Source organism: Blennius ocellaris (genome assembly GCF_963422515.1).
Source record: "Blennius ocellaris genome assembly, chromosome: 11".
Classification (NCBI taxonomy): domain Eukaryota; kingdom Metazoa; phylum Chordata; class Actinopteri; order Blenniiformes; family Blenniidae; genus Blennius; species Blennius ocellaris.
This window is the reverse complement of record NC_137660.1, coordinates 22,087,743-22,205,816: the sequence shown is the minus strand read 5'-3', so window position 1 is coordinate 22,205,816 and position 118,074 is coordinate 22,087,743. Positions and strand designations below refer to the sequence as shown.

Here is a 118,074-nt window from a genome sequence, read left to right as displayed (position 1 = left end):
CAAGATTCACACTCATAGATTGCTTTTCTAATAAATCCATCAAACGTAATGACAAGATTAGGCCCCAAGAACAACAATAGGCTCTGAATGAGGCATTATTATTATTATTAATAATAATATTATAACATAGCAGAAAATCAAACATGTCAAGGAAAATTAGTGAAGCTTAATTAAGTTAATCTGCAATAAAAGAAAATAAATTATATAGGCAGAGGAAAAGGCATGTATTCAAGCCGTGAAAAAAAAAAACAATGTTTAAAAACATTCATTCATTTCAGTTTATAAGAAAGTAATGATTAAATCAGCTTGTTTAGTTGGTTTTGATACCCCCTGACCTTGAACCAATGTCGTCTATTATAAATAAAGTCATTAATCGAGGCATAAACATTAATAGACCACAAACATATCACAGGAAATTTAACCCAGGTATATCCAGGTTGCCCTAACATGTTTTTTAATTAGTTCAAACATTTTCTCGTCGGTATAATTTGCATGCGATAGATCACCACAGATCACCTCAGAAACCTCCTCCACAAAGACTGGCTGACTTTGACCAAACATTTACAAGAAGTATTGCAGAGAACCTTTCCTCCTTCATCTGTTGGTAGATTTACTGACTTGTTTTCACCAATCAAGGAGCAATAAAACTCCAGGAGAATGTCCTCACATACAATACTGTGTCAAGGTTTAGAGCAGTGAAACAAAACAAACAAAAAAAGGTTAAATAGAAGAAGAGTTTTTCAATTTCTTGGAATTGAGTCCCCAGAGGTTGTTTTTGTGCAGCAGAAATGCTGTTGGAACGCTCCCTCACACTTCTATAAGACTCTTGTCTCAGTATCTGGGTTCAGACGCCCCCCGTGGAACACATGGGTGACGTACAACCGTGTGTCCAAAATACAAACTTAAGCAAGAAGTATGAAACACTTAAACTTACAAAGAAATGCCGGAATGGTGAGAAAGACTGGAATGCAGACCAACTGGCAACAACCAACACACACAACAGAGGCCCCCTATGTACCAGAGTCACCAGGTGAAGACAATCACACACTAAAGGCACAGGTGAAACACATCAGGACAGGTGAGCAGCAATCAGATACAAGGGAGGTCCAGTCAAGGGGGTCCTGAAATGAGAGACAGCATGGGTGGGTGATAGAGAACAGATAAAGCTTTCTTTCTTTCTTTCTTTCTTTCTTTCTTTCTTTCTTTCTTTCTTCCCAATGCACGACGAGTCTGCGATTTCTAAAGATGAAGATGAGACGCTTCATTAACGAGCCCATTTGTGGGACATCTCTCAATCTGAGATCTGGTGAAAGACTTCAAATCTGAAGACTTTTGCGATCACATATCCTTGAAGGATGGTCTTCGGAGATCCTCTTTTAAAAATCGGGAGTCCTGTATTCTGATGAGTATGTCACGGGACAGTGGAAAACTGCAGCTCATGGACAAAAGAGCATGTACACATGTAACTAAAGCTCACATCTTGTTTAATTACTTAGATCATAGTTCCTCATTACAATGATCTCTTTTGTGTCACTAATCTGAGGCCTCATTTACATTTTAACAGCAGCTTCTGTCTATAAAAATGTGAAATACCTTTAGGGCAAACACTGTGTTGGCATTTAAAGCATAGATGCAGATCAGATCGTATTGTACGTCTAATTCATACAGAGAAGAACAGTTTTCAGAGGGTTCACATTCTTGTGATGTTCGGCCAACCGTCTCATGATCAGTCCTCACACAAGCCTCTCTCACAGGGTTTGAGGATCGCTCGCTCTCACACTTGGGGGGGTCAGCTGAGGCCTCTGTGCGAAATCTTGCAGCAACCTGTAGCCAACACCACGATGCTGCAATTTCCTAAAACATTCGTTCAGAGTACCACGGTTTGTGGACGCTTATGAGACACACCGGTTTCAAACCGTCAACCTTTATGATCGAATGAGCCATTTTTGTCACTTTTCACTAAGTGAGATTGTTTATGCAGTTGTACTAACATACCAGTTCCGGAACATTCTATAACCTCGTGATATAGTGTAAGACCCAGTAAGCATCTGTCCTCTTCCCCCTTCATTGTTAAACAATGCCCACATGTAATTTGACGCCAGACTCAGGTTTTTGCTACGAGTATGAATTCTTTAAAGCACCGTACTGGACTATGATTCTTAACTTTCAAAAAATACGCAATGAACAAGAAAGAAGTGGAAATATGTCCAACGGGTAAAGAAGTCCCGATGCAACGGCTGCATTGTTGTTCTTCCTCGGCCTTTTGTTGAACTGCAGGTTCTTTCTACCGATCTTGCTCACCTTTCTGTGAATTTTTTTTTTTTTTTTAACTCTGCCAGTTAGCTTTTTCTTTTTGGATTAGTTTTTCTTGTCAAGTCCAGTCGTAATGGAGGATTTTCTTATGGTACTATAGTAGCATGTTGTCATACAGGCGTCCCAGATGGTATTTATCAGTACATTTTGATATCTTAGTCACTTCTTAATTTAGGTTGCATGACAAAAAAAAAAAAGCGCAACTTGTACTCACAAGAAATATGATAATTGTCAATGTTTTCAAAGTATCGTACTTTTTCTCATGTTTTCATGTCATTATTTTACACAGAGACTCTTTACAGTAAACTCATGTATTAAGAATAAATGTTTCCCACCATTTCCAGACACTGAAGCAGATCCAGACTTATTGACGTTCATAAACAACTTGTTTTGCCACAACTTTGTGTTATTCCTGTTAGATTACCTTCACGAATCAGCCCATGGACTGACCTCGGATCAGCCGTCCACTGACTGGAGCATTAAATGCCCTGAATACTTGGGAGGCTTAAACTTGTTTGTTACTCTGAACATTCATCAGCTGCATGTCATGTTATCGTCAAAAAGCAAACCTTAAAGAGACCCAATTTAATCTGCCATAGCAGTTTACCGTCAATACATATTCACGTGATTATTCAACAGTTATTTGGCACCTGAACAAAACATTTTTGCCTGCTTAGCTCAGCCCATATATGGTTGTTGTTGCTTTTGAAAGCTTACATTTAATAAAAAAAAAGGGGGGGGGGGGGGGGGGGGGGTGAAATCTGTTGACTTTTCTCTTTATATACAATACATAAATTAAAAAGCTTTCTACAAATCTATTTTTAACCACACCAGAACTGAAGATGAAATGTACTTGGACCCAGTAAAAGTGGGTACAGAAGCTGCTTTGTGCTCATACAGTAGTTCTCCTCTGCAGAAGCAGCAAATCAACAATGCTTCAGAAAAAACAACGTCCCACAGTGACTACAGAATGCCACGAGGTCTAGAGCAGGTTACAGTCGAGTCCCACATCCATTCAGTCACGGTCAACAGCCGGGAACACAAGTGGGATTGTGGAATTTCCGACTACTTGAGCATTGTGTGATGGGAGTACCTGAGCGTCAGCACTTTTCTACCGGAAAGGACGAGGAGGAGCAACACAGTTGGAACAAGTCTGACATGCTTCCTCTCAATCTGTTGTCTTGAGAAGTTTATTCAGAAGCCACTTGCTCTGCATAGACAGACGAGCTGAATCAAAGGCCTGAAACCAAGCAGCAGTTAGGAGTTTAACGAAATGGTACAACATGAACTTCAGTTGCTATTGATATTTCTTTGGAGCACATACAAATGTCTGTATATTCGTAGTCAAGGTTCTTTTATTTGATGTTTTTTTTTAAATGATGAGTGCAATGATTTATGCTGTTTGCGGCAGAGCTGTGTGTGTTGCTTTATAAAAAAAAACTGAAAATCCTAACGCTTAACCCTCCCCCCAATAAACAACAACAAAACAGCAACTTGTCAGGTTGCATCGCAAGAAATGACTTTAAAACCAAGAACAAACAATTCACTTTACTTTTGGCACTTGAGTGGATCAATATATTTTCTCAAAATACAATCTGTACTTGTGGCTAAGATATGCTAATCGCTCAAGACTGAAAACTCTCAAATCAAATCGTAGTTTTGCAGTTGCATTTCAACTAAAAATCTTTATTTTCAACAAAGGATGAATCTTATAACACTTTATGACTCCAGCTGGATAAAACATTTGCTCATGCCATGAAGTATCATCATTTATTTGATATTTGCCTTGTAAATATCAAATAAGTGGCAATATCTCAAAGGACGTTAACAACATGGTTTGTCATTTCTGCCATATGTATGGATGACGACTCCAGGAAGTGTGTATAGATGACAGCCATAGCCACACAAACGCTAACTTCCTTCTGCTATGGGCATTGAGGAAGAGGACCGACACCGGTTTTAAAGGCCGTTTTCACACTGACCTGGCAACTTGTGTAGCAGTCGGCGTGGAGAGGAGTTTGCTCATGTGTAATTTGTCGTTTCCAGGGTTGAAGATTTCACAAACGGCCCTTTTTATATTTAAGCATTTCCCACAAAACCCACCTTGGCTTTAATGTGTGCATGAGCAACGTGTACATTTGCTGAAAATGACATCATTGTCCCACCTCTTGACCTATAGCCCCCCCCGATTTCTCAAACACGAGGATGAGTAGGAGTATTCTGTCCTCTTCTACATTTTTATGTTCCCTTGTGTCCTCTTATGCAGTTTTTAATTTGTATTTCTGGGGCAGAGGTACAGCGCCACCGAAAGGCCTGGCAGCTAACCAGGCAATAGTGTGAAGGTTAAGACTGTCTCACGGCAGAAAGGCAGCTTGAAAGAAAACAACGTGGGTTTTGTTGATTAGAAAACACACAACGATCCATTGATTTATATGAGCTTGTTTGGAATGTTGATCCAGAGAGGAAACACAAACCCAGTTATTAAAGTAATACGATAAGAAAAGGTTGACCAACATAATTCAGAATAGTATAAACTCAAATAGTGTAAATTGGTAGAACCAATATAATTTTTTTGGGGGGTGGGGTCGGGGGGATTTACATTTACATTGGTTTGTACTGCCTGTGCAAATCTCTTGACATGATCAGTCATGAAAAGCTCTCACAGCACCGAGAGTTGCTTAGAGCTCATCGTTTTTGTCTTTGGACACTTCCACACATAAAACAAGACAAAATGAGGGATCAAACTGACAACGTTGATTGTCGATTTTCGGGATTCGTTTGTCGAAAGACAGACTTTCTGACTCTTTTTTTTTTCAGTGAGGGGTGTTGGACCACATGTTGGGAACCACTGGGCTAAATCATGGCTCCATTGCCCCGGAAAATCTCAACTTGAACGAGGAAAGAAGAGACATCGGAACACCAGCGTGGAAAAAAAAAATAGTCTCAAGATTTATTGGTAAAGCACTTTATGCAAAATGCCCTGTAAACAAATTCGAGGGACAAACTACAACAAACAAAAGATTTTCTAAAAATAAATAAATAAACAATCTACATACTCATAGGGGTTAGTTTCCCATCGGCCCAGTGCGACGGCGGGAGTGTTAGAAACGCTCTACCTCTACATACATATTAACCCCTCCTGCGTCCAGAGGTGGCGCTGTTTGGTCCGTTGCCCGGAGGAGGGTCGACGTTAATAATACAGCACTAACTTCCTGTTGTTACGGTCAATGTATGTGGGGAAACAAAACAAATACAAAACGAGGACATGTGATTCTATGAAATGGGCTCCTCCTGTAACTTAGTTACATCTGTAACTCAACCATCTCAATAAAACAAAACAAAACAAAAAACAAAACCAAAGGCTCCTCCTTTCCTTTCCTTCCACAGACTGAAGCATTTTGGTCCTCTTTGACTCTTCTACCCCCAAACACACATGCAGGTTCGCCCCGAATGAAAGTACAGTTCACTACAACGGAGAGGAAAACAGAAGTGTGCAGCAGTAAAACGCAAAAATTCATTATCTTCTTCTGCAATTGCACTTCACAGGCTCCCACAAGTTTCAGCAGCCATGCAAATGTTGCCATAACACCGGGACACCAACGCCGCCACCCGGTGATCGGCAACATACGTGGTGACACGAGAAAAACTGCACGGACTTATCGTTACAATTCACATCAGTTTGAAACAACCAACAGGTTCCACTGCTTTTGCCCCATAAGGCACATCAACGAGTTTGTGGACAGGAAAGAATATTTGACATATTTCACAAATAGAACTAAATGGCAAACTGATTGAAATGCATTGTTAAAAAAAGAAAAACAACCAAAAAATCCAAAAAAAACACAATGCACGAGTGACTAAAAACATAAACAAACCCCAAAAAGTAAGAAACAAGAAATGAAAAAGAAAACAGTTGAAGATGCAGCAGCTTCGGACACCTCCATCAGGTTCTTATCAGCAGCCTGCAGACAGTGTGTGTGTGTGTGTGTGTGTGTGTGTGTGTGTGTGTGTGTGTGTGTGTGTGTGTGTGTGTGTGTGTGTGTGTGTGTGTGTGTGTGTGTGTGTGTGTGTGTGTGTGTGTGTGTGTGTGTGTGTGTGTGTGTGTGTATAACAGTGATACAGGGATGAAGGGTCATCGTAGGTCAAGCTTCTTCAGTTGTGTTGTCCGAGCCTCGAGGTTGCTTGTTAGTGCAATCTGATTGGCTGAAGGGGGAAAAAAAGGCCTTGTTGACCTTTTTTTTCTCCTTCTTTTTTTTTTTTAGGACTCCTGAGGCACAACTTCCATCATCTTTTGACACAGAGCCGTTGACGTGACTGCAAAAGAGGAAGAAAATCCACAGGAAATGAGCTCAATGATGAAGTTTTTACTGAAAGGTCAATGACATCTTTTGACTAAATGAAAATGATTCTACATCTTTCAGTAAACTTTGAGTGTCATTCAAATACCTTAAATATCTTGACAAAACATTTATCATAAACAAGATTGCACCACCTTCTCTGATCCAATCGTAGCTTCACTAACACAAGGATGTGCAACTTGCGGCTCCACAGCCACATGTGAGTGTTTCACCCCTCCGAAAAATGACCAAACAATGTGTGAATAAAAGTTTTAGCGACTATAGCCACTATGGTAGCTAAAACGGCTTAAAAAGGCAGAAATGTCTCAAAGTAGCTACTGTTAACTTTCCATTTGTAATATTTTTTGGAGGTAAAATCAATAGTTATGCTCAACTATCTTCTTATGTTAAAAAGAAACCCCCGCAAAGTCAGAAAATATGACTGAAGTCTTCAGATGCTTTTCTTTGTCTGCACACCAAACAATTTAAGAAGGTATCGCTAGAGAGCTCGTATTTTTGGAGGAAGATGTTCAGAGGCTATACTCACAGATTCCATTCAGCAACCACTTTGGTTTGTTTTGCCACCGCACGCCAATGAAGTAGACGGGGATCCCCGTGGCGATGATGCCGAAGCCGATGGCACACTCCACCGGAGTCTTCCAGATGGAGACGACGATGAGGAAGAAGCAGGCCAGCACGAAGCTCACCGGCAGCAGAATATTCACCTGCACGCAGAAGATAAGACAAACGCCCAGCGAATGAAAACCAGGATCTTTCAATGTGCCCCCCCCCCCCCCCCCCCCCAATCAGAAATAGTTCAACATTTTGCGAAATGAGAAAGATGAGAAAGGTCATATCAATCCTAGCTTTCAAGCCATTTTGAAATGAAGACCTGACATGGTTTTGTCTCAATGCCAAACTCAAACGCAAAATTGAATACGGAAAACTTTGAATGTACTTATTGTGAATGACCTCTGGTGCCTCACTGCCAGGGGAGTCACTGCTTTAGATTATAGTAATTGTTGATCCCAGGTGGCCCCCAAAGAGGGTGTACCCAGAAACCCAGATCCTACAAACAGATAAACGTGGAAGTTCGATTGAAAACCATGATAACTCCCCCCCCCCCCATACACAGAGCAGAGCCCCGTCCTTGTCCTGAATGTTTCCATGCCTCCCTGCTTCAGAACCAGAACCCGGAGGACCCTGACGTGGACTCAACCCGTTAGTCCGAGTCATAAATCTGTTGAACAGCAGGAATGTGACAGACAAAGAAAGGAGGAAGAAATGAAGTGCTGGAGTGGGACGTGGAGAAATGGGGGTCAGCGGACAGACAGAGTCGCCACTGTCCTATCACACCAACACATCCATCCTCCCCCCCCTCCTTCCCCCACCCCACTTCACCACCTCGACACAGAGCCAGCTCGAGATTCACCAGGCTGTAATGACCAACAAACACACACACACACACGCACACACAAATAGTTGAAAACATTTTCAGGCAAACAGAGAGACAAAAGTCCTCTTTGTCGAGTCCAGCAATGACGGGTGTCGTCAAGAAGGATCCTCTTATTCACAAACCTTCACACTGTTTCAGGGAACATTAGTCCTCTGGAAGGCTGAACACAAACTTTAAACCACAGGCCCTTTCAGGTTGACAAACCTCCTGGTACCTTTTGAGAACAAGTCCCCTTCCCTCATCTCCAGTAGCTGCGGCGGTGACATACACCAGCCAGCCATAACATTATGACCACCTGATCCACTGAGGTGTGGACGAGCATTGAACCCTGAAGGTCAGGCCACACGATATTAGTCAAACATGCAATGATATAGCTTCTAAATAGTAAATTATGTTTCCATGCTCTGAGAATTCAAAGTGACCAAATTTTAAATATGAGGGAAAAAAAAAATCACACTGCAATACTTCTCGTAAACCATGTGGTTAATGATGGTCTTCATTATTTCATACAAGTCAAAATCATTATTTAATATATCAGAAAATGAATGCGAGGATGGGAAAACGAGTGCTATATGCTCTTTCCAGTATAAGTTTGTATTCTAGAAGATTCATTTTGAAAAAAAACAAACTGCGATTGATCAACCGTTGCTTTTGGTAGACCTGTGAATAAATAATTACAATGGACCAGTAAGATTAAAACATAAGACCAGTTTCTCTGTATGACGCTGGCAAGAATAGTTTCTGTGTTGATAAACGTATTTCTAGCCTGTTGTCAACTTTTAAAAATTGTAGTTACAGTTAAAAGTCTGTCATTTTATTGTTGATCCGACTGCCTGATTCAGGACTCGTCTTCTCTTTCTCACTTGCAAAAGCAAACAATTCAGGCATTAAAGCATGCGGATACCTCAAAGCTCTAAGTTGGAAAATGAAGCAACTCAGAAACATCAGCAAACAAAGCCGGCTGGTCTTAAAAAAATCACTTAACTAAATCCAGGCTTTGTTAAGACATCTGGAGAGATTTGGATGAAAATAATCTGTGCAGACGTCTTAGTATGATCTCCTAATGCTGTATGATAACAGACTACTCACTGGCAAAGCAAGGCAGGCTATAAAACCCTTTAAAGTAAATTACATAAACTTAGTAATGTCCCTAAAACCATCCAGTCCACAAAAGTTGTTTAACACGGAAATATGACGCTTTTTCCGAAAAAGTGATCCAAGTCGCCAAGACATGAGTAAAACCAGTACAAGTGCGCACACAGGCGTTGAGCTGGTTCCAACATCAGCTGACAAGCTTCTCCTGTCTTTTAATCTGCCGTCAGTCAAGACCGGAGGACAACCGGCAGCCGCTGCAGTGGAAGCTAATACGGCCCCCGCCACACCAACAGATGCACCTCTGTTCGTTTGTGCCGCTCTGAATGGATCTTTGTCAGTCCCAACAAAACAAAGAGAAAACATTTTTCTGCAGCCAAAGCTAACTTGAGTGGGGGGGGGTGGTCAATGGTGGCCGAGTCCAGAGGAAGCTTTAAAAGCCTCTGCGACTTCCTCTGGGGGGAGTTTTTTGTCTCTCGCAGGGGCACGACGTCACACCTCCTCCTTCAGTTTAAAAATCACCGCACCTGTCTCCCAACGCTTGGCTGAGCAGAGAGATGCCGCTCAGCTTCTCAAAGCTGGAAAGCGAAAGCGACAAAGTGGCTCATTTTCTATACCAAACCGGATCCCGGTCTGAGAGCGCGCTGGGAGTGCGGCGAGGCCGGCTCACCTTGATCGGTCGCTCCAGCTCAGGCTTCTTATAACGGAGCCACATCATCCCAATGATCGCCATGGCGATGCAGAGCCAGTTAAAGAAGCTGAAGAAGTTGATGACGGAGAAGATGTCGTTGGAGAAGGCATAGAGCAGCGTCATAAAACACTGGAGGGCGGGAGAGAGGAAAAGGAGAGCCACAAAGATGAGAGAGAGGGACAGAAAACAGAGAGGCAGAAAGGAAGAGACAGAAAAAAATATACTTTCATGAATTTAATTTCATAGATGAACAGGAACATCTTGATTTAAACTGCAACAGCTTATTTGTCGATGATGAAAACTGAATGACAATGACTCCATATCTGTAAAATTATGTCCATTTGTTGGCTTAACATCATTTATATTCTCTTTTTGGGTTAGGGTTAGGGTCTTTTTGAATATGTGTTCAATCGACATAACGCACACCCCACAAGAGTAAAACAGCTAACCAGATTTAATATCTGTGTGTTGTAAATAAATGATCGGGGGACATACGGTGAATATGAGTGAGGGGAGTGGCGTCAGCAGAGTTGGGTGGATCATGGACAGCAGGCTGGGCAGGTGACCCTCACGAGAACCCACGAAGAACAGCCTGAGAGACAAATGGATATGCACATTTAAAATTCGCAGTTTTCAGTTGATTTTCCCATTTGCATTAAACTCCCAATGTTTTCCTCACTCAGTTGAGAGGAGTCTGCTTTACCTGGACGACGTGAACAACGAGCCGTTGACTGAGCCGAAGCAGGACAGACCTACAAACACGGGGATGATCCACGCCATGGGACCCAGGTGGTAGTTTCCGAAATCCTGCAGGACACACACGGACACAGCAGACATCCATAATCATGAGAAACAGTGAAAACTGACTGAAACACACTAAAATGTCGAAATATCTACTGTCTAAATGTTTGTTTGTTTTTATATAAAAATGATGCTACATATAAACTTTACACAAGTTAAACAGGAAAATGTGGCAGACATACATATTATAAACAGTCTTATCTTGATTAGCATAATAAGCCCACGTTCATTATATTTCATGATATACATTTATCAGACATATGAGTAAAAAAGCATGTCGCAATTTCAGCGGTTTGACTTTTATTTTCACAAAGATCCAGAAAGTTTAAGGAAATTTGTTCAATTGTGTGACCTTAAGAAAGAAACATTTCTAAAGTAGCAGCGATTTAACCATTTCCTTCAGTTCTCTCGTTAATCATTTAAACTGTGTTAAACTAAACTGATAACGTCACCCTGCAGTTCGGGGCAGTACTGATGCACCGACAAAGAAAACGTGATGATCTGGTTAAAAACGGACTGTCGGTTACGTGCCCCGGTGGATGTGTGCACTAATGTCGGCTAGATTTCCACCCAGACGGCAGCAGACCGATCCTGACGGCGGGAGACAGCTGCAGTTATTCTCCTACTATCAGCTTACCACGGCCACGGCCTCAGAGTTGATCATGTCATCAGGCGACAGCGTGGTGAAATAAGCCAGGTTGGTGAGAACGTACACGGCCGTCACGATGGGCAGAGAGATGATGATGGCCCGGGGGAGGTTTCTGACATGAGGCACACACACACAGTGACACAGTTAGAGGCCTGAGTCACAGCAAACGCCACCACTTCTCGCTTTCGACGCTTCTTTTGCAGACACGAAAAACCTGAGCTTACTTGTAAGGCTCGATCATCTCTTCTGTGACAAAGTTCAAGTAGTTCCTGTGGAGCGAGGAGAGGAAGGATAAATATTCTAACATCTGTTAGACAGTAGAACATTTTCACGATATCAAGGCTTGGAACGAACACGTCAATACGTTTGACCCATTAGATGGAGCCCTACTGTATTGGATTGTGCTGACAATGCATTGACAATGCATTGTACTTCACTTCATTATTTCATATATTAATCACATGTTTCAGTTATATCCAGCAGCTCTGCACCTTCCAGAATAACTGACTGAAATATACACTAACTCACCAGCCTCCGTAGGCAAACAGGCCGCTGTAGAGCGCCAGACCAATGTTCCCAAAGTCGGACTTGGTGTTCTTGAAGGAATTTTCCGGCAGAAGTTCGTCTGTGTCACCTGGGGAAGACAAAATGGATTAAAATGAAAAAGAACAAAAGAAAAAACAAATAAAGACAATAACCAACACCCCCCCCCCCATGTCGATATTATTGCCATCAGATCCCTCCCTGCCTTGTCTGCTTCAAAAGGCAGACTGAACGACACCGAGACATTTAACAATGATCCCTATTTGCCTCAAAACACAAATACTCGACCTAAATCCTTCTCAGTATGCGGATCAGTGAGGGGCTGTGGAGTTAAGACCAGCTGAGGAGCTCATAAGAGACCCAGACTCTGAGGAAAAAAAAAAAAAAGACTAGACTGAGACAAGATGGTATACGGACTTCATTTATGTTGTGTATTTTCACCCCTGCGGCACTCCACAAATATAGTTAGCGTGAGATGATTGATGAAACTACAACTGTTGACATTGGAAGATGACCTGTTTTACGAGCTGAACTCCAGTTTCCCAAAATTCTGCGCTTCACTGGCTTCCAGCGAATCAAATAAAGAAGCTTCACCAGTTCTGCAGGTGATCTACACTTCACACCCTTATTTGCAGGAAGAGGAGTCAGGGCATTCATCAAGCAGGGGCTTAAAAAAGAATCCACACATTTCTATTGGTTGCAGAATCGGGAAGTGCAAGGCGAGTCTGAATTAGGACCTGAATTAAAGCGGTAAAACAGAGACAAACCATCAAAACAAACTGACTGAACAATGTCCATTTCCAGAATGACAATGGCCTTGATCATTCCATCCTGTCAAGAATTGACGAATAAATCTTGGGGTGCTTGACATTTGGGATTCGTGCTCTCTCTATTCTTTAACCAGCCAAAACTTAACCACTGTTTTTAAATGGTTCTCCACAATCTACTGCTCCAATGAATTTCAGGCAGAGTGTGACTGCAGTTACATAACCTTTGCAGAATTCCACATTTTAACCAAGAAGTGAGGAGTTTATTCGGCAGATTTCCACAGATACCAGCAACATCCCTGGGTTGGTTAATGAGCCACCAGTTCGTCAGTGAACACACACTCCAGAGAAGAACCTCAGGCCTCAGAAGCTCTCTTGTATTTCACTTAATTTGTGCCACAGTTGGGACAATTTATGAAGTCTTGATCGGGACCCCCTTTTCTCAGACCTCCAGATCTCCGCTGGTCAGTTGGGCTTCAGGCCACATTCCTGCTTCGCTCGATGTGCGCGCATTCTCAGACACGGCGACGGTTGCTGAACCAACAGCCCGCAGGCACTGTTGGTACAGGGAGGGTTAGGACTTAGCCAGCGTGCAGTGTGGGAAATGCTCGATTCCTGTGCCGTTCGTCTGAGAGAGTCAATGTTTGACTCGATATCGGACGGACGGACATGTGACTGCAGGGACCTCAGTTCAGGGTAAACCATCTGCTTTGATTACAGTACAACAGTGGTACTCAATATTTTCAGAAAAAAAACTGCCAGTCGAGGGACGCTCATTTAGTTCTGGCCCAAACTACCAGTGTTTGACTTCACTGTAATCAGAGAGTTGAGAGAGGGTCCGATGCCTTTTTGGGCCTTCACATCACCACGTTCATCTCATAACATAAAAACCATCCAGAAGAAGGGAGTTGGTCTGAAATACCGTCGACAAACACAGTGACCATTGTTCATTTAAAGACTTTACCGGTCAAGCATCCTGTTCTAATCAGAGTGATGCCTCATTTGCTCTCACCCTGGAATGCTTTTTGAAATATAATTTCCCCCCCCATTGCTGCCAGTGACCTCCAATGTTTGAGCTTTAGGGTGATTTCCAATGAAAATTTAAGTTCGTAGTAGAAAAATGGAAAGTAATTTGTACCCGACTGTATTAAGGTGTGTTTGCGGTGTTTCCCTTCAATAGGAAAAAATAAGTATCCTCCTTGTAAGATGTTGAAAATATCTTCAAAGTTTTGGAGATTTATCACTTTTTACTGGAGAAATAAATTCATTAATCTGTCATCCTTTCTCCTCTACGCCTATAAATCGTCTTTTCCCTTCACGTAATTCCCAGGCAGTAAAGCATGCACACACCCATGATGAAATATGCACACACAGCTGTGCTGAGCTACTACAACAGGAATACTCATAATCCTAATTCAATACTCTGTGTAAATATGTAAAATGAGAGGCTGGAAATACACGTGGCTCCAAAGCTGAACAGGTACTGAACGTGTGTGGTTCATGCAATAGAGAAACCTGCTTTATTTTTGTGGTTTGAGCTTAGTTTAAGAGCAAATATGTTTAGTGTAGGGTTATGGTGGACCAGTTAAAAGTTGAACTTCTCCTGAAGACTGAGATAACTCAGATTTAGAGATTATTTGTGGAATAGGAGGGGTCCACTACTGAATGATTCATTGTAAACAGCCAGTTCACACAGTTTTTCTGTGCATGTCAGAGTAGATCAAGCACTAGAACATGGAGGATTACAGAGCATTTGAATTTAACAGCACTTCTTCTACAAAGTGCACATTCACCACACCATAATACTGAGAGGATGTTTAAAAAAAAAAAAACTCCACAAGGCCACTGAATATGTGCATATTTTTTTTGCCCAAAGACACTTTGGCATGTCGACAGGTGGCGATGGGAATTGAACCTGCAACCTGCCAATTGGGACACGACTGCTCCACCAACCGAGGCATGCCACTCCTACAATACCAAAAAGTTTGCATGAATGGATATCAGCTGGAGAAGGCGAAACATAGCCAATCAACTGGTGACAGTGGTTGCTATGGTGATTCCCAACTGAAGCAGAGGAGGGCAGAATGGTGGTCATTATTTATAAGAATACGATCCAGACCTGTGGCAAAGACTTGGATGTAATTAGTAACTCTTGGGAAATATTACGGAAGAGGCACACTGTTTGTTTTTTAACCAGAATTTCGAGACATCCAAATGAATGGAAGTCAAATGGGGGTTCATCCGACACGTTTCGCACACGGGAGGCAATTAATAAATATCACGATGCAAGACGCACTGGAACAAAAGTGGCAAAAATACCTACATCTTGATGTGCAATTTCTGTGTACAAAAAGAAAATGTGACTGTGAAATAACACATTATTTTTTCTATGTCAGAGTGAATGAAATAACTTCACTCTCGTAATTAAACTGAAAAGACAATTTTGAATAAAATTAATACTGTGAGTTTGTAAAGAAATTTTTTTTTTACAGATGCAATAATCATTTAAACTTGAAATGACATTTATATTTACCATTATATGTGAAAATAACGCTTCAAAAGAGACTCAGTTCAGAAATTATCATTTTGAAATAATAAAATAATAAATAAAACAGTGAAAACTATAAAAATATAATAAAACACTGACTGTCTAATAAATAAAGCCTCCTGGCATTATTAAATGTCAATATATGTTTCAACTGTACGAGATGATTAAAAGAAAACTTAATGAGTGGATAAGCTACCTAAATATTACCAATAGTGATCGGATGCTTCAATCCAGACAGGTATAGTATTTTAAGGGTGATTTTACTGTTACAGATGGAGTCTGACAGGATAAAACTCGGCCGGTCACCAGATCAGTCTCTCGATAGCAAACAGTGCCCGTGGCTTTACGGCTTGAACGAGAAGGGCTTTATTGGCCTAATCAGATTACGCTGGGTTCTAATCTGAGTCCCAGAGGTCTGTGACCACACACAGGATCGCTACACTCGTTGACGTCTGAATACCTCAAACCCATTTACGTCAGTGTTTCTAACCTTGACCTTAAAAGTCAAACCTTTTGTTTTTGAACTGTCACTTCAGGCTTCGAAGCGTTAAAACCTGTCCTGCAGAGTATGACGGTTTAGAGCAGTGGTTCCCAGCCTTAAATCTCAGGCTAAATGAAGGGATCCCCAAAGGCCGCTCGCCATCTTTTTGGACTGAGATTCACCATAATACAACAATGAGCCAAACTCAGAATGCAGAGTACAGACCGAACGTTTGGGCACATCCATATGTGCATCCATCTATGATGAAACACCAGGAGAGATGGCAGGTTAGTTTGTTTATATAATCACAGCTAAACACCAAATCTTACTTTTAAACCTAGGCGACACAAAGAGTTTCAGATAAACAGTTATTATAGAAGATGCATCGACAGACAGGCGATAAACATCAGAGAACACGCATCGGACCTGAAATCATGCTTGCGAAAGGATCAGTACAAATCGGGAGAATCGCTTTTCCATGTTCTCTTTGCAAACAAAACAAAAATTATGACGGGCGAGGTGTACATTCCACTTATGTGGATTACAAACAGCTCGGGGATGAAAGGTGAGATTGGTTCGCTGCTTCTGTTGGAAGAAGATGACGAAGCGGAAATGCAGAACGCAGGCCTGTTGTTTACACGAGATCAGAGAGATCCACCGCAGCCGACTGGGAGCTACTGGGTTTTATTCTTCATTCATGCAACTTTGTAGTTGAAGGATAAATCCTGGAATAAATCCTGAAACAAAGATACATCTTTGATGCAAGATGTACAACAGTTAAAGGCTCGGGCTGCTACTTTATTTCTGTACTACTGATTTCTGCCTCAGATGTGTAAAAATGTTAAAGTACGTGAAATGCAGCACAATCGAGAGCAGAAGGGCTCAATGCGATTGGTCCAATATGTCGACTGTATGACATGTTTTCACAGTCAAGGTCATGTTTTGAAACACATATTTGACATCTTAATGAAATGTTAAGGCACAATTACTCACTAGTGCCACCCAGGGCACTAACGGCGTGTTACTCCATGCACTGTACCTTTAAAGCGATTAAAAAAAGAAAACGGCTGCAGCTGAGCTACGAACAACAGCCTGGAGTTGTTGTTTTCTCGCCTCTTTCTTAAGTGCGATGAAACTATGAGGCCTGATTTGAATATTGCACTTGCACAGTTGTTTGTTGCCGCCAGATGTGCTTTTATTTGATGCCTCTGTTGCTCTCGGGGGAAGTAACACCAGCAGACGGGAGCAAGGGCGGCTCCAGGAGGAACCATCACGCAGGCAGCAGAGGGGTTAATTAAGCCTGCGGTCTTTATCGTCGTTGGAGAGGAAACACGTTTGATATGTCGGGGCACAGACCACACTGGTCTAACTTCAGTGGCACAAACCCAGTGAACTCCAAAGTCTCAAAGCTAAAGGAGGCACAATGTTCCTGTAGGGGGCAGAGTTCCATTTCTTGAAACTTTGCTTTTACCCCCTGCAATGGCTGCTGCTGAAAGAGGCATGGGACGCTGCTTGTTTAAACAGGCTGCGAAGGTTTTTTTCTGTGACTCAGACTTGGAGTGGACGGCCAAATGAAAGGAGCTGTGTTCTGCCTCAGAGTTGGCTGTGTGGGGGGGTTTCCCCCCTCTTTACGGACCTCCTGCTTCTGGCTACACTTCACTACATCCTGTAGTTGTAAAGAGAGTCTGGCTCGCCTGCAGGAAGCCAGAATCCGGGATTCGTGTTACATAAGATCACTGCAGTTTGATCAGAGCGCACAAATATCCTCAGTTTTTAAGAGGATTTCTTTGCCTAAAGCATCACTTTCTCATGAAGTCTTTTTTTTCCCCCTCAAATAAGATTGAGTTACCTAATTTAAGAACTCCTCTGTAAGAAATGGGAAGAAGTGAGAGTGAAGTAATTTTAGAGGAGTACAACTTGTGTGCAAAGTTAAACACTTCCTCTTTCCTGCAGTGTGGTAGCAGCAATCTGATGCACCTTCATGGGGGGGGTGTTTCCTGCACGAAGCATGTCCTGCACGTGGGAGGCATTTATAGAGCACGCTGCAAGTACAGTGTGGGGCACAATCTGATTCCACGTGCTTTGTTGATCTGCAAAGAGGAGCCTGGTGTAAAGTCATTTTTAGACACAGAAAACATCATTTGGATGTGTGTGGCCTTAATTTTAATTTTAATAGGGCTTCTTTTGTTCCATAAAAACACACAAGTAAAAATATTGGATTGAAATTTTAGCGGCTGATGTACAATCTAAGAACATGAGAAAAGGCGTCCTTTCAATTATGGTGACAAATACAGAGCGCAAGCTGGGCTAAAGAGAATAAACTATCTTTAGGTTCTTGTCATTAAGTCTGATCAAAGTGACTCTCGGATTTAAGTTTCCTGTGAAGTTTGTGTACTTTTCTGCTTTGATTCGGCTGTGATATCAGAACAATTTAAATTATAGCACCTTTTTCAGAGATGAAATACATATTGATTCTTTTGCATGTTTTAACCTTACTTGGATTTTGTCAGATGTTTTGGAATGTAGGAAAATGTTTGTTTTTCCAACTTTTTTTTTCCTCATTCATTTGGTTTCAAAAATACAATATTGATCATCCTATTTACTGCTTTTTCCACCTCAGAGTGGCAGGCCGCTGGAGCTGATCTCAGCAGACTATGAAGGCACCATGGACAGGTCGCCAAGCCCACCACAGGCTCAACGCAAATACATATTCACCAAACAACATAAAATGCATGGTTGTGGACTTGTGTGAGGAAACCAGAGTAGTGACTGGGGAAAAAAAAAAAGTTGTGCAGTGTGACGATACCTCGGCCAATCTTGACGAAGCCGATGATGATGATGAGCCCGAGAGCCAGAAGTTTGGCTGCGGCAAAGAAGTCCTGCACTCTGGTGGCGGCCTTCACGCTATAGCAGTTAATGAAGGTCAGCAACACTGCAGAGAAAGAGGGAGAGAAGGTGTGAGACTATTGGGATTCCCCCGATCTTTATAATAAGACCAGTGGCTGAACTCCTCACGCAATCTGACTCAGAACACGGTTTACAGACCACAAGACGGCTCACGCTGAGGCCGACTCTTTCTACAGATGTTTTCACACATTCTTAGTCACAAAGGTGGAAAGAAGATAAAAGTTCAGAAAGAATTCTGTTCTTGTGTGCAGACCACGATTGTGGAATAAACCGTGTCCTTTAATTTTGTTCCAGCGGTCCACCTTGAGACTTAACCGAGGCGTGCACGTGCCTCTGGGGCTTTCTCACAACGCAACGTGAGCTGCAGAAGAATTCAGAGACTGTAAACAATTTCTTTACCGCCAGAACCCCTCCACCACCCCCACCCCCTTTGTCCTGTACAGTGCTGGTATCCAGTGGGCTCCGGGCACACATACACAAAGTTATTCACAGAGAGCTGGTGAAGCGGCCCCTCACCTCGAACCCCATTAAAAGTACTTATCTAAAGCAGCAGGTCCCTTCAAAGCTCCTAAATCAGGTCGGGGCCACAATAGAAAGACGAGACAGCACAATGAGGCTCTGTGCTCAAGAGAGGGCAAGTAAAGGGAGGGAGGGATACAGTAGAGGGCCAGACTCACATTTACTGCATTTAAACGCAGATTGACAAGCACATAGATGTGTTAGGTTAGGATTTATGTGAATATGGGTGAGCGCACAACTCGGTAAACGTGAATAAAGAGCTGAATTACAGAAATTCCAACATTCAGTAAATGGGTCAGATGGAACAGTAACCTGATCCAAAATAGAATTATGAGGGTTTGTGTGTATGGACGTTCAACCCTCAAGTAACCCTGAAGACTTCAGCACTGCCTCAGCCACTACGCATGCATGCGCACGCACGCACACACAGCTTTGTCATGTGATCTTGGGCAGGATTTAGCCTTCAGTCAATGTGAAGATTAGGTACCAGAGTTACTAGCTGGCTGCCAACGCACGCGCACATGTGTCGCATGTAATCATGTATGAAGTGTGTGAAGTTAAATGTATGTGTGTGAATGGGCATTGGGGAGGGGGTGTTTTTTAGACAATGACCTGAGATTGGCACTAACAAGCTAAAGCAGCTCCTAATCCAGAGTTAATCTAGTTCAGGCTCCAAAGCAAGCTGCAAAATAGACCAAGTGTTTGTGAGTCACATTCAGATTTTTCAGTATTGTCAATATTAATGTGCACAAAACATTAGCACACACTTTTAACTGGTTGGTTTAAATAAGATTAAGCATACTTGCTTTAAATAGCACATTACGTTAGCTTAATATTAGACAAACACAGCATTTTGTTTATCTGAGAACTCTTTTTAGAGGACTTCATCTTCAAATGCAAGAGTGAGGACACATTTTACAGCATGTTTCATTTAGCTTTATTATAAAACTGCAACTTATCATTTTCTCAATTATTTGATCAGTTTTTAAGACATCACAATATCAGGAAACAATGAAAACTTCTGTGGTTGCGTTTTTCCAAAGTATCCGATGGAGCCTGAAATACCACAGTGTGAAATTAAAGGTTTTCAATATGAATGGCGGACTAAAGGGACTGGATAAGTGATTGATCAATGTCTGTACAAAAATAGAAGAAGTGAGATGAATCTCTCTAAAAATCAGCAATCATCTAGTGATGTCGTGCTGGTGTTTTTCAGTGGCTTGCAGATGAACATCATGGAACTGGAATCAGACAAAAACTAATAATTCCAAATTAATATACCAAAAAAGAGAGATTTGTGAGGCAGTATGAAGTTTTCAGGCAAAACCAGAATAATTCAATTTAATGTAATCATCATAAAACCTCTGAAAAGAGCTGAAAGGCTTAATTCATTTACCGGTATGTATTTATTTTAGACGTTGGCAATTTGCTTCAGAATAATAGCCTTCGGTTCAAAATAAAAGCCCATCTTCCAGCTCTACTAAAGATTAAGCGCTCTGGATTTGAACTTGGCTTTCAAATTTTTCTTTATGTGACTTTACAGACTCTCACAATGTAGGGGAATTTTTCGAGTCTTACCATGAAATCTAAATTTATTCATTCATTCATCCTCATTAAAATGAATAAATTAGGGCCAGTGATAATTAGAATTATTTACTTGAAAATTAGAACATGTTACTTACTTGTTTTAAGATATTTTCAACATAAAGGATGTTTTGAAGACATAATATATTAATAGTCCTGCAATACATGAGCTGATGTAATCACGCATTTTCCACGGCTACTGTACCACGCCGCCTAAAAGTTGCATCATCCCGGCCCGGCTCGGGTCGGCTCGGCTCAGACTTTACTCACTGATGCAGAGGCAGGCTACCAGCTTGGCCCCGGTCTCCGGCACCGGGCACACCGGGAAGATGGGCTTCAGGAGGTACGTGGCGAACACGTAGGCGACGATGTACTGCGAGGACGGCCGGATGATGAGCAGCTCGATCCAGAGTTTGAGGAACGCCGTCAGCGAGCCGTACACCTCCAGGATGTAGGCATAGTCCCCGCCGGACTTGGTGATGGTGGTGCCCAGCTCCGCGTAGCAGAGGGCTCCCACGGTGGAGAACACCCCGCACACAGCCCACACCACCAGGGACAGACCCACCGAGCCGGCCTCCTTCACCACGCCGGTCGGCGTGACGAAGATGCCCGAGCCGATGATGGTGCCCACGATGATGGCCACGCCGTTCATGAGGGTGATGGTCCTTTTCAGGGCGACCCCGTCCTCCTCCCCCGCACCTGCCGCCACGCCGCCGGGGCTCTTACCGTCGCCCGCCGGCGTCCCGGCCGGGCTGGAGCCCGCCGAGAGCATCCTCTCAGTGAGCTGCTTGTCCTCCTCCCTGCCGATGGAGGAGTTTGAGTTTCTCTTCTTCAGCCCTGACATCTGTCTGACTTGTTTCCTTCTCTTCCGCGGAGCTTCCCGTGTCTCCCTCCGGTGTCCTCCTCTGGTGTCGGTCCGCTCAGAGGTCTGATGCTCGAGCCGGGCTCCGCCACGAGGACTCCTGCGTGTGTGTGCGCGTGAGTCACGGCAGCGTGGTTTCTCTCTTCTTCTCCGCTCTGACAGTGTAGAAAGAAATTGGCTGGCTGGACCTCCTCCGTCAAGGCCGGCCCCTCCTCTCACTTGTGCAGCCTCTCCTCACCTCCTCCCGCATCCACTCTGCTCTTCACCGCCCTCAGGCGGCGAGGCCCCGGTACTGCAGCACTGTACCATGACGCGCCCATTGTGTCCATACAAGAGCCCCCCCCCTCCCAAGTTCAAGTCCAGATAAACCTTATTGTCCCCGAGGGGAAATTTAATCCAGCTATCCGTAAAAGAGCTATAGAAGAAAACATAACCATCAAAGTAGGTCATTTCAAAGCAGCTTTTTAACTAGTTGAATTACAACTAGATGAATTTTGCCCAGATGCACACACACACAACAAAAATGTGTGATTAATATAATATAATATAAATGGGAGCTGTAGTGCATTTGCCATGAGCACATAAACACAAAAAGAAGGGAAACGTGACAAAAACATGAAGCCCAAGACAGTCAACAAACCGTTCAGCTAAAGAAAAGCAGCAGGTGGGAATTGTAGATGTACATGTGATTGAAGATACAAAAGGAAGAAAACACAATCCTATCACCACTGCTTCAACCTTGGACTGCACACTATCAGGGGCAGGGCCCAGTTTGGTTTACGCTCTATCAGCTGTGGTCTTCCTCCCACACCTTGAAAGCCAGTACTACACAACAATGTTTTGCCTCATGAAATCCAACCGTCTTATATGCCACTGGCTCTTATTCAGAAACACCGGGTGCTGGAGCTGATCCCAGCTGACTATGGGCAAAGGCAAGTTACACTCTGGACAGGCCGGCAGTCCATTGTAGGCCAAACACACAGAGACAGACACTCTTACACACTCACATTTCACAACTACAATTCAGACCTACCAGTTCATCTCAAATGCATGATTTTGAACGAGTTACAAAGAAAAGGGGAGTTTGTGCTTCTGCATGGGTCTGAAAAACGTGTACGAGTTTAATTGATGACTCTATTGCATCTATAGCATAACAAGCATCTAAGACACTCAAATGTGCCTATTCCTTCATCGGCCAAAATTAAACTGCTTACAGCCTTCATTCGTTATTGTGGCACTGTAGGGCAGTGGTTTGCAATGACTCTCACTGCAGCAGGTCTCAATGTTCAAAATCTGCCGGCCTTTTTGCGTAGACTTTTGTTGTCCATGTTCCAATGTGAGATTTTCTTTTCTGGGTCATCCAGCTTCCTCTCACAATCTGTCATACGTATGGATACTTTCTGACTGGGATTGCCTCGAGCACCAAGGCTCTGAACAATGTAGGTATCTGTGATGAAGAAAATATTCAGATTCTGTTTTTTAATCGACTTTTGTAGCAAAAGTGATTTCCTGTGAATGTAAATGACGTTATCCCACAGAACAGTCGATTGATTGAGTGCTGCTTAATAGAGGTTTAAACACCCTCAAGATGGGACGCTAACAAACTCAACAGAAGTGACCGGTCAAAACATTCCTATTGGATGAGTCCTTAAAGTTCTGCCTAGTTCAGGTCACCCTGAACCTTTTTATCCTCGTTGAGCTGCTATAAATTTACTCATCCAAATAAAAAGAGATGAACCATTCTCTATTGTGGTTCACATTCACTGTATGTTCTCCATGTCATTCAATGTGCAAACATGACAGCACAAACCAGGTATGTTCCTTTATTATGTAAAGCAACAAAGAGATAATTGCAATCCAGCCCAGTCGTAAAAAGCTGTCAACAATAGTTGATACAAGAATTCACCCGCAAGACGAGTTTTACACTCACAGGGAAAAGTTTTCCCGTCACTTATTCTCTCATACATTGCATCGCCCAGTTTTCCAATCACCCAGGGAATGCAAAAGTAGAACAGCTCTGTGCACATGTGGAGAAATACTTAGAAAATATATGAAAACTTTCAAAGATCAACCACAGGCTCGTAGGTCAGATTCAGAGCAGGTTAAAGACACACTCTCTGATATCCGTGGTTTTATTGATCTGGGGCGAAAGAGTTTAGGCCCAATGTAAAGAGTCATGGTAAGAGTTAAATAGTCCAGGGGAAGTCCAAAGATTTCATTTAGGTGTCCATGTAAGGTTTGATTAGTCTGATTTGAAGAGTAGGGTGAGGTATCTGGGTCAGGTTTAAATATTCTGGCTGTTGAAAGATTTGCAGTGTTTGAGTAGTCGTGTTAAGGTTCATGGTGTGTGTGGAATTTTAAAAATATGCACGCGGTTTAAACACTCCTGGTCAGGTTTAAAGTGCCCAATAAGTCTTACAAAGTGAGAGTGAAGACTCTGTGTCAGCTCTGAAGAGTACTGGGAAAGTCTGGGTGGAGGCTAAAGAAAACGACTGAAGCTTAACGTGTAGAGGTTTGTTATGATGAGTCTTGTTTGAGTTGAAAATGTCGGGGGGGAAAGAAACTGAAGATCTGGGCTTAAAAAACTGGGTCAGATTTTTCCTTCTTTCTTTTTCTTTTTTTTTTAAAACGTGGGTGTGGTTTGAAGAGTCATAGAGCCAGTGTTGAAGAGCGTAGGTCAGTGTTGAATAGTCTATGTCAGCTATGAGTAATTCCGGCCAAATAGAAATGAAGAGTATGTCAAATATTAGGAATCTCTGTAAGATTTAAAGAGTTTATGTTGTCTGTTGTTTGTGTTGGGTTTAAGAGATCCAGGTCATATCTAGAGAATCTTACAGAGTGTGTGTCCAATCTTCCCTTTCCTTGTGTTTCTGTTAACTCATGTTGTATTTGTTCATTATTCTGGCTTTGAATGTTTTCACACGTGTCAGTGGAAGAATAATCAAGGTGGTCATGGCAGTTCCTCTGATTTCTAAAAACAAAAGTGCAAATAGACGTTGTTCAACAACCACTTCTGTCATGTTGATGTTGATATGTGTTTGTCCTCGGTGATTAAACCTTTGGTTTATGTAACTTTCAATGGAAATTGAACAACTGGATACAGGAATTAGTTTCATGTTCAAGTGAGTGTTAAACTATAGTTATTGTGAGGTCAGAGGTATAAACTCAATACATGTCTGGTGAGTTGGCAAAGTTTTTTTGTGGGGGGGTTGCAACTCGCCTCATGTTTCCCTCCACTGTCGTATTTCAGATTTACCTCCACTTCCACTATTTGCTTTTCAACAAACACCATCCATCATCAAGCTGACTTTGTACTCCTGTTTGCTTTCCGAAGATTTCTTTACACGCGTCAGCTTTACCAACAAAATACACACAGGTGTTACTGTATAACTGCAAAAGTTACCTCATTAGTCAAACATGTTTTGTTTTTTTCTTCTATTCTTAGACTGTGGAGCCATTTAATAATCTGAAGCGTAGTTCTGTATTATGTGTGGTACACCCACTGCAGGCCACACCTTCTGTGAATATAATTATGGAGAGTAAATTAGTTTCAGTAGATCAGCTCCAGATGGTTCGCAGACACATCCTAAGTTGAGCTGTCTTTATAACCATTATTATGCCAATTTTCATGCACTCATTAAAGAAAAAAAAGCATTTTTGTTTTGAAAAATCCACCTTTAATCAAGTTGTTCTCGAAACTATGTAAAAGGCTCATGTAGCATTGCATGCTCAATTCTTGTCAACATGCACTGTTGAAGCAGGTAAACAAAATAATTATTCTCAAAAGTTAAATATTAACATCTAACCAAAATGTTGATGTGACTTGATTGGACACATTTTGTCCTTAAATCACTCCAACAGTTGGTAAATATTCAGTCTGATGCTCTCCAGAAATTGCTTATGTATTAAGGACGGTAAGAAAATTGCAGCAGGGAAGATTCAATGTTTCACAGTTTTATCAAGTACCGAAGCTGTAGGACACCAAACACTCCGGCCCACTGATTCCCAAAGTGATGGAATCAAAATCAACTAAATTCAATTAACTTCCCCCGAGAAAAAAATAGGCCTGAAAAGTTTGGGTTTTTTTCTCAATCAATAGGCAATTTTTTGTTGTTGTTGTGAGGACTTGAATTTAAAATTTCACAGTGCAAACATGCGTTTTCCAATGACTTTTCTTCCCTAATGAACAGCCTGCAAAATGAGCTGATGACAGTAACATCTCAAACCTCTTCTGCAGTCCACTAATGAATTGCTGAAGCTGCAGCAGTTATCACCATGCAATGCTCTCCATTTATGGAACAGGTGATTAGACTCCAGGGAAGGCGCCTGAATTGCATCAGGAAGCATTTTTAGCAAATGCTGCTGGAGTTTTAAATTTGAAACACACAAAAGGAGGAGGGTGGGAGTCGGAGGTGTCGGGGGAGTGTTCGGGGACTCGTTTAGTCGCGCTGGGGGTTGCATCCAGGACAGATCGAGCAGTTGTTGCAACCTGACTCTGACTGCCGCTGATGGTCATGCCAACTCAGTTCCAGACGCATGACGGCTGTACGCCGTGAGTCAAGCTCCCTTTTAAAACTGAGCGAGCACACAAGAATAGTTTGACCACCGTGGACAGTTTAAAGCTGTTCATGTGAGACAGACACATGTCCACTGAGACCCCAGCAGACGACAATTTCCCGTTTCCACACAGCAAGGTCAACATTTTGGCTCCAAATCCAGCCTAAAGGTGTGCTCATATATTGTCTGCTCAGAGGTTGAAGAATGCAGGAGCTCCATCTCAGGTCGGACCTGAAAGTCACTCTAATCCATGTCTGCTTCATGTCCGTCTGTCTCGGTTCAGTCGCCCCGCTTCAACAGCTCACACAGACCCCCAGGAGACATGGGAATTTTATTCTGACCCAGTGGGAGGTGTATGTTCTAAGTTCTACTTACAGACCCCAGAATCTCTTCCTCATACATACGTGCAGTACAACTGATGAGTTCAAGGAGTTCATGCTCTGAATCTGAGTGTAACATAACAAATACTATTTACTTTTTAAAAACTTGTTACTTTACGAGTTAAATAAAAATGTACAACTTGAAATAATCTATCCCAGAGAGCTGTCAGCGTGGTGTGGGTTACTTTAATGGCTGATACTCTCAGAGACGGCAGAGTGGAAGAACACATATGGGGAGAGCAATAACACACTGAAGTGAACACAGGCTGGGAACCTCGCTGAAACCAGAACTACAAGAAACGCGACGGCATCAGGAACTTTGAAGGAATTTGTTTTTGTTTGCATGTGTAAAATACCATAGAAATAACTCGCTGCAACAAATTCAAGCCTGCTTGTTGTCTTGAGTGATGAGGAAAACATTGTGAATGTCTTCTGTGAACAACTATTTGGAACAGGTTTTGGTTTTTTTTTTCCTCTGGAAAATTGTAGGTAGCTTGTTTGCTCCATTGATTCTTTGTTTGTGACTTCTTTTGTTGGTACACCGCCAACTACATTTTAACCGCAAATATTAAAGAAATCCAGACTTTATAAACACTTTTCCCGTGCATAAAGCACGACCTGGAAACTACCTCTTACTTTCATTTTGAAGGTTCCTGCGTTGATGACAGTGTGTGTCCACCAGTGGTTGTCTTCACGACAATGTGAATAATAAAAAAAAAAAATAACAACTAGACTTATTTATACCATTATTTAGCATGTTTACAATTATTACTCTATATATGTTGTATATATATTGTATGTCTATCCCCTTTTTAATGTAAAAAACTGGAGAAGGCTGTTATTGTCTTCATTTAAATGAAAAGATGTGCAAATATTTATTAAGACACACTTTACACAGTTTATTATCTTTTTAAGTATTTATTGTGAGTTAGAAGTAGGTTTGAATATTTAGATACATTCAACAAGCATTTAAATTTTTTGTTAGATTCTTATAATGCTGATTTATTGCTGATTTTAAGTTTAGCAACATTATAGTACTTTTAGTCACCGTTTGCTGGCAAGTCTGTTTTATCGCATTTTTATCAGATTGTAAATATCTCTGAGGCAAACTTGTAGAGTTTCAAGGGGAGAGGTTAAAGACCACCACACTCAATTTAGGTTTTCTGTGCAGATAGTTTTTTTTTATTAGTTCCCAAACCAGCACACAATAGCAACAGTGACTGGTTAATTATCCACGGGTCATAAACAATAATGTCCTCAAATAAATATAACAACCGTGCATTCATGTTGAAATTCTTCACACGAAACCAGATCTGCTTAATTCAGAGCTGACTCGGTAACATGAAGTCGTGGATCTCCGAGGGAGTGCGGCTCTGATGGGAAACGGTCCTTAAACAAAGAGCTGCTACTGTGGAGTGGGTGTGGGAGAGGCCTGCTCCTTTCCAGATGTTTCCAGCCGCTCTCACAGAGAAGCGACGTGTGGGCCGTCAAACACACAACCACGTGAAGAGCTGGTCCACTCCCCTCATCACCCAATGTCATTCACAGAACAACGCCTCGGCATCATTGATATAAGAAACACGTTTAATATCAAAAAATCAAAAGAGAAAAGTGATCAGTATTTTTATTTTACCAGGAAGCCTCATTGAGAGAGTTTCTTCTTCAAGGCACAGCAATATAATGTAAAAGAGCCAGTGCTGATGTCTCCTCATCCTCAATGAAGGCCATTAGGGTCGCGCATAAAGTTCACTTTGTATATGTAGTATTTTATATGTAGTATATGTCCCCATAATCAATCACACTCACAAAAGTCAATTTTCTTTTTCTCACAAAAAAGGAGACAGAAAGTTTAAGATTCCTACATGGGGAGTGAAAGACTTTATTATCAATCTAGAGGCCAACATTTTATGTAAGATAATAATAATAATAATAATAATAATAATATGGGGCGCACGTGGGTGGCATTCACCCGGACCCGGAAGAATATTTGTTTCCATATGAATTTTGGAAAGCCTCAGGGAGCCACCGCAGTGGGGTGAGTCCACAGCCGGGAGTTGTAGACCCCCTGGCGTAGTGGTCAGCAGTTTGATTCTTGAATAAAGACTCCACCCCCCAGTCCAAAGATGTGCAGGTCAACATAACCGATTTAAAAGACATATCAAAGGATTGTGTTTGTCTGCATGGTTACAGGCATGTGGGAGAAGATTCAATCCTCTCTGAGGGCGGTGGACCTCCTCTCTGATGTGTCAGAACATTAACTTCCAAACAGGAATCGTGCACAGAAGCAGGCCCTTTGTCTCTGGTATTTGAAGCAGCAGACACACACACACACACACACTTCAGAGAGGCTGAGGAGGGCCGAGGTGAGGAAGATGAGGAGGAGGAGTTCAGAGGGAGAAAAGTCTCTGGTCGCGTTATTCCTGTTTATATCTGTACGGAAAGCTGATGTCACACTCTGAGAACAGACCACATCTCTGATCTTCTTCTTTCACCTCTCGTCCTCGAGGACGAGGAACAAAGTGACTGAGCCGCAAACTGAACATGTTGGGAAACACTTTGAAAAAATATACAAAAAAAAAGTTCATTCAGAACAACTTTGGGTTTTCTTTTCTGGGCTAATGTCAACAACCAAAAAAAAAAACAACTTTTGTGAATGCAGTGTTTCAGGAAGTTAAAAAAAATATACACTGAACACACACAAACTGTGTAGACGTCCTGCTGGAGCCTGCAAACTCCGAAAATGAGTCACTTTTCATTTGTTATCAAATGTTTTCACATCCAGATGGTTCAAAGACACATGCACGGTCACATGCACACACTCAGTTCTGCTTCAAAGCCCAAGGGTCTCCAGTCTGTCTGCCCAGATTCACACAATCAGGGGAAGCCCACCAGTATCCCCAAAGGCTTGCCCCCCCCCCCCCCCCCCCCTCCAGAGGCCAAGCACAATAAACACTCGCGGCGGTCTGTGGTCCGAGTCAGGTGGAGGCCTCCTGCCCGCAGGAACAGTACAGGAGAAGAGCGTAAACATCCCGCCCTGTGGACCCCAGGCGTCGGGGCGTGGGCCGCCAAACATCCCCTCTCTGTGTCAAGAGGGGCTTCAAAGGTGTGGGCGAGGACGGAGCGGGGCAGCTTTTATTTTCACTACGTGTCTCTGACTCGGTTCAGGAGGAGAGAGGAACTGGGTCAGGAGGCCCCGAACAATGCGGAGGTAGATATTTATTAGAAAGACGGGAAAAGCCGCTTGAAATCCCCCGGGGAGGTCTCCATGTTTGATTCGGGGGTTTTATTGCACTGAATCAAAGAGGATTATTGTCTTTTTATTACAGCATCTACACTTGGCCGCAGGGCGGCGATGTGGTCAGTGTTAAAAGCCGACAGAGTCACAGAATCTCCTGGACAAATGAAACGAATATGAACCGAATGAAAAAGCTTCAATGTCTCATCCAATTGTGAGCTTTTACACTGACGCTTCACTGTTTCATATTTACACTATACCTACATAAGTATCTAATATTTGACTAAATTCCACATTGTTGCAAAGAAACATCATGCATGCAACGTTGAATACAGGTCTGTTTTGTTAAACATGTTTATATTGAATAAGGTTGTGTTGATTTGTCGGAAAAAAAAAAAAAAGTCTTGACACATTTAATGAAAACCATCCCGGAAATCCATTTATTTATATTACTTTCATTATACAGCTTTGATTCTTGTCAGTTTCTTTAACAACACATTAACATCCATGTACGTACACAAGAGGAGGCCCCCCCAGGGAGAAACGCTGCCCAGCTGGATGCCGAAATACAAGGAAGCATCCAGGTGGAGCAGTGAGGGGCCCCCAGGGGCCCCCCGAGGGTCCAGGAATGTGGGGGCTGCACACTGGACAAATAAACAGCTAAAATATGCACTGCATACAGTGTTAAGCATGCACAACATACACCTGCTAAAACATCCCACAGCGAAGGGCTGGAAGTACTGTACCAACGATGGGAGAGAAATTAAAAAATTGTGATATCTTGGTGTTTAAAAAGGCAGAAAACGATGCATTAAAAAAAAAAAAAGATTTTACACCATGAGATGTGATTATGGTGCAGAAAACATCTTTTTTTTTTTTTAATCTGAGGCACCTGTGAAGTGATTTCAACCTCAAGTTTTGACTGAAAAGGCGATTTCTCCATGTCATGTTTTGCACACTGAAGAAGAAGAAAAAGAAAAAAAAACATCACAAATACCGTTTAACATGTAAAAAAAGTCGTGAAAATGAAGGCAGATGATGGTGTTCAATTCAACCACATTGATAAAAATGCATATGAATAAGATAAAGGCAGTTTTGGGTCCCTTTGTCTCCATGTTGGGAGGAAAACATTGAATGTAGATGAGAGATTTAAAAACAAAAAGATAGAGAGAGAAAAAAAAGGGAGGGGTGCAGTGCATTGCTCCAGAGGGATCGTCAAGACAACCCTGACCATAATAACCGTGTTCAATAGGAAGTTGCGTATCGTGCAACGTTTCCTACATAAACTACATTCAAAATAAGGAAATTTGTGCCTGTTAAATGATTTCTCTGTTGCCTGTGGAAACCCTGACTATTCATCCCACAAACATGCATTTGTGGGATGAGCAACAGCCAAGTATGTGAATTGCACCCATGGTGGTGTCCGATTGGCTCCTCTTAACACACCATGTGTTTTCCCTCAGTCGTCTCCGGCTCCCCACACATTCTGGTGAAAACACGAATAAATCTGTCTTTTTGTGTGTAAAACACTTTGTGCTAAATACTTCAAGTATTACTTGTTAGTTTGAGGGAGACGCGGAGAGGAGATGCCAAATGTCAAAGTTCCGACAACACATGAGAGTCGTCGACAAAGAAGAATTCGACGACCCTTTATACTTTGCTCTGCTGCTCATCGCACAGACGCGTGTTACTCGCAAGGATTTCCAATGGTTTCAGACGCATTGCCAATAACCGCAGTCACAACACAGAAATAATCTGCCGAAGGACAACTTAATTCCTTTTCATTTCACAAAGCAAATGATTCAGGTCACCTGGACTCGGTAATGCGTGTTGGAAGAGTTCAGGTATTTAATGTGTCCCACACCCAAAGAGGTTAACGTAACAGGGACAGAGTGTGCCTCATTACCGCTGTATTGTGTTTTAACAATCTTTGTTGAGTCATGCACAAGTTTCAGAAGAGCGACAAAGCATCGATGGACTTAAGTTCATTTGACCTACTTAATTGACTTTGAACTGTCTTTTATGTGCATGTATGGACATCATGGAGCATCACTTATTATCTACCTGGTGGATAACATGTCTAAATAGTTAGAACTTGAGTTGTACATGGTTTGCATTTCAGAATCCTAACAGTTTTATACGTCAATATATTGTGTTGTGTTTATCTGTGTCGTTGCCAACCTGCTGAAATTAACCAGAAGTGTCCATGGCGGGAAAGGCCAGCCTGAAATATTTTAATGAGGCACATTCAGAAGAAAGAGGAGGAGTGACGTGTCTCATCATGAGTCACACAGAAAACATTTAAGGCACTGAATAGAGGCAGAGCTGCTCGATCCAACTGTAGGAAACGTGTATTATAACCACCCGCATGTGTGACACAGGCTGTGAGCAGGACGAACAAATTTCCTACGTAGGCGATGTTTGACTCAAACGGAGGTTTCCGCATGTCAGACATAACGTTTGCAGTATAATCCAGGGGGTGGCACGCTCACTTACAGGGGACACACACAACCCAGTTTTGACCCCTCACACTGTTGTGTATGCCGGTTTGTTAAAACACACTCCCCCTCATGCTACAGATAGTTATTCTATTGCCATTTTCTCTTATCGAGCCATCTCATTGACCCCTGGTGGATTAACGTGGGACAGCAGTTGTTTCTAAATAGAAATTGCAGTTAATGTCTTATTTTTGGTTATGAAACTTGGTTAGGTCGTCATGAAGGACAGATTGAACCCTTCTGGATGCTATTTTGTTGGACACCCCCCCCGAGTCTTTGATCCCATTTACAACAAAGTATATCACACATTCGGCAAGTATTAATATCTGTGCTTCCAGTATCACCAACGTGAGGATGTAATGAGGCATGAGCAGAAGTTAAGTTTAAAAACTTTCAATTTGAAAAATCTAACTCTTCATCTATAATCTGCAGCTCTTGTAATGATTACACTCTAGTTTTATTATAATGTTAGTTAGTTTCCATCACACTTGCAATAAATTCAGATCTAAAAATGTGTATTTAATAAATACAAATGTACCTTATAACAATTTCTTCATCCTGTCTGAGAGTTTGTTAAAATCTCTTGGGCTCTGTGCGGCTGTGGCCTGTTGTTGCAGATCCTACTGTGCATGTAGGCAGCACACAGAGCTGGAGAGTTTCTACCTGCAGCTCGGAAAGAGTATCAACTCCCAACCGCTGGTAAAAAACACAAATACAGTAACTGAGTAAATGCATAACACCATTCCGGTGGATAAAAAACAGTAAATCTACTAATTTTACCCCAGAACAAAACATCCCTCACTGGTCTGCAAGAGCTAAACCAAATGATGGGAAATAAAAAAAAATAAAAAATAAAAAAAAATCCTTAAGTAGGAAGAGAAATATGTAAAATATGTAAATCTTTGTAAAAAAACAAGGATTATAGATGCTCATGGTAAAAAAAAACAACCCAACAAAGTATGACATAAGTTCTTCAGAGGAAGCTTTGTCATACTATAAATGTTTTCTGCTTCAGAAAATGTAGATGAGTATCATCTGTTTGGAGGCGATAAGGCGGTGGAGGACAGACTGTGCGTGTGTTACTGCGAGCAGCTTCAGTGGCTGTGCTTGTGTCCTCCAGACTCATGCAGGAAGGGGGTGAAGGACGAGCGCACCGTGCGGCCCCGCAGCGGCTGCTGCACCCGGAAGTTATTCACCATACTTTTCTGAACCTCCTCGTCCACCGCGGTGAACTGGAGGCTGCGGAAAACTGCCAGCTGAGAGAGGAGAGAGAGAGAGAGAGAGAGAGGTTAAAAAATATTGAACCTTCTATTTGAACGACGCCGCCTCTTTCCGAGGCCGATGATCAGGTTGGTAATTGCAAAAGCATCTGGACACACACCCAAAACCTGATGAACCGTCAACAATGTGATTTAACTCGTTATGCTTCAAAAGAAGTAGAGTTACAAAAATAAATCAGTTAATCTGTCAGGGCGTGTTTGTGCTCGGCCGGTTAGGCGTGGTTCAAACCCAATCAGGTGCGATTGCTCTGCTGCTGTTGGTTATTTCATCATCCGCTTCCCAACATGTTCACCACGTGGCGGCACAAGTCGTCTCCAGGCGCGCTGGATTCCTCCCGCCATCCAAACTCGTGATCGTTCGCTTATTTTATTTTTATTTTTTTTACCCAATTGTCTGCGACTGTACTCGTCATGTTGAGTATTTGTGTTGCAATGGCTTCAGCTTAAATATATGAATGGAACCCCGCAGGGACATGGAGGAAAAAAAAAAAAAAAAACTATCTCGGGATCTCGCAATTACTTTTGCGAGATTTCACAAAAGCATGTCCTTTCGCTATGCACTGCTTGAATGTCTTTATATTTTAGGCTGATTTCAAAATAAAACTCAATAAGACTCTCGTAAGGTTGGGTGTCCTCCATTAGCTTTAGCTTCTCTCAACAACAGTGGGGTGCACGGTGTCTCTGAAAGGATAAACTTAGTCAATCACATACACGATGCGCATATGTAACAATATAGTTTTGTGAGATCTCGCAAAAGTTATTGCGAGATCCCGAGATAGTTGTTTTTTTTCCTCTTCTTTTTTTTTTCTCTATAGATAAGGATCTCATTATGAGAAAAAAATATAAAGATGTTTTTTTTATCCTACAATGCATTTTAAGGGAGTTATAAAATATCAATTGGGTATTTTAAAAAAGGTCAAATGTCTTTAAGAAAAAGTGTTCAAATGTTTCATTCAACACATATAAATATGATTTTTATATCATCAGAGGGAGCAAAGCCTCAGAGAGACTGCTGGTTAGTAGCCAGTGACATGGCTGGTTTGAATTAATACATTTTTTTTCAAATAAATGCAAAGATTTTTCTTGGTTGCATTAAGTTAGAAAGAAGTGTTCTCTGTTTTAATCTCCACTAATTTGTGAAAAACGCCCTTATGTTCACACGCCTGCAGATTACGAGGACAGAGAAATGTTACAACGCAGTTAAATAAGCTCTACTTTTTATGCTCTTCTGGAGCCATAAACTCAGATTGCTTTCACTTTTAAATCAAGAGCAGCGCACGTTTGTTTTCAAAGCCTTTTTCCACATTGAGCAGCACCTGACGAGCTCTTCTAGCTTGGAGGTGTACCTGGTCGTGGCTGACTTCGATGTGCTGCTTCATGACGATCCAGGTGACGGACTCAGTCAGAGGGGGTGTGGTCAGAGAGCCGTGGTATGTCCAGTAGTCGTCGGTGTCGGCGGGTAAAAGGCAGCCGGGGTCGAAGTGATTGAACTCAACCTCGCTACCCTGCACAGGAAGAACCACGACACCGGCAAAGTCTGGTTAAAGCTGGGCGAGAGTCGAGTCGCTCCGATGATCAGCACCGCAAAAGAAGAGCGGACGTCGCCCGAGAGACGGTTTGGCTCCATTTTACTTCAATGTCTTTTATGGATGTCTTATTAGCTTTGACCAAAACATGCCAAATAAGCATAATAATGTTCATAAATAAATAAAATTAATTAATGAATTAAAACCTTACCTTTATCATGTTAGCTTTTTATTTGTTTTCTTAAAAGCCTGCTTTCCTCGGTTTTATTACATGGAAATGTCATAACAAATTAAAATTTACATTTGCTCTTTAGTTTCTTTTGTCCCCACCAATCATACTATCGCTTTATCAAATGTCTGTGTAGCATTAAGAGTTTGATGACAGGAGGTGTGTAAACAGTGCGTGTCAGTGGCGGTTGGTGAGGCTGTGTTTTATGAGCGACATGCACAGTTCCACTACTTCCTGAACACAACACAGCTCCTTTACTTCTCTTCTTTACTTTCTGTCAGAGAAAGTGACAAACCCAATGGTCAGACAAACCTGTCTTAATCAGTTTGTCCAGTAATGTGCTATACAGTATATATTAGAAATGTAACATTTCAAACTTTTTTAGTTTTATCCTTCAAAATTCTATCCCAAAAATGATACAGTATCACAAAATACTACATATCTTAAGATAACATGTTTACTGATGTATATATTTCATTGATTATCATTTTCTCTTTAAATAACCATATTTAATTACATGTATTATTATTAAGTATTCTTTTTTTCAATGTGGATCTGCCGTGTTAACTTAACTAAATGTATTTTATTTTATATTTTTCCAAATTTTTTTAGGGTATAATTATTACAAGTAAAGTTCACAAATATGCCAAAAGGTTTTAGTTTATACATTACGGGTGAGTCAAGATCTGACAAATTGATACATTTTTAAAATGCACCTGTAAGTTGCTGAATGACTGTGGTCACTGGAGGGCGCCACCTTCATGTAAAGTCTACAAATGTGTTTCAGGGCTGAAGTAGATCACCTACCTTGATGTAGTCGTTCGACAGTAAACACACGTGTGTGTGAGTGTCTCACCTTGTGTCTGATTGCAGGCAGGGCGTCCACCAGCTTCTGCAGCCCCTCGTGTCTCTTTCCCACCTACACGAGGATTAAACATTAACCTGGATTGTGTTCACGGCGCTGGACTGTCTTGTTCATCACCAATCTCCCACATGGTCGGTCGTCGATGAAAACCGCATAAAATGAAAGATGATGCTCTCCGCGTTCCTGCTGGAGTGCAAATAATGTGTTTTTACCTTCAGAAAAACTCCGATGACGGCCAGTCCGTTTTCCTCCATCACCGCCTCCTCGAACAGGCTGTACTTTTCAGAGTTCCAGTGGACCAAGTGGAGCTGAGACAAACAAACACACAATCCTTCACATTCCTTCATCATTACTACCACTATTTTAATATACTCTTGATTTAGTGATATATCATATAATGTGATATGACATGGGTCATTCTTTTCATTTAACTTGTGACAGAAATTAATAATCTATATCATCATAAAAATATATATTTTGTTAATTTTCTTCTTTAATGTCATATATATATAGGTTTGATTGATTGCAGCATTCCTTTGAATTTGATATGAATGTTGGGAATTGAAAACATTAATGCCACTTTTCATTTGAAGCATATTTTTTATTATTAAATTCCTTTTTAATGGTCGTTTCCTGGCCAAATTAGGCCTTAAAGAGCATTTTCAAGATACACAAAGTTCTGAAATTTCTCCTAAATGATGCTTTCATTTACTTACAGTAACTTGATTATCATACCTCGAAAGTCATTCGAGTTTCTTCCCCATATGACATTCATCAATATTCCATACTGCGATTTCCCAGCATAGGTTCACAGGGAGAATTTGGAACTAAAAATTACTCTGCAAGATGTGCCATGGGGTCGTTACTATTGCTCTGGTTCGAGGTCGATCCAGAGGAGTTTGTACGGCGTCGCCGGTGTGAAAGCTGAGCTAAACTCTGAATACTAAAGCAGTCAGCGGGATAGCGGCCTGAGGAGGTGATTCTCAGAGGGGCAGCAGTCCAACCAGTAGAATGACCTCATGCCACAAGTTTTTAGCCGAGAAGCCTCCCTTATGTTATGACTTGATAGGCCAGAGTGCAAACTCATACACCTCCTTCTTCTTCTTCCTCTTATCTCCACAGTGTTGGCCATTTCTTGATTCTACTGTAAAGTGCTGACATGCAGAGATGTGACAGAGCTGTAACCTGACCGTCCACACACACACACACACACACACAAAGAGCGTTGACTGATGAGAACCGTGACACTGACACGTTCCCAACACCAACAAGGGTGAAGGACACACACACAGAGTCACTGGAACTTCTCTTTACGAAAGCGTGTCCCGAGGTAATGGAATAACTACCAAAATAGAGTTTCCGTGGTCAAACATGAGGTGGAGACAAACCTCCGACTGGGCACGTTGAGAGGGAGACACACGCACGTTTGAGTTTGAAGATATAAAAAGAAACAGAAACACGGTCGGATCAAAGAAACTGGCAGCACACCAGGTACGCGCAGAAAGTCTGATATAGTAGCTGTAAGGTATAACTGTAATCACTTTAATACTCTTAAGTATTTCTACAAACACTTCAAGTAGGATCGGTGTGATTATAAGAAATAAAACACTCTAATTCAGTAAACATTTGGAGTACAATTAAGTGCTTGTTTCCATTCATTTCATTTCTTATTGAACACCTCAGCTCTTACACTGACCGAAAATAGCAGAGGGAAGTTTTTGAACAGAAATATCTACTTTTATAGGTGTTTTCTTGACAATGTTCCAACGAGTTAAATAAGCCTAAGAAATCAAAATGAGATTAATCTCGATTCTTACTCTTTTACTGGTTGTTGAAACTGCAAGCTGAGGAGTTTTTTGGGACTGATTGTTGGAAGTGCTGCACCTTGTGTGGGACTTCAGCTGGTCTGGAAAAGTCCCATGATTCACAAGTTGTGACTCAAAGTTTCTGTCAGCATTGAAAACATTTCCTGCACGAGTTCTAATCGTTTCCACATATGACATTTAACATGTGGAGGAGCAGACTTTATTCACACCACTGGAATGGTGAGAAACCTAATCGTGATGAAGAACTGGAGAAACTCTGATGAGCTCTCGGTCAAGAAGAGGAATAGACAGGACAGAGTTTGTGCAACAGGTCGCATTTAATCCAACTTCCAATGAAGGAGGAGACTGAAGAGATCCCATTTTTTAAAAATGAGCCAACCTCTGCACCCACACACACAGTAGCTCCTCTGCAGACGACACTCGCGGATGTGGGATCCATAATTCCCCGTATGTGACGTCAATAGGTGAGAGGATGGGTTTAAATCTTTTGAATACAATCCAAATAAACTGGAAAGATTCTGGATTTGGATTTTCTGGATCAACAACAATGAATGTAGCAAATAAACCTGAAAGGAATCTGAACTGCAAGATTAAGGCTGTACAAATGTATAATGTCTTATTTTTTTTCCATTGAAATCTGACCTACTGTAGCATAAATATGGAAATCGACTCAAATGTTAGAGGAAGGTTATGAGAAGAGATCTTTCTGAGTGGCCGTGAACATCTTTTCCCCTTTGGTTGTAGATTCGTTGTAAAAAAGGGATGAAAGGGTAAAAAACAACTGCTGTTGCATGCTAATGTCGTCATGAAATGATGTAGATCATCAACTGACTTTACAGTATGGTGGTATCACAACGGAGCCGTGCAGAAAACACTACCCACCCAGACCTTTTTTCCTTCACACACCTGCTTCCTTAAGTGCTTTTTTTCCATTCAGTGATTTCATGATAACACAACATGTGAGATTCCGTACTTGGTACGCTACAGTACCCTCACAGTGGGAAGGTCACCTTTTTTCCTCATTTTTTTCCAGTGGAGCCCAAAGTCAAACATAAATGTACCTGACTTATGCAAAAGTTGTGGATACAACGTGCAATGTATAGATATTTGCGGGTTTGGGCTAGCAAAAGTTTGAGTAACTTTCCTCATAAAGCCTTGCGTTTGGAACCTCCCAACACTTTTCAGGTTGCGGGTCTGCTGCAAGTGCAATTCACTGGCATGTGTTCGTCTAACTAAAACCAAAACATCTACGTTTTTGAAATGCAACCAGGTCCAATTGGAAGTGAAACTGCTCCTGCATGTACAGTAAAGTAATGTACAGAGCAGACTGTAACAGGACACGGTGTTCAGTACATTAGTACGACCTCTGACCCGAAACAGCATGCAACGGTAAACATGACCATGATTTTATTTATTTTTTTAAATGGTTTATCTCGACGATGACAGAAATAGCTTCGCTTGTATTTCCACAAACAGCGTCATTTTTAATGGTTTTAAATAAGTGCGTGCAATAATCATCAGCCGTGGTTCAAATAAATTTCCATAGAAATGTGTTCATTTTCCATATCTGCAAATGGAATCCCCGATAGTGTGAATACAGTGTATCGTGCGTGCACACTTGTGTGTTTCATCTTTGTGAGTGCATGCAACGCTGCGACAATGTTGGCAGTTACCTCGGCGGGGAACAGCTTCTTATCCACGGTGTGCTCTGACCCCCAGTCGTTGTTCTCCCCCCAGTGGAAATGGAACTGACACAGCCGGAAGGAGTTCCGCAGGGGACCGCCCGACAGCACTGCAACGTCACAGAAATACTTGAGTACAATGGAAAATTCTAGACATTTTAAATCTATTACAGATCAAATGAAATATTAAGTCTTTTTTTGCCTTGTCCTTTATTATTTTAGCCAATCAGTCTTTTTTTTTTTTTTTTTTTAACCACACTAAAAAACTTTAAAAAAAAAAAATTTGCTTTAAACCTTGTAGTTCGTAGTTTTTAAACATGGAAACAACTGAGATCAATGCACTTTTCTTTTCATGCATTGAGATGCACCTGTATGGGTCCCTTATGGACAAAGTTCACTTTTCTTTGTTGGATTACTTTCCTCTTGAAACGAGGAAGTAGTCCAACAAAGGACGTCTTGTAATCAATCAGGCCGTTCATGACTCGGGAAAGCTTCCAGGAAATATCACACAAAGACTGTCTGTGCAGTGGTGACGACTTACTGCACCCTCAAAGGGAATCTAGTTTTGCTTATAGCGATATCAAACTATACCTTCTGAAGTTTGAAGCACAAGAGTACGTGTTCTCATACAAGCTTTAAATCTCTTCCCTCGTTTACTTTACAGGCAATAAAATCAGGAAGCGCCATTTACTGTTCATATTCATTTAGCCCCACAACGAGGCTCAGAAACTTCAGATTTTCCACCAGGTTTTTTTTGTTTTTTTCCGCCATCTGGGTGACTTGGAGAGGTAATTTGTCCTTTTATAAAAAAAAATTTCGCCACTATTATATCACTCTGTCGCCACAGGCGTGCAAGTCACATGACAGTCAGGTTCCCACGTGGCACGCCGAGTGTACGATTCATTCCAGGATTTCTACTCGCAGAGAGAGAGAGAGGGCTCCTGGATGAGGGGGGAGATAATCCTCTTGTCTCGATCTAAATATGCATTATCCCCGCGGAGATTTTCCCGCATGCCTTTATATTTAAAGGGGAAAAACTTCAGACTCGCGCCCACCGCAGTCGATAAAAATGAGGAACTTGGCTCCTAAGACTACCCATCTTTATTTAAAGCTGACTCATCGAAATGCAATTGCAAAACATACAGGATAAAGCGCAAAAGAGTACTCACTTGACTTGTCTGTAGTGTCGTCGTACTCAACCAGAAAGGAATAGCCATTGTTGTAAATTTGTTGGCAGGTCTGCGGGTCGTATTTGGGCTTCAGAGGCTTCAGCTGTGAATCGAAGACGCTCTTTCGCACCACGATGTCTATGGGCGACTGACGGTCGCCTCCAGGTACCGCCAGGGGCCCCTTCCACATCGGGTGCACTGCGGGTGAAGGGAGAAACGGAAATCGAAGTTGAAAAAACGGCTACAGAGATTTACAGTTTTACCACAGTCTGACCTCCTGATCGAGGAAGCCTATAAAAACACAAAAGTGCTGACACCTACTTTTCATATTGTACTCTGCCGCTTCCTTCATTTTCAAACAGTCCATTTTTGAAAAAAAACAAACTCAAATGAAAGATCCCTTGTGAGAAAAGACAAGAGGGCACACACAATATCCTTCCTCCTCCTCTGGCTGCTAGAAGGAAATGAATGAAAAAGCAGCCAGTGAGCAACAGTGCTTCCTTCTAGTCCTCTTATGCTTTTTTTTTTTTTTTTTCCTTTAAGGATATTGCTAAATGAGAAGTGGGCAGGCTGTGTAGAAAGTGACTCGAGGAATGTCCTGGCACTCCCCCAGCTCCCCTCCGCAGCGGGACAGCCACACCGGGACCTCTGCCCGGTCAAACCACCAGCATGGGAACGACGTTTGTCAACAAACCTCACTCCTAATTCTCCGAGACTCGGCTCGTGTCTGCTGCCTGCCTGCTCCAGATGAAACACTCACAACAACAGAAAAAAAATCATTAAAAAAAGGCAAAATCTTAAAAAAAAAAAAAAAAAAAGACTACTTTGTTTTCTGTCTGAAATCAAATCTGCAGCAGTGAGACGGCACAAAGGCAGCTCTGGTGGATTGTTTTCTCGAGCTGAACAGGTCTGACTGGGAGATGACCTTCACCTTCGTCTGATTTCTGTCGCTCCTCGGGGGGGGGGGGTCCCAGAACAGACAGCCATAAAATGATGAATGCCTCATTGTTGCTCGATTACATTATTGTTGTTGTTGATTTTTTTTAAAGGATTAAGATTATGAAGAAAAATGCATTATTGAAGCAGCTTCAGTGCAAGTTGCAGATATTTCTCGTTAAACCATTTTAAGTAGAAAAATTAAGCCATGATGAAATGTAAAAGTGGAGGTTAAAACTAATGAAAATTATATTTGAGGATGCAGTTTTAAAAGTCTATTAATTGGTATGTGAAAACTTGTCAGGCATTTCAAACTGTACAAAAAGTATCTCATAAGCACATGAAGAGTAAGGTGGATCTCAACAGATAAAGAATAATATAATAGAAAGTAGAACACTTCCCTTAGATTAATACGTTTTAGTCTGTTAAGCAGGACTAAAGAGCTCCTTTAATTCTGCATCGCAGACACATTTCAGAACTCTGCCATCTTGAATAGAAGATCAATTGGTTTCAAATGAAAACACTTGTTCATTGTAGTTTTAATCCTGAAGCTGCTCAACTTTGTTTCAAAAACTGCAGCACAAACTGCTTCTGCTACTTTGTCAACGGGGGCGTGAGATATCTGTGCCGACTAAGAAATAAATGCCTGTGTCTTGGGTTTTTTTTTTTCTCCCGGCTAATTTTTAATCCCACATGGCAAACTTTGTCCGACTCTGTGGCATTGTGCTCCCTGTGACAGCGTCAGTAAAAAAAAAAAAAATCATTGAATGCACTTTGGAAGTCTCGACAGCAAGACAAGTTGAAAATCAGCCTTGTGTAACCAGTCTGACGATTTGAGGCAATTACTTTGGAGAAATTATCTTGTCACCGCACAAATAAATGAAACACAATAAGGAGAAATGAACCTCCCTTCCTTCTTTTGACACCTGCATCTTCAAGAACCTCAATATAAACACATCCAAACGTACAACTTTAAAAATGTACTCAGATTCTTTATTTTTCCCTATTTCTCACCCTCAATAGTCGAGAAAACTGAAAATTCATGTGTGTTTACAATTCATTTGTGTGTGCTCTGCTGCTGCTTTTTATTTTACCCCTTTTCCTTAAGATATTTCATACCACATTTCTCTGCAAAAAAAATAAATCCTATTTTTTACATTCAAGTGTTTTAAACTCCTGGACCATTTGAAAATTGTATTGATTTGAACAACAACCATTAGCTTTTGAGTGATAATAGAAAAAAAAAAAAACAACAGATCATCGATTCTCCAACTGTGGCAGGTGTACCACCAGTAAGATGCACACTCCCTCTAGTGGTAGGTGGAGGAAGGTCATTTATTTTTTTGAAAATATCTTCTATCAAGATGGTCTTTCTTGAAAATGAGAATGTGTGTCAATGAGAGACATGTATAAATAAAGATGATTTAGGTTATGTACAAAATCAGGAATTTGTCTCAATATTAACCTTCTACATCTGGTTCATGCACTTGACGTAGTCTGACAATTAGTTTTAGCATTTAATTGGGAGTGTAAACAGACAAACTTAAGTGCAGAAAGTGCAAAGGGTTTTGAAAATATTTCAGTTGATGTGCTAAAAAAATGTTTTTATATTTGATGATTTTGCATGCGACTTACAAAGAACAGAGAGGTTTTGACTTTGATCATAGGTACACTTGGGGAATAAAAATACAATTAAAATCATATTGTATGATTTTTAAATTATTAATTGTATGAAATAAGTACACGATCCCCTACCAACAAGGAAGCATTCTGGTTCTCGGACTTGTTAAAAATTCTTTAGGTCATGTGGTCAGATGAGGCCAAAATAGAGCTTTTTGGTAGAAACACTGTGTTTTGAGGAAGAAGAGGGGTGATTACTTGGCATTTGGGAGGACTCGTCCTACAACACTTTGAAAACCCTTTTTTTCCCTTTTTGTTATGTTTGAAGAAAAAAAAATCTCTTGAAAGAATAAAATAAAGACCCATGTCTTTTTGTTTCACTTGGTGTTCTGTTTCCAGACAGCAGACAGAGTCACAACAAGAACACCGGATTATCTCGACAACATATCTGAAGATCTCTGAGGAGGAAAGTGAACCTTCTGGCATGCTGAGGTGATTTCAGGATAAAGGGCTTTCAGGCAGTGTTCGTACATTCCTGACCAGCTCCACTACAAACAAGCCAAAGGTAAGGATTTCTGAGACAGCAAGTCGTAATTAGAGCTACAGTTTGGACCTTTAAAAGGGATATAGTTTGTGTTTTAACAAGCCTGAGAGGCTGCACTCAGGGAAAAGAGATCCCCTTTCTTTTAAATAACTTCCCTGGAGTGGTTTTGTATCTGAGTAGTTGATGTTTTTTCTGAAGACTAAATTAATAACAAATGATAGATGGAGAGTTTCACAATGGCAGGACAAAACAAACCAAGGGTTCTCTCTATAATGTTTTGTGTAGACAGGTTAAATATACGCTGATTATTGTCAAAGCTTTTGACGGTGTTCATTTCCACGTTTTTTTTGTTTTGCTTGTTGACTCTGAGGTTTGAGTTGGCCTCGAAACTGACAGTTGATGCCAATGGGTGTGGTGAGAAAGTCGACGGGACTCATCCAACCAGCTTGTGTCTACAACAGAGCTGAAGGATCTCTGTGATATGCATAAGTGAAGGAATAAAACCAGCATCTTTACCATAACTTCCTTTACTGTCACACCAACAACCACCATGTCATTCAACCATAAATCTTCTGGGGTCGACCTCTTCTCCTCCTGTCTGGCAACTCAATCGCCAACATCTTTTTCGCCAAAGCATCTCACCGTGGACGCTCTCCAGCTTGATCACTTCCAATGGAAACGTCAGTATCTTTATCTTTACTACCTCTAAGACCATATCATCTTGTCTCCAAACCACGGATCTCCTGTCTTGTACCCATCCCTCCACCTGTCCATCTGGACAGCCACCAACTCCACACCTCTGGACCTGCCTCCCTCTAATTGACACACGTCTTGTCTCTTGGGGACACAAAACATGATCCCTTGTAGTTTTAATGTGGCAATGTATATTTAAAGTGTATTTGAATTGATCATCCCTGGCACTACACCAGTGCTTAACAGTCATGCTTAGCAAATCAGAGAGGGGGTCTGTATCCTTTTTTGAGAGGAAGTCAAGGTTGAGAATGACCCCTCTACACGTTTGTGTCCTGCATCTATGTAGGTCAAAGGGGATCGTCCTCAGTCTCCTCCTCCTCCTCCTATACACAATATATGGTGCAATGATCAGACATACGTGCAGTCGTTGTGGAAAACGTGGAACCTGAACGTCGCTGAACCTACAGAGAGATGGGTGATCCAAATCCAGGGATCATGAAAATCCAGCCCGGAGTTTCATCAGATCTCCACACACGTTTCCCCATATGAAAACAAAAGTGGCCATAAACTGCTGCTATGTGACCCACAATGGGGAGGCTTCTGTTGGGGTACACCCGTCAACAAATGCCCGTACGTCCAAAACCACATGCACGCACACAAAGAGGCTTTATGCGGTTCGTTTAGAGTCAAAAATATTTTGGTCTGAGGCAGCAGGAAGTTACAGAGGATAACAGATGGTGTTTCTGCCAAGGATCTCCCACCCGTACTCACCGGCTGACAACACATATTTGCTGGAGCACGCCGTCAGGTTGCATCCGCGGACGGGCGTTATCCGGAGGCTCCGGGCTCCCCTGAAGAGCTGGCGGTGAAGATGTGACACCAGAGGTCTGGCGACGGCCGACAGAGTCACCATTTTCCAGCGAGTTACGGTTACCGGAGGATAGAAGAGGCGCTTCGACGACTTTCCGCGACGCTTCGGGAGCTTGAAAACTTAAAAAAAAAAAAAAAGAAAAGAAAAGTTGAGCTTGCAGGTCCGAGCACGGCGGCGGGATGTCGGCTCTCCTCCGTCGGTCTGCGCCCGCCCACCGTTTGCCCCGAGGCGGAGGAAGCGCTGCCTTGTTTTTTCACGCACACATTCAAAAGAAGACCGCGGCACCGAGCGGCCGTTTGACGGGAAGCTCTTGCTTCAGTTGAAGCCGGGGGAAGGGGGCAGTTGTGAGCAAAGATCATCCATGGATGTTGACAGGTAATCAGATAAGGGTCTCCTTCAGGAAGAAGGGGGCGCGAGGGGTGCGGTGAGGACCAATCAGAGGCCTCCTCGGCGGGGCGGTGCTGATGACGTGACAGCGCATCAAAACAACTGGAAATTTAACCATGTGACACAAATTAAGTAAATATATATAGAGAGAGAAATTAGAACAGTGGAGGAAAGAATGAGGATGAAAATGTTTCTTAATGAAGAATTTAGTTGAAAATGTTTTGGAGAAATAAAGCAAAAATCGATCCAACCCACTGAGCAAGACACGTCCAAGACACGTCTATTCGTCCAGGCCATAATCTGGACGTCTATTTGCCAGCCACAACTAGTTAACAAATGAGACATATAACATATTGCCATCTAAGGCATTGAGAATCAGTTGAAAGAGACAGGTCCCAAGCTGTCTGTTAAGTCCAACTGCCTGGATGATTATTGATTTGTCATTAAGATATTGAAGGAAGTAGATCATAACAGGCAAGAGGAGACAGCATGTTAAATTTAATGGAGACTGCACAAAGTCTTAGTTATGACCATTTCTTTGCTTCGGTAGCAAGGCATTGAAATTTTAAGCTACAAGGAGAAACTCGACACTTTGATAACCTTTGACTTTGTGACTGCAACTGTGTACATCAGTAAATGTTTTATCAGCACTGTCACATGTCATTGTCAATTATCTCATTGGTGCAACGGTTAGTGCTCCAGCCTCACACAGAGAGGAAGTCCTGGATTCAGCTGGAGGTGTTTGTGGAGTTTGCATGTTCTTCTGGTGTGTGCATGGGTTTCCTATGGGTACTCTGGTTTCTTCCCACATTCCAAAAACATGCATGTAATTGGTAATGCTAAATTATACCTAAGTGATTGTGTGTCCTCTGAAAGACCAATGACCTGTCCTCAGTCTGGCTTTAAATGCATTTTCATTGACATCCAGACAAGACGTACATACAACACCCAAGGAAGACTTCTAGAAAATCTTTCATTCTGGACCCTTTGAGGACGTCTTCTGGATTTCTAGAAATTACATCTTTCGACCAGCCATGCCAGCATGAGGAGGCACCATAGCATGTGTTTTACTTTTTTAGAAAAAGAATTTGGAAAATCGTGTCTCAATGTCACGCCTTGATTTCCCGGAAATTGGTTCATGGTGTGTTCAGCTTCTCCCTGACGGATCTGAACTATGTGCTGACCGTGCTGTTTGGTAAATGTTTCTGTTCTCCAGTACTCATATGTCAGTTTTGTGAAATTGCAATGTGGAGTGAATCCAATGGCAAATATTTATGGTTTTAACCATATTTACTTCACGAGTGCCAGCACGAGAGCCTCTCGCATTTTACAGTCGACTGTCCACCAACCGATGCGACATTGACCAATGTTTTCTTCTCCGATAACCTCAATGCTGTCATGCACCCTTTGACTGTCTTCTTGTATGTAGGAAGGTAGAAGTTCAACTGTTCCCTGCTGGAGGACAACAATGTTGTCAGCACACAGAGTTACACACATTCTTAATGAAAAGTCTAATGCAAGATGTCAGAGATGTGGCTTCTTACAATTCAAGCCTTTGTGTTTGCCATGAGTAATTTTTATGAAGTAAAAAAAAAAAGGACTTTTCAGTTTGGTTTGATTTCTCAAATTTTCTCCAGAGTGTCATTGTATAAGTGTGTGGTAAACCACTGAAAGAACCAGTAGAAAAATACAAAAAATATAAAAGAAGTCAAAAAATAAAAAGGAAGACACAGACAGAGACCCCCCCTGTGAGTGAAAGTATATATGACGGTTAAAGATCAGTGTGTTTCTATGCTGCTGATTACGTCTTACAATCAGCACAAGGAGGAACCTTTTCAGTACATTGTGGCCTCAAGTTTCAGGCGCTTTGTACACAAATGTGTCAAAGTCTCTTATCTTGCGCAACGTACACATTGCAACATACCCCCTCAATATAGTACACAAACTAAATCAGTTCAAACTGTGTAAACTGGCAGCTGTGAACAGAAAACACTTCAGTCTGGTTAAATCAGGGCCAATTCATCTGTAAAGTCTTTATGTGGCCCTTTGCTCGTTTGGTTTCTAAAGTAAAGGTTTGTAAAACATTTGAGGTTAATTGCCGATTTAAATTTGACCGTTGCTGCATCTCTCAGCTGAATGTACCATAATTCTGCACAGTACTTCTAGGATAGCCTGCTTCACTTCCCTCTCAGGAATATTAAATGTCTGCACGATATTAGATAAACATACAATGACGTAGACGAGATGTGCAATTACAAGCTTTGCAATGCATACAAGCAATTAAGTCCATAATCTTAATGCCTTTGTGATGTGTTCTTTCAAATACAAGTAAGATTCTTATAATCTCCATGGATGAATTATCAACACAAAACCACACAGAACCAAAAAAAAAAGCTTCTGTAACTCTTTATTGTCTTCATCAAATTGGTCCAAAGGGCTCTGAAGGCCACTCAACAACAAGTCAGATCATAAACGTAGAATGAAATCATGGACGTGAACAGAGAGAGCAGCGGGAGCGTGGCTGTTTGTAGTGCAGGAGGACTCCACAGCTGGTCCAGCCGCAGCCCCCCCCAGCCTCTCACCCCGCCTGCAAAGATCCACCTTAAACCAACGTAAAGCAATACAAAACGCGTGGACATGGAACTACCACTAATATAGCTTCGTGAGCTCGTTTCACAGGGAGCCGTGTGTTGGGCTCCTCCTCCCGACGACGTCGCGGTGACGTATTGGCAGCTCAAACCACATCGGTTCTAGAAAAGAGGTAGCAAACCAGCGCCTCTTGGCACAAACCGGCCACAAACGCTCCGTTAGTGCTTCTGTGCTTTAGCGCCTACATGCTGGAGGGACCCCTAACCCTAAACCCCCCCCCCCCCCACCACCCAGGGTCCGGAGTCTCCCCAGCCCGGCCGTTGAAAACCGCCGAGATCAAAATCACAATCCAAGTTTTGGTTTAGAAATCTTTTGAAATTTGATGACAACAAAGCACAAAATCACCCCGACTTGTGTAGCATGAGAAATACAGTACGCTTATAAAAAATACAAAAAAATTCACTTTTTTTTTTAACCATCGAGAGAGAGAGAGAGAGAGAGAGAGAGAGAGAGAGAGAGAGAGAGAGAGAGAGAGAGAGAGAGAGAGCCGTCTCATAACGACCAGAAACAAAAACAACAGGAGAAGCTTTGCATGTTGTCCAAAACGTTTTTTTTTTTAAAAATGCAGAATCTATTTACAGCAGAAAGAGTGGAGGGAGAATGAGAGCACGGATACAGTGTAGGGAGGGAAAAGGAGAAGAAGTGACCAAAGACGAACCCGGCCAGGAAAGCGTTCTTCATAAAAGAGGAGTTTTATTTGAGAGTTCATCAGAGAGTTCACCGTGAGGAGCTGTGTGTTAGTCCAGAGCGATTATATCGTCGTCGTCGTCGTCGGCATCAGCGGAGGCGCTCGATTGGTCCGTCCGCAGACGCTTGGTGGACGTTTCTCCGGTTTCTGCGTCTGGGTGCTTCCTCTTGGTGCCGGCGGTCGCTGGCGCTGCCGAGCTGGACGAAGCACCCTCCTCTTCGTCAGAGTCCACTATCATGACGTCGTCATCATTGGATGGAGCTGAATTTGAAAAAAACAAAAAACCCACACATTATTAACTGGTTACCATGGCAGAATGTTAAATACTGGATTATAAGTCACTCCTGAATATAAAAAAAAAAAAACAACAACACAAATCTACCTGTTAAAATACCACATAAAAGAAATTTACACATTTGGTCACATAAGACATTCATGATGAATATATTATATTACACTTCCTGTAATCTCGCAAGGCGACACAACAGCCTAAAACACCAGTGAAATTTCTACTCACATCAAAACCCACACATTATTAAAAAAGAAAAGAAAGTTACACTTCATACAATTTATAAATGGAAATATTTTTCCTTCTTCAGTCAAAAGAGTAGAATTGGTACTGAGCAGCTTTCTGTGGTCATACACTGACATCTAGTGGGTACTGATGGTAAGTACTGGAAAAAATAAATCACTTCTTTATAAATGAGAAAAAAAGTGCGACTTTTAATTTTCGTTTAAAAACAAACCCACAAGGAGATGATTTTTTGGATTTGAAATTAGTTTTAAATAACCCAACAGCCATTTCTCTTGTTCCTAAATCACACCACCAGCATTTCACAAATTATTTGTGGTCATTCGCCATTGATTTATTCTAACTTCTGTGGCCACCAGGTATCAAATAATCAACACCTTTCATCGAATATCGCCCAATTTCTGCAATTTGAACGTGTAGTGCCATTTCTCACATGTTTAATTGTGCATGTAGACATTGTAATAATTATTTAATGATATGATTGATTATTATCATTAATTTGATGCTGCACTTTTTACAGATAAGAAATCAAACTCGATGCGAGTGCAATTTAAAAATCTCAAATTCTGAAGAAATTGTAACAAGTCATTCATCATGCAGTATAAATTAAGATATAAGATAGAATTTACAATTTGTTGATGTCATTTAGCATTAACTCGCCACACACAGGCATGTTTGCTATCGCTTACACAGCCACCAAGAGTCAAGTGTAGCAAAGTTTGTTTTTTTATACCGCTTTAGTATTTTCCTCAACATTCATTAACCTAAATGTTTAATAATCCAAGAAGTAAGACGAGACAATCTGAACTCCGACTGACCTTTGGAGGACGTGGACGGCTGGGCCGAGTCTTTGTTGCCATTCGTGATGCTGTTAACCTCTTCCTGGTTGGTCTGAGGGGGCGGGGCTTTGTCGGGAGCCTCGCCCACCACCTCGAACTCCACGTCCCGCTCCAGCTCCTCGCTGAGGGGTTAAAAAAAACAAAAAAAACAACTGTTAAATTTCTCTCTTTCTTTCTCCCTCCTGCTACTCAGTTCAAAATGTCATATGAAAGAGGTTTGTACGTGTGCAGGACGTTAATGAGCAGCGTGTAGTCTTGGAGGAAGTCATCGCCTTGGAGGCGGCTGCCGTTGCGGATCCCGAAGTCGGACAGAAACTTGTCGTTGTTGGCTGCAAGGTGAAAGGAGTACACTGCATTATATATAAATGTTGGACATTTTCTATATTGCCCAGAAACATTCATGGTGGATGTGCTGGGTCACAGTTTGGCCCCCTGATGGCGATTAGAAAACCTCCTTGGCTCTCAAACTTGACTAAAACCCCTCATTCCTGGATGATGAAAGTGGTTACGTTGCCCTCTTCTGTCCATAAGGAGACACGCTTCACTTTCCCACTCTCTTCCTTCAGCTCTGGAGCCACGAGCAGCTCAGAGGAAAGTGGACAAAAAAGTATTTTGGCGGCAAATAGTGCAGGCTCTTACTCTGAAAGGCTGCAGACCTGGATTTAAAAAAAGTCTATCCTCACTTTTTACCAAATTTAATCCATCTAGAGTTGTAGAACCGATTAAAACTACAAAATGAAAATAACAGCTGGCAAACGTTGACATATTTTCTGTAAAAAAAAAACTAAAAACAACTCATTAAAACCTTGATGTTGCACTAATGCAATTTGAGAGCTTTATGCGAAAGGGATTTCATAAAGATTTGATTTATAAAGGTTTAATCTACTCCCACTTTGTCTGGTTTTTATTTGATGTCTCTGGTTTGGTCCTCCAGTCTCTGCTTCATCATCATCATCACAATCATCATCATCAGAGGCTCAGACGCATTGTTACAAATGCAGCATTAATCATAGTGCAGAGAAAAAACAAGCTAATTGCATGTTTATCTCCCTCTCCCTTTCTCCTCACCCTCCGTCTCTCCTTCCTCTGAGGAGATGAGGATGGTTCCTTTTCCGTCTTCTATCTGAACGTCTGGAGCCACCATGCCGAACCTCTCCTTCAGGATCTGGACAGAAAGACCAAAAATGTTACAAACAATCAGACACAGCCCACCGCTTATTTTAAATACTGTTAAGATTTTGTATATTTAAAAATGTGTTTATTCTTTTACAAATTATTATCAACTGCATTTCCTTGATGACATTTAAATATTCATTACTTGTTAGTATTCGTAGTTTGTAAGATTTGAACATATGGAGCTGCGGTGATGACTGAATTTCACCTTAAAATCACTTCATCATTTTGTTCAGTTTTTAATGTTTTAGCATCTTTTAATGCTTCTGATTAGTTCGTTTTTTTTATGTGAAACATTTTGGGGTTACACTTTGTACGAGGAGCAAGAAATAAATCAACTTAAGTCATTAAATTATTTTACTTCAATAATTCACTGTGATGAGCCAAGAGTTTTGTTTTTTTTTGTTTCATCACTTCACTTTGTTACAACTTGCGTTGAAAACCTCCCAACAATTATAATTCAAAGACAAAAAGAAATGAGAAAATTAACCATGAGTTGTGTTCTTCCAGATAAAATGCTTTTTTTCATACTCGCATTATATTTAATAACTGCAGGTTTGATTTAGCTGCCTGATTTCTGTGCCGACGATCCAATGCGAGTACTGTGAAGTTTGGATATTGCGGTAGTGCGTGCTGGGCTACGTTACCCGGTCCTGCAGGGCCAGCACCGTGGTCTTGTTGACGTTGAGTTTGACGGTGACTTCGGGCCGGCTGGCGCAGACGTAGCAGTTGGCGCTTGGCGGGTCCAGGATGCACGGCACCAGCAGCTTCTTTCGCAGGTTGGGACACTTGTTCAGGAAGATCTGAAGAATAGCGACGGGTTCAGCTCGTGTACGAGATATATATATATATATATATATATATAAAAAAAAGGTTATGGTGTGAATCGTTACAGAATGTAAAATGAAAGCTGAACTATTAAGAGGATGTGTTAAATGCAGAGAAGAAATTTCCTCAAGGAGCTCAATGAAGCATTATTTCTTTCTTAAAAATGGCCTAATAAATCACACAACTTATATGAAGTCACCTCAATTAATTGCAATCGTACAGTCATGGCGTCATTCATACCGTCAGTGTTTGACACTTTAACGTTCACACAATTCCGACTGCGTGGTTTTCATTAAGAAATGTATCCGACATGCGCGTCCCTCATGAGTGAACTGACCGAGCGACAGGACTCGATTTCCCCGGAGAGGATCTTCAGCCCCTCCAGCACGATGAGGCCGGCGATGATGGCGTTGGTTGTGGCAATAGCTGGAATGATGTTTCCCGCCATCGCTGAAACAAACACATTTATATAAATGAGCCATTACCATTACCTTGACACATTCAACCAACCATGGATGTGCTCAGGGTTGGGGTTTTTTTTTTATTTGTGTGTGTTAAATATTCATTTGAACTTATAATTTCGACAAAACTCACACTTCACGTCAAAGCGACTCTTCATGTTCATGCTGAAGATGTGCATTCGGAGGTTGGATGCAGCCGTGACAAAGTCCATGGCGGGAGGGTCGTCCTGACGTCAGGAGGGAGATGAGATGGACATTAACCATTTTGTCTTTTTAAAGCCATTTTTAGATATCTTACCCGATTTGAGTCTTTTAAGTGGTTTTGTTTACATTTTCATTTCAGGCTACTTTTTCTAGTCATCTTTTCTAGCAATGAAAGACGTTTTAACGTTCGTCGCAATTTAGCCAATTTCACTTTTTTTTAAAGCCATTTTTGTAGCTGTAACAAGAAGGGGGCTTTTTTGAAAAATTGTATGTTGTGCAACCAAATTTATTCTGCTTTTACCATTTTTTTCCCTTCATGCACTGCATTTCCTCCAGCAGTGTTTTAGAACGTATTAAATCTCGTGTACTTTCTAATTACGTGTCCGTTTTTATCGTTGATCGTAGTTTCATTCCAGAAAACCCCCAGAATAACGACGTAATCTGAACCTGAAAATGTGTTTTTTTAATGCTCCAGTGTTCTGTTTCAGGGAGCCATTACAGCAGGGCTACAGAGCCACATGTGGCTCCAGATTCACAGGTTCCAGCCACTGAAAACTTTCCAAAATAAAAGAAACCATCACAGAAACGTTGCTCTTTTTCAACGAGGAAATCAGAGTCTAAATTTTGTTCGGCAGTTATCCCCCCTTCAAAATGCCTCTGGTCACAGGTGGTACTTTTTAAAAACCTTCACAAACTTTGCTGGCGTGGTCTGGAGGATTAAGATGGTGGCCTTTCTATTACTTTTTATGGCTTGGATGCATTGACTTTACTCGTTTCCCCAGACAAGCAATCTGCTCACCTTGTCCCAGACCAGCTCTGCGTTGCCTCCTTTGTCCTGCAGCTGTGTGCGGAGAGTCTCCACACTGTGCTGGAACAGCTGGCAGTAACCCCAAACACCCAGAACCTGCTGGTCCTTCAAACCTGTGGCCGGAGTCTCCTCCTGGGGACGGGCTGCAACACGCCAACAAACGAGAGATGAGCACACAAACACGGCCCAGAGAGGCAAACAAACCCTGCAAAGTCACAACACACCTGGCAACAGTTATCTTCCACAGGGTAAATGCTGAAAATGTTAAAAGGTATGCCAAATATGTGGATGGGGGGGTCTATAAACACACACGCTTCCTTCCTCAAAGTCAAAATAATTGTCACTTCAATACATTTAACCAAGTTTAAAATCCTACTATAAAAACACCCTTTAAAACAAGAATAAACAAACTACTTGCAATCTATCCTCTCTCACTGCACAATATCAGACAAACATCCAACACTGGAATATTCTTGTATAATACATACAATCATCTCTAGACCATGCATCCTTCTACCAGGCTGGGTTTTTTTTTTTTGTTTGTTTTTTTTTGCTATAAAGTGGCCTAAACATTTCTCGCATAGCGATTAAAGACACACCTCCATTCTCCAGCTGCTGCCAGTCCAGAGGCGCGGGAGCTTTCCTCTTCTTCCACAGCTTGTCCATCGTCAGCAGGTACATGATGTCATCTTTGAAAAGCTAAGGGAGTAACAGCAAGTCACAACCACGCCTGTTAGGGAACGGTTAATAGTGGCAAAACAAAAAAAACAATTAACAGCAATATAAAACACTCGCTCCTAAAGCGCTGTTCTACCATTGTAAGGAATAAAGTCGAAATAGTAGTTTGAAATGTAGTGAGAAAAGCTCCAAGAATGTTTTTTCTTTTTAAACATTTTCAGCGTCGCTCCCTCTGCTTGTACTGATAGCAAATAAAACAGATTTGAAAATTAAAAAATAAATAAATAAAAAGAAACAAACAAAGTGTGCAAACGGATTGTTCTGCCTATCACCTTGTTGAAGAGCTTGACGGGGTCGTATCCAGTGGAGCGGGCCCATTCCTTGGTGGAGACTCGCTTTATGTCGCCGTCTTTTTCCGACGCCGTTGCGCGAGCTGCCGTGTCTTCAGGGTTCCCTGTTCACAGGCGACAGATTCCACAGAGCGCAGGGAGGTCGTGTTATTCAGACCCCTTGGTTAGGAGGCAACGTGTCCGATGACGCTTTGCGTGGACGTAATCGGCAGCTTCGAATGTGTACAGCAATGCATTGTGGGAGCCAAAGCTGAGGTTCTCACTCACAAGCAGCCTCGGGGTCTGCGGTGTCGGGTGACACTTCCTGATCGGCGTCTTCCTCTCCAAACAGCTGACTGCAAACATAGAAGATTCAAGTTATTGCTTCAGAAAGAAAAGAAAATAACCTATTTAACAACATGTGCAAAGATTTCGGAAGCAAAGCGCAGCTACACAATCCATTTTCGTCAGATTGTCTTATTGGAAAAGTGCTTCTAATTGAATATGTGTCTACGACGCCTGATTACAGCAGCAACGCCGTATGAGCCTTACTTGAAGAGATACTTCGCCCAGACGATGCAGTGGATGGGCTCCGACGGTGTGTTTCTGATGGTGCAGCCTGGAAAGGTCTTCTGGGTGGGCTTCGGTTGGCACTCGTAGCACTCAGTCATTCCCTAGAATTAAAGGAGAGAAGGCACCGAGATGAATAATCAAAATGTCAAATGACTTCTTTTGACTTTGGCTTTTAAAAGGACGGCGAGGAGCAGGACACCTTCTTGATGACCGACACTTGGCCCAGGTATCCTGCAGTGCCGCTCTCGATCAGAGGAATATCCGCCGCCAAACACATCCTGTTCACGTGGTTTCTGGCAGCTGGGGAGACCAGAAACGCACGTCAATCCGATTCATTTCAGCACTTCCAAAAAGCCTTAAGAAATGGTCCCCAGTGTAGATACCTCGGTTATCCAGAGCGTTCATCACCAGCACGAACTTTCTGAAGAACTCAACGTTGTAATCGGGGCTGTAGAGGGGGAAAAAATTAAATAAAACAAGAATTCAATTTCTTCTTTTGTTTCAAGAGGATTTAGTGGTGAAGTCTGATAAAAAAAACAACAAAAAAACACTCACTTCATGATGCTGTCATGGTATGCAGTGATGTTGGCACTGGGACAGAACTGCAAGGCGCTCTCTTTAGCCACCTGTTTGGGAGAAGAAGAAAAAAAAACACAGAGAACTGTACAAAGCGTCTCCATTTCACACTTTAAGCGACAGCTGATTTCATTTGACTGTAGATTTGTCAGAAATGGCAAATCTACAGTCTGAGTGACGGCATCTGCCTCTTTATCCAAGATAATAAAGAGCATCTATATGAAAAGCTCAATTTTTCTGCTTTCTTCACTTTTGGAACTTCATTGATGTTATAAATAGTCTTGGGGTTATGCTTCGGAGAATTACAGTTGGCGAATCCCATACGATGGCAATACAAGGGTTAATTCTAGTCTCTACAAGTCTCCAGCTCTCAGTGAGGAGTCTGGTTCCATACCTGTGCTTTAGACTTGCCGACATGCTTCTTCTGAAAGAGGAACTGACGGTTCAGGTTGCTCACGTCAATCGTGTCCAAGTCAATCTGCCAAAATGAAATTACATTATTAGGCTGGATAAAGCACTTTTCACATGCATACAAATTCAAATTCACGGTGGATGTGAGTGAAACAATTCGTGTATGCTCTTTCAAATTGTTCTTTACGTCCTTTGAAAGGTAGTTTCACACCAATTAATACGCATTTAGTGTGGATGTGGGCAATCATGTATATAAATACAATGATGTGACTGGAATAAAGACTTAATAGCTTATGTTATTATCCGCACCTTGAGATTTGTTTCTATAAATAATCTCTTGTCAGTTGAGTAGATTAATAACAGAACTTGCAAAAAATTCCTGATTAATCACAGATTTCTTTTATTATTTTCACAGCATGGAAAAAGAATTTATTAGCGTTCCTTCGGTTATTTGAAACATGTATTTCGCGCATGTTGATATCACAAAAATGTATTCTTGACGTCTAGATTAAAATACGGAACAATTATTGTCATGTAACTGGACACAACACAGATGGGAGCTGAGATATCAGTGAAAGCCATAAAAGATAGACCTCATGAGAAAACTAACCTCAAAATCATGCTGTCAGAGTGAAAACATGCATAATTCAACAGCTATAGGTGTCGTTACTTCTATTGACATTTCACCTGATTTTGCACCAGGAGATATCATTATTATTAGCTTCGTGGTGAAATTGTAGTCATTTGTGGTAGTAATTGTTTGGGTTTGTGAAAATATTAACATTTTCCTCACATATACTCTGCGGAACAAAGAAAAATACAACTTTAAAGTTTCGATTTAAAAAGGTTGTTATGCCACTATTTTACCCTGAACTCAAATTAGTTTAAAACCCCCTGCACTGAAACTAAACAATCCCAAGGTTCCACTCTTTAGTTTTGGGGATACGCTGCCTTCAAGGCCACATGAGAAGTTTTAATACATAGATCAGGGGCGATTATGTTATTACAACTTGGCTCTGGCTCTTAAATATAAACAATCATTGCCAACGGTTTTTTTCTCTCAGTTTAAATATCCAGGCACCAAGTAAGGGGGGCGGTTTGCCACTTGCCCGTTATTTGTAATGACCACCCATGTCTTAGCAGCTCGGATGCATTAACAAGCGCCTTGCAGACACACACATATCACTGATCGCGATGTGAGGTTTGCTGTGGTTCCATCAAATCCCAGAGTTGAAAACAGCAGCTCGTACAGGAGCGTGAGTCTGAAAGGCAGTTCTCCTCAACACCGGCTAGTCCTGCTAACTTTAGCACTGCCAATGGCGCCAAGTGTTGCTGCTTAAACCGCTGTGGGCCTCCGACATATTTTAGCGTCTCTGACCCTATTTAACAGCATTAACGTGGCGGCATTGCAAACACCGCCGGGAGTTTCGATATATGAATGAGCAGTTCGCTGCAGCCCGCACACACAAAGAGAGCGAGTTAGCGTGTTAGCGGCATGCTAACTCTCACCACTTCGATGTTCTTGAAGCCAGTGAGCACCAGGTTCTTCAGCAGCTCGCAGCCGATCCCTCCCGCTCCAACCACCAGCACTGCGCTGCTGGAGAGGGAGTCGGCCAGCTCTTTACGGAGGGAACCCACCAATTGGACCATGTTGACCGGCTCAAGTAAAACTGAAGCGACGCTGCAGCACCGGGAGGCTAGCGGCTAGCTTCTTCTTCTGCAGCGCCGAAGTCCCGCCCACTCCGGCGTCAACGATACTACTATCTCCTTAGCGCGCCCTGCTGGTCAAAAATAATATCTTCGTGTTCTTCTCTGAGATTTTAGCGGCAGTTTGCGTCCATGCAGTTGCACTACCGCCATCTGCTGGTTCTACATTGTTTCCATCAGTTTATATGTATTCCCTTCAGAAGTTCTGCTTTTACAAAACTATTCAAATATCATCTGCCTCAATATCTTCCTCCCCACTCCAGTATCTCCTTAACTCGTCCTTCCAACATTCCTTCTGTCATCAATCCCTCTATCAAATCCCTTCTTCCACACAACGGATTCCCCCTCTCTTCTTGCCAACCTGACGCCGATATCAGTATTTGCTTTGGCTGTAGCTTTCGTGGCCAACTTGTCAGCCCTCTTATTTCAAAGAACACCCACACGTGCAGGAACCCACACAAATACAATTCATACCTTTTGTATTTCTGCATATCCAGGAATTACTTTATGGAGTAATTTGTGGATTCAAGTGAGACGAAATAAAGATTCTTTATTTTTATTTTTTTAAATCAAAACAAAAAAAGGTGTTTCATGATGTCAAGGCTAAGTGAAGCCAGGTTTAATACCCGTGCTCCGGGGTCCACTGTGTCTTTAGGTAAATCCCATGTTGTCAGTTAGACAGTGTTTTCTCACAGTTGTCATGTTTACTGCGCTGGAGGAGGCAAATTCCAGGTAGAGAGGGACATGAGTCATTGACCCCGTGCCCTACTTTGAAGCTGCCACACATAAATACTCCTCAGTAACCTTGTGGGGGAAAGTTTACTAGAGTGCAGGACATCCTCAAAGTGTTGGCGGATGATCCACATCACCAGTGTTCAGTGCCATAACGCAGGTAGGTTTTCAGTACGGTGGCCAGAATGAAACATGCGTGAATCGCTGTTTTAGTAACGCAAAAAAGTACACTGGAAGGAGCTCAGACAAAAGGTTGGATCGAACCTGGAGCTTGCGTTTAGTCTTTATCTATGGATTGTAATAAAATCATCTGCAGTTACACTGATCATTGTACTACTATTCTCAAACGCACATGACGACACGACACTCATGACACCAATGTTGTAAATTAATGCTTGTTTATTTAGGAAACAATCTATGCACATGGTTTTTCTTATACAGAGGAGGGGGTGCACCGTTCCTGGAGGTACTGCAATACCAGGTCGATGCGTGGAGTGGACGGAGCAAGCCCCTATTCCATCTCCCTGTTCCAAAAATCAATTTAATATATGGTCCCCGGGTAGGGGACGTATCAGATATTAAACTGATAAGAACAGATACTACACTTGATCTTAGCCAAAAGGCCGAGAAGCGATACCTACAATGGGTTCGAGGGGAGGGCCTGATCCTACGTCATGTCAACATAAGTACCGGTGTGACACTTACCGCACATTTATTTAATTCCTCGGACAAAAAAAACACAAAGTACAAACAATAAAGTCCGAGCGTTGCTGTTGTTCGTTGTTGATCCGATGTGTTTAATAACATTACAGAGGGTTTCATCCACGTTGGAGTCTGCTTCTATAGTCACGTGGGTCATCCTGGTCCAATCAAAAGCAGAGGAATAGAAATCAAGTTATTCCGTTCGATTCTCACTCCCTCGAAGAGGATTAACTTAATTCCACTCAACCGAATTATAAACTTTGTAAATAGTAATATAAAAGTATATATAGTTAGTATACTGACTATTTAACTCGGTCTGAGCCACGATTCACACATTAACATGTCCGTGTGGCAACATGGAACCAAACAATAGTTCCTACCACTCCAGCCGTAAGCTCGTCGCGCCTCCAGTGGAGGGGAGCGGTACTACACGCATCAGACTGCCACCCTGCACACTCATGACTTCACGTTGTAACGTTACGAAGCAAATATTAACTCCTGCTTCAAATATATCACCCAAAACTTGAATAAAACATAACATGGAGTAATTTGAACATGCGCATTGACCGAGAGCCATATTAATAGATTTACATTAATGTAGAAATAAAATTAAATGAGACATGCTTTGTTTGTAATTATTATCAGAGTTTGCATAACTGGAGCTGCTGTGTGATATGAGTGTATGCAAATCTAGTTTATAAAAAGTAATAACTTTTTATAAACTAGATTTGCATGGCAGTGATGTGAGCAGATAAGCTTAATTAGATTATAATGTGGATTTCAGTGGGATTTTCACATCAGTAATGATTCCAGACTGAATGTTTAAACTGAAAGCATATGTCATAAGTGTAATTAATAAAATACGATATTGTTCTTTGTCTGTCGATCAATGTTTTTTTTTTTTTTTTAATACAGCTTTGTCCAATTTGGGGTGAAGGACCTGAATGCAGTTTACCACAGGCAAAAGCTAGTAGTAGTTCATTACACTTCCTTGAATTGTGTAAACACTGGAAATATCGTGAAGGCGAGAGTGAACAGACCCATAAGTCAATGCTGATATTTATTCATTTGACGATAAAAGCTGCAGAATCTTCTTCTCACATTTTTTTTTTTTTAACGTGGGATGTGACTTTTTTTTTTTTTTTTTCTTCTTCTGCTGCTGCGCTTTTTTGGTCAATCATTGCAAATCCCGCACGTAAATAAACACGCGATTAGGGAGGATCGATAGGGCAACGGGTAATCCTCGAGCTCCGGGTTTTATTTGTTCCTGCCTGACGGTTGGACTCGTCATATAAACCACGTGGAGTCGCTGCTCTGTCCTGTAAAGTCAGAGATGGTGGCCCGAAAGTTGCAGTGACCTTGTGTTTGTTTGCTCTCCTCCTCCTCCTCCTCCTCCTCCTCCTCCTCCTCCTCCTCTTCCTCCTCCTCCTCCATCGGGAGCTGCTTCACACGAGCCGAGTCAAAGCCTGGTCCGAGCTCCACAGCTGGCGGACGGACAGACACGATGAGACCCCCCGGCCTCTGGAGCTCCGTGCTGCTGGCCCTCTTCCTGCTGGGGCTCCATCACTCCGCCGCGTTCTGGATCATCAACGTGGTGTTCCCCCCCAACGCCAAAGCCAGGCCGCCGAGCAACAGCACTCCACCTCTCATCATCGGTGAGTGGGCCTGCGATCTTTAGGGGGAAAAAATAATACTGTACGTGATCACACAGTATAGTGTCAACTTGACAGAGTTAATCCAGTTTTATTTGATCGCAGTTGAATTCAACCCTTGAATAATTTTTTTCCTTCTCTTTCTAACTTGATATTTATTTATTTATTTATTTGTTCCTGTTATGTCATGCCATTTCACTATATATATATATATAATTTGTCATCCATACATGAACAAAAAGGAACAGAGAGAAGATTAATCTTGTGTTCTCTGTTCCTATTAGCACTTTACAACAAAATCAAATCAATTCGATTCCCCATCATTCCACCCCGACTCCTCACCAGGTCACAGAACATAACAAAAACAGCATCCTTTTGTCTTACAGTTCTACAGTTACAGTCAATTTTTTTTCTCAATTCTTTTCATAGTCTCTCAGAATTTTCTCTTGGTACATTTTCTTAAATTTGTACAACACTTGAATAACATTTAAATTCCACACTTAAAGAGTTCCACAGTTTTACTCCATAAACAGATGGACATTTCTGTTTCAACGATGTCCGTGCAAACATGTTGTGAAAATTATGTTTTCTCCTCTGGCAAATGGTTTGTGCAACAAAATTATTTTGAACATCGTTTGGCAATTTTTTTTTTGTTTTGCTTTCCACATAATAATCAAAATTTGCTTGTGTGTTGAATTCATCTTGAACATACCCTAAATCATGGGTGTCAAACTTGCAACTCCTGTTTATTTATTTAATCCTTCAATTGCTAGACTTTTTTTTTTTTAAAGAGATGCCAACTATGGCCTCCAGCCTGGGCGCTGGAGCCGACCCCCCCTAGCTTTACTAATGGCTTATAGAGCAGGATACAATTCACCACTGATATATGTTGCCTCCAGTTTTGTTGATTCAATTAAAAATGGCTGTGATAACATGCGGAGGGTCACTGGAGCTCAGTCCAGTGGACCGTCCGCCGCCTCTGCGTGTCTTCATGGCTATCAGTTGAGGTCAAACACAGCAGGACTCTGCACATTTGACCCTCCGCTTCACTGTTTTTCCTCCGGCTTTATCTGGGTCACGCCACCACCACTTTTTAGGCACTAAACGTGAGTCGGTGATCCGTGATCGTGCGTCGCAGGAGCGGAGGAGGGTTTTATTTTTTTTCTTTAAAGGTCGTGAATTTGGACGTCGGCCAACCTTTGGTTGGAGGCGTCCCACAGTCTCACCACAGAAACTCATTATTGCCTCTTCATGTTGTCCGAATAATTCATGGTTCACTATATATATAAAAAAACAAAACAAAACTTCATCTGGTTTTATTAAAACAAGAGTAGGGGGGGAGGGGGTGTCATGCATTGTGCCTGTCTGTTTGGAATGTACTTTATTCCTTCTAGAAGCTCAGGAAGGACTTTTCACAGGTTTTTTTTTTACAGATATGAGAAATACAAAACATTCAATTGCGAGAGCAGCTTTACTGCACGTTAAGTTGTTTTGGTCACTTTCTCGAAATGACACAGAATAACCACACATTCAACTGTTCACAGTTTATTTTTTAGAGATAAAAGAATCAGAACAGAGGTGCTGGTGAAGTAACTTAGCTTATGTGACGTGACGGGTTTAGCAGTTTCTTTGTTCAGATTGTACAAACCGAACAAAACAACACCTGGTTCTCAAGGTATTCCGGTTGTTTCTTTCACCGATTGACATTTCTTACTTCTACGGTTCATTCTTTAAGTTTATTATGACATAATAATCATCATAACATCTCTTCTCATGAAATCTGCCAATATTTCTGAGACATATTTTCCATTTTTAAGACATACACATAAACTCTAGCATCAAAAAACAAAGCAGAAACTGTAATATGGCAGTTTATGTGTAATGAAATCATGAATATTAATGAAATCTTCCGTTCAGTTCACATTTTTTGAGATGTTGTGTAAAACGTGAGTTTACAAGTTAAATCATTAGTGTATGAGCAAAAAAAAACCACATTATAATAATGTAGAAAAAGTACTACAGACATATCTGCGGCACTAAAAAGACACATTTGCTGCGACTTAAAGTGTTCATAAATAAAAAAAATTCCCAAAACAACCGTTGAATTAGTCCAACATTTTCTGCGAAAAATATTCTTGCAAATTTTTCTGTCGTTACGAGGAACTCGGCAGGACATTTTCTCCTGCGACCGCGTCTGACTCAGTGTTTACAGTGAAAAGTTCATCGTCCAGATAGTGACACAGTGTACCGCACAGGAGAATCACGAGAGGAACGCACCGGCGGAGGGAGATTTTGACCCAACGTCACGTGCCAATTCGGTAAAAAGTGACTAACGGTTGAGTCATATTTGTAAACATCTGATGGAACACTACATGGCACATTTTATGTAACCTGGTCCTCTGTACTACGATACAATCTGCAATGAAAAGTGATGTCTACTGGGGATAATTGGACTAAAGTTGTGTAGCTGATGTCAAAGTATCCAGATGTTTATGGCAGACTAACACACAAATTCCAATTCAATCCAATATATCTACATTTATGAAGCATCTGACCCGATGGGATGGGCAGGTTAGTAAAGGTGGGGCAGTTCAGACATATATCTATATCTATATCTATATCTATATCTATATCTATATCTATATCTATGTCTATGTCTATATCTATATCATCTATATCTATATCTATATCTATATCTATACATATATATCTATATCTATCTATCTATCTATCTATCTATCTATCTATCTATCTATCTATATACATATATATATATAGATATAGGTATGTATGTATGTATATATATATATATATATATATATACACATAGATATAGATATAGGTAGATATATATATATATATATATATATATATATATATATATATATATGTATCTATCTATCTATCTATCAATCTATCTATCTATCTATCTATATACATATATATAGATATAGATATAGGTAGATAGATAGATAGATAGATAGATAGATAGATCGATAGATAGATTGATAGATATAGATATAGATATAGACATAGATATAGATATAGATATAGATATAGATATAGATATAGATATAGATATAGATATATAGAATGGGAGAGGACCCAAAACGGAACCTTGTGGAACCCCACAAGAGAGGGAATTGGTGGCCGACTCAGTTGCCAAGGCCGACGCAGAAAGTTTGATCTGCCAAGTAACCATTCCAATTTTTTTTTTTCTAATTCAAAGTGTTCCAAATGTCATAATTTGCTGCATTTTGTTTACACCCCCCCCAAACATTCCTTAAACTCTTGCTCAGTTTTTAAATGTTACCGTTTTTTTCTGTGTTCGCTTTTGTTTCGACTGAAGTGATCTGACGGGACGTTTTGTTCGTGTTCTTGTGTGTCCAGTACCAGGGAGCCTCGGCAACCGTCTGGAGGCCAAGCTGGACAAGCCGACGCTGGTCCACTGGTTGTGCTACAAGAAAACAGCGCACTGGTTCCCCCTGTGGATCGACCTCAACATGTTCATGCCTATCGGGGTGGACTGCTGGATCGATAACATAAGGTTTTATACACACGCACACGCACACGCACACACACACGCACACGCACACACACACACACACACACACACACACACACACACACACACACACACACACACACACACACACACACACACACACACACACACACACACACACACAGTGCGATTATTCCCGATTGATTCATATGAATAGTGTGACAAAAGTGCTGTTGAAGAGCAAGAGAAAAAAAATCACCGTTATTTGAAAGAGCAGGACTCAAAGCACAGATATTTGTCGTCTACTTGAAAGTTTGTATTTACTGCAAATCATATTGTCATTGTAATACTAAACATTATTGCACGTTCACCTGCTCCTGTGCGGCCCTGATTTAAAACCATTTAGCCTTTTTTCCCTGTTAACTTGACAGTTTAATTTTATTTAGTTTTCCCTTTGAATTCAGTAGTTACAAATTTCATCTCGCAACACAATTAACAGCGTCACCCCTAATTTAGTTTCTTTTATAAGGTAAATTCAGAAAATCAAATAAAAAAAAACAAAAAAACAATTGGTCCGTCATCACCACATGGAACAACTTCTCCTGGCAGGACAAAATATTTCTCTACTTCTACTTCCAGGTATTAATGAATGTGTTTTTTTGTTTTTTTTCTTCCCCCCCAAAAAACTCAACGATACGAACACTCCTGTGCTTCCAGACTTGTTTATAACCGGACGACTCGGCGGTCTTCCAACTCCCCGGGAGTCGAGGTTCGGGTGCCAGGATTTGGGCAAACCTATCCCATAGAGTTTCTTGACCAAAACAAGCTGGCTGGTGAGAAACATCCGGCTTTCTGCAGCTCCATTTTTTAAATTTATTTTTGTCAATATCTCAGACTTCCGTAATAAAATGTCCAGTCGGACCGAGAATTGTCTTTGCGCTGATTCAGCCCGCTGCTTTGCTCCTGTGCAGGTTATTTCCACACAATGGTGCAACACCTGGTTCAAGCTGGGTACGTTCGAAATGAGACGGTCCGCGGAGCACCGTACGACTGGAGATTAACCCCGAGTAAGTCGCAAGACGGGCCCCGAGTACATCCACTTATACAGCAACACTTTGATTTATCAAGAGCTTTGAGCTGTGTGTCTATCACACAAGTATCAGCCACATTTCTATCTTGAATTATAATTCAAAGAATGAAGCATAGTTGCACATAGTCTTTTTGCATGCGTGTGTGTGATGGCAGTTGTGCACCTTAATCTGTCACCACATACACATTATGAGGATTTATGGGAATATGACAGTCAAAATCCATTTAGTTTAAATCGTCACGTTTTGCAGTGAAAACGTCGTTGAATCTTCATGTCAGACAACAAGTCGTCATGTCTCACTGTCTGTGAAAACTGTCTTCTAGCTCCTGGTAAACTATATAATGACATTGGTGTTCTAAATGTAAATATGATGTCAGAGAGAGTTATATGTCACAAGTATTTTTTTTTGTCACTCTCTAGAGTTCTTTGAAAATTGCGTTTTGTTGTTAATTTTATATTTGTATCTTTGTTTTCTGTTACTTTAGTATATTTAAATGACTTACTGTTCATAAGTTAAGCTTTTTGTCTCTGGATTGTCCCTTTTATTTGTCTTGCGAATGCAAAGTTTATAGAAACCCACCCCCCCGCCTCGTGAAAGCACTCCCTTGTCTTTGTGTCCGCCTCAGATGAAAACACAAAGTATTTAAAGAAGCTGCAGGACCTGGTGGAGGAAATGTACGAGCAATACCAGAAGCCCGTTTACCTCCTGGGCCACAGCATGGGATGCCAATACGTCCTGTATTTCCTCAACCACCAGCCGCAGGCCTGGAAGGACAAGTACATCAAGGGCTTCATTTCTCTGGGAGCACCGTGGGGGGGCGCCGTGAAAGCACTGAGAGTCCTGGCTTCAGGTTGGACAAAGCTGTTAACGTTTAACCAGTCTGGCCATTCAAGCACGTGAAGCAACTTTTAACCCGAACCCTCTGGTGCTTTTTTTTTGGACGACTTCAGGTGAAAATGATGGCATACCGATGATTTCCAACATTAAAATCCGCGAGGAGCAGAGGATGGTGACGACCAACCCCTGGATGCTGCCGTCCGAGAGCGCCTGGCCCAAAGATCACGTCTTCGTCTCCACGCCCACCTTCAACTACACCACCGGGGACTACCAGCGCTTCTTCACCGACATCAACTTTGAGGACGGCTGGTAACTGAAAGCTTTTTTTTTTTTATGTTAACAAAGCATTCAGCTGCACTCAGAACATCTCAGTGTGTATTTATTTATTTATTTATTTATTTATTTATTTATTTATTTATTTATTTATTTATTTATTTATTTATTTATTTATTTATTTATTTATTTATATTTTACCCTTGACCTGATTATTATATGTTGGTAATTCTTTGCAAATCAAAGCATTAAAAAAAAAAGGAGAGCAGGTAGGTAACACTAGAGGGAGCTCACATGCTGCTGGTGGGACATGAGATGCAGCTTGATCATCAATTCTGCAAGTCGAGTGTTTTTATCCTCTCAAGAATATACCACAGAGACGCTGATGCGTGCCGTTATCGAGTAAAACCGATAACCATGATGCCTTGCTTCCTGCTCTCCAAAGATCGTATGTCACGCGTCCATTTTTACTCCAGAATTCAGCTTCTTCTGCACATGTGCTGACGCCACGTCATGAAACCACTGCGTTGGCCCCCCTGTGTGTTTCAGGATCAATTTTAAGCTCCTTTAATCAGTTTCCATGGTCTTCTTATCTTCACTTTCTTATCAGCCAGACTTGCTTTTCTCTTACGAACCCCGCGAACCCTGAGCTGCTCTGGCTCCGGCCTTTTAGTTCTTCCAAAAGTGAAAACTAAAAAAACAGATGGGCAGCTCTCCAACATTATACCCTATGTTTATAAAACAAACTCAAGACCCACTTTTTTTTAATTTGGTGTTGATTTTGTCTTCTGAATTTTACTAATGTAATTTTAATGCCAGTCTTTTTTTGCAAATTAAATTGTACTTAATGTTTTTTTTTATGTATTTTTATGTGCATATACATCTAAATGTATACAATAATACATTTGGGTGTGTTATTAATACAGTTTTAATATTATAGTCTATGTTTTCAAGTGACATGTCTATCTGTGTTGTTTGTTGCTACTTGTGTTATATACCACAATTTTTAAGATTATATTATTTGTCTTAATGTTTTTTTTTTCATTATTCATGTCATTTATGTCATTGTTTTTATTATTTGTTTATCTTTGAGTCACAAGGGGCTGAAACAGGACAAATACAGATAGACAGAGAGGCTAAAATTTTAGATCAATTCAGAGTTAACGCCCCTATAAAATCCACACAGGCATAAGAAGATCCTGCAAACTCCACTCCCTTGTTGCTGAGGCACAACTTTTAAAAAAATCACTGAAACTTTAACTACTACAACAAATAAATTCACAATAAATTAGAAGAGTTTTGGACCAGAATCTGTGGACACTGGCAACATGCAGGGTAGAAATGTCTCTGTTCAATATATAATTTTTTTTTTTATTAAACATTGTTTAAAAAAAAAGAAGTAATGCACACAGTAAAGCTCTTTGTTCTCTTGACGGTAACAGGTACATGTGGGAGGACACTAAGAACCTCACCAGTGACCTCCACCCGCCCGGTGTGGAGATGTGGTGCATGTACGGCGTGGGACTTCCAACTATCGTGAGGTACATTTACGACGAGGAGTTCCCCAACGGGGACCCCGTGGACTTTATCTACGCCGACGGGGACGACACGGTGGACAGCTTCAGCATGGGCCTTTGCAAACGATGGTCTGGGCAGCAGAAGCAGGCCGTCCACGTGACGGAGTACCGAGGTCTGGCCCACCTGGATATTGTGTTTCATGAGAAGGTGCTCGAACAAATCCAGAACATCTTGGAGGGCAACTCTGACACACCCGAAGAAGTGGAAGTTAGATTTTAAACTTGATAGCAGGTTTTTTTTTTTAATTATTTTATTTTAAAACAAGCATTTAGTTAAATAGGAATTTTTTTTTGGGAGAGTTTCGTCTCGAGTCTGTTTGTCAAGGATAAAACGTGTGGCCTCGTCTTGGATCAAGAACGAGCCTGATGTGCAACAGCTCTCGATCGATATGGACTGGGGGGGGACTCTAACCCTGACCCTCTTATCTAAACTCAAGGCTGATGACTTGACACTGTGGCTTTGACCCTACTTTGTTTATTTCTATTGTATACAAGGCTGTGTTTTTAGCTGTTTCTGCCTTTATTTGTTTGTTGTTTTTTTTGTGTGCTAGTCTTTACAAATGCATAATACAATATATACAAACATAGCAGGCAGCATTTATTTAATGCATCAGTCTGCATTGTTGTGTCACATTGTCTTTGATAGACAATGAATAACTAATCACATGATTAATATTATAAAGGTACCGGTACATGTTATTTGTGCATAGCACACGTTTTATTATGATCACGTGGACTAATATCTTTTTTTTGTGCCTTATGTATTTTTAAAAATGTGCTGAAAATGTTTTTGGAACAATTTCCATGAAATCACTCTTTAGTATTAACATTCTTTTTTAACGATGTGAAATGATAAGGATGTATGTACCATGTAGTTTTATAAATGTGAGAAATATTATTTTGGAATGTTTCCACTTAAAATAAAGCATCTAATGCCACGTTTGATCTTGAACTGTTGGGATCCGCAGCATTGCATTAATGAACTGTTCCCTTGCCACAAAGAAGCCAAACTGCAGCACTATGTCTTTTGCATACTTTTGTTTTCTTGAAACTCACGTGAGCGATCAGAAAACAGTCACAGCAAGCTGGGCATATTAAACTATGGCGATCTTGGTCAAGTTAATATGTGACATTGGTAACTCCACACTTTGGTTTGAAGCAGTGCAACAGCGATGCGATCCGAGGTGTGTTGGTAAATGTAATCCACCACCCATTTTACAAAAACAATGGAGCATTGTGTTTTCATGTGATTTTTAACCATATTTGGGATATTAGTCATACTTGTGAAGACATTTTGTAGGATCAGGTTGACAGGTTTGTTGAGTGTCTGGTAGAACTGAGAACATAGATCTCAGCAACAATCTGCAACCAAAAAGTCAGCAATATTCATAATTTATAATATCATCCTTCGTCCACAAAGAATATTATCCTCAACACATGATCACACAGAACAACGGCTTTGTAAGGCACATTGGTTACTGTGGAACCGTGTATTCAGCAGCAACATCTCACATGTTGGGAGATAAACATGAGCACGGAGCAACATGAGCTGACTACAGGTAGACAAACAATTACAGCTGTGATCTTGTTACTGCCAGCTAAACTGCAGCAACATAATACTAACTGAACATTATTGACACGGCAAACAGGAACTTACATTTCTGTGGATCGACACACGATTTAACCTTGGAATGAGCTGGTTTTTATGATGGACAGACTGACACTTATATGAACACTGAATACATATGATCTGGTTGTTCAGAAGAGCCATCGAGCAGTGAAAATTAAATATTACCCATCCACAACTACAATCAGTGTCAGAAAACATGCTCTTTTTGAGAATCAGCTTAGTGAGAACCCCAGTGAGCACGACTTGTTACTCGTTATGCAAGATTTCTGTAGTTGAGCTGAACCATGGCCGCTCGGCTGCAAACACAAAGTGGAAGACGATGTGATCCAGAAACTTTAAGCCACCACTGTCTTTGTTAGTGTGAGTCATGGATAAACATGACATAAATAAGTCTAGTCCTGAAAGATTTTCTTCAATTACAACTATTTGATTACATGCTTTAGTTTGGTTAGCAGGATAGCTGCTATTTGATGACATGAAATTGGAAGAAATGTACCTAAGAGTGCCAAACGTTACATTCATTAGCTGGTATACAGTATTTTATTTTCACTTTTAGTTTTTCCTTCAATTTGTTGGCAAATTGTTTCACTTGGATGAAAATATAAATCCAGTGACTGGGACGTGGATAATGGGAACTTATGAATCTGTCAGTCTGTCCATCATAAAAACCAGCTCATCCAAGGTTAAATTGTGTCTTGATTCACAGAAATGTAAGTTCTTGTTCGCCGTGTCAATAATGTTCAGTTACTATTATGTTGCTACAGTTTAACTGGCAGTAACAAGATCACAGCTGTAATTGTTTGTCTACCTGTAGTCAGCTTATGTTGCTCTGTGCTCATGTTTATCTCCCAACATGTGAGATGTTGCTGCTGAATACACGGTTCCACAGTAACCAATGTGCTTTACAAAGCCGTTGTTCTGTGTGGTCATGTGTTGAGGATAAAATTCTTTGTGGACAAAGGATGATATTATAAATTATGAATATTGCTGACTTTTTGATTGCAGAGTGTTGCTGAGATCTAATCGACATTTTCGGCCTCACTAGTAGTTCCAGTGGGCATCCTTGCTGTTACTAGTAGTACTAGTAAGATAAAACATACTACACTAGTACTACTAGTGGGAAATTTAGCGCTACTAATAGGGTCTCGGCGGCTACTAGTGAGTGACACATGCCTACTAATTGGACTGAGTAGTGTTACTGGTGCAGCACAGTGGTTTACTCGTGAGGTTTTGCACTAGTTGGTCAAAAGTGGCACGAGTAGTGGAAAAACCATTGCTAGTAAGACACAGTCATTCTACTAGTGTGCCCTAGTTGTTTTACTAGTGCACAGTATTGTCTTACTAGTGAGGACAAAGAGCTTACTAGTATATGGACCTTGGATGTCAAGGATGTCAATAAAAGGCTCAAGCGGCTTTCCATAAACAGGGTAAAGCACATTACAACTTAAACCCACTGCACTTACTGCTTGTTGTATCAAAGAATTGACTGAATGGTTTTGGACAAAAATACTTCTCAGATGTACTCAGAGATTATACAAACCTGAGGTCCTCAGCAACAGGTTTAGTAGTGTTGTATAAGGTTGATTGTACTCATAGATCACTTATATTACAGCAATGTATATATTTATATTAATATACTGCTTATTTTATCTGAATTTCTCTACTTGTATCTTGTCTGTCCATTAATATAAAGTGTATATAGCGTGTGTGTGTGTGCGCGCGCGTTCATGAAGCAATCTCTGCTCGATGAGTTCGTCAATCCATTATTGTGGCCTGTGCATGTGAGAACTTGCGTTGCCGGATCTGTTGCTCTGTGCTCGGCACCGCGTGACCAACGTTGTTTGGGTGTTGATGTTTTTTTTTTTTAGGAGGAAATAATGGGAGGCATTTAAGAAGCCGTTGGACTTACTTTGGCTTCACATGTGCGCACGCTGACGATGATCAGCTGGCTATGAGACATCGGGCGTCATGGCGGGTTGGCACCGGTTGAACGCCTTCTCTGTGGGTTTGTTGTTGTTGTTGTTGCTGCTGTCGGCTCAGAGCAGCGCAAAACCTCTGGAGAAATTTGCCGGAGACAAGTCCTGTCAGTCGCCGAGACCTCCCGTCGTCCTCAGTAAGTGTTCCACTCCATTTTCACTGTTTTGTCTCCACTTTACTCGCACTCTCATCCAGCTAGCTACAGTCACCACAGGCCAGACTCCATTTAATATCTATCCCATTTACACTCTTTTACCTTGAAATTGCAACGACGTGAAGCGAAACGCAAAATGCGAACATTTACAGACGTAAAAGCGACCCGTATTCAATACGGCTGTAATATATTTGTTCAATTTATTCATGTTTAATTTTTATTGTAACTTTTACTACATGTTTGGCCTGTTGGTTCACTGTGTTCCTCTGTGAAAACAAACATGTTCTCTCTAGATATTGCCCAATACTGTGTTGTATATGAAATCTAACTTAAACATTTCACATCAGTTTTTCTTATATGTACTGTGTAAAAGATTCAAAGCAGTTTGTGTCAATTCAAACCCATTAATGCAAAAATCCTTAAATTGACGTGTTTTTGAAGGTAGTTCAGTTAGACTTTGCCAATCAGAGGAATCCAGTGAATTGGGCAAATAAATGAACATAATCCTAGTAATGTCGACGTAATTGATCAGATTATGTATATATTTTAAGCACCATGTGTGCAAACGTACTATTAGTTGTGTTGGTGTAAGATTTAGGTGTATGAAGAGGGATTGTTTACAGTCCTAACCACCTCCTGATCATATGACTGAGCAGCACGATTTGACTCAGCAGCCAATTAAGTTCTCAGTAGAAAAGGGAGTTTGTCCTCAGACTGCTCTAGCCTGAAGGGTCATTCAAAGTCAGATCAGTTATTACAGAATTTATGAAACTTGTTATAAATTCAAACAAAAATGCTTGTCATTGCATTTAACTATTGTATGGATATTTAATTTTTCCAAGACGCCACATGAAAAACTAGGATTTCTACGGAGAGCTGAGCCATAAATTGACTTCGGTTTTTCTTCATTAAAAATGTATATTGGCTATTACCGGTAAGTAGTTGATAACATGGTTTCAATGAACTCTTACTCGTTTTCATTTGATCCATTAGGCATCATTGTCTCACAGCCAAAGCCAATTGACCAAAGCACTGAAGTGCTTTTATGCATTTGTCACATTGGGGCACAATGATCACTTACAACCCAGTTACATCCTAATACATTTGACACAATAACATACACTGATAACCTAAAATGACAACTCCGCATTCCAGTTCAGGCTATTGTGAAATGGCTGAAATCTTTGCAATTTCCTAATTAACACTGCGTTTCTCTTCACAGTGAAAAATTATGTGACCGAATAAGAAAAATGTATCATCATAGCTGTGGGGAAATTTGGAGCAATAGAGCATTGTTTTTGGAAGAACATTAACATTAAAAGTTCCTGTCATCACTGTGAATCAAATCACTATTTCAATGCAGGACAAAAAAAAAAAAATCACATGATTGCTTAATATTTTTCAGCCTTATTTAGATGATACATTCATTGAAAGGGTTTATGTTGCTTGTCATTATTAATGAGAAGGCGTTAATCACAATTTGATTCAGTTTCAGTTTGAGCACTTTCAGGCAATATGTGCTCTAAATTAATGTGTTACTGTAAATACCACTACTTTACTTACCGTCGCAATAGTGACTCATCACTGTATTCACAGCACCTTCGGCATATTCCTAGCTTTATGTAAACATTGCATTTTCCTTCTGTCCGCATTTTTGTTAATTTCAGCTGCTTCTTCTGAATATTGTTATTTTATAGATTCTATTATTTCAAGAACATAAGTTTTGCATGACTGCTGAAAATGGCATTCACTCACTGGAGCAGTTGAAAGTATTAACCTTTAATAATGGCATGTCGCCACAAAAAGACGGAAAATAAGTGTGTGCAGTGCACCACTAATCAACCTCCAGATTATAGCGCTTAAGGAGTGAATCATTGATTTCCAGGAGGGATCTATCTGCAAGTCCCAGAAGCAAAGATGCATCTTTTTTTTATATGAACTAGATTGTTCATCCATCTTCTTTTCTGCTTGGTCTTCATGTGGTCACTAAGGTGTTGTGTAGAGCAGACATCCCAAGTGTCCAAGACCTGGTCCCCCCAGCTCCTTTGTGTGGGGGACGTGAAGCCTAAAATGACTAACCGAGAGATATAATCCCAAAATTAAAAGTGAGGCTCCCCACTGTGTGTAGAAATCCCATTGTGGCTACCTGCATCTGTAACGTCACGATTCAAATAAGCTCGGCACAATTGCATATTTCCTGACTCTGAAGCGAGCTAAAAAAAAAAAAAAATGTCTCTTCAGAATAAACTATAGTAAAGTTTCCCATTTTGTTTGCCATGTTTTGAGTTGAGTGGAGTCTTATCTGTGTTTGAGGTTGCGGCCTCTGTCTGTCTCCGCAAGCTTGTGATAACGGTGTGCAACGATTTGACCTCCAGTGATCTGGAGTTGGAGTCGGGCTGTTGTTGTTGTGAGGAGGGGTCTGAGCTGTAAACCAAAGCACTCTGTTTACTGGTCGCTCTACCCCCCCCCCCCCCCCCCCCCCCCCCCCCCCAACTTTGATGGGGCCTGAATGGGATGTGATTGGCAGTAGACCAAATGTGGACCTAATCCGTCTGTCCAGCTTCAATACCGCTTTAATTAAAGTGGTGTCGGCACTTTTATTTCTAAAAGAAAATTCTCCTGTTTCCTGCTACATATATTATACCCTCCACTTGGATGGAAGATGGGACGTATAATGTCAAACACTTTTTGTGCGTTCAAATCTATTCGCTATTTTGTCACAAGACATGGTGAACCGAATCTTGTGACTGATTTCTGGATGATTTCCTCGGTAAGAAAGTCTGTGTACTTTGGGTTTTCCAGAGGTTACAATTTAATGCTACTTCTGTTACAAACCAAGTCCATACAGGCTGAGTGACACTGCAAGAGTTTGTGTTACAACAGTCAAATAAATGCTGCATTTATAGATAATATTGACTGTCTGGTGATTTCTTTCCATGTCGTCTACCTCTCTGACTGAAGGTCCTTTCTGTGACCTTTCACTTCCAGATTAACTCATACAATCAGCTGCACTTGTAAGTAAACAACAACAAAAGTCCCTCTGCAACTATGTATAGAGTGGGTTCATATAGGAAACTGATATAAAATTTAGTTGGACGTTGTGAAAATTGCATATTTTTCCTTTGTTGCAGAAGTTGATATTCATCATAATGGCTCATTCTGCAGATGAAAATCAAAGAATTATTACCCCCAAAAAAAATGTTGGAGAAAATTTCGATTTGAACTTTGTGATGGTGGTGACCTGTTGCTTTTTTTTTTCTGCAGTCCCGGGGGATCTCGGAAACCAGCTGGAGGCCAAGCTGGATAAACCCAGCGTGGTCCATTACATCTGTTACAAGAAGACCAACACCTTCTTCACACTGTGGCTCAACCTGGAGCTGCTGGTCCCTGTGGCCATCGACTGCTGGATAGACAACATCAGGTGGGCGCTTCTGTCCGACCTGAATCATCTCAGACATCGCTTTTTAAATGAAGGAGTCAAGTAGTAAAATGGACATTGAATCACTCAAACATAGAAGATTGGAGTAGTTTTGATGATATCTTGATCAGAGCATCTCTAAGACTGTATCTTTTCTATTATATACAGAATTAAGCCCGTGAAAGAATGCAGATCTAAAAGGAAAATCCAAATGCATTTTAAAGACTTCAAGTCAAGCTGATTTGTTCTCAAATGTTTTAAATATAGTTCAGCTCTGGTTTAAGAACATTTTTTTTTCATTTGCGCTTTTCTATAGATAGAAATTGCAGAAGTAAACCAAAGTTTCAGTTTTCATCTTACAACCTGTGTGACTGTTTATTGTCTTCACGTGCTCACTTCTCCTTCGCAAACCTCCAAAGGTTGCTCACATCTGCATGGGTTTCTTCACTCGGGGAAGTTGTTTTCACATACATACACACACACACACACATCATCGGACAGTGAAAACAGGAAGGGTGTGTGTGTGTGTGTGTCGCACACATCTTTTAGTCTCCCTATGAACTGTGTGTGTGTGCAGGTTAATATACAACAGGACCACACACTCCACCTCGTCCCCTCCCGGCGTGGACATCCGCGTCCCGGGGTTTGGACAGACGTACCCACTGGAGTACCTGGACCCCAGCAAACGCAGTGTGGGTGAGTGGAAGACCCCCCCGAGGAGCCTCAAGTGAATGTAAAAATGAGTCCTCGCGAAGAAACTTCAGTCAGTACTCACTCTTCAGCCCACGTGATGTGTATCAATGGTCTTCAAGGTTCAATGGTTTCCTCTTCACAATTTGTCAAAATTACTTAAAGGCAAAGCTCCTGCTTTTGTAGGTTGTATAGAGAATGTGTGTGTCTGGCAAGTCAGCGAGCGGGGGGTGGGAATGAGCTGAAAAGCAGCTGTAAATGATACGTTTGTGTCTTGCAGGCATGTATTTCTTCAGCATAGTCCAAGCAATGGAGGAGTGGGGCTACACCAGAGACGACGATGTCAGAGGCGCCCCGTATGATTGGAGGAAAGCCCCAAGTAAACGCACATGCCGAACCCGAACCCGAAACAGACTCCTTTGCGCTTTGTCCTGCAGCAGGACTTCTCACTGCAGCTCGGACACGTACACGCAAAAGTGAAAACAGCATTCATACAATACACCCACGAACACACACTGATCTGCATGCTGTAGCTTGTTACTCCACTCGTGTCTGCTTTTATTTCTGAGTGTGAGTGATCCACACCAATGGACGAAGGGAAAAGTAAGGACAGATTCAATCAAGTATTCTCACGAATATTTGTTGTTCTCGTTCCGTCCAGATGAGAATAAGGAGTATTTCGTGAGGCTGCAGCAGATGATTGAGGAGATGGCGCAGAAGGCCGGCGGGCCCGTGGTGCTCATCGCTCACAGCATGGGCAACATGTACACCCTGTACTTCCTCAACCAGCAGCCGCAGTCCTGGAAGGACAAATACGTCAAAGCTTTTGTCTCCCTGGGAGCGCCGTGGGGGGGCGTGGCCAAGACTCTCCGAGTCATTATTTCTGGTGAGTGGTTGTAGAGAAACAAGTTTGGGGAAACTTGAAAAAATGAAGAAAAGGAACAGAGCAAATAAATCCTCTGTGTCCCCTCAGGTGATAATAACCGCATCCCAGTGATAAGCCCGCTAAAGATTCGCTCTCAGCAGCGTACCGCCGTCTCCACCAACTGGCTGCTGCCCTACGCCAGCACCTGGCCCCAAGATCAGGTCCGTCCCCGCCTGCAGGACATCATCACAACAAGACTAACAACCAGCATTCAAAGCAGTTTTTTTTTTTTATTAAGCTGACGTGTTAGTGGATAGGATGTGGAGACCAGGACGGGATAACTGAGGGGAGACTTATAAACTTTTCATACGATTTGTACCAGACCCGGAATGGAATTTGCCTGAATAGCACATTTTAGCATCTATTTTATTTTATTTTGCCAGGAAAGTAATTCAGAACAGATTCAAATTTACAATGACAAGCTGGCAAAAGGCAAGACCGTTTTAAAGTGAAGGGGGAGATGCGAAAAGAGAGTATATAGTTCAGATTGAATATGCAAATACACTTATTAATAACAGTAAAATCAGACGATATACTTGAGCGTATAAGCAATCCAGCAGCAGGTCGTTACCAGGATTCGTAGTTTCCAGATGTTTGACAGGAGAATTGGAGGAAACTATTTTATTATTGTGGATTAAAAACCTCCTCTCCACTGCTAAACACCAGGAAATGTCCTCAGCAGTGAATGAAGATGCACTTTATTTTAGTTTTATTTAGCTATTTAAAGGAATATGGACTTTGTTTTTGTTAGCAGACACTATGTGTATATGTTTTACAAATGACAACAATAATTATGATTGATCTAACAAACAGAACTAACACTTTTGAAAGTTTTTTTTTGTGGTGCTGTTATGCTCATTCATTATTTTTTCTTCCTCTGGCTTGTACTTTGGTCTATTTCTGTAATATTTAGCAAAGAAAATCCTTTAAAAATGACACTCAAAATCAATTATGTTTTGCCTACAAGATTTTAGAGGGTCTGAAAAGGACGGGGGGGGGGGGGGGGGGGGATTTAGCCTGCAACATTCGAGTTGAAAGACAATCGGCTTTACCACCTGAACATTCACACGCCTTCTCAACAAAAACATGCCATCAAGGCACTTTTGGAAAAGAGTCAAACAAGTGACGAGAACCTTATTTTGGTTTTTTTCTTACAAATCTGTCCTCTAGGTTTTGGTCCAAACGACCCACTCCAACTACACCTTGCAGGACTACCAGCGCCTCTACAAAGACTTGGATTTCGAGGACGGCTGGCTCATGCGCCAGGACACTGAGTCGCTGGTGTCCGAGCTGAAGCCCCCCGGCGTGGCTCTGCACTGCCTGTACGGCACCGGCGTCCCCACGCCGTCGTCCTTCCAGTACGGCGACAAGTTCCCGGACGTGGAGCCCACGGTGGTGACCGGCGACGGGGACGGCACGGTAAACCTGCAGAGCTCCCTGCAGTGCAAGCGGTGGGTGGGCAGGCAGAAAGAGCCGGTGGCGCTGAAGGAGCTCCAGGACAACGAGCACGTGGACATGCTGACCAACTTCACCACGGTGGCGTACATCAAGAACGTGCTGTTCCCCCCGTGACGCCTCGCGCCCACACTTGACTCTCGGGAACGGGACGGGAAAACGGAGCCAACTGTCCCCATCCAACCTCTTAACTGCCGAACGTTTATCTGCTCATGCCACTTCAGCTGAGAAAAAAAAAAAAAACTATTGATATTTTATAAAATCACTGCAGACGTGAAATTAGTTGATTTTTTAAACCGTAATGTTTTATGTTGACCAAACCCCCCATTGGCCGTCAAAGAAGCCATTATTTTACCCACTGTGTCTATAATAAAGGACTTGTACAAGTCAAAAACCAGGGACTTCCTGTATGTGCCACTTTAATAACTCACATTGTTTATCATCTTTCACATGACACGATATTGGTGTGTTTCTCTATGAGACTGTTTTTGTAGTTTTGATTGTATTCTTCCGTTTTCTGCATGCTCACAAGCCTATGATTTAATTTCTATTGAATTGTGCCATCAATGTGATGGAGTACTTCATGTCAAGAAGGTCAAATGTATTATCTATTGTATTAATGGACGCCATGAGGCAGAGTTTAAAGTTCCTGAAAACACTAATGGGATGAAACAAATGCCAAAAAACTTGTAAGCGGGTAAATTTGATATTTTGTTTTGTTTTTAATTAAAAATAAAACAAAAAAAATGCTGTTTGTCTTTTGTGTAAAACTTTTCCAATATCAACTCAAGTTCACTTTGAGTGGGCATCAGGAGGACTCCTTTCTTTTAACTTTTGAGAAATAATCAGAAATAAGTGGACTGTAAGACATTTGACTTTTACTCAAGCCCCACCCCATAAATTATACAATAAAATTGATTGTGGAAAAAACAAGCGTGTAACAGTTACAGTAGCTACAGGCTGTATATAAAGACTTACCAGATATTTTAAAATGAAAGCATTGAACTAGAATTGGGCAGCGCTGCACACATTAAATTAATTCAAAGCTGCAAACTAAAGTAAACAGTGACCTTTGTCTTCATTAAGTGTTATATATCGACATTAATGTGGAGCGAAACCTTCATTGTAAGGGTCTAAAGCGATGGTAAACTGCTTCATCTGTGCATGTGGAAATGTAAACCATGAGGCTATCACAAACCTTAAGTATAAAAAAAACACTTTATTTATACAGTCAGTTCAATGTAAAAAATAAGAAAATACTTTAATTATTTTTGCGCGATTGTCTTTGTTCTAACAGCAGCAGGTATCAAAGGATTTCTTTGTCGCAGTGAAGACAGCTGAGAGGTGACGGTGAGTCGCTCTCTGGTGCAGTTGGTCTCAGTTTCACTCATGTAGACTGCAAAGGGAAGCGAAAAGTCTTGTTTCCCGTCCTGCAGCGCAGCTCCGAGCACTCCAACTTCAACTGAAAAGGCCCGTCTTCATGCTCGTCCACCAGGCTCTACAATCATTTTCACAAATAAACTTGAGTGGTGATAAATGTGGAAGGAAAACCACGATCATTTTCATGTATTCTTATCAAAGTCATTCCATTAAAGTAAATTAGGAATAAAAAATGTTTTGCAAGAGTTACACTGAGTGCGAGTCCCCGGCCGCTGTGAATGATTGTAAAACAGAGAGCACCGTGGTGTCAGTGTGGAGATTTAAAGTACACAGGCGAGATGATCATCGTACCTGCAGCTGCTGCAAACATTCCTTCATCTGCACCGAGGAGTCGCCGACACACCAGGCCAGACTCACGTGGAACGACGGATCCTGCAAGGGAATCGGGCAGCGGATTCATGAACCTTGACTCAAGTAATCCATGATGAAATCTCCGGCTGTGTTATGTAACCACCAAAAGAGTATTTGTACTTTGCAACTGTGCTTAAACTGACTTAAGTAGATTTAAAACGAAGTACCATTCATCCACATTGAAGCTGCACAACTTAATGAATTTAACAGCGATCAACGATCAAAACGCCTTAACCTCAACATATTTACATTTTAGATTGGTATGAATATACCGATTGAAACGCCAGCAATCCACATGCTTGTTTCACAGGTTAAACAGTTTGTGTGTGTTCAGGTTTGAGGATTACTGACCTCATAGAAAGTCTCCAGGCGAAACTCTGTCATCGTTTGGTCCACAAGCCGAACCAGCTCCAACAGCGGAGCGTGTCCAGTCCACACCTCCATCCCCAGGAAGGTCCTGGAAGGGGACAGACGTCAGCAGTCCACACTGAGCTCAGACCGACCCTCACAAACACAGACGGACTCCACTTGAAGTCCAATCAGTCGATCTTTAGGTCTACAACACATTTCTCACAATAAAAGTAACATGAGGTGCTTCATTACCAAAATTTGAAAATTAAACAGAAGAGCCACAGAGGACAAAGAATGAAGAATAAATACAAAGATGAAATAATTAAAACACTGAGACTTTCGATGAAATTGAGGGGGAAAAAAAGACTAAAACCAAGATAAAATTATTATTCAGCATGGTAAAATAAACAAATTAGACAATTAATTCATGAAAAAAAACAAAGTAAATATTTAAAGTAAGATTACATTTTTTTTTTTTTAAGTATTAAACATGAGTCAGATAAATAGTAAAGTATGTGGGTAAAAGATTCATAGATACGATCTATCCATCATGCCTACCTGTGGTCTTTTATTTAAACTATACATACAGTATATATTTTTCAAATGTTTTTCTTTCCATTTATAAAAAAAGGCTTCCACATATGAAAAGGAAAGACTGTCACTATAGTTTGCATTAACCTATCAAACTGGAAAAGTAAACATTCAAACGTTTAGTGAAAAATAAAAATCTGAACTTATGAGAAAAAGTCTTAAACCACAGATGGAGATGGATGCATAAAAAACTCAGATTGTTGAGCCGAGCCTATAAGAAGAAACCTGTTTTAATATGCATGTGACAACTAAGATTTCAGCACATTAGAGATGGGAGTCCAGAGGCATGAATAGTGAAAGAAACCTCAAGTTCAAACTGTTGTATCGTATGTACACAAACTTATTGGATTGAAGCTTTTATTCTGCCGCTTCCTGTTTACAAGGCTCTCCATCATGGTAACTTGCAGCCACAAGCCTGGAGTTTGTTAGTTTTCACATGGGATGCCTTTTTCTTTACAAATACAAATCCAAGCCCTCCAAACTGACGACTGCCCTCCTGAACATGCAGCCTGTAAAACTGGTCAGGTCGGGTTTTGACTGTACCTGGTCCTCTCTGCATTACAGTAGACCTTCAGCTTCCCCGCCAAGCACTGGAACCTGGCAACGAGAAATGCAAGGGCAAATTCTGACATCATTATCTCTCTTTTTAAACTTATTTTCCATTAAACAGAATATAGCAACAAAAAAAAAGAAAAGAAAAAGAAAAGAATAATCAGAATCAATTAAGCTCAAATAAGAGAATAAATGAATAAAACGAGGTGGAGACAGTATCCTCACGAACCTGTTCCACCTTCTACATAAACACTGATCACTCTCTACAACTTTATTCAAGATTTCTTTTCAATTTAAATGCAATACTTCCTAGAATACACACATGACCTGCAATATGTCTTGGGAGTCTAATTAAAAAAACGTCAACATTGATGCAAAGCAGTGCGTATCACAGAATCCAAGACATCTGTCCATACTTCTAACAGATGAAATTGTAAACCCACCGTCTGCAGCGTCCCAGGCCGGCCCTCAGGCTCTGCGTGAAGAGCTGGATCCAGTGATGTTTGAGCACCACCGTCTGAGACAGGCTGAGGTGGAACTCCTCCTGCGCAGTCAGAACCACACCCAGGGTCCCTGCCGTCTGGAGCAGCTCCCCCAAAAGCTCCGTGAAGTCCTCCTCGGGCTGGTCTGGTGACGGAGGGACAGAGATTACGCCACACAGTATGTAATGGTTCATTAAAAGTGACCTCAGTGATGGTTTGTACTGCCTCAGGACTCTAGCAGCAGTGGCTGCACTGGCAGAGGCGTGGCGATTAGTTGTGGACTTACATGGCAAATACACATAGGTGGCCCAGTTTCCTCTCTCGTGCTTGAAGGAGCGTATCCGTCCACCGTGAAGTGAGTCGTCTGCAGTCTGTGGCTCCTCATCATCTGGAAACATGGCCAACAGGCATCCGGGCACAGGAAGTCTACAGGAAACACAGTGACACGAACACATTAGCATTAGTTAACATTAGCTGCTGTCCTCAGGACAGAGATAACAAACAACACAAGTAACATGTTACATTTTTTTTTAATATATTTTCTCATCACATTCAGGGATAATTCACACACAGGACGCAGTTTATACTCAAACAGACCTGCTTCTAGACACCTCAGTTCTGGGTTTCTTCGTCGCAGGGAAATCATCTTCATACCCATAATCATCATCATCTTCCTCGTCCTGCTTCTTCTGAGGCAAACTTTTCTTCCTCTCAGCTTCACTTCCGGCCCCCGCATCCTCCTCCTCCGAGCTGCTGCTGCTGTAACCGACCAACATCTTCACCACATCACATCGTATAAACTCAAGTCCGGACTGGAAACGGCGTCGTTTAAACGTGTTAAATGTTATTATGCTTTAAGTACACAAACAGCGCGGGACTCCGCCATGTCTGGTGTGTAAACAACCTGTTGTAACCGTGTTAACGGTCCCTGTGCAACACAGCGCCATTGGTTACTTTGTTCCGCCTTTTGCCTTCAACCTGCGCCGTGGAGCTTTAAAAAAAACAAAAAAACAACGTTATTTATTTATTTTCTTTACTTACTGCAAATCAAATAAACTTCCAGAGAGACTTGTATCTTGAAAATACATGTGATAAATGTGAAAATCGTATAAAAGCGCGTCTTAATATTTAACCAGTTAAAATAAATATAGTCACTTTCCTAATCTTCAACAAAAGAAAGTTTCACTGATTCATTAAACCAACATTTTTCTGAGGTATTAAATTTGTTCACAGCAACTGCTTAAAATAGCCAAACCATGAAAGCTTCGTTGGTGGTTGTCTTCATTTCGAAGGTTATAGAACAAAATCAGTGTATAACAATTAACATATAACATAAAACGACTCTTTTGTTTGTAAATTTTGCAGACACATTCTGTTGTTCTTAATCAAGGAGATAGTTATGACAACGTATTGTAAAGTCATCAGGAATTCAGTGCAGATTCAATAAACTGTTTAATTATTTGCATTTGTGTTAGGTTGTTCATAACAATGAGAGTTTCCCGATTGTAATTCACAAGAATATTACAATTAATTCTTTTCCCCAGATTTCAAAACGACTGAAGCTCAGTGTGGGCTTAAATTAAAGTTGACAAATGCATTGTGTTAGCACAATGTCAATTTAACATAAGAATACTCCCACCTTCAAAGGAAAATCATGGTGAATTGAATGAAATAATTGGTGCAGTGGTTAGTGGCAAAACTGATAAAACTGAATAGAAGATGACTAGATGATTATTTATTATGACTAAATGACAAAACAGCCAAATAAAAGCAATTGCAGATTGTCCATGGCGCATAAAGTTTTAGTGTATTGATCATAATGCAAAGAAAAAGCAAAATTAATTGACTCATTATTGTCAAATGCAAAGGATGTACATGGATTGTGTATTTTCTTAAATATGGCAAGTGTAGTGTCGGCTGCAGACATAATAAAAATCTAATGAAAATAAAAACACTGGGTGCATCTTTTGCAGTGAAAAATATAGTTTGGTATGCATTGTGTAAGATGCAATAATGCAATTGATAAATACATGCACAATTAAAAAACAAATACTCTAAAATACCAAATTAGACCTTAAAATTAATTGCTTCTTTAAATTATATATTATGTTATATTGCAGATTGTTGCGTGAAATCCATCACACACAAGGCAGTGTGTGTGTGTGTGTGTGTGTGTGTGTGTGTGTGTGTGTGTGTGTGTGTGTGTGTGTGTGTGTGTGTGTGTGTGTGTGTGTGTGTGTGTGTGTGGATTGTGAGCGTGTGTGTGGATTGTGAGCGTGCCAATTAACTCTTGCTTTATTCATGTTCCCGTGCGCGGGCAGGGGCTCCGGAGCTATCCGACAGCTAGCTTCCAATTTATTCCAAAATGCTCGCAATTCCGCCGCCGGGGAGGATGCCCTGCTATTCTGGTGCATGTCAGCGTAACAAGGTGCCCTTTTTGAGGCGATAGAGGAAGATGTGGCAGAATTTGCGCCTTTTTTTAATGACCCCGCCGATAGGAACCTTTCGGCCGCCGGAGCCTTGGCAGCTCTAACAACGGAGCATCGGAGCGCCTTTTGCGGATGTGAAGAAGGAACCTAACGCGGTCTTAAGGCGGAGCGGCTAACCCGCCGGTATATTAGCGCAACCTGGTTGGAGTCACCGGACGCCGCAGGTCAGTACCCGCGGGAGTCTCTTCTAGTTGTTTATACGCAGCCCTCGAATATCTGCCTGGCTAATATTTTCCCGAAGCTAACAGTGCTAACGTCACGTTCATTTTGCGCGTCTGTGGCTCAGCTAGGCTAGGCTAGGCTAGGCTAAGCTAAGCTATGCTTCGTCCGGAGGCGCTGTAACGAGCAGACGGTGCCTTCCACTTTTTAGCCGCGAATTGCCGAGTGTTTTGAATTTCTGCATGGATTAATGTGAAACTACAGAACCACACACCGGCCCTGGTTAGAGAGAGTGTGTGGGGAAAGCGTGTGTGTTAATAAGATCACTTGCTCTTGTGTATTTGCGCTTTAGCGGATGTTGCACATCCCCGGAGCATCCCTATTGTTTACGACCAAAGAGTTTAAAATCATGCCAATATCAAGCAAAAAAATTGTCTCCGAAACACGAAAAGTGAAGAAACGCGGTTAATTTCTCACATTTAGATCCTCCTCATTTTTGAAAATCAGAATAGCTTGGCAGGTTTTTTTTTCAACGTAGAAAGACAAAACTCATCGAAGCATTTAATTATTTTACTATTTTAATACTCTTGAACTGTATTTATTTCCACATTCCTCCTGCATCAGGTGCAACAAACACTTTATGTAGGTGTTCCTAATAAATTGGCCACCGTGATTCTATAGACGAGAGCAACTGCTTACATGCAGCGCATTCAAAGCTTTCAATAAGTTTATCCATAGCTCCCTAAGTGATCAAATGTATAGCACATTTGGTTTTGGACTTGAAAAGCAGGAACTTAAGTAGTTGGACTGTAGATGTTGTTTTTCTTTATAGTACTTCAACACTGAAGTAGCCCTCTGACAAGATGAAAATATAAGGAGTAGCCCCCAGCTCTATTGATTTTGGACCTTGATGTTCTTAATAAGCACATTCATACAGAGACTCATCTCTGTCAGTTGTATGTAGGAAGGAGCTCTTTCCTTTATTTACTATTACTTAATAAATCACGCACAGATCACCAGCTTTGCAAATGATCTAGAAATATTAAGTATACTAACTCCTTTGTGATGTTTATATTCTGAGTCTTTTTGAACCTGTTTTCCATATAGATTCCATTTGAAAGGTAAAGAGACAGTGAAAATCCTTCACTTCTGCACACACGCCTGGAGTCCACGCGGCTCCTGTCCCGTGCAGTGTACGTCACTCTTATCATCAGAGCCTCTGGTCACCCAGAGCCCTTTCCAGTGTGTTGTTGCCACTTGCAACCATGGAGTGAGTTATTTTTCCATTGATATGCCCTCATACTCCGAAGCTTTGCTCCCAGTCCTCTGAATATCTCATGTCTCTTTCTTGTAGTTGGGCCACACCTGCTGCCAAACTGAACCCCTACACCCGAGCCCGCATGAGCGAGGCGTGGCAGCAGCACGCTCCGCCTCCAGTCGTCCACACCATCCCTCCAGGAGCGGAGAACGCGCTGGGCTGTGCCGTGTATGGGATTGTTCTGCAGCAGGACGCTGCGTCTCTACAGCAGCAGCCCCAGCATGGCCAACACAGTCAGCAGCAGCCGCACGGAGGTGGGCAGCACAGTCAGCAGCAGCAGCAGCACCCGACCCAGCAGACCTCTTTACAGGTTGGGACCGAGGGGGGACACAAGTGTGGGGCTTGTGGTCACGATATCTCCCATCTGTCCAATCCACACGAACATCAGTGCATGGTGAGTCAGGACAGGTCGTTCCAGTGCACCCAGTGCTTGAAGATTTTCCACCAGGCCACGGACCTGCTGGAGCATCAGTGCGTTCAGGTAGAGCAGAAGCCGTTTGTGTGCGGGGTATGCAAGATGGGCTTCTCCCTGCTCACCTCTTTAGCTCAGCACCACAGCTCACACAACAGCTCCAATCCGATGAAGTGTTCGATCTGCGAGAAGACCTACCGACCCGGCTCGTCCGGCAACGCCACGCCCAACTCCTCCAGCAACTCCCAGCAGCCCGATGGGGCTTCGGCCAGCAGCAGCTCATCCATCCTCCCCTTCCCGTCGGCTCGGGATAGGCCGTACAAATGCCCCATATGTCAGAAAGGTTTCAAACATCTTTCAGAACTTACGCGGCACGAGAGGGTGCACACGGGGGAGAAGCCCTTCAAATGTGACACGTGCGACAAGGCCTTTAGCCAGTCATCACACCTCCAGCACCACCAGCGGACCCACAGCAACGACCGTCCCTTCAAGTGCGCCGTGTGTGAAAAGAGTTTCAAGCACCGCTCCCACCTGGTGCGCCACATGTACGTGCACTCCGGCGAGCACCTATTCAAGTGCAACCTGTGCGAGTTGCACTTCAAAGAGTCGTCCGAGCTCCTGCACCACCCCTGCCACCCGCAGGGCTCCCGCCCGTTTCGCTGCGCCACCTGCGGGAAGGGCTTCAAGCGGCCGTCGGACCTCCGCCAGCACGAGCGCACGCACTCGGAGGAGCGTCCCTTTCACTGTGACGAGTGTCAGATGAGCTTCAGGCAGCAGTATGCGCTGGTCCGCCACCGACGCACGCACAAGGACCCCACCGACCGGCCCTTCAAATGCAACCTCTGCGACAAGGGCTTCATGCAGCCCTCCCACCTCCTCTACCACCAGCACGTCCACGGCATGGACAACCTGTTCAAGTGCGCCTCCTGCGGGAAGGAGTTCAGTCAGTCGGGAGAGCTGCTCAGACACAAGTGCGGCGAGCCGTCCACCTCCTCGCCCGACAAGCCGTACAAGTGCGACGTCTGCGGCAAAGGTTACAAAAAGAGCTCCACGTTGCAGCGTCACCAAAACTCGCACTGCCAAGAGAAGCCCCTCAAGTGTTCGCTCTGCGACCGCCGCTTCCTGTCCTCCTCGGAGTTCGTCCAGCACCGCTGTGACCCGTCGCGGGAGAAGCCGCTGAAATGCCCGGAGTGCGAAAAACGTTTCAAGTACTCGTCGGACCTGAACCGGCACCGGCGTGTTCACACGGGCGAGAAGCCGTACAAATGTGGCCACTGCAACAAGGGCTTCAAACAGCGCGAGCACTTGACCAAACACCAGAGCACGCACTCCCGAGAGGGGCAGTTCAAGTGTGTGTGGTGTGGCGAGCGGTTCAGTGACTTGGGCTCTTTGCAGGATCACACGGTGCAGCACACGGCGGATGGAGGCGGTTATCCTGTGCCCCAGTGCTTATAAACCCTTTTTTAAGAATTTTCTTCTTTTTTGCTCTGAATGGACAGAACCATAGGCACCGTGTCCTCTTGTCTGCCCCTAACAAGCTGTTTCCCAGCCTCATTTTTACACGTGCATATTCAGGATTAACACGGGCTGTTGTTATTTCTCTCATTCCCACCATCAGGGTTTTATTCCTCTGCTTACCCAACAAGTTAACGTGAATCCGAACTTCTTAATTCCCTGGAAGAAAAAAAAAAACTAGGATTTGTCTTCTCACCTCAGCCTCACACTTGGACATCGGGAGCTGTGCTGAGGCCACAGTTAGTTCACTCCCGTCATTCACACTCACTTCCAGTCACATGGGATTGTTGCATAACAAATAAGTAGGTCTTCCCCTCAAAGAGATCAAAACAAAAATGTCCCTTTTATCATCCCGACAAACGGTTCAAAATCATTTTGAATCCACCTCTTGGTCTGACACTGGTTAACATCAGGCCAAAAGATTTCAACCCTTTCCTCCTAATTCTATTCATAATCTGAGACTGTTGGTTAGGTGTTTAAAAGTTGACGAGGTTTGATTCGATTCATCGATCTTCAGTCATTAGTCTCAGTTTATTTTGACTGTTTTGGTCCCACGTCAACATTTGACACATCTTTTTTTAATCAGGCTCCGTCAGTTTAAATGGAGTGAAACTTATTTGGGACGCTACTATCCTACAATGAAACAATCTCCATGATGCTGCGCCCCGATTCTCAGCAGCTCGCCAAAGTGACCCTCGCCTCACCCTTCAGTACAGTTGCATACATTTCATCGTCCCACAGAGGTCAGCGCTGTTCGACTTCCTCTCTCAGCCTGTACATATTATGGATGTGTGAGTGTACTTAGCCAGGTGATGAGCTGTCCAACTTGTCTTTCTTAAAAAAACAAAACAAAAAAAAAAGAACAAATGTGGGGGGGGGGAAACAAGTTTTTTGTATTATTGCTACATTTTATCACGTGAAATGTTTGACCCAAGCTGTCTTTCTTTTGTTTTGTCAGTGATTGAGCCAGTATGTCGCGGGTCTGACCTCAAAGAGACGCCCGCGTGCAAGTGTGTGAATGTATAGCGGTTTTCTGATAAACGGGGGAATTCAGACTGAAGAGCAATGTAGTAGAGCTGTGTCAGCGAATCTGCTGCATTTTATGTTCTTTTAAAAAAAAAAAAATATTAGTAACGTCTAACCTTGCTGGTCTGTGTCGAGCTGTTTTTGCTGGATCCACCTGTATGAGGGGCTGTCATAGGAGGAGGAGTTGTGTGTATTGATGTTCGTGCTTGATATTGAGATTTGTGTGAGCGCAAGCAAAATGTGTGTGTGTATTATAATTTGTAAGCATATCATACAATATTCATGTCTAATATCTTCTTCGGAGTCCCTGTTGGAACGTGTAAATGTCCCCGTTTTAAATAGTTGGGCCGTTCAGTCTTTTGACAAATGGACTTTATTCTTCTGCCATTACAAACATTTGCCGTTTGTTTTAATTTGCCCTCGGTTAAGACTTGCAAGCTCACTCGTCAAGTGAGGTCCTATCCAGTTTCCTACGCTTTGTTTGTAATCGCCGAGCATTACCAACGGTGCTTATGAAGGCTGCAAGCTCAGAAGATGCAGCCCAACAAGAATAAGCCTGCTAGTCAAGATTGAGGGCAAAGAAAATGGCACATTTACTAGTAAAAGCTGCCAACTGAAAGCCTGTGACGCTGGTGAATATGTGCAGTCTGGGACCTGTAACTTTATGTACTTTAAATATCAGTACTCGCACTTAATAGGTCTTTATTAGACCTGGAGATATCTGTTCTATAAATCTCAGTGCACATACCCACATGTCTTACAGGCACCTGACGTGTGCATACTGCAAATATCAGTGTACGCACATTCTTTTTACACATTGCCAAGTGTTACAGTTTGCGCTCACAAATGATAATACACACCTACCAATGTCGGATGAGCTCGCGCGCGTCAAGATACACAACTTTCCCTGGGTTCTGTTCCTCTTGCAGCAACCCCATACCGGTGCCCTGTGTTTAATAGTTTACGTGTTTTGTTTTTTTTAACTACCTTTTCATTCAGTCAATTTCCAGTTACACATCCTCTGTGTCTGTGTGGGGTTTTATTATTACTACATCAGAGTGAATGATGCCTTTTCTTTTTCTTTTTCTTTTTTTAATGCCATGAGATTCTAGTTGTGCTTACGAAGCCTTGACCAACAGTTGGTTTTCACGTGGGATGCCATCACTCTTTAGTTTAGCTATTCTCTCCACTGTCGACTCATGGTTTCAGTGCAGTATTTAATACAACGCAAGGACACAGAGATAACATGGTTCTTATTTTTGAATATATATTTTTGTTTAGCCTTAAAGCGAGGCCACGCTGCCTCGTCTTCTCTTCTGCTTTGTCTCTTCTCCATCATCATAAATACAAGGTCAAATAGTTGCACCTTTCAGCCACCATATATTTTATTTTTAATTTCTTGAATCTGGCATTATGAAAAAGGTGTTTTTCTTTATAAAGTCAAAAGAAAAGTACTATGTTTTGTTCCGATTTCACATTTGTTTCTATTATTTCTTTTATTAATATTCTTTAAATTGATATGAATATGTGTATTCCTGGAGGGAGAGACCAGGGCCTTGAGGGTTGTGTTGAAATCGACAAGGATTTTATTCAACGTTCAAAATGTCAAGTGTTTCTGAAGCCAAACCAGCGACAACTTCCAGAACTTCGAGGAAACTGAAGTTTGGTGGTGAATGCATCAGGAACAAAGGAGGGTGGGTTCATGATTATTTAATTTTTTTGTCAAGAATTGCAAGTTCTCAAGTTAATTGGTGCTTTCACATAATCAGATTTGCATAAATGATTTCAAAAATCGACACTCCAGGTGCAGCGCAAGGACCTATGTGCTGTAGAGAAGGACTTGGGGTTTTTTAAGCTACCTCAACTCATTTTTGCTCCATCAGTTCAACTGAAAAGCTGGGTGTACTTGAAATATTGAGTGTAATTGTGCCCAATGAACAAGATAAACCCTGAAAAGGTAACCTGGCTGCCTTCTAAAACATTAGATTTTAAGCCCAAGAACATTTTTTTTTTGTGTGTTTGTACAACTTTGGGTTTTTGATTAGATTAGATCTTTAATAGAAGAACTATACTATTTATCCCTTTGGGACAAAAATCCTCAAGAAAAATAGGCATTTCTTTGGGATTGGAGTTTCACATATTCTTGTTACTAAAAATATAAACATCTCAGTTTGTTTTATTGGCTTTGCAGTTGAAGTAATGCAATTTTTTGCCCAATTTGTGGCAGTGGTGAGCCTGAATCTGAGATTTGTCTTATTTACCTTTTACTATTTTAGAGTGACTCATTGCATCACCTTGTAGTATTACAAGACTTGATCACCATATGATAACTTAACTTTTAAGTCTTTGCAGACAGATCTCTTTGACTTTTAAGAAAAGCTATTATTTTACCCCAATTAGGTAATTTTTCGGTTTTAAACTAAACTGCCTTGCACATCGCACCTTTTAAGGAGCTCAACTAAATGTGAAAACTGCCTTTTCGCTTAAAACAGCCAGGTTATAAATAAAATTCAATCCTGCTTAGGAATTCTTTTTAAAAGTACTATTAACACATCAACGTGTAATGATGATGATCTCAGTAATAAGTATGTTTAAAGCCAAAGAACAGCCGTTCCATTTAGGATTGCTTGGGTCAGTAAAGGGAAGCCTGCAAAATTGAGCTGCACATCTGTCAAAATAAAATCCATCCCATTTTCTGATTAGCAAGGAGCGATCTGTACAAGCACAAAGTATTACATCCATTCTCCTGCAGTGTAACTGATTGGAATAATGTCAGTCCAGGCACCAGTTAACCCACCCATCATCCTGCGGTTTCCTCCTATAAGTCACCCCGTCAGACCCTGGTGTCTCTTGCTCTCTGCATGCTTGCTGTGTTAGTTCCTGTGTTTCGGTCCCTGGGAACTGGTGCCCCCCTCCTCCTGCTCCCCCCCTCCCCTCCTCCCCTCAGCACAGTTCCCTCCTATAGCTTTTTTTCAAATTGTACTGTAGTTTGTGAATGATGTTGAAGACAAAAGAAAAAAAAAAACAACCTGTTGTGGCGACGTACAGTTCGTGTACATTCATTCTAAGATTACCTGTATGTATGTAGCATTCAATTACACACAGCACTAACAAATAAAACTTTTTTTCATTTATAAACCTTGATGAGTCTTGATGTCATTTTGCCCCCCCCCCCCCCCCCCCCCATAAAAAAAGCTGCTGTACTTTGTTTAGAAAGTCGCTGTAGAGCAGGAATCTTTGAAATTACATCCTTATCAGTGCCAAATTGTGACTGACAAGGGACACATGGAAATTAGGGCAACCAATTTAATGAAAAACAAAAACAAACGGAATGTATTAAAATTCATTGTATCGTATTGGCATGCTTGGATTTGATATCGCCTTGAAATGTTTTCAGTAAAATAGCAATTACTGATTTGGAAATTCACCTGCATTCAGACCCACGTCTGCTGTGATTATTCCTGAAAGTTAAATATTCCATTATTGTGTTTGAAATCGCATCTTTTTTGAAGTCTGAAGCAAAGTTGTGGACTAAAGACATTAACTTTTCTTTTTGTTTTAACCTAATTAAAAGATATTGAGTTGATGTCAACAGATCCCACAATCAATGTGTTTTGGTTTTTTTCTTCAGATCAGCAGCATTGTTGGAACATTTTGCAGCATAATGTTTTGTTAAAAAACACAATCATTATGAACATCGTTTTGGTATTTGAAATATCGCTGGTGTGGCTCCATGGAGGAGTTTTTTGGGGGGGGAATCCTCGGGAGCTGTTGGACCGCTCCTCCAGCAGAGGGCGCTGTGCAGCAGCCGTCCGCCTGGAGGGTCGCACTCCTTATCTTCACCCCGGCAGCCCGCGGCTTTCACATCCGGGCGGCTCTCTCTGCCTCCTCAATCGCGATCCGCTCCCCTTCCCCTGCGCTCTCGATCGGGGAGGTCCGTGGCTGCAGAAGAGAACCCCCCCTCCCTCCCTCCCTCCTCCTCCTCCTCCTCCCCCTTGAAATCCCGGGCCCCTTCCGTTCGGCCTCTGGTACCGGACCTCCGAGGAGCTCGCTCCCGGTCACCCGCCCCCCCTCGCGACCGCACAGCCGCCGGTCCGCACATGACGCGGGCTCCGCCGATGGTGGTGCACGGCGCCGAGCGCTCCCAGTCGGTGCGACATCTCCGCGCTGAGGTAGCATCGCCGGCTAACGCTAGCTAACAACATCGATCCTTCCGCCGCTCCTCCCCCCCGGCTCCCTCCGGCCCGACCCCCGCTACCGATCCGTCACATCAACAGCTGATTGATAGCCAACACCGGACCCCGCCGAGCCGAGCCGAGGGCATCCCTCGCTCCTCCCCGACCGACCAACCGTCTCGAGAGCTGGAAGCCCACCGCTTCCCTCCAGGATCTGGGCCCCGCAGAGAAGAACCGTCAGTTTCGAACTATTAAACCGGCGGTAGCTCGACCACCGAACCCGCACCTCCAAACCCCCGCTGTGGCCTTTTTAGGGTTCCGTCTCTCTCTACCTCAACACACCCCGATGCCTCCCTCCACCCGTGAGTAATCTCAGCTGCAACTGTCACCCCGACCCATCCGACCCCCGCACCGACACCGACTCTGCTGCTGCTGCCAGTCCGACAAGGAGCGCTGCTCGGCGGGCAGTGACTGCAGCAAACCCACGTCGGACATCTCTGCCCCCCCCCCCCCCCCCCTCCCCCTCCTTTTTTTTTTTTCTTTCTTTAATTTAATCCTCCCGAGATTGGTTGCTTCTCCTCCGCAAACTAGCTGGCTGGCCTGTTCCACTTCACACACACACCCCCACACACACTGCAAATCACCTTCCACCACCACCACCACCCTTCTCCAGCTGGTTCGTCCTCAGATATCCGCCACACACGCCCCACGGCGCCCCCCGAGCCACGGGTCTCGCCATGCCGGGTCCGGTGGCCGGTAGCAAGTCCCGTGTGTATGCAGACGTCAACACCCTGAAGACCCGGGAGTACTGGGACTACGAGGCCCACGTACCCAACTGGAAGTGAGGACATTTCTGATTGCTGCATTTTGCTCTAATTGCATGCATGTGGTGACCACAGCAGATAATGGATCACTGTGGAAGAGCAGAGGGAGGCAGATGGGCGTCTATTATTATACATCTAGCTGTGAGGCTGCGATGACACAATGGTAGTGCTGTCTGCCAGGCTGGCTCTTCTGTGCTGTCTGACACTCCCCCCCCCCCCCCCCCCCCCCCCCCCCCCCCCTTTACCTCCATCCCTGTCCCCACATTCAACCCTTGTTGGTTCCACTTAAATAACATTTCCTCCTGCAGAGGATTTTGAGCCAGAAATCACTTCCTCTCCCACCCCAGAGCTTGGGCTTATCTCTGAAACACTGAGGAACAGCTCATACACTGACTTAATTGCTAGAGCTGGAAAACATTTTTTTTCTCACACAGTCATACTGGGGTTTTTTCCTGTCCTTGTAGCAACCAGGAGGACTACCAGCTGGTTCGAAAGCTGGGCAGAGGGAAGTACAGCGAAGTGTTCGAGGCTATCAACATCACCAACAATGAGAAGGTGGTGGTCAAAATCCTGAAGGTGAGCAGCTGCTCTCTCTTTTTTTTTTTTTACACTTCAGAAAACTGATTCCGTTTGTGTCTGTAAACATCCCATTTCACTTGAGCTCATTATCACTTCAGCAAATACATCAAGCTTTGCCTTATTCTAGCTGTAGTTGTGGTGATATTGGGGAATTTTTCTTCACTACATGATCATAAACTCCATAAAAGTTGAAAAATTCACTTGCAGGATTAAATTAAACGTTCAGAGCATTAGATTTACATGCAAGTAAAAAGAAGACGCTGCTGTATAATTAAGTCATTGTTTATAATCTTATTGCATAATGGAAGACTTCCCTGTACTTCTTGGAATTTACTATGTTTATTTGTACACACCCCTGCTCACTCGCTGCAGCTGATGCCGTGTTTTCTTGCAGGTTGTATTTCATATAGAAATGTCAAATTAGTTGCTTCTTCCACGCTGAAGCTGGGAATTCGATCTTGGTTTTGTTAAAATGCCAAATGATCCATCCATCGATCTTCTTTCCCACTGTAAGTCTGCACGGAGGAGCTCCCGGCATCCCCCAGCTCCCCTGTACCGCTCCACACTCGGGCGCTTTTTACTGCTTCCGCAAACGATTCTAAGTTCACATCGATGCCTTTCTGTTTGCACGTTCTCCCTGTGCGTGCACGTCAAGGCTCATCGCCGACTCCAGATTACTCGTAGGTGTGAGATGGAGCTGATCGATCAGTCATGTTTGTGTTTTGGACTCAGGCTCTGGCGCCTTCCCAACGGGGTCCCGGAGTCCAGATCTTATCCACACTAAATGTTTGTGCTTTAATTTGCGGGTTTCTTTCGCTTTTCCAGTTTCAACACTTCTCGCCATCCTCGTGTCTCTGGTCTCTGGTTGCATGCTTGGAATTACCGGATTATTAAGGGGCGAAACCAATCTGCAAGAATATTAGTAATATATTTGCAGCGTTACAGTTGTGCTTCAGGGTAGAAACCTTAATGTTGTTCTGCTCTTAACTAAGATTTTTTTATTTATTTATTAACCAGCATGGAGTTCAGTAATCTTGGATTGTTGGTTAAGTGGTGTGATTCTTGTTTCGGGTGTGAGAGGTGATTGATTTCCACAGTTTGTGTGGGTTTGACGGCGTTGCTGGTCTCTGTCCTGCAGGGTTTTCTTTGGTTTTGTAACCGCGTTCATTGCATGGAGCTGCTCTGCTGAACCAGCTTCTCGAGACACAATGATTGACACGTAAATGTGGCGGGGATTCTCAGCGCAGCAATTTTGTGACGAACGGGAGCGAACATTTCTGCTCATCTTTCAAATTCTGCATCATGCAAAGCTTGCTTCTTCTTCTTCTTCTTCTTTTTTTTAAATCTCAATTTCTGTAAATCTCTTAATTGCATCATGGAGATTATTGAGCTTTATCAGAAGACGATTTGCTGAAGGAAGCTCGTACCATTTTCATCGTGGTGTTTCTTCTTGAAGGGATGAAACGATCAGTGCACCATTGGTTGAAGCTCTACTGGAGGTCAGCATGGAAATGCTGAACTTGTGCTAATTGCAGGCCTGCTGTTAAGACAGCCGAAGACCCCCACCAGCATCGCTGCCCCCCCCCCCCCCTGTCTCCTGTTGTTTGGAAATCCCACAGGAAAATAAAAAAAAATATATATATGACAGAAAGTCAGTGGCAGTGAGATGAAGGCAGATAATAATTATCCCCTGACAGGATCAGTTGGAAAAAAGTAAATATCCTTACTTGAATACCTTTAAAACTGACTGAACGATGAACATGGAAACAATCTATCGCACTTTCTTCCGTTTTGTTTTTGTGAGACGTTCATATTGTGAAAAGAATTCGTCTGCAATATGTTGTCGACCAGTTTTTGCTGGAGATAATCGGAGTTGTCCCCGAAGCTGAAAGAAATTTTGGAACCGTTTTCATAAGATCCCTGTGATGTAAACTTCTGGGTTGGGCTTTGAAAATGTGTGGAATCCAATGGATTTCAGCTCTACCTAATGAACAGGTGGCGACGTTCTCTTTTCTCCAGGGGAACTGCTATATCATATGTTTTAAAGTTCAAGCATTAATTTTTTTGGTAGCCAGCTGCAAAAAACAAGAACAGCGAGAAATACAAGCATAAAAAGCGGGTTATGGCTCTATTGCCTGTTGGTTCAACGTAAACTCTGAACAAAATGTGGAGAAACATGTTTACTTCACGGTTTCTTTTGTTGCAAAAAGTGTTTCTTGGCAGAAAATCTTGCACTAATTTAAAGCCTGTGCTACTTCCGCGAGAAACCGATGTGCTCATACACAAATGCACGTTCCTTACATATATGGTGCCATAAAGGGAAACGAATATTAGCTGAATTATGTTCATTTTGTCGTTTCTTACTTCAGGATATAGTTTCTTTTTAATCGACAAACATGTAGGGAAAGATGGATTTTTTTTGCCTGACAGTTTTGGACCGTGTCTTCGTCAGAAGCGCCATCTGACATGTGACGAGGTGTCGTTTTTCCCCAATTTATTTCTCGGGGGGGGAAATAAATCTTGTGTTGCTCCGACTATAGAACAACCTGACGTTTTCAGAGGATAAAGACGTTGTCTTCTCTCTGAATCAATATGGCATGTAAGATTGAATCCTTATCTCTGCTACTTCCAGTTTTGCACAGTTTAACATCTTCAGTGAGGGAAGCAACCGAAACTCCTTATTAAAAAAAAAAAAGAAAGAAAGAAAGACGTTAATTGGCTGAATAGAATGACCTAGAACCACAGATGTACTCACTCTTGACTTCATGCATTAGCATCTGTGAGACAGCTGAGATAATAACCTCCCAAAAAAAACAAAAAAAAACCCATGAAACCAGGTGTTTCCACTGACGGAGTGGAATCGTCTGTCAGTCACTGAGGGGTAAATAAAAGCTCTGGCGGTACGACTGAGGGACGCAGCGGCAGAGTGAGCAGATTCAGCAGCTTTCTCCCCAGGACGGGGAAAAAGGGAGGATAAAAAACAACAACCCTGCTGGCATTTTGTGTCTCGTTAAATCGCTTTCTTTTCTATTTGCTCAAATCAGCCGGTGAAGAAGAAGAAGATCAAACGAGAGATCAAGATCCTGGAAAACCTGCGAGGAGGAACCAATATCATCCGCCTGGTGGACACGGTCAAAGACCCCGTGGTAGGCTATTCAGTTACACTACTTTTTGTGAGTGCGCTTTAAGAAGCGGAGGTAGTTTAGAGTCGAACATGTGCATCCGGCGAAGGGGGGGGGGGGGGGGTGGCGATAAATGAGATGCTTGATGCCCAGATTCTCTGGAGGGACTGATGCGAGTCGAGACGACTCTGAATAATTGATCGCTCTGGGTTTTGTGCTTTAATTGCTCACTTTAATAGCGTTACTCCGCCAGTCCGACTGTTTCTATTCTGAACTGCTTTGAGCATTTTCTAGTCAAACCTACGACATGAAATAGTTTTATTTTTTCTCCCATTTTTACCGTAAATCCCAATAAGCTCTTGAATTTGAGACATTTGTGCATTTTTAGGATCCAAAATGTCGTGACAGAGCCCTTATTCACCTGTGAAATTTCTCCAGCAGTTTCTGAAGTTTTGAAAGAGGAACTACTTACTACTCGGTATCTTTCACTTGTGCTGGGAAATATGAGGCGGAATATGAAAAGTGCCATTTGAGACTGCCGAAGTGGGAAAATGCCAAAGTTTTCTTTTGATGATCTTTGCGTCTTTAGAGTATTGAACCTTTTCATTGTGAAATGCTTCCATAGATGATTGTTGTTTTAGTTTAAAGCCACTTGCTTGCCTTTTTTTTTGTTTTGAGACTTAAAATCATATTGATTAATTATTTTGTATAAAATGTGATATGTTCTCTATGTTGTATTGCATTAAAAGATCCTTTCAGTTGACTTCTTTATCTTTAACCTCCATCAGAAGTTTGTGTCATTAATGGTGTAAATGTATTACAATCCCACCAATAAAGTGGTGTATGTGTAGATGACATTGAAACTAGCTCGAGTAGAAAACAATATTAGAAATGCATAAAACGGAACGCGGCCTAAATTATATACGTCACAACAATAGAGACTGACGAGAATATTTGCATTGTATTGCAGTGTACGCCCTGCATCATGGTTTATCTTTCCTCCACAAAGTAATGTCAACTTTCAAAGAAGTTGTAACGTCCTTGTAATTTGCTCCTGGCGTGTTTTCAGTCCTCGGTATGAAGTCGCTGCATCTCATCTGTATCTAGTTTGGATATTGGCTGTAAGCACCTGCCAACAGTGCCATGAAACATTTGAAGAAATCTTCGAGATCAAACATGCTTTCAGGTGTCACGAATGACATAATCACCTTTTATTTTATTTTTTATTTTTTAAACCTGGGAAGGCACATCCTGTGATTTTGCGTGTGCTGATTACTCATGGCTGTCGGCTTGTGGGACAATGAAAGCTTGTAATTCGTGTTTCGCCGTGACGCATCTCATGATTATTTCTGGTTTTGCAGGGTTCCCGTTGCTCCTGCAAATATCTGAAGTTTTCCCTGTGTGATCAAAATAAACAGTCAAGATAACACCGTGGCAAAAACACTGACGGGCTTCCTGCACGAGTTGGGATTAAAATGTGATCTGATCTGTACTTTACAGCGACTTTTCTGCTTAACTAAGAGATCAATTTTAAAGCACGAAACATTTCGCATTTCTGTGTGCATTTTGCAGGCGATCAATTGAGCATAAAAACATAAATAACGGAAAGTGCATATAAGATTATTTCAATGAGGATTTCACATCTGCAGAAGTGGCAAAGGTACTCATAATCTTTATGCAGACGTACAAATACTTCAGTGTGAAAGTACAAGTTTTGAAATGTATTAAAGTGCAAAATCAATGATGTCCTCTTGGGTTTTTGAGGAATGTTGAAACTTCTTTTGGGAGTGTTGGGGGTCATATACACATATGCTCTTATTGTAAACATGGGCACAGATGTTTATTAAACTTGTATCATAATTTTGAATCCGAAACCTAATTAATTTGTAAATTAAATGACCTGTTTGGACTCTATATAAACCACTATGTATTCCCATTGTTTCCTGTTAAATTAATCACTTTGGCACTAAATAAAAGCTTCCGTCGGCCCTTCCAGTGTGAATCGTCCTCGCGTGTTGAGAAAAACATCCAAACGAGACGTATAGTCACGATAATTTGCATTAATTCCTCGCTCAGAAGTTGAAGAGATCACATTGTATAACTGATGACGCCCGTATCCCTTCAAACCAAAAAACCAAAAGTTTCTGGCACGCCGTCTGGCTTGGAAAGCGACAACAAACCAGGAAGGAAGAGTATTTTTAGGCCCTGGAAGTGTTGCGCTCAGCCGGGACGTGTTTCAGGGAGCCCCCGCCGTCGTCCTTCCTGGTTTGTTTTTGTTCCTCTAAACTACAGAGTCTCTTCCAAAATGATCCTTACACTTCCCGGACAGGTTTAAAGTGGAGCAGCAGCGACTGCTCGTCTCTGTATTAAACATGATTTTTATTTTGTATTTTTTTTACTGAAGCTGTAAATCAGTAATCGTCTGCATCCCGTTCTTTCTTTCTCACTCTGTTTATTTCTGACTATTGCGAGTTTCTGATGATCCCCCCCTCTGCCTCTCTCTGCTTTTCTCTCTCTGCGGTGGCTGTACAGTCCAGAACTCCAGCACTCGTCTTTGAATGCATCAATAACACAGATTTTAAGGTACAATCATCACTTCTTTCCTCCCCTGCTTGATGTAATCGACTCTCGTTTCGCCTCGTGTTCTCATGTCGTCTCTTATTGGTAAAGGAGCAGTGAAACCTGAATTATTTTTGTTCCTGTAGGAGTTGTACCAGAAGTTGACAGACTACGACATCCGATTCTATATGTATGAACTACTGAAGGTGAGTCTCTTTAGCAGAGTGTACCACCACCACATGGCCTCTTTTCTCCGTACGTCACTATTATCGCTGTACCAACAGCAAGTCACTGTGCTGAAGTGGCATTTTCAACTCTGTTCACATTTCAACCGAATTCTTCCGGTTCACTCCTAGTTTCTGTCCAACATCTTCCTCCTTCAGCCTATCTTCCACTTACTAAAGTGTTTATGGGCCTCTTTTACATAAATTCAAGATAAATATGTATTGTACTCTACTATCAAAATATCACTCCAAATCAACACAATTACAATCACTCAGGTGAACATAAATTGACAAATGACCTGTGGAATTATTTAGTTTTCCTATTGATCTTTATTCACGGGGCCCTTTTCAACTTTCAGACTTAAGATGTATAACTTTTAACATCCTTGTGAAGCAGCTCCATAGTTAAAATAACAAAAAAAAGCATTAAGTAACAGCAGTTTTGTGTTCAAATTGAGAATTGTCTATAAATTAAATCTTTTTTTCATACTATAGCTACTTGCTCCTTCTATGCGAAACATTTTTTTTGGTCAAAATATTAAAATTGGATCATGCAAAAAGAACATTCTCCCCAAAAAGACAGCATCTGCTTACTTATGGATACGAAAGGGGGCTGGCCTCTTTCACATGGTTAATGTCATCTCTCTCTCACACACACACACACACACACACACACACACACACACACACACGATTCATGAACATTCATCAATAATTGTTTATTAAATTTTTCTATATTTTGTGGAAACTTTTAGAATGTGTTCATCACACGAATCTTGCAAATGATCCCAATTTTAAAATCATACAATTTCAAAACATTCCAGTAAGAGGCACAGATTCAGAGGAGCGTCCCTGTGCTGATTTAGTATACATTTTTATTAAAAAATTTTTTAAATGGGACTAATCTCACTTTCGGCTTTTGCGTGAGGAATTAAGAGAGAATTGTTTGTACACGGTTTTCTTTGTACGCGAGCGTCTGCGCCATCCATCGCTGATTACCACTTAATTAATGCTGCACTAAGTTCTCCCACTCAGCCGCTGTTCTTGGAGACGTTCCCAGAAATCCAACAGACTGATTTGTATCTCTGTGTGCGTGTGTGCGTGTGTGCGTGTGTGCGTGTGTGTGTGTGTGTGTGTGTGCCAGGCTCTGGACTACTGTCACAGTATGGGAATCATGCATCGTGACGTCAAACCCCACAATGTGATGATCGACCACCAGTTGAGAAAGGTAGGTGGTGCCCTAAATAGTCTCTTATTTATTTCTTTTCTCCCTTCACACGCCCACGCTCACACTCTGAATCTTGTCTCTCGCTGGGCTATTTCTGCCCTCCTGTTCTCTCTCACACTGCTTCATTTTCTCTCTGGCTTTCAGTGCACCCCCCCCCCCCCCCCCCCCCCTTCATTCTTTTGTTATCCATCTTCTCCCCTCCTATTTTGAGTTTGTGTTGCATTAGCGTGGGCTTTTATACTCTCGCACAACCCCTGTGTGATTGCACTGGGAGAGAGAAGCCCATTGAAATTACAGCGGATTTAATTTCCATCCAAACCAGTGTGATTTTGATGCTTTCTATTGCTGCAATTTGACAAATCAACTTCCATTCCTCACCAAAGCTTATTAAAAACGAGAGATTTCACTGCAGGTTTGGAAAAATCCTATAAAACTTTGAATGTTCCTTGGCGTGTCAATGGTTGTCATTTGTTCCCAGTCAACACATTAAACACTTTTATTGTTGCAAGGCATCTCCATATCCAAGTTGGACCAGCTGATTGATGCATGTATATTATGTGGCTATCAAAACTATGCTTATATGTCAGTAATACACAGAAAATTACTGCAATGATGATGCATTTTTGAATATTCACCCACTAAGTCTTGTATGTCACATTTTATGTACTTTATGTAAATGACACGTTTTATTATGCAACAGTAGAAATAAAAAAGTTGTATGAAAATTTCAAAAAGGACTGAGACCCATTCAGATTTGTTTTTTTTTGTTTTTTAAAGCTACGAATGTGGAAATTTATGAGATTTCTCTCAGTATTGCAGCATTTTGCAAGACATTTCAGTATATAATTGGCAAGTAAAGGCACATCTCGTCTCTATAGAATTTAAATATCCAGATTTGGCGTTCGTCTTCAGGTTTATACATTTTAGCGTGTCCTATAAGTGGTTAAGAATCGGCAGTAAAAGCTATTTTACTGCCGATTACTGAAAGAAATGTGTATTTTAATAAAAGCAATGCTGTGATTGTACAGTAGGGGGCAGCAGATCACCAATTTAAAGCTCTCTGTACTTTATCGCAGGATGTGCTGCTGATCAGGGGTGAAGCGAGGCTGCAGCTCACTCTTGTCTTCCTTTCTCAGCTACGCCTTATAGACTGGGGTTTGGCAGAGTTTTACCACCCGTCCCAGGAGTACAACGTCAGGGTCGCCTCGCGATACTTCAAAGGCCCAGAGCTGCTCGTGGACTACCAGGTAAACGCCGGTAAGGTCGCTGTGACCAAACCGGTGTCACGTGTGGATGTTTCTGATGTTTTGATGACCTTGTGCTGCAGATGTATGACTACAGCCTAGACATGTGGAGCCTGGGCTGTATGCTGGCCAGTATGATCTTCCAGAAAGAGCCCTTCTTCCACGGACAAGACAACTACGACCAGGTAAAGGCCACAGTCGACGTGTGTGGATTTACCTGTGTTATGGCATAATCTTGTATGACTTACATTTTCCTCCTCTTGCCCCAAATCCTTGAATATCCTAATAAATAAATTCTAAAAAGTTCAAATAGACAAAAAACTGTACTGATAAAAAGTTATGTCAATATCAGCCATAACATTTATTAAATTTAATTGAATTAAAGATTGTTGTCCGAAATGTGATCATTGGGGAACTCCTGAAGATATCACTCAAATCGGAGTGTGGAGGCTATTTTTCCACAGTGTGGCAGAAGGATCGACTCTTGAATCTTTTAAGTCAAAAAACATCAGGGTTTTTTTTTTTTAGAATACATCCTTCAGTGGCAAGGTTTTTATTTCCCATTCCTTCTTCTTCTTATAACCTTTTATGCACATGCACCCAAAATTTTTTTACCAAATGTAACATAATTAAGTCCCTTCACAATTTACTCTTCAGAACATTTAGTGAAAGTTCATTTAGAGACACTCTTTATATTTGTTGAACAAACAGAAAAACCACAGAACATAATTGTATATATTTTTTTTTTTTCAATTTCATGCATTTGTAATCAACAGCCTGTAGAGAAAATGGTCCCGATCCGCCACTGATCCTCAGTCTGTTGCGTTTCCTAGCTGGTGCGAATCGCCAAGGTCCTGGGAACAGACGAGCTGTTCGGATACCTGCGGAAATACCACATCGAGCTGGACCCTCGCTTCAAAGACCTGCTGGGACAGTAAGCAAACTGACAGACTCCATCACACCCACAGAGTCTGGTCGGGAGAGCAAGTTGAGAAGTTTTGGGTTTCCCTTAATGAGCTTCACGCTGAGGTTATAACATGTTCTAATCGTACAATTCTCATTCTGTGGTGTGGCATGATGATGTGATCATGCAGCACCGGGGAGCAGACACTGATGGCACTGTGTTTTTTGTGTGACCCTCTGAGCAGCACTGATGGAGTCACCCTGCTGTTGTTGGTCTCTGCAGGCAGAGCAGGAAGCGCTGGGAACAGTTTGTGCAGACGGAGAACCAGCACCTGGTGAGTCCCGAGGCTCTGGACCTGCTGGACAAGCTGCTACGCTACGACCATCAACAGAGGCTGACCGCCACGGAGGCCATGGAGCACCCCTACTTCTGTAAGACACGCGTAAAGGTGTTACAACTGCATTAACACGACAGCAGACCTAAAATACAATTGCCACACAGACCGCTGATTATCTGTCTCATGGTAGAATTCTTTAAAGTAAAGTTCAGCTCCCATTTTATATTTAAATTTTGTTAAGACATATTGTGTTTTTTTAACCCAGGGAACCTATAATTTTAACCACATTCAAAATGTACGTGAAATCTATGCACTTCGTACTGCCCCCTACAGTGAAGCAGAAGTACTGACTGCATCTCAGCGCTTTTTCCAAGCCGTTTTTATCAGAGGCACAAAATATTTTATCGACACATTGTTTGGCTTTTTTATGGAAGGTGACGACTTCTGAGAGCTGAAAAATACAAAAATGACTGAAGTGGTTGGAATTATACAAGAATTACATTTATAGCACAGAACACTATAAAACAAATATGAAACTCTGTTGTTTGTTTCTCTTTCCCTTCACCTGCAGCGTAAGTAATATACGGAATAGTAAAAACAGCAGCGATGCGATGAACTGTGTGGACGTTTCTCTTCTTAAGCTGTCATATTCTGTGTTTGGTCCGTTTGCAGCTGTACAAGCTGTACCACATAACTTTTGAATCCTACCGAGAGCTGCGCATCGAAGACTGCTTTTTTGGGGGGTTTAAAAAAAAACAACTTAAAAAAGGGTGTCGTGTGTTTGTCCTGCAGATCCAGTAGTAAAGGAACAATCTCTGTCGAACTCTGAAAACAACATGGTTTCCAGTGGCAACACTACAGCACGATGAAACACAGGTGACGCTTCAAACTGTGTGTATATGCGTGTGTGTGTGTGTGTGTGTGTGTGTGTGTGTGTGTGTGTGTGTGTGTGTGTGTGTGTGTGTGTGTGTGTGTGTGTGTGTGTGTGTGTGTGTGTGTGTGTGTGTGTGTGTGCGTGCGTGCGTGCGTGCGTGCGTGCGTGCGTGCGCGCGCGAGATTGTCTTTCAAATATTTGCTTTGAAGTTCTGCTATATTCATTTGTGAGCTGTGCAGCATTATATGAAATGTGTTCAAGGATTTTTATCAGCAACTGCCATTGAAAAAGTATAGAGAAATACCATCAGTTGCTGTTGTTTTATCAAGAGATTATGATTTAAAAGAAATGAAGAGATTAAACGGAAACGAGTCGTCCAACTTTTTTGTGTCAGCCTTCGGGAAAATGACTTTCCAAGTGGATAAACCCATTAACTGACCCGAATCACACCTCCATGTCATGTTGTCTGTGTCTCGTGACCGTTTGTTTTGTACGTGTTTAATAAAATTTCCAGTATGATTTTAAAGAATATGATGAGACGATGATTACACTAAAGCTTATTTTACTATTTTAACTCGTATCTCTTACACTTTGTTAAAAAAAAAAAATTGTTTTACCTTCCATTTATTTGCTTCTATTATGATTTTTGTCATCAAAAGTAATTAATATAAAAACAATTATGCTGCAATAAGTCATCCCCTAACCCTACAAGCTGATTTCCTCACACGCTCATCCTCACAATTTTTAATTCTCTGTTTTTTTCCCCACAGAAAATGGAAGATGAAGGAAGTTTGTTACCTCAACTTTGTACCCGGTTGTGACAGTAACTTTGACAAGTGTACAGTGACAATGGATCAAAGTAACTCTAACCAGTTACACACTCACAGACACATGCATACAGACACACACACACACACACACACACACACACACACACACACACACACACACACACACACACACACACACACACACACACACACACACACACACACACACACACACACACGCATACATCAAGTCAAGCACATTGATGCATACAGCACAAACACACACACAGACACAGGAAACACACACACCCTCCTCCTCTGTATCAGTCTGTGATTGGCTTGTCCTGGTTCCCTGTCCAGCAGCCTGACCAATGAGCTTTGAAGCTGCTACCCCCACCTCCTCGTCCCTGTCCCCCGTCCCCGTCCCCGGTCTTTGCCCTCCCAGCTCAGTCTCATGTAGGCCAACAAAGTACTATCAAAGACAATTCAATCTCCCCTCCTTTCTTCCGTTATACCGCCCTCGTTTGCATCAGCATGGAGAATGAACAGGAGTGTGATCCTGTACAAGTCCCCACCCCCTAACTTACCCCCCACCCCCGGTCTGACTGTCCATCCATCCGTCTGTCTGTCCTCCTCTTCCTCTTCCTCCCCGTCCCCTCCTTCAACAGACAGACCGGTGTCTTAGCACTACTCCAGCTCTGAAAGTGGCATGGTGGACTCTCTCTAGATAGAATGATAATAATAATAATATTAATGAAAAAATAAATGATTTTTATTTAGATGAACTTGCCTGGGTTGTGAGTGAATTCATTCCACGAATCCTTGAGCTCTGACAATGCTTTAACTTGTGTTTCAGGTTTTTTCTCTCTCTCTCTTTCTTTAATTCAGAAACACCAAAGTGTTTTCAATCCATATTCATTTGAACAGAAGGATGAAACGATTGAGACGCCCATATTTGTTAAACTTGATATCTCTTCCCTCCCAAAGTGAAAACAGACCTGCCGATCTTAACCCCTCGTGGTGGGTGCAGGGTCACTGTGAATGTGTTTATTCTGCAATGAATGAATGGGTGGTGCAAAACTAAGAAGACTGATAGAAAAACAAGACCTTAGTATCTTAAGCTCTCGCACAATAGGACCAAAACACAATAAGCTTTCTCAAAGAACTCGGTCAGGAGGGTGTCCTCATCATGTTTTATATGAGGAAATGAACAAAGAAACTAGTTAAACACAATGAAGAAGCAGTTTAATGTGTGTGAAGTCTTTCGTTGGTAATGCGATTTCTATCAAGAAGCAACTTTGTCCCGATAAGTACTGAGATGTCTGTAAGTTGCACATGAATTTCATACTATTCAAATATTTAATTGGGTGCAATAAAATAGTTTATCCATTTGTGTTAAAGAGAAATCTCCGCGGTAACTTGATTGTATTTTTTGCATATGTGATATGATAACAAGTCAAAAGTTTTCCATAAATTCTGAGGACCTCAATCATACACAAGTCATTCAGTTTTATTTACTTAGAGAAACATCTCTAGATCCAAACTGTGACGTGACGGCTTTGTGCCGCACCAGTTTAGAGTTACTAGACGGTAAAAAGAGAAAAAGACTGAAAGAGGAAAAATTAGTCACACTACAGGAGAGAGGCTCCGTGTTGCTGACATGCAATGGTAACATGAATGTATGAAGAAATGAGCTCGGTACAATCGAACGTCGCCTTTCAGCCGTCTAAACCTAAAGCAGCTTTACTAAGAAAATGTTCCGTGGTGAGCCGAGTTAATCTCATTTCAAAAATACATGCAATGAATTGCAGTGAAATGCAAATTACCCAAGACCAGCAATGTATTCCAGTTACAAATTACCTTTTTTTTAGTGATTTTACAATAAAGATGTGGATGCCCACTTGCTTTTCAGCAGAGAGGGAGAGAGAGACTAGAGTCTGACCTCCCACCACACCGTGTGAATGTCAGTGAATACAGTTTAAAATTTCCACTGACCCCGGTGTACAGTCACTTTGGAACATTTCTGTAACTGGGCTCAGTTTCAGAGGATGTGGACACAGCCATGGAGGTGATGGTGAGAAGGGTACGCTTGCACAACCGTTACCGTGACAACCATACCACTGTGAGGACACCAATCTGCTAATGGGGACGTGTGAGGGAGGGAAACTGGTGTGAGTGGACCTTCTGAAGTCTGACTGGACATCGTGGGTAAAACCCACAGCTGATTATAAGGTGATTCAAAGAGGCTCCTTCAGAATAAAACTTAAAGCAAAGTTCGCGATCGAGACTTGAATACATCGATCTGAAGTAAGTTTCAGAGAGGTTTGTTAATGAGTTGAAATCTAGACATTTCACAGCAATAATATAGCAAATGCATTTTTTTCATTTGATATTTTCTCAACTGAGTATTAGCAAAAAATATATATATAAATGAATCCTCCATTCTTAATAGTCCTGCAAATTCATATTCACTGACATTCACTCATATACCCTGATTGGTTGAGATGGGTTTTAAATCCACAAATGTGGATTAAAACTAATAAACTTGTTGTTCAGCACTGCTCAGATGAGACAATCAACTTGTTTTTTTTATGTTATGCAAAACTGCATGATTTTACATCAAAAATCAGTTGTGAAACTTAAAAAAAAAATTACCTTTTGAAGCAATTATTGGAGAATGAGCAACCATATATTCACGCTAGTTTCGCTTTTTATACAATCTGACTATATTTTATAGCAATGAGGGAACATCTGGATCAAAACTGAACAGCACTGTATTTTGAATACAAATGATATTTAAGGTTTAAAAAAAAAATATTGCTCCAATTTAAGCATATTCTTTGTGTTATTGTTACTGCTTTATTCTGAACAGGAAAAAAGAGATATCTGTATTTTTTGGAGTTTATGTTATAACTGTTCCTTACAGGTCACTAACATGAGCTGCGGTTGTTGTTGTGTGTCTGAAGTATCGTCTTCCTGCTTGTATGGAAACCAGAGCTCCAGCTTCCTGCATCTACAACCTGATTCCTCGCTCACGTTCATGTGGGTACACTCTGACCCAAACACACACTCTCGAATGTATAGCGTCCACATATACCCACTTGCATCCAAGCCATGAAACATTCAGGTGGAACAGAGGCTTGGGGTCGACTCTGAGTACAAATGTGCTGCAGGTGAGCTGTAGTTTCCACATAGTTTAGATCTTAAATGAACAATCGTGGACTGTAAACAAAGCTTGTATTCCTGTCACAATGAAGACTATTTTTTTCCATCCGACTGCCTTCACCTCAGTTTACACGAGCCATATTCAAATGCAATTTTTTGCAGAGATGATCATGATCATGAAGGGGAGATTCAAGTATATTGTGAAATGTATAAGATCTTTGTTGATTTCCCTTAAACTTTAAAGATCTAACTAATGAAACAAGAATGATCAGTAAATAAATGTTGTTTGGCAGAGAATATTTGGTGTTTAATTTCTTGGAGGTAACTGACGTGCTTAGATCTGCTTCTCGTAGATAGGAATAGACAGGCCTTCCTATTGTGGCTTTCCAACCAGCCACCTGCTCTCGGCTAAGACAAGTCCACTCACTGATCTACACACCAAGATCTACAGTACTGAAACGGATGAGCCACTAAGTGAAGCCTCATACAGCCGAAACCTGATGAGTTGCCAAATCCTGATGGGACATTCCCTTGAAGGTGGTTGAGAAGAACAGGGCTAAGATCCTGTGGGACTTCAGCTTCCAGACTGACAAACAGACCGAACGGACATTGTGGTGATTTTCATGCAACAGAGGAGGGCAGCAGTGATAGATAGTGATGTGGAAAGAAAGAACACAAAGAGTTTCAGACATTCCCAGGAACAACTATCAACGCCTCAGTCCAGAACAGTGCAGTCCTAAGAACGGCTAATATACTGCACAGAACCCCATAAAAACTCCCAGCACTCTGATAGAGGACCAAAGCTTGAGGATCAAACAGACAGGGTAAGGGGATGATGGTGGGTAAGGATCCGCTTTTAACATCTCATTTGCTTCAATTGAAGCAAAATTTATTTTCTTGGTCAAAAAGGGGAAACGCATGTAAAAGTCAGGAAATCCAAACTGAGGCAGGCAACTGAGCAGAAAAAAACATGGCGGCAAGAGAAGAAGACAAGAACACAAAACAGAATGATGACAAGATCTCTGATTTACTTGTAGAATATGAAACATGGAGGCTCCTGGGGTTCTCAGCAAGAGGCTTACTAAGTGTTTCCAGAGTCAGAAACAAGAAGAAACAAGCGAAGGAGCTTTAATTTCACCAGTGGAACAAACTTCTCAACACCTGACAACTGCTGACACACTCTCCTCTTTCAAATCGGCCCTTTAAATGCTTTCCAACAAACAATATAGGATACTTAGTTTTCTCTTTTTATTTTAATAAAGCTTTTACATTTCCATTTTCCGCATTTCCTACTTGCTACCTAATCCGGTTTGTTTTAATGTATTTCTATTGTTCATATTTCTATTTGATCATTATTGTCTGTTTTGTGACACAATGTGAATTTCCTTGTATCGGAATGGTACTTTCATATATTTTTTGATAAATCCTTGGCATCAATTGTTTTTTTTTTTCTATCCAGAGCACATGTGCAGACATTCTTCATCATTGAGTTCTTAAAACTTTATTGCACATTTCTGAAAACATAACACATACAGCAGTTCATGCATTGAAACTAGAGGTAATTCTTATGATCTTAAGCACATCAGCCAGATGTTGATGCACCATGGCAAACTGATTTAAATGCCCATATTATAATGTAATATATTTTGAGTAAAGGTGGGCTCCTCCATCTTAAAACACAACCATACATACAAGATGAAGACAATAATCTACCTTCAATTGCAAGTTTGGTGTGTCAACATGTTGACAATCGTAGTATAATTCTATACACAAAAAATTACTTGTGTCAAGTTTTTCCAATTACACTTCTTACACGTGTTGCAAACCAATATTTATTTATCATGGATAATTTGTGCTGAGCTGACTCTTTCTCCTTCTCGACCACACGGTACAGATAACTTAACAAAACACATATTTTTTTTAGAAAATGTATTTAAAAGTCTTTAAGACACAGTAATGAAGCTGCATGAAGTCCAGGGAGAAGGTGGAGGATGAAGAACACCGTGTTCAGATGTTTAAGAGGACTAAAAACACACACACACACACACACACACACAATAAACATCTTAAACAATCATAAAGGCTTTTTGAAATAACACCTTGAATAACTCATCATTAAAAAGTTTTTTTTCTCCACTTTTTGAAGCAAACAGTTTTGTTGAGAATCGTTCTCCCAGGGGACTGAGTCAGGCGTCTCATCGTCCTCGATCACACGTCGAGTTGACAGTTTCTGTTGGAGAGCCAATGAAGATTATGACGACTGTGATGCTGATGTTGCTACTGATGCTCATGATGATGATGATGATGATGATGATGATGATGATGATGATGATGATGATGATGATGATGATGATGATGATGGAGGAGGCCTCCCAGGATGTTCGCACAGTCAGAACTCGGGTGTTTCCTCGGTACCTGCTGGGTCGTCTCCGGTCAGCCGACACGCTTGATGCTGCGTTTACGCTTCAGGCAGCTCGGGACGCACTTCTTTTCAGACTTGACGGGCGGAGACGCCGGCTCCGGGGCTGCAGTCACCTGCTTCCTGAGCAGGAGAAACAAAAAAGAAACAGAAACAGTCGGAGGAAGTGTGATTGAGTGTTTGTTCTAGCAGTGACATGCGGGAGGTTAATTATTGATGGCAGACTTGTGTGGCGTCTGCTGGATGGAGCCGCTGCTGTGATCACAGTCCAGCTCAGACCAGCTCAAACAGGCACGATACATGAGCCCTGTTTCAGAGCGAGGCTCGGGAGCCTTCTTGTGTGGAGTTTGTATGTTCTTCCTATGCAATCAGGACTCAGGTTTTTTTTTTTTTCCAGAAGTCCAAAAATGTGCTTTTCAGGCTAATTTCACCATACATTTTTCCTTACATATGAGTTAGCGTCTCCAGCCCATAGAGTCATTTTTTTCCCTGATTCACTAAGATCTGTGTGTGGAGTACGTTGCATGCTCAGACAAATTGATTGTGCTTTTCGCGTGTGTTTTACTGAGAATAACATCATGAAACACAAGCATGGATATCAAAATTAGGGGTTTTGCATGTGTTAGACCTTGTTTACATTTAGAAATGTTTGTATAAATTCTGTCAAAAATATTATTTTAAACCCATCAGTTATAATAATGTTTCTTCTGGACTTCAGAGTCATTGTATCAAATTTGTGGAGGTGGCTCATGACATTTTTTCTCATTTTTGTGAAATTAAGAATTAATGGCACTTTTTTTTTCCAGTTCTTGTTGTTTATCTCAAGCGACAGGTGTTTGTTCTGGGGGAGTTTCTCACCTGGCAGCGGCAGCGGCAGCAGCAGCAGCAGCGGCAGAAGCCGCAGCAGCAGCAGCCTCCCTGTTTCTGATCTGCTTCATCAGCTTCAGCATGCGACAGATCTGCCGCAGGGTCATCTTAGGGGTGTGGCACACCAGGCGAGGCCTCGGGGTGCAGCGGGGCCCCCGGTGTGAGAGAAGTGCCAGGTAGTTGCCCCCTCTGGCTCCCCTCCCAAACAGCTGCAGGGGCTCAGTGCTCGCATAGCAGGAGGCAAACTGGAAGTCAAACACAGAGGGAGAGCGGTTTGTTGGATCTGATTGTCACATCCACTATCCTCTCTGCTATCCGGAGGCTAAACCAGTTAATATTGGACAAAGGGTGGACTCTATTAATCGGGAAAACATGTTTCTGCGTTATGGGAATATCAACTGGGAGAACACGCAAACTACAATTTTATTTTTATTCATATACCAGCAATAACAAATGTGAGAGAACAAAAATCCTACTACCGGTAATTAACATGAGCATGCACATAATAAAGCCTGGGATCAATCCCTGCTGTGGAACTGCAAACCACTGCACTATAAAATTCAAGATTTGTATTGGCCACAGACACAGTTATACGCAATACGTAGAATGCACAGAGATACACATTTGTACCTGCATCTGGAAATATATATATATGTCTCAAAATAAACTTTATTCTCCTTTTAAGGTTTCATATACATAACTGAGTACTGCTGTATTTCAATACAATATAGTGTTCTTGAAGAAAATACATTAAACATGACTAAGTAAATGTACTGGGTGTATGTTTAAACATGTACACACTGTTAACAGTACTGATGTTCCAGGACCATTTTTTGCATAAGAACATGTGCATAAGAAACACTGCAAAAAAAATTTATTTTTAGATATTCTAGTATCCCTTCAATTTACCGTTGTTAGTTCAGAAGAAAACATGCACACATACACAAGTTAAAAAATATATGGCTTTGTTCTTCATAAAATTTTGGGTTTTTGACAAAAAAAACAAACAAAGAAAGGAATTGAGAAACATTGAAGATCCTCCAAATGGTTCAAAACACAGCAGAGCGGCCTGATTAGAACCAGTAGAGGAAGCTGAAGAAGCCGGTTGGTTAAGTGAGACGTCTCCAAGCAGATGCTGGGCGTGTTGGGTTCACAGCATCTTCTCTGACCAGTGATTTCTCTCTTCCAATTTATCATCCCACACAATAAATCCAAATCTAGTCTTGTTTGACCACTGGTGCATCATGGGAATTGCAACTTGCTATTTTCAGATACCAACAGAACAGATGCTGCAGGCAGCAGCTTACACACATGCATACTCACACACCAACCCTTTTAATTAGCAGTCGGCCACTGTCTTCCGGCCTCTGTCTTAATGACCTTAATGTCTCCATCAGAAACCCAAGATACAGACACACACATGCAGGATCGGGCTCACGGGAAGAATTCAACAGAGCAGATTCATTTACAGGGCCGACACTCGATCGTGTTGATGTGCCTACCAAAAACTGTTTACACACACACACACACACACACACACACACACACACACACACACACACACACACACACACACACACACACACACACACACACACACACCCCTTCTCATATTCTAATTCTGTTGCTTTGTTCAAGACTTTTAATATTTCAGTATCCAGTATTTATCAACACCACTGTTTTTAACCTCACTGAGAAGCTCATGTTTTCAATGTGATGACGCTGATGAATCACAATCCAAACTTTGTTACCTGCTGATTTTTGAGTTTTACTTCATGTGTAACATATGAACTGTTTTTGTGTGACCGCTGAGCTGTGTGACAAAAGGACAGATAAACCATGTCGTGCTGTCAGAGGTGGGACTGCTGTCAAGTAGTATGCAGGATGCATTCTGAATTTAAGTTTGTAATTTGTCAAAAACATGCTATTTGTGAATGTTTCAATCTCAAAAGCTTGGGTTGTGATCCACAACCCAACAAATCCAGTCAATCTGTGACGCACGATTGACTGGATTTGTTGGAGAAAGAGACACCAAGCTCGATTTGATATTGTGAACAGTCCATGAGTAAAAGACATTGTGAGAGAATAAGATTATATAAAGGTTATTGTTAGATTTATGTATACACAATAATACTATTTAATAACTTCTGTCTTTTCTGAAGTCCTCACATTGGTGTAGTGGTTAGTCTGGATATCTCACAGCAAGAAATCTCTGGTTTGGTTCTGGGCTTTGGAGCTGAGACTGTGTGTCCTTCCTGTGGGTTTTCTTAATGCACTTACTGTACATTTAAACACACAGTTGAAAAACATACTTTTGAGGTTTAACTGGAGACTCTACCTTTGCCTTGAGTATCTCTGTCTGTCTCTGCATTTGCACTGTGATGGATTGCTGACCTGTCCAGTGTGTAACCTGCTACTACTTCACCCATAGACAGCTGGGATCAGATCCAATGCCCCGCATCCCGTGGTTAGATAAAGCGTGTGAGCAGATAGGTGGGTTTCTTGATATTGCTTCAAATTAACAGCTAAATGTGAACTATAGCTGCAGAATACGCGAATAAAGTGACTGATGTTTCGGTAGAGCATTTTAATGACCTGCCACCCAAAATCAAATCCAGAGGAGTGAACTCCTATATTTATACAACACAAGCAAAACAAGTTATACAGTCCTACTCCATCCTCATAATATCAACGCAAACAAAGAAGAAAGATAAAAATCACACATTTTTCTTAAAGTATAGTTCAGTTTCCTTCATCTGACTTTAAAATGTTCCCACTCGTACCCACGTACATGATACAGCGTCTCACTAGCAAATAAGTCACACTGAAAGATTTTCAGAACAAATACTTACAGGAACAACAGCGGCCATGAAGTGGTGTCGAAGCTCTGCGGCGAAGAAATGATCTTCAGTGTGTGCATCCTTTTCTCTTTTATATGCACTGAGATGGTCAGCAGGGAAATTGTACCAATCAGCATCCAGAAACACACACACACACACACACACACACACGCGCACACACACACACACACACACACACACACACACACACACACACACACACACACACACACACACACACACACACACACACACACACACACACACACACACACACACACACACACACACACACACACACACACACCTGTGGATTCAGGTTACAGAAACACATGCACAGGGTCTATTATTGAGGGCTCCTTTGTTACACTGGGTATATTTAGAAGCAGCTGTAATCGAGGGAAAGAAGAGGAAAAAAACAGGTTAAAAGGTGGGAAAAGGGCAGGACGGAGGAAGAGAGTGGAACTGCAGGTAAAATGAAAGAAGAGAGAGATTATGGCGATGAAGATGACAATGAGAGAAGTGCTGATTAAAAGGAGCCTGTGAGGCGGAGGAGGGAGTCACAGTGTAAAGTGACGCGCCTGGACAAAGCGGGGCATCCATGCATTACATATCAATCAGGACATTACACATCACTGACTGGAAGTGAGAAGAGACGATCGGACAAAGAGTGCGTGTGCGGTAGCCTTTTGTTGAGGAAACAAATAAAAGAAAGATTGGATGCACTGCCCATTTCCACTGCTCATTTCCAAAGTCAGAAGGCCTCGATGGCTTAAAAATGATGAAATCTGCAGCCCACTCAACTCTGAAGTTTAAAACATGATAAATCAATTTCTGAAGGTAAACATTTTAAATATTTTAAAACATACAAAAGCATCCTCTTTCTTTTCTTTTCTTTTTCTTAGAAAGCAGGCACACTCCTCACCAATTTGGAGTTATTGCTATTTGGCTTTTCTTACATCATGACTTTGCTGCTCCAGCTTTTTCAGTATGAAATGAAGCTGTACGCGAATTAAAATGACTTTGACTACATTAACATCAGATTGGTTTGAGGTTGTTCAAAGTTTGAATCATTGCGAAGAAAATTGTGATGTAACTGATCCAGCTGTGAATTCTTTATAATCAGAGCAAATCAGAAGCGTATTACAGAAAAACAAAACCATACCCCATCTGCATCCTTTCCTATGGAGAAATCCATAACCCTCGACATACAAATTGTCTCAAGATGTGACAACAAGACATTTTGGTTAAAAATGTAATTGATAAACCTCAAGGAGGAAAGAAATCAAGGTGAAGCCTAAACTTTGGGGCTCTTCTGCCCTCTGCTGTTTGTGGTCAGAGGTGCATGGTGAAAAGTAAAAGTGAGCGTACACACTTAAAATAAATAAAAAAATGTATTCATAACATTAATGAGAGTTTAACAGTGGTGGATGTCATCGAAGAGTGCCCAGTTTCAAGTGAAAGTGAGTTTTTACGTTAATAGTTTCAATCTTACTCGCGCGAGGGGAGTTTTCCCGATTATAGATGAAGGTATCATCACAGTTCATCTGTTTCTGGAAGATAACGCACGAGACGCTCGGAACTTACAAACACGCCCTCCGTTTACTTCGTAATACATAGATTTTAATAAGCGCAATTTTTTTTACGTGATATGGCCACGTTTTCGAGGACAATGTGCTTTTCTGTCTCACTCGTGGATCCACAGTATGATGTCAAACCGTGGGAAAACTGCCATTCGAATAGTTCCCTGCATATGAATTGTAAACAAAATGCAAATATAGCACTTTAAAAATGCAACGTTTGACTTCACAGTGTAAACTTCCAACAATTTTCTTTTTTTCTTTTTAATTTATCCCAGAGGAAAACAGAGACTCCACAGCGATCAGGAAGTAACTTGGAACCGCTCCACTGTTGTTTACACGCATAATGTAACTTCGTAATTGTTGCCTAATATCACTAATATATCAAATCTTTTCCATTTCCTTATAGTGGTCACCTCCCTTCTAGATAATTGTGTGTTTTGTTCATAAGTTTCTCTAAAAGTCCAGACTTGTGGAGTTATTTGTATAGATGGTGTTTGGGGAGCAACAGGTGAGTCTGGATGCGCTGGTGCGTTCATGGAACACGTACAAACAATAATTTCAGAAGGTTTTTACCCTTAAGTTTAGTTAATGTCCCTTTTTATACAACAATAGAATGTCATAGTTTAGACTACATTGCATTCTGCTTATAAATGTGTAAAAAAAAAAGAAAGAAAGTTATATCAGATTTGAATTGTGCGCGTTATATTATCGTGTCACTGTCATTATTTGTCGGCCTTCATGTTTGTAATTGT

The 118,074-nt window shown here is 41.7% G+C and overlaps 7 protein-coding genes across 9 annotated transcripts; 3 read left to right on the top strand and 4 right to left on the bottom strand.

Moving 5' to 3' along the window:
- Nucleotides 1–5,238: 5,238 nt before the first annotated feature.
- On the bottom strand, nt 5,239–21,686 carry slc7a5 (solute carrier family 7 member 5). The gene is made up of 10 exons (XM_080505392.1): nt 20,959–21,686; nt 18,485–18,610; nt 11,868–11,973; nt 11,564–11,608; nt 11,328–11,451; nt 10,593–10,696; nt 10,385–10,481; nt 9,869–10,018; nt 7,198–7,375; nt 5,239–6,627 (listed from the first exon to the last, which is right to left on the bottom strand). The coding sequence occupies exons 1-10, from the start codon at nt 21,530–21,532 to the stop codon at nt 6,572–6,574; spliced, it is 1,560 nt and encodes a 519-aa protein (XP_080361518.1). The 5' UTR covers nt 21,533–21,686; the 3' UTR covers nt 5,239–6,571.
- An 8,455-nt stretch (nt 21,687–30,141) lies between these two features.
- ca5a (carbonic anhydrase Va) lies at nt 30,142–45,667 on the bottom strand. Of its 2 annotated transcripts, none has more exons than XM_080505097.1 (7): nt 45,362–45,667; nt 40,798–40,995; nt 39,620–39,738; nt 36,333–36,428; nt 36,112–36,174; nt 34,847–35,005; nt 30,142–33,476 (listed from the first exon to the last, which is right to left on the bottom strand). In XM_080505097.1, the coding sequence occupies exons 1-7, from the start codon at nt 45,501–45,503 to the stop codon at nt 33,315–33,317; spliced, it is 939 nt and encodes a 312-aa protein (XP_080361223.1). In that variant the 5' UTR covers nt 45,504–45,667; the 3' UTR covers nt 30,142–33,314. The 2 variants fall into 2 exon arrangements, with proteins under 2 accessions (XP_080361223.1, XP_080361224.1); XM_080505098.1 differs by lacking the exon at nt 45,362–45,667 and adding an exon at nt 41,119–41,247.
- Nucleotides 45,668–48,739: 3,072 nt separating this feature from the next.
- uba2 (ubiquitin-like modifier activating enzyme 2) lies at nt 48,740–58,300 on the bottom strand. The gene is made up of 17 exons (XM_080504526.1): nt 58,107–58,300; nt 56,581–56,664; nt 56,166–56,236; nt 55,994–56,058; nt 55,810–55,910; nt 55,590–55,711; nt 55,326–55,393; nt 55,041–55,162; nt 54,630–54,729; nt 54,022–54,173; nt 53,152–53,245; nt 52,895–53,007; nt 52,377–52,532; nt 51,625–51,721; nt 50,780–50,885; nt 50,536–50,678; nt 48,740–49,446 (listed from the first exon to the last, which is right to left on the bottom strand). Exons 1-17 carry the CDS (start codon nt 58,245–58,247, stop codon nt 49,235–49,237), a joined length of 1,947 nt encoding a protein of 648 aa, XP_080360652.1. The 5' UTR covers nt 58,248–58,300; the 3' UTR covers nt 48,740–49,234.
- Nucleotides 58,301–61,242: 2,942 nt separating this feature from the next.
- lcat (lecithin-cholesterol acyltransferase) lies at nt 61,243–68,893 on the top strand (the record flags this gene model as incomplete). The annotated part of the gene is made up of 7 exons (XM_080504766.1): nt 61,243–61,393; nt 64,781–64,937; nt 65,613–65,728; nt 65,867–65,962; nt 66,612–66,836; nt 66,937–67,132; nt 68,539–68,893. The coding sequence occupies 7 exons, from the start codon at nt 61,243–61,245 to the stop codon at nt 68,891–68,893; spliced, it is 1,296 nt and encodes a 431-aa protein (XP_080360892.1).
- Nucleotides 68,894–72,144: 3,251 nt separating this feature from the next.
- Nucleotides 72,145–79,653, top strand: pla2g15 (phospholipase A2, group XV). Its single transcript, XM_080504207.1, has 7 exons — nt 72,145–72,416; nt 75,699–75,855; nt 76,430–76,548; nt 76,823–76,921; nt 77,204–77,428; nt 77,516–77,628; nt 78,638–79,653. Exons 1-7 carry the CDS (start codon nt 72,272–72,274, stop codon nt 79,037–79,039), a joined length of 1,260 nt encoding a protein of 419 aa, XP_080360333.1. The 5' UTR covers nt 72,145–72,271; the 3' UTR covers nt 79,040–79,653.
- Nucleotides 79,654–80,158: 505 nt separating this feature from the next.
- On the bottom strand, nt 80,159–83,517 carry usb1 (U6 snRNA biogenesis 1). Its single transcript, XM_080505486.1, has 7 exons — nt 83,287–83,517; nt 82,976–83,115; nt 82,651–82,834; nt 82,199–82,252; nt 81,065–81,170; nt 80,654–80,734; nt 80,159–80,420 (listed from the first exon to the last, which is right to left on the bottom strand). Exons 1-7 carry the CDS (start codon nt 83,463–83,465, stop codon nt 80,310–80,312), a joined length of 855 nt encoding a protein of 284 aa, XP_080361612.1. The 5' UTR covers nt 83,466–83,517; the 3' UTR covers nt 80,159–80,309.
- Nucleotides 83,518–93,609: 10,092 nt separating this feature from the next.
- Nucleotides 93,610–107,158, top strand: csnk2a2b (casein kinase 2, alpha prime polypeptide b). Of its 2 annotated transcripts, XM_080505237.1 has the most exons (12): nt 93,610–94,624; nt 95,072–95,183; nt 98,231–98,332; nt 100,841–100,891; nt 101,014–101,073; nt 102,236–102,319; nt 103,456–103,566; nt 103,647–103,748; nt 104,397–104,497; nt 104,750–104,898; nt 105,597–105,680; nt 106,449–107,158. In XM_080505237.1, exons 1-11 carry the CDS (start codon nt 94,521–94,523, stop codon nt 105,671–105,673), a joined length of 1,053 nt encoding a protein of 350 aa, XP_080361363.1. In that variant the 5' UTR covers nt 93,610–94,520; the 3' UTR covers nt 105,674–105,680; nt 106,449–107,158. The 2 variants fall into 2 exon arrangements, with proteins under 2 accessions (XP_080361363.1, XP_080361364.1); XM_080505238.1 differs by lacking the exon at nt 100,841–100,891.
- The last annotated feature ends 10,916 nt before the right edge of the window (nt 107,159–118,074 follow it).

Bases quoted from the DNA above. Each gene is read 5' to 3' on its own strand.
- slc7a5 (XM_080505392.1), bottom strand. From the start codon at position 21,532: ATGTCAGGGCTGAAGAAGAGAAACTCAAACTCCTCCATCGGCAGGGAG. The intron at 11,974-18,484 runs GTATCGTCACAC...TGTCTTCCCCAG, and splicing joins CTTCGTCAAGATTGGCCGAG to GTGACACAGACGAACTTCTG. The intron at 11,609-11,867 runs GTGAGTTAGTGT...CTCGCTCCACAG, and splicing joins CTGTTTGCCTACGGAGGCTG to GAACTACTTGAACTTTGTCA.
- ca5a (XM_080505097.1), bottom strand. From the start codon at position 45,503: ATGGTGACTCTGTCGGCCGTCGCCAGACCTCTGGTGTCACATCTTCAC. The intron at 36,429-39,619 runs GTAACTGCCAAC...TGTTTGTCTCAG, and splicing joins AGAAGCTGTTCCCCGCCGAG to CTCCACTTGGTCCACTGGAA. The intron at 35,006-36,111 runs GTGAGACACTCA...CTTCCTGTGCAG, and splicing joins TGCCTGCAATCAGACACAAG to GGTAGCGAGGTTGAGTTCAA.
- uba2 (XM_080504526.1), bottom strand. From the start codon at position 58,247: ATGGTCCAATTGGTGGGTTCCCTCCGTAAAGAGCTGGCCGACTCCCTC. The intron at 55,911-55,993 runs GTATCTACACTG...TGGTCTCCCCAG, and splicing joins GAACGCTCTGGATAACCGAG to CTGCCAGAAACCACGTGAAC. The intron at 54,174-54,629 runs GTGTGTCTTTAA...GGCGTGTTGCAG, and splicing joins GCAGCAGCTGGAGAATGGAG to CCCGTCCCCAGGAGGAGACT.
- pla2g15 (XM_080504207.1), top strand. From the start codon at position 72,272: ATGGCGGGTTGGCACCGGTTGAACGCCTTCTCTGTGGGTTTGTTGTTG. The intron at 75,856-76,429 runs GTGGGCGCTTCT...GTGTGTGTGCAG, and splicing joins TGCTGGATAGACAACATCAG to GTTAATATACAACAGGACCA. The intron at 77,629-78,637 runs GTCCGTCCCCGC...TCTGTCCTCTAG, and splicing joins GCACCTGGCCCCAAGATCAG to GTTTTGGTCCAAACGACCCA.
- usb1 (XM_080505486.1), bottom strand. From the start codon at position 83,465: ATGTTGGTCGGTTACAGCAGCAGCAGCTCGGAGGAGGAGGATGCGGGG. The intron at 82,253-82,650 runs GTGGGTTTACAA...TCTCGTTGCCAG, and splicing joins GGCCTGGGACGCTGCAGACG to GTTCCAGTGCTTGGCGGGGA. The intron at 80,421-80,653 runs GTACGATGATCA...AAATGATTGTAG, and splicing joins AATGTTTGCAGCAGCTGCAG to AGCCTGGTGGACGAGCATGA.
- csnk2a2b (XM_080505237.1), top strand. From the start codon at position 94,521: ATGCCGGGTCCGGTGGCCGGTAGCAAGTCCCGTGTGTATGCAGACGTC. The intron at 101,074-102,235 runs GTGAGTCTCTTT...TGTGTGTGCCAG, and splicing joins ATATGTATGAACTACTGAAG to GCTCTGGACTACTGTCACAG. The intron at 103,567-103,646 runs GTAAACGCCGGT...CTTGTGCTGCAG, and splicing joins AGCTGCTCGTGGACTACCAG to ATGTATGACTACAGCCTAGA.